Source organism: Eriocheir sinensis, unplaced genomic scaffold (genome assembly GCF_024679095.1).
Source record: "Eriocheir sinensis breed Jianghai 21 unplaced genomic scaffold, ASM2467909v1 Scaffold85, whole genome shotgun sequence".
In the NCBI taxonomy this organism is placed as follows: Eukaryota; Metazoa; Arthropoda; class Malacostraca; order Decapoda; family Varunidae; genus Eriocheir; species Eriocheir sinensis.
In genome coordinates, this window is record NW_026112219.1 from 304,832 (window position 1) to 449,010 (window position 144,179).

General features: G+C 42.4%; 2 protein-coding genes and 1 long non-coding RNA gene across 7 annotated transcripts; 2 read left to right on the forward strand and 1 right to left on the reverse strand.

Annotated features, from left to right (window-relative positions):
* The first annotated feature begins 37,900 nt into the window (after positions 1-37,900).
* Positions 37,901-75,866, forward strand: LOC126994692 (prostaglandin reductase 1-like). Its single transcript, XM_050853990.1, has 9 exons — positions 37,901-38,065; positions 41,156-41,289; positions 42,831-42,933; positions 49,666-49,848; positions 49,972-50,090; positions 63,593-63,744; positions 67,154-67,274; positions 75,334-75,452; positions 75,575-75,866. Exons 2-9 carry the CDS (start codon positions 41,184-41,186, stop codon positions 75,683-75,685), a joined length of 1,014 nt encoding a protein of 337 aa, XP_050709947.1. The 5' UTR covers positions 37,901-38,065; positions 41,156-41,183; the 3' UTR covers positions 75,686-75,866.
* A 5,813-nt stretch (positions 75,867-81,679) lies between these two features.
* LOC126994690 (uncharacterized) lies at positions 81,680-90,168 on the reverse strand. Of its 2 annotated transcripts, none has more exons than XR_007749471.1 (4): positions 89,806-90,168; positions 87,666-87,742; positions 85,108-85,835; positions 81,680-84,835 (listed from the first exon to the last, which is right to left on the reverse strand). It is a non-coding gene; the product is annotated as an uncharacterized LOC126994690 (long non-coding RNA). The 2 variants fall into 2 exon arrangements; XR_007749470.1 differs by having other exon boundaries at positions 85,087-85,835.
* Positions 90,169-92,216: 2,048 nt separating this feature from the next.
* LOC126994697 (cytoplasmic tRNA 2-thiolation protein 2-A-like) lies at positions 92,217-108,924 on the forward strand. Of its 4 annotated transcripts, none has more exons than XM_050853997.1 (9): positions 92,217-92,541; positions 94,548-94,653; positions 98,187-98,261; positions 98,566-98,765; positions 98,936-99,066; positions 100,123-100,371; positions 104,710-104,838; positions 105,823-106,329; positions 108,609-108,924. In XM_050853997.1, exons 2-9 carry the CDS (start codon positions 94,586-94,588, stop codon positions 108,705-108,707), a joined length of 1,458 nt encoding a protein of 485 aa, XP_050709954.1. In that variant the 5' UTR covers positions 92,217-92,541; positions 94,548-94,585; the 3' UTR covers positions 108,708-108,924. The 4 variants fall into 4 exon arrangements, with proteins under 4 accessions (XP_050709954.1, XP_050709952.1, XP_050709953.1 ...); XM_050853995.1 differs by having other exon boundaries at positions 92,225-92,541; positions 94,566-94,653; positions 98,918-99,066; positions 108,609-108,923; XM_050853996.1 differs by having other exon boundaries at positions 92,225-92,541; positions 94,581-94,653; positions 98,918-99,066; positions 108,609-108,923.
* The last annotated feature ends 35,255 nt before the right edge of the window (positions 108,925-144,179 follow it).

Genomic DNA, 144,179 nt, shown 5'->3' on the forward strand with positions numbered 1-144,179 from the left:
TATTCTTCTGTAGCTTGGAAGTGTTGGGTTTTCATGGCTCGTTGTTCTTGCCTGCCTGATGTTTATTTTTAGGTTTTCTTTTTCTTTAATTTGTTTAGGCTCCTTGACTTTTTTGGTGGCTTTCAAGTGTTGGGTTTTCATGGCTTGCTGTTCATGCCTGTCTGATGTCTATTTTTAGGTCTCTTTTCCATTAATTTGTTCAGTTTTCCAGACTTCTTCATTGTTGTATTATTTTTTCTCTTGCATTATTTTCCTGCCTTCTGTAAATCGTACTTTGCCTGAATGTATTTTCTTGTTATATTATCAATTTTTACCTCTTCTCAGTACTTCTCCAGTCTGCAAACTATTATACCTTGCCCATTTGTCTTATTATACCTTGTCATGTCTCTCTTAATATGTTTTTTTATAATTATAATATCAAATTTTGCCTCCTCATAATACCTCTCAGGCTACAAACAATACCATGCCAATTTTCTTGCGTTTTCTATTATTTTACCTTTTAACTTCTTTCCTCGATAGTTTTACCGTTTCTAAACCACATATTGCCCAGTTTTCTGGTACTCCTTCACCTCTTACGAACCATACCTTGCCAAGCTTCTAACGTTTTCTATATTTTCGTCTTCTCATCTTCCCTCGCAAGCTACTGTTCACACCACGACTCTCCTTACCCAGCCATTTTCCTTCTCATCATACGTCTAACTTCAGCAAATCACACCTTACCTAACATATTTAACATCTCTCACCGTTTTCCTGCTCATCCTCCTCCGCACAGTACACGCCTTATGCAGTCAGCTTTTCCCTTGCTCAGCTGTCGCCCCTCGAGGCAGGGACAGGCAGCAGGCGGTGAAAGCAGGCAGCAAGAAGCAAGGGCCGGTCCGTAGTGGGCGCGAACTGGTTAGCACAGGCCCTCATCATCCCAGCCGGCCTGCCCCGCCGCAGCAAAAACAGGTACCGCCGCCGGTCATAAGGCCAAATGGATGTAAATGTAATTTCATCTCTTGTACCATTCCCCGCGCACAACAACATGTATTTCTGCGCTTCGGGTTACGCTTTCGTGCTGTATTTTCTGGTGCTGTGGTTTTCAAACGCCGTGTGTCTTACTGGCTGTACGTTTGTAGTTAATGTGATCTTTTTTACTGTATTCTGCAGCTGCCTGTGGCTCGAACTGCAGCTGGGAAGTACAGAGAGGAATACAGGGATGTTTTATACGCTTGTCTGCATATATATTAATTTTTTTAATGTTGTGTGGGACGTTTGACGTTTTCTTGATTTTGTTTTGTGTGTATGTCTTAAAGTGCTTTTTGCAAGTATCAGTGGGAAATATAGATGCTTTTTCATGCCTATTGTACCGATTCGCGTTGGTCTATTTTGCTATATACATTATTTTCTTAAGGTCAGTGCAGTTTTCTTACTATATCTTGCCTTAGGTGTTTGTAGACTAAACTGTTGCTTCGACGTACTGAAAGAAATATATCATAGGGCACAATTTACACGTAGCATACTGGAGGATACAAAACTAAGAAGGACTACCGAAGTTTAACATTTACAGAACCACTATACGCATTAAGCTCGCAATTATGATCACACAAGGCATGAAATGAATGAGTACGTAAACGCTTTTTCTTACACAGACAGCGATGATCAAAACAGAGGATGGATACCTGTAGGCAGACATAAAAAAAGAGCTTGTGTACTCATAATTGTTGATGTTTGTAGGGAAAGGTGTGAGGGAGAAACGGGAATAGCAAAAAGGATATGGAACTGAATACAGACATGGGAGAAGACTTGGTATTTATAACGATTGATGTTCGTAGGAAGAGGTGAAGAGGAGCAAGGAAAAAAGTAAAAATATATGAAAAAACCTACCATTAGGGAGGTGAGGCTCTGTGAAGGGGCGAGGGTAGAGGAACTGAGGGACACGCACGGCTAATGAAAGCTACACGAGGCGGGGTTTGCTGGAGAGGGAGAGAAAAAATATGGGAAAGATGAGCCAGCAAAAAAGTTAACAAATTGGGGACTCCTTTACGACGGAAACGAAAAAAGTAACAAATGAGTCACGACCTTTTATTATTTAGAGGCAAGAACTTACACAACGGAGGAAGAAATAATGGGAAATGGTAAATCGGGTAAACGTTTCAATTCTATAACCGAGAATGTCATGGGGATACCAGCACCGTTAGAAATAAATGCACGTTAATTTATAGACACTGATGAATATACGCTAATAAGTATACGTTGATTATCTTACGTTACAATATAGTAATAGTAATGAGGAGGAGGAGGAGGTGAAAGTTATCAAAGGGAAGAAGAATAACTTGGAGAAAAAGAAGAAGAAAAAGAAGAAAGAAGACAAAGAAAAAAGAAGCAAAGAAGCAAAGAAGGAAAAGAAAAAAAACGAGAATGAGAAAAAAGAAGAATAACCCAAAGAAAAAGGGGAAGAAGGACACATAAGAAAGATGATGAAGAATACTGACAAAGGGGAAATAAAAGAGCAAATTTAAAGAATGACAACGACTCTACATTTGGAAGAAGACGTAGGAAGACGGAAGGGAAAAAGAGGAGGAGACTGAAGGAGGAGGAAAAGGAGGAGGAAGAAGAAAAAAAAGAAAAAGAGAAGAAAAGAAGGAAAAAAAAGAGGAGGAGGAGGAGGAGGAGGAGAATGAGAGCTGGGTAAGAGGAGGAAAAGAGAGTAACAGAATATGAGATGAAGTGAGAGTAGGAAATTATAAACATGGGGTGACTGTAACAAGGAGACCAAACAAAAGTAACATTGGAAGAGCAAGAAACCAACAAAGAGAGAGAGAAGAAGAGGAGGAGGAGGTGGAAGCGTGCCTTGGGGTTGTGTGTGAGAGCGGTCAAGTGCAGGGCAAACAGAGGGGAGGGAGGAGAGGGAAGGAGGGGATGCAATGGGCTAAATGGGAAGGAGGGAAGACCCATTATCAAGGGTGGGAGGGAGTACGGCGGTGTGGGTGGCCTGGGATTAAGAGGGGTGGCAGGGAGCAGAGAGAGAGGGAGGGAGGGAGGAGATGGTGGGAGTGTGGGAGGAGGGAGAATGGTGTGTGTGTGTGTGTGTGTGTGTGTGTGAGAGAGAGAGAGAGAGAGAGAGAGAGAGAGAGAGAGAGAGAGAGAGAGAGAGAAAAATACGAAAAGAAAAAAAATACGAGAAGAAAGGAAAAAGAAGAGAAGAAAACGAAAAAGAGACAAAATTAAAGAAAAGAGATGAAAAAGAAAGAAGAAAGAAGTAAGAAAAAGAAAGAAAAGAGAAAAAAGAAAAGAGAGAAGGAACGAACAGACGAACGAACTCAGGGTTGCAGGGGTCACGTGACGAACAGGATCAAGGTCCCAGCAGAGGTATACAAGTCGTGTGGTGTAAGTCAAAGGTTGATAAAGGCTAAAAAAAATAATAATAATAAAAAAAGAAATACACTTCATCTAATATCCAACCTTGAGAGGGAACCCTGACCCATTACCTTTGTGAATCGGATGCGCTAGCCCTCCGCCATCGTAGAGTTGACATGGGGAGTGATTTTAAAGTAATAGAGTAAGGAGAGTGAAAGAAAGGACAGGAAAATATATAAGAAAAGAAGGAATAGAAAAAGCTGAAATAATAATAATAAGTAGGCAGAAATAAGTGAGAACGGAGGAAAAAAGTAAATGAAGGAATAGACAAAAAGCTGAAATAATTATAAGTAAGGAAAAAAGTAAGTGGAATGGAGGAAAGAAATGTAAATAAAGAGAAGGAATAGAAAAGGCTGAAATAATTATAAGTAAGGAAAAATAAGTGAATGGATAAGAAAAGTAAATGAAAGAAGGATTAGAGAAAAAAAGATGAAGGGTTAATTACTAAGCAAATGTAAGTGAGATTAGAGGAAGAAATATAAATGAAGAGAAAGAATAGAAAAAAAAATAGACATAATAATTTAGTGAGTAAGGGTGAGCTAGGTGAGGTAAGGGAGCCGTGCCCTCTCCTAACACTCACTCATGACATAGTGAACGGAAGGCCTCGTCATTATGAGTGTCGAAAGCAGCGAGTCTGTAATAAAACGATGCAGGGTTGACTGTTAGCACCCTACCTGAAATTGACCTCTTCCGCCCGAAAGTGACCTCTGTTCTGGCATCTTTTTTTTTTCTTTTATCAGAACAGCATAACGCGGACTTTTTGTTGGTCTTGCTAATAACAGAAGCCATGAAGCAACGTGAGAGCGAGGAAGAGTCACCCGCCGTCTAGTTCACTCTCGAAGAACCACCTCACGACCGCCTTAAAAACGAGAGATTGTGTTAATGTTACTGTGTCTCTGTTATTGCGGATACAGGTAAAGAATAGTCACTGAAGGCGGGGTTGAGGCCATTGAACTGTGCTGTGAAGGACTGGGCACGCCTTCCCATAACACAGCGGCTAGTGAAGTGAGGGCGCAAGCAAAATAGAGAAAATGTAATGAAATGTAATGATGGTTGAGGTCGCATCGTGGGAAGCCTCGTGGTTTTTCTGCAACATTTCGTTCAATATAAAGTGTAGTAACGTGAGACTGGGGAGCCGGTTTTACAGATTCATAAATTTGTCAAAGAATATTCTGGCAAACGATCAATTCTTCATAGCTCACAAATATGTCCCATTCAAGGCAATATAGTGAAGATTGCCCGAGTGTCTTGCCGGTGCTAACAGTCACTCCCCTTCAGCAAGAGAGTAAACAACATTCCCTTCAGGACAGAGAGGCTCAACTTTAACCTACCGCTCAGAAAGTAGTGTTTATGTATCTGTTTACTAAGTCTGTCTATAGAGTAACGATGCCAACAACTTTCTTAACACGACAAAATCAATCTTAGACTCCCTCTCGATATCCATTGCTTGTGTTTGCCTATCTATGGAGTAATTAAGTGGAGTAACTAATGGAGTTACTAACTAACTGGAGTTCATTACGTAGCCTTTTTATGAAGTAGCAATATCCACACGCCAAAATCCGTTTAGTCTACCTCTCGATAGGTGTTGTTTGTCTGCTTGCCTAACTTACTAAGGGAAGAGATTGTCAATGTCTTCGCTCCTTCATCGCTTTCACTCATACACTCCATAAGAAGAGTCTACGTACTTGTTTACTAAGCCTGCCTGTGAAGTAACAATGTAAACAGCTTTCCCTGCCCCACATTATAAGCCTTAGTCTTCTTTTCAATAAGTGTAGCGTTTGTGTGTTTGCCTAACTTGCTAAGGGAAGTTAATCAGTCTTTACACTCTTTCGCTTATAAACTCAATAAGCACTGATCATATATTTGTCAAGACGGCAAACAGCTTTTCCTATAGGACAGAATGAGGTTTAGTTCCCTGACCCTCTGTTTGAATATTTGTCCAACCTGCTACTGAAAGGCTTAATCAGTATCTTCACTCCTTCATCTCTGTCACTGATAAACTCTAGAGCAGCCTTTCGCCTACTGTAATCCTTCCTATGGCGAACTATATCAAGAGCGGAGTATATGAAGACGTGCTTAAAAACATACTTGATACTACTGAGAGATTTCATTAGTATCTTCATTCCCTCATCTCTGAGACTGGTAAACTCTGGAGCAACCTTTCACCTACTGTAATCCTTCCTATGGCAAACTATTTCAATAGCGGAGTATATGAAGACGCGTTTGAAAACATACTTGATACCACTGAGAGATTTAATTAGTATCTTCATTCCCTCATCTCTGGCACTGATAAACTCTGGAACAACCTTTCGCCTACTGAAATCTTTCCTATGACGAACTATTTCAAGAGCGGAATATATGAAGATACACTTAAAAATATACTTGATGATTCTTTGGCGCATCAGTATTCAATCTTCGTAGCGTTTTTTCAGCTTCTCTTCTAATCTTGAACTGTCGCGTTTTACGGTACAAATAAGCCTGCGACAGCCCGCGCCCACCCAGTCAGTACACGCTGTTTATTTTTTCACACACATTGAGCCGATAAATCAAACGGGTTCAAAACAAAGCAGCCTACAAGTATTATTCATGTACGAACACTGACACTGAACTATTGTCTCCCTTTACTCGCCCCGCATAAAAACGATATATAATAGTTTGTCCCTCAACACCCCTCCCCCAACCTCCCCTTCCCCCCACCAAACAATGTCGCCGTGTAAGTTTTCTGGCACAAGCGTGTGACAGTTGGTCGCGATAATGTAAAGTCGGCGAGGCTTGCAAAATATATTAAACCCGATGTCACTAAGGTAAAACATTATCTTATTTGAGGAATGCTTTTTTCCTATTAATATTTGTCCGCGGCGAGGTAACACGGCCAGGACAGCTATAATGGATGAGATATTTAAATCAGCATTATGAGCCGCGTCATTGCATAGAAGCAAAGGCTGACTGAGGCGTTGAGGCCGCGGGGACGCTTGAGACGAGGACTGAAGGCTAATGTTTGTGCTGAAAGGAAGTTGTCTTGGCCCATTATTTTGACAGGCAGCGTTAGACCATTATTTTGACATTAAGCATTAAACCATTATTTTGACAGGCAGCATTAGTCCATTATTTTGACAGGCAGCGTTAGACCATTATTTTGACAGGTTGTCCATTATTTTCAGCATTAGTCCATTATTTTGACAGGCAGCATTAGTCCATTATTTTGACAGACAGCATTAGTCCATTATTTTGACAGGCAGCATTAGTCCATTATTTTGACAGGCAGCATTAGTCCATTATTTTGACATGTAGCATTAGTCCATTATTTTCATATGTAGCATTAGTCCATTATTTTGACAGGCAGCATTAGTCCATTATTTTGACATGTAGCATTAGTCCATTATTTTGACATGTAGCATTAGTCCATTATTTTGACATGTAGCATTAGTCCATTATTTTGACATGTAGCATTAGTCCACTATTTTGACATGTAGCATTAGTCCATTATTTTGACATGTAGCATTAGTCCATTATTTTGACATGTAGCATTAGTCCATTATTTTGACATGTAGCATTAGTCCATTATTTTGACATGTAGCATTAGTCCATTATTTTGACATGTAGCATTAGTCCATTATTTTGACATGTAACATTAGTCCATTATTTTGACGTAGCATTAGTCCATTATTTTGACATGTAGCATTAGTCCATTATTTGACATGTAGCATTAGTCCATTATTTTGACATGCAGCATTAGTCCATTATTTTGACATGTAGCATTAGTCCATTATTTTGACATGTGGCATTAGTCCATTATTTTGACATGTAGCATTAGTCCATTATTTTGACATGTAGCATTAGTCCATTATTTTGACATGTAGCATTAGTCCATTATTTTGACATGTAGCATTAGTCCATTATTTTGACATTTAGCATTAGTCCATTATTTGACATGTAGCATTAGTCCATTATTTTGACATGTAGCATTAGTCCATTATTTTGACATGTAGCATTAGTCCATTATTTTGACATGTAGCATTAGTCCATTATTTTGACATGTAGCATTAGTCCATTATTTTGACATGTAGCATTAGTCCATTATTTTGACATGTAGCATTAGTCCATTATTTTGACATGTAGCATTAGTCCATTATTTGACATTGACATAGCATCAGTCCATTCATTTGACATGTAGCATTAGTCCATTATTTTGACATGTAGCATTAGTCCATTATTTTGACATGTAGCATTAGTCCATTATTTTGACATGTAGCATTAGTCCATTATTTTGACATGTAGCATTAGTCCATTATTTTGACATGTAGCATTAGTCCATTATTTTGACATGTAGCATTAGTCCATTATTTTGACATGTAGCATTAGTCCACTATTTTGACATGTAGCATTAGTCCATTATTTTGACATGTAGCATTAGTCCACTATTTTGACATGTAGCATTAGTCCATTATTTTGACATGTAGCATTAGTCCATTATTTTGACATGTAGCATTAGTCCACTATTTTGACATGTAGCATTAGTCCACTATTTTGACATGTAGCATTAGTCCATTATTTTGACATGATGGCTGGGTAGGTAGGAAGACACCTACCAGAGGCGCAAGCCACTCCCAGTGAGGTATATATGGGAGGTGAGAAGGGGCTGAAGCCCTCCAAAGACCCTTCCCATGTCCTCACTAACCGTTTCCCTATTGTCTCACCAACACCGGAGAGTAGTTCAGCATGCTCTCTAAAGACAGATCCTCTCTTTATCCACACCACACTACATTCACACAACATATACACCTTTTCCCAAAATTAAAATTTCAAAATGGCGCACCTACACCAAGCCCAGGTCCCGCCTGGGGGGACCTAAATTCCCCAGGGAGGACTCCCCTTCTGGCTGCCGACCCGAGAGGTGTCTTGATAACTCCTCGAACCTCTTTCTTCTCAATTTCTGCAACATTCGCGGTCTTCGCTCTAATTTTCATTCTGTGGAACATCATCTCTCCTCCTCTAAACCTCACCTTCTCTTCCTTACCGAAACACAGATTTCTGAGGCTACTGACAGCAATCTCTACTCTGTTCCCTCCTACTATCTCTATCCTAAATTTCAATCCAAAGCTGGATGTTGCGCCTACGTGCGCAACGACATCACATGCTCTCGTGCCCACGACCTTGACTCTTTTGAATTTTCCACCATCTGGCTAAGACTTCATTGTCATTCTATTACTAAATACATCTGTGCTGTTTATCTCTCACCTAACTCTACGAACTATGTAAAATTCTTTGACTATTTGAATTCTAAAGTGGAGCACATCTTGACCCACTCTCCCTTCGCTGAAATCTCCATCCTAGGAGATTTCAATGTTCCTCTAGCTTTGGCTTCCATCCTCTTTCACTGACCATCCTGGTGAACAAGCCTACAACTTTGCTATCCTCAACGACCTAGAGCAGTTGGTCCAGCACCCTACACGTATTCCCGACCGTCTTGGAGACCGGCCCAACATTCTAGACCTCTTCCTTACCTCAAACCCTTCTGCTTATTCTGTCAAACTGTTCTCTCCGTTGGGCTCCTCCGATCACAATCTTATTTCTGCATCCTGTCCTATCGCTCCTGTACACCCTCTGGACCCACCGAAGAGGCGATGCTTCTGGCATTTTGCTTCAGCTCGGTGGGACGACCTGAGGATGTACTTTTCCATTCCCGTGGAATGATTATTGCTTCCAGGATAGAGACCCCTCTGTGTGTGCTCAGCGCATCACAGAGGTGATTGTCTCTGGAATGGAGGCATACATTCCTCGTTCTTTCTCTACCCCTAAGCCTTGGTTTAATCACGCTTGTTCTCGTGCTGTCAATGATAGAGATGTAGCTCACAAAAGGTACCAGAGCCTTCAAACTAATGCTAATTATGAACTTTACATTTCTACCCGAAATCGTGCCAAATCTATTCTCCGACTAACCAAAAATTCTTTCATTAATAGAAAATGCCAAAACCTTGCTTTCTCTAACTCTTCCCGTGACTTCTGGCATCTAGCCAAAAACATCTCCTCCAACTTCACTTCTTCATTTTTCCCTCCACTCCTCAGTCCTGACAGCAACACTGCCGTCTCATCTGTCTCTAAGGCTGAACTCTTCTCTCAAACTTTTTCTAAAAACTCCACTCTGGACGATTCTGGGCATATTCCTCCTACTCATCCCCCCTCTGACTCCTTTATGCCTGTTATAAAGATTCTTCAAAATGATGTTTTCTATGCCCTCTCTGGCCTCAATCCTCAGAAGGCTTATGGACCTGATGGGTGCCTCCTATTGTCACTTAAAACTGTGCCTCCGTGCTGTCACCTGCCTGGTCAAACTCTTTCGCCTCTGCCTGTCAACATCTACCTTTCCTTCTTGCTGGAAGTATGCCTTCCACAGCCTGTGCCTAAGAAGGGTGACCGCTCCAATCCTCAAACTACCGTCCTATAGCTTTACTTCCTTGTCTATCTAAAGCTTTTTGAATCAATCCTTAACCGGAAGATTCAAGCACCTTTCCACTCTGACCTTCTATCTGATCATAGTATGGGTTCCGCAAGGGCGTTCTGCTGGTGATCTCCTATTATCTTAACTGACTCTTGGTCATCCTCTCTTAGCCGTTTCGGTGAAACTTTTGCTATTGCGCTGGACATATCAAAAGCTTTTGATAGGGTCTGGCACAAATCTTTGCTTTCAAACTACCCTCCTACAGTTTCTATCCTTCTCTCTGTACCTTTATCTCCAGTTTCCTTTCTGACCGTTCTATTTCTGCCGTGGTAGACGGTCACTGTTCTTCCCTAAATCTATTAACAGTGGTGTCCCACAGGAGTTCTGTCCTATCTCCCACTCTTTTCTGTTGTTCATTGATGATCTTCTTTCCAAAACGAACTGTCCTATCCATTCCTAAGCCGATGATTCCTCTGCATTACTCTACTTCTTTTAATAGAAGACCCACCCTACAGGAACTGAACGACTCAAGGCTGGAGGCTGCAGAACAGCCTCAGACCTTACTATTATTTCCGATTGGGGCAAGAAGAACCTGGTGTCCTTCAACGCCTCAAAACACAGTTTCTCCACCTATCCACTCGACACAATCTTCCAAACAACTATCCCTATTCTTTGACAACACCCAGCTATCACCTTCCTCAGCACTAAACATCCTCGGTCTGTCCTTAACTCAAAATCTTAACAGGAAACTTCATATCTCTTCTCTTACTAAATCAGCTTCCTCGAGGTTGAGGGTTGAAGAACGTCTACACCAGTTCTTTAACCCTGCACAGATGCTGTCCATATACAAGGGCCTTGTCCACCCTCGTATGGAGTATGCATCTCATGTGTGGGGGCGCTCCACACACACATCCCTACTGAGTTAGAGTCTAAGGCTCTTCGTCTCATCAACTCCCCTCCTCTTACTGACAGTCTCCTACCTCTTAAATTCCGCCGCAAAGTTGCCTCTCTTTCTATCTTCTACCAATATTTTCATGCTGACTGCTTTTCTGAACTTGCTAACTGCATGCCTCCCCCCCCTCCTGCGGCCCCGCTGCACTCGACTTTCTACTCTGGCTCATCCAATACTGTCCAAATCCCTTATCCAAGAGTAAACTAGTATCTTCATTCTTTTATCCCTTCCGCTGGTAAACTCTGGGACAGTCTTCCTTTGTCTGTATTTCCTACTGGCTACGACTTGACCTCTTTCAAGAGGATGGTATCAGTACATCTCACCTCCCATGTTGATCTTGCTTTCAGCCACCTCTTTTTTTTCTTTTAGGAGCAGCAGTAGCAGGCTTTTTTTTATTGTTTTTTTTGTGTGTGTGCCTTGAACTGCATCCTTTGTTGTAAAAAAAAAAAGCGATGATCCATTATTTTTGACATGTAGCATTAGTCCATTATTTTGACATGTAGCATTAGTCCATTATTTTGACATATAGCATTAGTCCATTATTTTGACATGTAGCATTAGCCCATTATTTTGACATAGCATTGGTCCATTATTTTGACATATAGCATTAGTCCATTATTTTGACATGTAGCATTAGTCCATTATTTTGACATGTAGCATTAGTCCATTATTTTGACATATAGCATTAGTCCATTGAATATTATTTTGACTTGCAGCAATGATAGTCCATTATTTGACATTGAAGCATTAGTCCATTATTTTGACAGCTGTAGCATTAGATCCCATTATTTTGACAGAGCAGCGTTAGTCCATTATTTGACGACGACATTGAGCATGGTCCATTATTTACGGCCATTGAGCATTAGTCCATTATTTTGACATAAAGCATTAGTCCACTATTTTGACATTTAAGCATTAGTCCATTATTTTCCCGTAAACATTAGTCCATTGTTTTGACATAGGCATTAGTCAATATTTTGACGTTAAGACGTGGTCATTATTTTCAACATGTAAGCATTAGTCCATTATTTTGACGGCATGTAGCATTAGTCCATTATTTTGACATATAGCATTAGTCCATTATTTTGGCCTTAAGCATTAATTATTATTTTGACATTACGCATTAGTCCATTATTTTGACATTAAGCATTAGTCCATTATTATTTTGACATTAAGCATTAGTCCATTATTTTGACATATAGCATTAGTCCATTATTTTGACATGCAGCATTAGTCCATTATTTTGACATGTAGCATTAGTCCATTATTTCTGACATGTAGCATTAGTCCACTATTTCGACATTAAGCATTAGTCAATTATTTCGACATTGTAAGCATTAGTCCATTATAATTTTGACATTAAGCATTAGTCATTATTTCGACATTACCAAGCATTAGTCCGTATTTCGACATTAAGCATTAGTCCACTATTTTCGACATTGAAAGCATTAGATCCATAATTTCCTGTTTTGACGTAACGTTAGTCCATTATTTTGACATAGCATTGATTACCTTATTTTGACGTGTAGCATTGGTCACTATTTTTGTTACGTAGCATTGGTCATTATCCACTGTTCGACATTAAGCATTAGTCCATTATTTCGACATTAAGCGATGATCATCATTTCGACGTTAAGAAAATTGGTCCATTATTCGACATGTAACATTAGTCCATTATTTTGACGCTAAGCATTAGTCCATTATTTCGACATGTAGCATTAGTCCATTATTTTCGACATTGTAAGCATTAGTCCATTATTTCGACATTAAGCATTAGTCCATTATTTCGACATTAAGCATGAGTCCGGTATTTCGACATTAAGCATTAGTCCATTATTTCGACGCATGTAGCATTGGTCCATTATTTTTGACATGTAGCATTATTGCTGTAGTTACTATTATTATTGTAGAGTGTAGATGGTGTATTTGTTGTTGTTCCTCTTTTTTTCCATTCGTCTTCTGCGGGCAATTACCGTAGCTGCTGTTGGTACTCTGAGGCAGTGTGTGTGTGTGTGTGTGTGTGGGGGGAGAGAGAGAGAGAGAGAGAGAGAGAGAGAGAGAGAGAGAGAGAGAGAGAGAGAGAGAGAGAGAGAGAGAGAGAGAGAGAGAGAGAGAGAGAGAGAGAGAGAGAGAGAGTATACTATTGTTGGTATTCATGACTTGCTATTGCTAAAGAGTTCTGTATAAACCTCAAAACTGACCTGCCATTCCTTACCAACAAAACAGTAAAAAGGAAGAACGGAGCACATATGGAGACGAGGACAGGAGACACGCAACAATATTCAACCATCGCAAAACAGCTTCCTTCATCTTGACTTAATATACAACAAGAGAGGAGAACGAGTCTTTGCCGAGCTTCCTCCAAGACTGTAAAGTAGTATAGCAACCGATCCTACTAACGTGTCGATCAGTGTATTTAGAGATCTACATGAGGTTGACAGTTCACTCCAGTACTACCGAGCGACCACGAGCCTCTGGAACAGAATATTTCAACTATAATGTGTAAATAGTAGAAATGTATACTATGCTTTCTATATTCTAGATGAGTATTTTTTCACTATAAATCTGACACCCGCATCCACTATAGTCCGACACAAATATCAAGTCCGTTTAGGTGGGGCCCGAACCTCTTCGCAACGCTGCCACATCACCTCCAATACATCACTCTTTTTATAGCAGCTACGTACTATTTTAATGTGTGTATCAAATATTCTGTATACATTTAATAAGATTTGGAAGCGCTATGGCCAGGGAACTCCCAGAGCGGGCCCCGCCTCATCAGATTTCATAAATGAGTCTGACTATACCAGTGCCAAAAACCACCACTGTATTTTGTCACTCGAATTAATCATTACCTCCCAATATGCAGTACAGTTAAGAAATTATTTAACTACACTGAGTCACGTGCATACCAGCAGTGAACAGATCTGCCAGCTAAGAAAGGAAAAACGCCCCACCCCCCCCCCCCCCCCAATCTCCGCTACCGTCGCCAAAAACCATTATCTGTTTGTGCGTGTTCTTACTTTCGTTGTCTGTTCATTTTCTACGGGTTTATAGTATTTGATTCTCTGGTGTTGTTAAGTAGTATTTAGGGTTCGTTACCTGCGATGGTTATATATGAAGTTTTTATCTTCTTTTAATTTCTTTCTTCCTTTTTTTCTTTCCTTTCTTCTTTCTTTCCTTTTTTTCTTTCTTTTTTCTTTCTTTTTTTCTATCTTTCTTTCTTTCTTTCTTTCTTTCTTTCTTTCTCTCTCTTTTTGCTTATCTTTTTCTTTCATAATTTTTTTTTCTTTTACGTCTACTTTAATTTTTTCTATTTTTTTCTTCTACTCTACTTTCTTCTTCCTTCTCTCCTTTAATCTTCTTAATCTTCTTAATATCTTTAAATCAACGGATACAAAACCGTTAATTGCTCAAGTCCCCGTTACATACGAACAACCTGAGCGTGTACAACAAATTTCAAAGGGCAGCTCACCGGTGTTAATCTCACCACTTAGTGCTCTAGCAGGCTCGGCACATGCAGTATAGACTTTTCCACAACTGAGTACAAAGTCATAAAAAAGTGGACGGCTACCCAAACGTCACACCAACAACCTCGAAAATCAGTGGTGGCTTCGTGCAGTACCGCCACGAGGGGTGATATGAGTTTATCCCGAAAGCTATCGTCCACAACGGACCCCAGAGTTGCTGGAAAGTTGGTCAAGTGGGAAACAGAATAAGGACACAAAACATACACACCACACACACACACACACACACACACACACACACACACACAAACAAACAAACAAACAAACAAACAAACAAAACAAACACAAAAAATTATCGTTTCATTCCTCTCATGGTTCGTTGTAATAACCTCTCATATCTATGCCAGCGTGTATGTTTTAGTGGATTTCTCATATAGCAACAACGGGAAGCAAAATAAACTCTATGGAGTCTCCTACCCACATTTCCTTAACTCAACATCTTTACTGTCAACTTCGTATCTCATCTCTTAACCAGATTTTCTTCTCTCCCAGATGCTATCCGTATACAAAAGATTTGCCCGCCTTCGTATGGGGTATGCATCTCATTTGTGGGGCAGTTCCAAACATCGCTCTTGGAGAGAGTGGTCAGTCTCTTCGTCTCATCAACTCTCCTCCTTACTGACAGTCTTCTTCCCTTATACTCCGCCTCTCACTGTCTTTCGACATTTTCATGCTGACTCCTCTTTTGAACTTGTTAACTGCTTGCCTACCCCCTCCCACGGCCCCGCTGCACATAACTTTCTGCCCCAGCTCATCCCTATGCTATCCAAATCCTTTATCCAAGAGTTAATCCGCAAGTTCATTCTTTCATCCCTCTCGCAAGTAAACTCTGGAATAGCCTTCCTTCGTCTGTGTTTCCTCCTGCCTACGACTTGAACTCGTTCAAGAGGGGAGTATTAAGACACCTTTCCATCCGAAATTCACCTTTCATTTTGGTCACTCAATTCAGTGCTTGGCGGGCTTTTTTTGGGGTGTGCACTTGAGGTCCTTCCGTTACAGTAAAAAAAAAAATCCCTCCATCACAAAGTAGCTAATCCCCCACTTGATGCAATTTTTTTCATATTATAATATTCACCATGCACCTAATCACTGCCCTTCCACCGCAATCATATTCCTTGAGAAACTCTCCCACCATCAATTGCAACTCCACTATCGCCCTCACAACACCGCCTATACTCATCTAGCCAACGCCACACACACCACGATAAAAATTACTCCCTCACTTCCCACCTCACCCTGGGGTAACTTTCTGAACCATCGCCTCTCCTCCGTCCGCCATGGTCGGCACTACACTGTGCCTCCAAACAATCAGTGGTATCAGAGCCACCACGGCATAACGCTGTTCACGAGCGCTGTGGTCACCAGGCTGCCCTTTTCAATGCCACCTAGGGCGCAAAACGTTCACAGCACAGTCAAGTCGATTTCCACCATGCCGACGCCCGCCGCAATATGTGTCCAGCATTCAGTTATAATTAAGTTGATTTTTTTTTTCTAACGCTATTGACGCAACAGGTCTTTCGTTTGGTGAAATGAGACGGCAGCTTTCCTCTCGCTACTCTGCTTGAGAAGCAGTGGGCTCAGTCGTTTAAATTAGAAAGCTCATCATAACTTGCTCTTGAGATCCTAAAGTTATTTTAAATTTGTTTTCGTTACTTCTTAACTCGATATTAAGTGACGGAAGACCCAGCCACTGGTCTCGCAACATTTAAAGGAAGATTCCATTTTCTGCCTCGTGAACGCTTTGTTTTCCTTGGCATACAAATAGTACAAATACGATAAATGAGCAAGAGTATCCATGGCGACAACCCAGAGCCAACTGAGGGCAGGAAAACGGTTTATAAAGCTAAGAATTCGTCTCTGGCTCGTCTTAAGAGCCCAAACCGGCCCTGTGGAGTCCTATATTACGGGTGTTAATCCGAAACTCGGCGCGAGTTGCTAAAGTTGGTCCCGTTGTGGTGTCACGAGACATCCGGGTATCATGAGACATCCCATCCTAAATACTTACATGAATTTCGACACTGTCCCGTGTCTTTTGTCGACTGCTTGTCGGGATCTGTCCTATCCAAGTTTATTTATTTTATTATAAAAGCAAATGATGACGCATGTATGTATATAACTACGATATCAACATTCACTCTTCTTCGTCTTGTGACCTAATAAGCTTTGCATCGCTTTTTAGGTCCTCTTTGGTACTTTTTTACACTTAGATGCATCACTTAATTACTCTAGGATAGTAAATTTTGGGTTCCGCGATGCTAAGTTAAGGATGGGATGCCTCACGATACCGGATGGCACCACACCGGGCAGGCATAAACTTGGGTCTTCTTCGGCTGAGACATCGACCTTCAAATGTAAACACTGCCGGGTGTTGCCAGACAGCCAGCGTGCCTCATCAAAATCGTTTTACATTCAAATGCTCACTACAGCGTTATGAAATATTATAATGAATGGATATGATGTACTTCTATTCAATACTTTCACCATTTTAAGATATTCTTACCCATCAATTTTCATATGAGATGACAGATCTTTCGAGCTAACTCGCCGTTGTTGGCAACTTTTCGTTCCCCACTACCCGTGGTGGCTGGAACCCCACCGGTGCACTCTCAGGAAATGCACGATGTTGTTATGTGCGCCGAGGCGTCGTCGAGGCGTCTGAAATAGGCACAACTTTTTGTCTTGCGTAATTGTTGCAAATACATCCATATTTTCCATCCACTGTTTTTATACAAATTGACACAAACTGCGTTCACTACACTCTCTGTATAACACACACACACACACACACACACACACACACACAACTGAATAACGAGCGAGTTTCCCGTGTTCTGAACTTGCCTCCGAGTTTCCAGTCCTTCGTTAACTAACTGATTACCCTTCCTGCCTCACGAGGAGCACGTCTCTGCCGCCGGCAAGTCCCTGAGCAGGAGCACTAAGACTGTTCACCGGCCTGACAACCCCACTTTTCTCTCGCTCGTTATCTTCCGGCAGAAGGTAGTGGTGGAAAAACCGTGAACTCCGTTAAAAATCGCATCGACCGGGTATTTTCGTTTTTTTTTTTTTTTTCTTTTGCGGCAGAAATGATTTAAACTGTTCTATGAGACAAACTAAATCCTTCGCTCTGTTTCTTGATCTTTTTGATTCACTGCAATCCTTCACCGCAACCCCCTCTCCCTTTCTCCTTTCTCATCGCTTCCACTTTCATTTTCTCTTTTTCGGCAGCTCACGTGTTTGGGTGCTGAACAGGCAACGTAGTGTCCAAACTCCTCCCTCTCTACTGCATGAGTCTCGTGGAATAAGAATAAGAATACATATGTAGAGCAAGTGCTTTAATCTATCCTGCAGGTCTCTGAAGTGTCCAACAAATCACTAAACCAAGCGGCCTCGTTTCAAGCCAACAGACTTTATATTGTCTGCTCTTCCATGTTTGATTCTCTGCACCGTCTGGCCCGTAGTATCCTTGGTTAGGGCTATAAGGCGGAGCACCGACACCGACTATGTTCGTTTAGCTACCCTTCTTCTCCTTCTCTTCAGCGTCTTGAGATGTGCAACCTATTACCCTCCTCCTCCTCCTTCTCTTCCTTTTTCTCCTCCTCCTCCTTCTCTTCTTTTTTCTCCTCCTCCTCCTTCTCTTCCTTTTTTCTCCTCCTCCTCCTCCTCCTTCACCTTCTTCTTCTCCTCCTTCATCTTCTTCTCCTCCTTCATCTTCTTCTTCTCCTCCTTCATCTTCATCTTCTTCTTCTCCTCCTCCTCCTCCTCCTCCTCCTCCTCCTCCTCCTCCTCCTCCTCCTCCTCCTCCTCCTCAACCTCCTCCTCAACCTCCTCCTACACCATTTTCTTGCCGTCCATTACACCCTCACCCAACACTAAAATCATACTTTTCTCCTCGGCCCTCACCTCCCGCCCCCATCTCCTACTCAGTTAATTACGGCGGATTCATGGCCTTGTACAGAATCACTATATTTGCTCCCTCTGATTTTTAAAGTCTCCACGGTCCTCCTTCTCCTCCTCTCCTCCTCCCCACGTCCCCGGATCACACGCTCCATTCACTCGGCACTCGGTGAATTATCAACTTTTGCAATTTAAACTTCGGCCATCACAGAGGACGGACGGGCAATGTGACGGAAAACTCTTATAGATGGCTGTTGGCAGCATCACTGAGGCTGTCTACTGGCGATGTCCAGCCGATGATGACGAAGAGCGCCGCCCAGTCCATGGAGGGGGCGGGAGATGGATGGGAGGGACGTGACCAGTCTATAGGGAGGGAGCGGGATGAGAGGGACGTGGCCAGTCTAGAGGGAGAAGGAGCGGAATGGGAGAGACATGACCACTCTATAAGGAGAGAGCAGGATGGGAGGGATGTGGCCAGTCTAGAAGGAGAAGGAGCGGGATGGGAGGGGCGTGAGTGGTACCTGTGGGTGGGGAAAAGAGGAGAAAAAGGGAGAGCAAAAGGAGGAAAGGGAAAGAGCAAGGAAGATGGGAGGGGCAGAGTGAGGAAAGGTGAAAGAGGAAGGGAAATAAAGCAAGGAGGGAGAGGAAAACGAGAGAGGAGAAATGGAAAAGAAAAGAGGAAGAGAAGAGAGGGAAGGAAAGCAAAAAAGGGGGAGAGCAAGGAAGATAAGAGAGGCAGAGTGGGAAAGGTGAATCAAAGGAGGCGGATTGAAGCAAAAAGGAAAAGGAAACCAAAGAGGAGGAGAGCAGAAATGTGGGAGACAAGAGGAAGAGCGAGGGGTAGATAAGGAGGGAAGAGGAATAGAACAAGGAAGATTACAGGGGCAGCGTGAGGAAAGGTGAAGCAAAACAAGGGGATTGAAGCAAGGTGGCAGAGGAAAACAAGAGGAAGTGAGGAGACATGAGCTGCAAAAGGAAGAGCTAAGGGAAGGGGAGGAAAGGAAACCGAGGGGAAGTTGATGGCTGGCTAGGGCAAGATAGGTGAAGGAAGAAGATCAAGGGGGAAGGTGATTAAAAGAGTGAGGAAGGTGAGTTTTAGTACGTACGAGAGTGAGGGAAGTGTAGGTAAAAGGTTCACCAAGGGGGGGGGGGGGCGAGGTACCTAAATTTGTCTCATCTGCACATGACGTCAGATGAAAGAAGGACTGAGGGGTCCGGGCATGGAAGAGAGGTCACTCTTCCGCGCACCAGCCTGAGCTCTTCACTCACTCAATGGGAAACTTAGCTAAAGTGTGTTTTCTTTCAATATGCCAACTTTTTGTATTGTGCGCGGTTGTCAATCAGTTTTTGTGAAAGGAAACAGTAATATACGGTTTCATCGGCTGCTATGAGATCAAGAAATTAGAAAGAAATGTATGGAAATGTGATATAAAAAATACTAAGACAAATCTTATTCTCGAGCAGATTCTGTTGGCTTTGTGTGTAGTCATCACATGCCGTAAAAGGAATAAACACTGGTATAAAATTAAATGTTAGTCGCAGACCTTAGTTCTCCATCTCTGAGTATAGACCAGGCTATTTGTCATTCTCTTTAACTTTAAATTACACACGTTTCTTTAGACGTCCGCGCTAATATTTGCCGTACCAATATGGCGGCCGGCGGCCGACAATATATGCCAGTCAAGCGCGCGGTAACTACTCTACCACAACTTCCTTTCACGTGACGTCACACCATGCGCGGAGCGGCCAGTGTGAACCTACCTCCCCTTCTCTTTACCTTGGGTAAAATGAAGGGATGTTCGGGGTATTTGAGGTACGTGCCGGGTGAGGACTAAGGTAAGGAAGGTGTGGGGAAAGGAGGGAAGGTACGAGGAGATCAACGGTGAGGTGAAGGAAGAGGAGAAGAGACGAATAAGCAAAGGGAAAGCAGAGGGAAGTGAGGGAAAGAGGGAGAAGGTAAGAGTAGCAGGGAAAGATTATGCAAAGGAGTGGGAAGGGGAGGAGAGTGAAGGAAAGGTGAGGGAAGGACTGAGGGAAGTGAAGGAAGATAGAAGAGACGGGAAAGAAAGGGAACACAATGGAAAGTGAGGGAAAGAGCAAGAAGGTAAGGGTAATGAGGAGAAAGTTAGGCAAGGAGCAGGAGGGGAGGCGAAGGGGAGAGGGAGGAGGAGGGTAAGCGAAGGATGGAGGAGGTGAAAAATTCGTGCCGGGAGCCGAGAACACAGACAGCACGGCAGAAACAGGAGGAAAGAAACTTAAGCCGTGGGATGATGGGAGCAAGATGGCGAGGAAAGCTTGCAAACTTTCGGAATCCTTCTACCTGTCTTCCTATCTCATACGCTGATGAATACTTTCCAAAAACTTCCAGCTCCTTACATGAAAAGCAGCATTAAAGAAAAGGCTAGGGAAAAGTAGCAGAACTACAAGTTAACCATCGTGTTGCCGTACTCTTTATTAGCATAGTTATAATTATATGAACTGGAGTGAGTGTGTGTGTGTGTGTGTGTGTGGAGGGGGGGGGGGGTCGGTGGATGGGTGTGGGTGTGAAGAGGGGTGCGCACGCGCACGCAGGATGTGTTTATTCCTATTTAATACTGCACATCTCCTAAAGCGCATGGCAGCTGCAGCCACAATCAACTAAGAGCAGTAACTATGTACAAAAGCAGTATAACTGATGTTAGAGGACACTTCCAAAACTCCTATTGCTGACGCTTCTAGAAACCTGAATTATACGTCTAGTGTCATAACAAAAATATCAATGAGTAAATGCAGCTGAATTTTTTGTCGTGCGCCTGTCATTGACATATTACTGTCATGAAGGGCTTCAGAAAGTGGTGGGCCATCATTAAATCTCAATTTTCTGTCATATGTAAGTCCTTAAGCTTTCCTTAAGTCATAAAACGCTTCAGAAAATGGTAGATCATCGTTACAATCGAAAGCCTTTGCCAACGATTGGAAAAAACGCATACAAACACGAGAGCAGGATCGCAGAATAAGTTATAAAAAAATTAAACTTTCTCCTACATATCTGTTTTGTACTAGTGCAGAAAAATCTCGCAGGAGAATCTCCAAGCCCTGTGCTGTAACTTTATTTTTTCACACCCCATGGGATGTAATAGAGCGAGCCAACGTAGCCGAGTGAGTTTGAGCGTCAAGCCTTGGAAATATTGATACGTTAGTGGTAGCGATTCGAGCTCCAGTGGCACCGCATGACGTGCACATGATGAAGGGAATCCAGTCTATCCCAATCCCTCGAGCCCAGCTCAAAAAATAATCAAACCCTGACCCTATGGAGATGCCGTGAAGGAGACAGAACGATGGAACAGAGCCTTAAAAATAAAGAACGTGTGGTGCTCGTCGAACGGAAACTTCACAAGTGGAAACAAAAACAAGAATTGGTACCATTGTGTATCAAGCATAATTATTATACTCTGCTTTCGAAGACAGGTTAAAAGAAACTAAGACATGACGAATTAACCGAGTTCCTTTTCAGGTATATGTATAAAGATAAGTATAAGGAAAGGAAAAAATAAATGAAAATAAAAAACGAAATAAAAAAATCAAAAAAAGAAAAAAGAAAGATGTGTATAAACAAAGCCTGAAAAAAAATCAAGACAGAGGAGTGGCGTTGGAGCTCCTATTGAAAAAAAATTTAAACCTGAGGACATACTTTCATACACAATGCCGCTTACTTTTCCTGCAGCAAACTAGCTTATTCTTGTACATGCACCCTCCCATTCTTTCAAGGAATACATGGCTCTGTAATATCGACTGGCTGGACGGAGGACAATGTTTCCCTCCCATACTTGTCGACACTGCTGGTGGTCAAGCATTTTTTCGATTTTTTAGAGATTTCACAGACGATGCAACACGGGCTACAGCATTGTCAGCACCAACACCTGTTATTGCTACCACTACTGCTGCCATTACTACAACTACTACTACTACTACTACTACTACTACTACTACTACTAATACCATTGCTACTATTACTACTACTCTAACACTGCTACTACTACTACTACTACTATTGCTACTACTACTATTACCGCCCCCACCACCACAACACAAAACCACACCACAACAACAAAACACCACAGCACCACCACCACCACCACCACACCACAACACCACACCACCACCACCACAACAACAACAAAAATACTGAAACCTCAACAGCTTTTTTTTCGGATTTCTCGACTGCGTATTTTAATGAAAGCAGTATGTTGCTGGCATTTTTGTTTTACACATTTTTCAACCCTTGGTCTGCGTTGGTCTGCCATAAAAACAGACTACAAAGGTAACAACAGCAACGATAAAAATTAAAAATAAAAAACGTTTCAATAATGAAGTACGATACCTTTTACCACGAAGATGGGTGTGCAGTTCGCTCTGGTCAGACAGATGAGAAGTGTTGTACTAGGTATATAATATAGTTGTACCAGAATGAAAATATATTACACTGACTTATAGTTGTACCAGAATGAAAATATATTACACTGACTAACATATCTATAAGGCCACGGACAATATGCACTGCAGTTTATGTCACCTCTTAGTTCAAAGTGATGCTCCAATATTTATGCCTTCCTTGTACTAAAACAACTTTTGGCAAGAGAAAAATTGACACAAATACACAAATCTTTTTATCCGAAACTATGTAAGCTATCCTAGGAAAATACAGACCAAGTGCTTCAAAACCCGTGATTAATGTTTCCAGATGTTTGAAAGAAAGAAGCGTAATTATTTCTTGATTCATCTCTAACAATAAGGACAGCGGACTCCCACTTCGACACAAATAGGTACAACGGAACTGGAATGAACTTCTACCTTTGATTGCGGAAGTTACGATAAAAAGTAATAACCATCATCATCATCATCATCTCTCTCTCTCTCTCTCTCTCTCTCTCTCTCTCTCTCTCTCTCTCTCTCTCTCTCTCTCTCTCTCTCTCTCTCTCTCTCTCTCTCTCTCTCTCTCATGAAATTGTCATCAACCAAAACATCAATCAACTCCACGCCTTATTTCCTTTTCCTTCACTTCCTTCCGTCCTTCCGTCCCTAAGTGATATCTCTGAAAAGAACATAAACGGTTGCCAAGTTAACACCGCCCTCACCAAACCACCAAAACATAACCCAGACCTTCAATGCACGCTGCACACTCGTCAATCTTCAGCCATCACCCCCGTCACGCGTCAGCTACCACCCCCGTCACTCTGCATCCACCACTCCCGTCAATCGTCACCTACCACCCCCGTCAATCTTCAGCTACCACCCCCGTCAATCTTCAGCTACCACCCCCGTCAATCGTCACCTACCACCCCCGTCAATCTTCAGCTACCACCCCCGTCAATCGTCAGCTACCACCCCCGTCAATCTTCAGCTACCACCCCCGTCAATCTTCAGCCATCACCCCCGTCAATCGTCAGCTACCACCCCCGTCAATCCTCAGCCACCACGCCCGGCAAGCCTCAGCTTCCACCCCCGTCAATCTTCAGCTACCACCCCCGTCAATCTTCAGCTACCACCCCCGTCAATCTTCAGCCACCACCCCCGTCAGTCTTCAGCTACCACCCCCGTCAATCTTCAGCTACCACCACCGTCAATCTTCAGCCACCACCCCCGTCAATCATCAGCTACCACCCCCGTCAATCTTCAGCCACCACCCCCGTCAATCCTCAGCTACCACCCCCGTCAATCTTCAGCCACCACCCCCGTCAATCCTCAGCTACCACCCCGTCAATCTTCAGCCACCCTGTCAATCCTCAACTACCACCCCGTCAATCCTCAGCTACCCCGTCAATCATCAGCTACCACCCCCGTCAATCTTCAGCTACCACCCCCGTCAATCTTCAGCTACCACCCCCGTCAATCTTCAGCTACCACCCCCGTCAATCCTCAGTTACCATCCCCGTCAATCGTCAGCTACCACCCCCGTCAATCTTCAGCTACCACCCCCGTCAATCTTCAGCCACCACCCCCGTCAATCTCGGCTACAACCATCACCTGCCGCAGCTCGCCACAAACAATCATTACAACCTGCGTAAGTGTAGTCTTTCTGTCGTCGTCTTAACCAATCCTTAATTACTTCAAATTACAGAGAATCGATTAAAGGAGAAATAATAAAAGCATTTCCAGTTGAGGGTTTTTTTTTTTTCTTAAGTATGCAGCAAGGAAACTAATTAAGAACTTTTATGAACACTTGACAGTTTCACACCTTTTCTCTCTCTCTCTCTCTCTCTCTCTCTCTCTCTCTCTCTCTCTCTCTCTCTCTCTCTCTCTCTCTCTCTCTCTCTCTCTCTCTCTCTCTCTCTCTCTCTCCCGCTTTTCATTTCATAAGTCTGAGGGCCTGACGAGCTTAGCGTCAGAGGCGGCGCTAATTAGTCAGGGTAATGCGACGACGAAGCAAGAACCCGATTAGGCTGCATGACGAGTTTGAGGGAAAAGAAACACGGGACAGGCTGATAATGCCGAGCTCAAGTGGATTAAAGCCCGCCTCCCCTCGACTCCCTCCTCTCCCCCCACCACCTCTCTCTCTCTCTCTCTCTCTCTCTCTCTCTCTCTCTCTCTCTCTCTCTCTCTCTCTCTTGCGTGCTTGTTCTTTTACGAGTAGCTTTTGTATTTTCTTTTCTCGGCCTACTTCGCTGCATATTTTCTTTCCATTTGTCCGTTTGGAAATTTTATTTTTCTCGAACTCTTTCATCTTTAGCTTCTCTCTCTCTCTCTCTCTCTCTCTCTCTCTCTCTCTCTCTCTCTCTCTCTCTCTCTCTCTCTCTCTCTCTCTCTCTCTCTCTCTCTCTCTCTCTCTCTCAGTGAATGCAGCTCCCTTTTTAATGTCTTTGCTTTGCTCCCTTCCTTCCCCTCTCTGGTGTATTCATTAATCCTTTCACTTATCCTCTCTTTTTATCGCAACCTACTCTCCTAAATCGGTACCGTTCCTTATTGATGCACAAGTGTGACAATGAACGCAGTCTAGTCTTCATAATTAATTCTGAGCAACAGCTGTTATTATATGATATGAATGCAGCTTTGTGGCTACGATAAAGACGTATAACTTTTGTGTGTGTGTAGGTTTTAGATAATAAAGAGATGAATACCGAGATGAACATAGAGTCTCCAAGAGTGAAAGAAAAAATGTTGTCTTATTGTATTTCACTGGATTGAGTCAAGCTCGTAGTGTCTTGCCTTTTGAAACTAATGCAGCAAATATTTTTTTCTTGTAAACATTTTTAGCACGTGATTTCCGGTACGATATCCCATAATTTAATGTTCGGTCAAGAGCTGAATTTTCTCACAACCTTATTATTTGTTGTTTGTTTGTTTGCTTATATCCCACTGAATTTGGCTGTCTAGGTACAGTATATTCCTTATTGTCAACCAGTTATTTTCCTTCGAAGCATTTAAAGAGCATGATCTTATCGAGTCTTTTTAAATCATTCTTCGTCCACACATTCCCTCAGGCTTGGCACACATCTGGTAGTCTTTTTTTGTTCCTTCTCAATGTTTTCAACGTGCTCTTTTAAGTGCGAGTTCCACAAAACTGCTGCATATTCCAGTGTTGGTTTTATGAATGATGTAACTATCTTCTTTACCATTACCACATCAATGTATGCAGAGGCTACTCTCACATTCGCAAACAGGTTATACACGTTTCTTGATTTTTCATTTATATAGTCTCATTTATTTAGGCTTGTGATGGTTTGTTATTGATAATTATTCACAAATCTTTCTCCTTATCAAATACGGCCTTTAACACTCTTTCCAAATTATATTACATTTTTTAGCAATGAATTCCATCTACCATTTGTGACTATTGATATACTTTTGTAACAGCCTTTCGTAATTATATATATATGAGTCCTCAGTTCCTATTCTATCAGCAAACATATCCATGTAATTCTTTGTTCCCATAGCGCCATTTATAACAACTACATCTACCAAAAAACATGATCAGTGCCAACGCTGAACCCTGTGGGATAACACTCGTTACCGCTTTCCAAGATAAGTACTTTCCTTTCAATATCGTTCTCAAGTCCCTTTCTCTTACAGGGTCCTCCATCTATTGTTAGAGGATCCCTATGAGTCCTCCATTGTATTCAACTTTCCATATTAGTCTTTCATGGCAAACCCTCTCTTGAAGTCCAAGAATAACATATTGTTCAGCCATCCATCCTTTGAATGCATTGTTTCTGCCACCTTGTCATCGTAACAGATTTGGATTGTGTGATTTATCTTTTCGAATCCAAATAACTCTTTATGATAACATACTTTTCCAACTGTTCTACCCACCTTATTTTTATTAGTTTCCAACATTTTCCTTACATAAATAGTAAGTGAAACTAGTCTGAAGTTAGATCACTAACAAGCATAGTCTACGTGCATGCGTGAGTGCGTGTTAATGGGCATCGCCTAAGCGCGTGCGTGCGTGCGTGCGTCCGCCCGTGCATGCTTGCGTGCTAATGGGCATCGTCTATACGCCCGTGCGTGCGTGCGTGCGTGCGTGCGAGCGTGCATCTGCCCGTGTGTGTGTGTGTGTGTGTGTGTGTGTGTGTGTGTGTGAAACATAAATAGGGAGGCAATTTGATGAGCAGATGCAGTAAATATTTGGTAAATAGATGAATAGTCATTATTTAGATATATACAAAAGAAATAAGGAAAGAAATAAAAAGCTAACAAAAAACAAAGGAAAAAGGCAAACTATTTAGAGAAATAACGAAAAAAATTGCATTAATGAAAGACACAACCAAACAAACATTGAACGAGAACAAAACAAGCAAAAACAGTAACAAAAGTCTGACAAAAAAAATGAGGAGAAAGAAAAGGACAAACCAAAAAAAAACGTGGAACTGTACGAAGAAAAAACAAAAAAAGTTAAAAAAAATGGAAGAGGAGGAGTGGAGAGTCTGTGGGAAGAGGAGGAGGAGGAGGAGGAGGAGGAAAAGATCCGCTCACCTCATCCCAATAGGCAAAAGTTTGTCCAGCCTCAATACCTAGAGAGTGGCGTGGTCCATACTGATGGCGAGGAGCTCAAGAGGGAGAGGGAAGGGCTGTGGGGAGTTCGGGGGTCGGGGAGTGGGGGCAATGGTAGGGAGGAGAGAGGGTGGGGAAAGGAGAAGGAAGTAAGGGGAGCGACCAGTTAGTAAAGGGGGGGCGCGTCCATTGAGAGGCAGAGGGAGGGAAGTAGAGATATGGAGAGGAGAAAAGTGTTATGGAGGACACAAACATAAAGACATGGATTGAATTAACTATAAACCTAGGAATGAGGATTGAAACTAGCAGCCATGAGGCCAATACCAGATAAATCAAGGCTATAAAGGAAGCGATGGGAAGGAAAAATTAATGTGAAGTAATTAAGTTCGAAAGGAAGCTACAAAAAAATATAAAAACAAGGAATTTCGTCATAAGAAAGCAGAGTGGTATTGTAGTCTAGGCCGCTGCAAAATGCTGGCCTTGCTACCCTTCAAATTCTGTTGGTAAATAAGTGTGTGTGTGTGTGTGTGTGTGTGTGTGTGTGTGTGTGTGTGTGTGTGTGTGTGTTCACTAGCAATCTATGTAACAGCCTTCTTTCGTCTGTATTTCTTCCTGCCTATGACTTGAACGCTTTGAAGAGGGGAGAATCTAGACAACTGTCGAACCGTCTTTGAACTTTCCATTTAGACCTTCTACTTTTCGCTTTTAAGAAGTCTGGCATTTTCGTTTCGATTATTTTTTTCCCTTGACTGCCTCCTTATACGTAAAAAAAGAAAAAATGTATGTACGTTTGACGATGATTATGGGGAAGAAGAACAAGAATAAAAACAAGAACAAGGAGAAGAAAAAGAAGAACAAGAACAAGAAAAAGAACACGAACAACAATAATAATGATAACATTAACATTAATAATAATAATAATGATAATAATAATAATAATAATAATAATAATAATAATAATAATAATAATAATAATAATAATAATAATAATAATAATAATAATAATAATAATAATATAAGACATGAAAACAACGAGAGGAATACGAAAACATTAAAAAATTTAAAGGTGTTAAAGAATCCCCCCAAGCAAGGTACACAGTCCTCATAGCTTTGTCGGGGTTACAGGAGAGCGCGACCTCTTGCCCCAAGCAGCTGTCGTCAAGGGCTGCCGAATGCCGAAATCGAACCCGCAAGTATTTGGGAACCGAGCGAACCGAGCATCGTACCCACAGAGACAACAAGCCCCTATAATCACTGCAATAATATATAATACTAATATTAGTGTTATCAATATACTATTAAGTTAATATTGATATTATTTTTATTATTATTATTATTATCATTATTATTATTATTATAACAAATACTGTTTATCTTTATTACTACTTTCATTATTATAATGTCTAATTATTACTAATATCATTAACTATTGATTATTATTATTATTATAATTACCATTACTATTATTGTTAATGGTGTTGTTGTTGTTGTTTTGATGTTGTTATTGTTGTTATTATTGTTGTTGTTGTTGTTTTTACAGAATATGAAGCAGCTCAAGAGCAAAAAAAATAGAGAAAACAAACCCGCTAAACACTGAGCCCTTAAGAAAAGTTCGGAAGAGTGGCCAAAATATAGGTCAATATCGGGAGGAGAGTTGTCTCGATACTCTCCTCTTGAAAGAGTTCAAGTCGTAGGCAGGAGAAAATACAGACGAAGGAAGATTGTTCCAGAGTTTACTAGTGCAAGGGATGAAAGAATGAAGGTGCAGGTTAACTCTTGCATAAGGGATTTATATGGTATAGGGATGAGCTTGAGTAAAAAGTCGAGTGCAGCGGGGCCGCGGGATGGGGGAGGCATGCAGTTATCAAGTTCAGAAGAGGTCAGCATGAAAATATCGATAGAAGATAAAAAGAGAGGCAACCTAGCGGCGGAATTTAAGTGGTAGAAGACTGTCAGTAAGAGGAGGAGGGGTGTTGATGAAACGACGAACCTTTTAGACTACTCTGTCCAAGGCAGCTGTGTGTGTGGAGCCCCCTCACACATGAGATGCATACTCCATTCGAGGGCGGACGAGGCGGACAAGTTCAAGTCACCCCCCTGTATATGGATAGCATCTGGGAGGAGGAAAACAAATGGCGGAACGATAAACAAGGTTTGCTTCAAATCTCAATGATTTGGCATTTTCAGCAGTACGTTTAAATACTTCCCAATTTTCTAGAAGCTTTGTTCCCTGTATAACTAAATTGTGGAACCAGCTTCCAAATGATGTTGTTAAAGCTGAAAACCTGCAATTATTTAAGAACAGAGTTAATAGTTTTTTTACTAAGGCGACTTGCTCTTTCTTAAGGCCAATGTCCCCCCCCTCTGGGATCCTTACTGGGTATGTAGTTCCATGAACCCTCCAGAGGGGCTGACATTCTTGGCCTATTATAATAATAATAATAATAATAATAATAATAATAATAATAATAATAATAATAATAATAATAATAATAATAATAATAATAATAATAATAATAATAATAATAATAATAATAATGTGTTCAACCAGATGGCAGCGTCCCCTCCCTTGACTATTTTTTTTTTTTTTTATGTAAGAAGCAGCCTCTAACAGTCGCCTAGTGGAATATGAAGATGCCTGTCTGTATATCTATAGAGATAGATAGATAGATAGATATTCATTCATGCTTTGCAACGGCCATTCCCGTGGCGCTGTCAAATTAAATAATTAATAAGTCTTTACGATATTTTGTGGAATATTTAAAATGGCAATACTACATGGGAAGCCTGAAGATCTCGTAGTACCTCGTTAAATCATTCATCGTACCTGATAACAAATCATAGACTTCCATCAATATACTGACCTGCATTTATTAATATTTTCGCGTCGCGTTTCTTAAAAAACTCAAGAACAGTTAGCAAATTTTCACTCAATTGGAACACAGTTCTGCCGTGAAAATTTATCGCCTAAGTTCGGCGGCGGAATAACGAATATCTTCGAATTTTGGGATACATTTTCTCTGCCGCGGGACTTTTATTGGTTTTCATCTTGTTGAGTGGTTTCACACACACACACACACACACACACACACACACACACACACACACACGAGACACACACACGAGAGAGAGAGAGAGAGAGAGAGAGAATGAATGAATGAATGAATGAATGAAGAGGGAAAATGCGTGTGTGTGTGTGTGTGTGTGTGTGTGTGTGTATGTGTGTGTGTGTGTGTGTGCGCGCGAGATAATACTTAAAGGATATTTTTAAAAAGTATCACATGGCTCACGCACCAGCACCATGGCATACATTCCGGCAGTGTTCTCTCAGCACTTGCTCGCTACACGCGCTTGGAATACATAAAAATTTGACATCGTGGCGCCAACACCCCCTTGCTGAATTATAAAAGAAGGTTAATGTAATTATAAACACTTGGAAGCCAGTGTGGTTTCTTTTGCCTCAGTTTTGTTTTCTTCCAAATCTCGCAAAGATGGATGGTCAGCTGCGGTAAATGCAGTATATGGTTGTAATTCGTCCATCCAAGCTAAAATTCGAACCGAAGATCAACTGAGTCGATCCTATCATAAAAGGATACGTTGTTTACTTATTAATTAAGGACCCTTGCTAAAAGAGCTATCATGAGAAGGAACTGTCACCACTTGTCTATGTGTCACGCTTCCGTCTGTACAATAACTATATTTTTATAATTCAAGATCGGAGCACTGTACAATTAACAAAAAAAAAAAAAGTATATTAAAGAGCACAACCTTATATTGCGCTACTGGCAAAAAGGAACGACTACTTCTAACATTCTTGTGGAAATTTTATACGTATAGTTTTTTAGTTTCCCCATCAAATGACAAAGAAAACAATTAATTATTAAACACATTCGCAAACGAGAAGCTTAAAAAAATAAAATCTCCAAAAGACAAGGCACAGAAGCTTCTCGTCATTCTTACTTAAACGAATCAGCAGTCCTTCACATGACAGTATTTATTCTCTCTCTCTCTCTCTCTCTCTCTCTCTCTCTCTCTCTCTCTCTCTCTCTCTCTCTCTCTCTCTCTCTCTGTGGGTGTGCTACGTCGTGCTTTAGTTCCATTAACATTTTTACATCATTATATTAATTTTCTTTCTCTTTTCCGGAAGTCACTTGTTCCTGCACTGCATTCAGGGACCAAGAAAAAATCCATGTTGTAAGTATTAACTTTGCCAGAGGTGGCTACACTTTCGTGAATATTATCCCAAAAGTAAAATATACTTACTCATCTAAAACTGATGGTCCGTCAATAAATCTTGGGAAAAAATAGTTCAAACAACAATGGTGCTACTTCATTATTGGGCCTAAACATTCCAAAAAGTAAATAAATTAACTGATAGAAGTGAAGTTCTCTATTTACCTGTTTATATATTTTTTTACAAGGGAGGCAGCTCTAGGGCAAAAGAAAAAAAAAAACCTATAGGCGCTGCTCCAATTAATGAAAAAGAATGAGAAGAGAGGTCAATTTCAGAAGACTCACCTCTCTAACTTTGGTAATGCAGAGTTCTCGCTGATGGTGGAACTGGCATCTTACACACCTCGAGGACGCCAGGGCAAGGGCAACCTTCTATTCGTTCGATTCTCCTCAAGATGCTGCAACTGGTTAGCTGCATGAGTCACTGGGACGCAAAAAAAATTCTCACTTTAGCTTTATAACAATGTTTTATAATTTAACATAATAAAAAAATGTTCAAAAACCAGGTGTGATGTCAGTGTGTGTGTGTGTTAAGGCATTCATTTTTTTTTTTTTTTTTTTTTTTTACGTCGTTGCCTGTTGCGCCGGTAGGCATCTTCCTGGTGGGGCCTGATGGTCGGCCCAAGGCTTCTTCCAGGTGGGGCCTGATGGTCGGCCCAGCCCGTTCTGGCACAGGCGAGTGTTTATAGTGGCCCCATCTTGCATTGGCTCATGCTGCCCCCCGGAACTCGTTCTTGATTCGCTTGGACGGCTTCCTCTAGAGTCCGGGTTGATGGGTGGTCTTCAGGACAGCATGTGGGTAGTTTTAAGCCACTCGGCGGTGACTGAAAAATCCGAGTGGTAGCGTGGGGATTCGAACCCGCGTCGTCCATCACGCGGTGAATGTGGGCCCAGTACGCTACCAGTTCGGCCACCGCCTACCTTCCATTTCAGTTAAAACTAGTTCCAAGGTCCCGCTACCAACAATGAACAGCTCCTCGAGACGCACAGAGCAGGGTCCTTGATCCGCCAGGTGCTCTGGGAATTCAATCAAGGAGAGTCAAACGCGTGCAATAACAAACACAACGGCCTTGGGACGACCGTTCGAATGCAAGTTTGTCAAGGTTATGTTGTTACAAAACCACTGTGTACTGTTAGCCATATATATATATATATATATATATATATATATATATATATATATATATATATATATATATATATATATATATATATATATAGATATGTGTATATATATATATATATATATATATATATATATATATATATATATATATATCTATATATATATATATATATATATATATATATATATATATATATATATATATATATATATATATAGATACAACAAGAAATCTATTTGAAATCATTAAAGACACTCAAATTGTTTTAATTTAACCATCAATCACCTTACGCCCTCCCACATCCTCACTCTAACCTGCTTCCACCCTTATCAGGGCCCGGATCCAAAGAGAAGGCTGCTTACCGACATCGGTATCGTTACCGAACGTTTGCCCGGACGACTTCGCTAAATTCAGATCCAAAGCGGAGACTTAACGATATCGCTCGGGCTTCGCAACTGCAAAAAGCCAACTGATTGGGTAAGCGCCACGATGATGTCATCAGACTCGACAGCCAATCACAGCAAGTCTTTGAAAATTTTTCAGCCAATCATACGGCTGCATTCCTCAGCTGTGGCGGCCAACGTTGCCAGATTGTCGTACTCAGCCGCTTATATTTCCAACTTCCTACCCCAAAACGGTCTTCTGGGCTGCAATAACGAAACTCATTTATAGTTATCGTTAAAAGAGTTAGATCCTGATGTTTAGTCAACTTAGGCGTTAGAAACCGGTAAATACTATGCTCTGAGTACGATAACCCTCACCTTACACACGGCAGGAAAGTACTTTTACCCAGAAAAAGGTTGAACCACTGAGGAAAATGCGGCGGCCGAGGTTCAGTGAGTCTGAGCTGCTGACAATGGTTGAGGAGGTGGAGAAGAGAGGCAGTCATCATGGGGAAACATGACTACGGGGTATAACTAGAGAATAAGCAGCCTATAGCTGGCAGCAAGTCGTCCTCAGCCTCTTATGGTTGCCGATTTCCGACACAAAAACTCTCTCCTGGGCCCCGATAACTGGATTCATATATTGTTATAGTCATAATGATTGATTATTAGTGCTTCTGGGCAATAATTAAGGGTCAGAAACCGGTAAATACGATGCTCTGAGTACGACTATCTGGCAACGGTGCTTAGAGATGCCAGCGAGGCAGCGCTTGTGTTGATATTTTAGTCGTGTGCAGTGTGTACAGATCATCCTTTTATAATTAAATTTGCTCTGTGTACTCTAAAACCTATATCTAATGCTAAAAAAATCATAAATAAGTTTATCATGATGAACTTCGCTACGTTTACGAAGGAGCTGGGGCTCTCGTTAAGTTAACCACGCTGTGACGTCATAGTATAGCTTCTTGTATGCCATTAACGAATGTTTACATCGGTATCTCAGTTAGCGACATCGTTAACGCTTCTTGGATCTAGGCCCAGAACACTAATTATTGGTCTCAAACTCCTCTAAGCTATCTCTTCTATAGCCATCACCTACAGAACATGTCCAGCCCTTCCCCTTCCCTCCCTAACCAAATCTTACGCTTTAACATGGATGAATTTTATAGCATCTTCCATTTAGCGTAACCCGTTTCTGGGTCGTGATCTGTAGAGTCCCTCATAGAGTCCCGACAACCTAAGATTTGGACGCCATTATTGGCCCTGTGTTTTCGCCGCGCTTTTCAAACACTAGCACACGGTCTCGCGGCGAAGACAGGGCCAATAATGGCGTCCAAATCTTAGGCTGTCGGGACTCTATCTATCAAAGGACTCTACAGATCATGACCCAGAAACGGGTTACGCTAAATGGAAAAGGCTATTAAGTTAACCGTGACCTTGAGGGCAGCCGATAAAGTATTTGCAGCGAGTTGTCATGATCTCCCGGACATAAGAACAAAAAAATGTCAGACAGTGGCAGCTCAGGAAATGTAGTTGCCAGCGTCGACAGAGAACCAGGATAATGAAACCTTTGCGGCAGAGTCAGGGTTGTCATATACCCAGAAAAGTCTGAATTTCTCCAGAATTTTGTTGCTATTGCCAGAATTCCAGAATTTTGACGATATCCAGATTTTTCATGCTTAGCCAGAAAGAATCCCTTAAAACTTCTAAATTTCCAGAATTTACTTTTTAGTGATTAACTGATTACGTTCAGACGGTTCAGTAAATAATCAGATTACCATATACATCACTGAATTTCAACTACTTCGTGTATAAAATAAATACGGACAGTAGCTGTTGAGTTGAAACGTGAAGTCTTGAACAGAAACATTACCCGTACGCTTCTCGTCAAGGTCCCGTACGCTTCTCGTGAAGACCGTGCAGCGGTGCCAGATTGTCCTACTCACCCTCATATGTTTGCCGATTTCAGAACCAAAACCAGTCTCCTCCACCCCAATAACTGACTTCATATATAGTTATCGTTAAAATGGTTAATTATCGTTGTTTCTTGGCAATAGTTCTGGGTCAGAAGCCGGTAAATACGATGATCTGAGGACGATAATCTAGCAACGGTGTCACGACGGCAGTCAGTCGCCACTCACGAGTCACGGCAGTACTGTCTCCAAGGTGCCGCAGGAGGAACTACACAGTAGGGATTTTGAGTGAAATATACAGAATTCCGGTGTGCTTCGAGGGACTGGCAGCGGGATCCGTGGTGGTAGAGGCTGGTAACATCGCGGAGGTGTGTTTGATGATTGAGAGGAACTGCTACGATTTTTAAGTCACCCGTTCAATGACCAGTAAAATGAACTTTGATGTGTACAAGTCGAAGGATCCAGAAGATATGTAAGGTAAGAAAAATTAGACCTTTATAATATGTACTGTACTGTGTAGCCTATTCCAAATCTCTCTCTCTCTCTCTCTCTCTCTCTCTCTCTCTCTCTCTCTCTCTCTCTCTCTCTCTCTCTCTCTCTCTCTCTCTCTCTCTCTCTCTGTGTGTGTGTGTGTGTGTGTGTATATATATATATATATATATATATATATATATATATATATATATATATATATATATATATATATATATATATATATATATATATATATTATATATACAGAATTTCCAGGACATATCCAGAATTTTTTGCCCTTGTTTCCCAGAAAAGTGCTGTCAGTCATATGGCAACGCTGGGCAGAGTAGTACACAAGTCAGCACTCATGACACACATGCAGTACACAAATCGAACAGATACGTATGTGGAATACATTAGGAAAGGTCTTTCTCCTGAAGTGGGCTAATATTATAAGAGGTGGAGGAGGATGAGAGGCGTACAGTGAGATGCAGTAAGAGTATGGGTGGTACTACGCCATAAGTTTCTCCCCTTGCAGTTGCTGCGTCACAATACTTCAGCGCGCGTGGAGTGTATTAGTACTCCTTGTTGTGGTCAGCATTACGTGGTCAGAACCGTGCCATGAGATACCTCGTACTGATGCATGCACGAGGAATGCACTGATAAGAGCACTGACTATCGTTACTCACGGCACGTACGGCAACGTTCTTAATTTTCCCATCCGTATGCTAAATAAGGGTAACTACGGACATAAAATGATAAATGGGCTTCCGCAATCTCACGCTCTGTCTAAACGTATGATAAAAAAAAGGGGGAGATCCTATGCTCCTAATATTGCTTGATGAGTTATAAAAGGCAACTAAAATTACGATTTTTTAAAGTAAACATTATCTATATTTTACAAAAAAAAAAAAAGAACAATTCTAATAAATAAAATACGACTATGTAATGGATTACAGCAATTCTGTAAAAATGTTACCTTTCATTACCTAATTCGTCAGCTCGTAAAGTCCTGAACTTATTCATACAAATGTGAATGTGTGTACACGTGTGTGTGTGTGTGTGTGTGTGTGTGTGTGTGTGTGTGTGTGTGTGTGTGTACCCAAAGTGCTGTCTGTGTTGAAACAAGGATTCCAATAGGAGCGTGATTTGCAAGATTACGCGCAAAGCTTACCTATTGATTTCCAGCAATAACGACGCCACGCTCAGGAGACAAATATGGCTTCCTGAGCGTAATACAATATACCAGAGTCGCCTTATAATCCATAAAAGTCGACGTGGAAAAATAAACAGTGCTGCCATGACATAAAACGCACCCTTCATAACCAAGCCAGCCTCCGCCATGCACTTGGTCTAATCGCCCCAACTTGCCACCTATCCAGCACGTTACACCCCCTACACACGCTTTCGTCTCCACGTGCAGCATTATACCCTTGCAGCAACTTTAAGGAGGCCACGGAATTGTGCTTTACTTGATAATCCCCTTCTGTGTCCTTCCCTACCATCCCTGCTGCCATGCCTTACCACCTCCCATACACGTAATATCCCTTGATCAGTATCCTTAGACCACAACAAACATATTTAAGAAGGCCCCACTCTACCTTGTACCTGATATCCCCACTGCACCCTACGCTCTCAACACGCCTCATCTATAGTCACCTTGCCGGCACCGAGCGCTCTCATCCCCTGCTTAAAAATTAAAACCTTGCAACTTTGAAAAGGCCACAGCTCTACTGCTCTCCCACAATACCCTTTATCCTCCTCCCTGCCGCCTTGCCTTGCCATCAAGTTAACGCCCCTGCCATCCCCTTAACCCTTACGTGCGGCCCTAGAGCTCTGCAACTTGGCCACGGCTCTGTAATGTATATACTCTCTCCCTTCCCTGCATGCCCCATCTTGCCACAAAGCCTGCTCGTAATACCCTTGCCATACGTCCTCATCCCTTACGAGTACCTGATGACACCTTATCCCGTCCCCTCCCTGCTGCGCCACCGTGCCACCATCTATCGTCCCTCTCGTTATTCCACTCAGTACACACAGCAGTACAGCCTTGTAGCTTAAGACCAGAGCTAGATGCACTGTACTTAATGATCCCACCCCCAACCTCTCCCCTCCCTGGTTCGCTCCCCATCTACAACCTACTCGCCGACTCACAATGCTCTCACCATACACTCTCAATCCATATACTAATGCAATACAAGCCTTACTTTGAGAGGGCGACGGCTCCCCTCTGCGCCTGATGATCCCCCCCTATACCTTACCCCTCCTCCGACCCCTCCACCTTTCCCCCTGCCTTACCTGCTTGCTGTCCCGTCATCCGTAGCGTGTCGGGAGGGGGGGGGAGTATCTCGCTTCTTGCAGCTACGTTCATTCATATGGAACTCGCGCACTCACTCCTCCATGAACGCCCGTCATGGTTAAACACAAGTTCAACCTCAAGAAGTTTCCGAAAAGAGCCATATAATCAAAGCTAAACTTTTCTTATGACTGTTGTCACGTATGAAACCCTCATGTTTATTATTGCAAAAAAGAGTTTATGGCGTTGCATTGACAGGCGTATTTTTTTCGTGCCACTGACAGTTTAAAGTCGCCTTCTGGAAAATAATCTCAGCGGCAGAGCGAGTTGGCAGTTTCGGGTAAGACGGCCTAGACGTGGGCAGGCAGGTATAAGACAGGCAAGAGGAGGAGCACCGGCACCGCAGCCACACCGCCAAGAGACCACCACACACAGGTTACATCGCAGCGCTGTCAGAGGTGAGTTTCAGGTAGTTCCACAAGTCTATACGTAATACTTTTTCCTTGTTACGTGAATGTTTTACTAATCAGACTTGTATATGGTGATTAATAGGAAGAGAACTATGAAATTAAAAAGTAGACGAGGTGATGCTCCCAATTTGTTAGTTAGAGATGGTATGTAGTAGTAGTAGTAGTAGTAGTGGTGGTGGTGGTAGTAGTAGTAGTAGTAGTAGTAGTAGTAGTAGTAGTAGTAGTAGTAGTAGTATCAATAGTAGTAGTAGTAGTAGTAAAAGTAGTAATAGTAGCAAAAGTAGTAGTAGTAGTACCAGTAATAGTAGTAGTGGTAATGGTAGTAGCAGTTGTAATAGTAGTAGAAGTAATGGTAGTAGTAGTAAAAGTAGTAGTAGTAGTAGTAGTAGTAGAAGTAATGGTAGTAGTAGTAGTAGTAGTAGTAGAATAAAAAGATACGGCAACAGCATGCTAAATTTGGAAGGCCGACAATGAGGAAATAGTCAGTGTCCCATATAATTATCCGGTGATGGTAGAGAGGGGTGATTCCTGTGCTATCCAAACAGTTGAAAAGGAGCAGAAGCAGCAGGCAACAGTTAGAAGCCAGAGTATGGCCATCCCGCGTGTTAGTATGGGCAAGGAGCGCGGGCGAGGACAGGGGGAGACGATAGTGTGTGAGACGACTACTCATGACTCAACCAAGGTCTCTTAAAACCTCCTGGCAACGGTGGGGCGACAGTTATATCTAGCAGATATTAATTATCTGCGTTCCTTATCAGAGTTGCTTTCATTGTCAAGTTTGTCTGTGCCACTTGCCTCTTCACACATGAAAATCACGTGTAAAGAGATTTGATATGTAACAAAATATGAATTTTGGAAACAAATTCATAATAATATTTACTCTGGGGAGGCGGTGGCTGGGTGGATAGCATGACGGCTCCTCGTTCAAGACGACGCAGGTTCGCCCCCCGCCCGGTGCCACAAGGTGGGATTTTTCAGTCACCGCCGAGTGGCCTAAGACTATCCATATGCTGTCCAAAAGACCACCTATCAACCCGGACTCGAGATTCTAGGATCAATGATGAGCTTCGGGAGGCAGCATGAGCCAATGCAAGATGGCCACTATAAAAACTTGCCTGCGCCACAATGGGATGGGGCCGACCATCAGGCCCTACCATCAAAGCCTACCTGTGCCATAGGCGCAAACGTAAAAAAAAAAAAATAACAATAATAATAATAATAATAATAATAATAATAATAATAATAATAATAATAATGAATAACAATAAAAAATTAAACGATATTGATTTGATAAATTCACCTCCCCCTCCCTACATAACCATGCACAGGCAAGCGCCCGCGCGCCTGTGTGCGAGCACACACACACACACACACACACACACACACACACACACACACACATCACGAGAAGGTCAAGACGTTAGGCCTTAGAAGCTGAATACGTGGTGTTTTCACCACACATCGCGAGATCTGAAGCGGTATGGGCCATGACAATGCCCACATAACAATGAAGGGTCTCCTCAGGTAAAGAGGCCTAACGGGCGGGAGGACAGGCCTGTGGTATGGATTCTCAGGGCAGAGGGAAGAGGGAAGGATGGCCTCGCTGTCAAAAAAAAAATCAAAGCAGCCAGAGAATCAGGTGGAGAGATAAGATTAAAACCTCTGTCAAAGCATAAAGAATTATGCATCACACAGGAAGTTGTGGAAAATGTTAAGAAAGGAATTTGTCCTGCAGTTAATGGACAATGTCTGACAATGATGGAGGTGATGGAGGTGATGATGGTGATGCTGTAAAACTTGTAGTTAATGTTTCGTGAAGATGAAACAAGGCGTATCAGGTTATAACCAGTTCCATCCATGGAGGCATATGACCCTGAGGCAATAACTGGTAATCAAACTTTTCGTGTGCAACGCAGGTGGGAATTATGCATTACCCGCACAACCTTTTCGTGGCTGTGTGTGACTCTTCCCATCCAGTATTTATTAATTTGGTGGCTGAAAGCAGTGAGTCAGTGCTGAGTTGCAACCCACTGACGAGCCCTGATCTACATACTTATCTGCATCTTCCCCAAGGATTGGCCAGTTCATTTAACATACAACGCAGATAAAATTAGACGGTTAGAAAAGGAAAGGACGTCGTTCATAAAGTTGAGGCCTGTCCTGGCTATTGTCCAATACGTGTCCATCTCCGATCATCTTGGCTGTCTTTCACCATCAAAATTCTGCCGTAAAATATAAAGCCTACTATAAAATGAATATAAAATATAGCAAAATATAAAATGTGCCTATATTATCTCGCCCAACATACTTCTTTCATTTTTCCTGGAAGATTAATCATGCTGAAAAGAACATACTGAATATTTCCATAAACTAGAATGTGCTAGTTATTATAAATGTCGAACGGATTATTCCAACGTGGTCACGGGGTCCAACTGCGTGAAGGAGGCGGAAATGTAACACCTCTCCTTGGCGTCTCTAAAAGTGCTGTGAGGCAAAGCATTATATTATTTCATCCATACGATTAAAATAAATTTGTATGAAAATATAGCATAGAAAAAACAATTGGTCACCTTGCATGATACCTTAAAAACAAACCCATTCTCTTGCACACCTAGGAGCCACAATTTCTGCTCGCCGTCTGTTAATATGATGTGAAGGGAAGTGAAATCAGGCTTCTAGTGATAAGTGACCATTCTAGTGATTTAACTTTGCACATGCATCGACTGTGTCTGTTTCGTCTTCTGGTGAAAATATATCTAGAATAAATGTCGGTACTTGGTAACCCAGAAAGTCCTACAAACGCCAAGCCCCGCCCAAAAAGACGAGATATGATCGCATACATACAGACATACGATATGATATTTATTCAGTCTGCCTGTACCTGCGATCACATCTCCAGAGGACTTTTTGTCTGGTAATGTTATACAGACGGCGACACTCACCCCTTTACTTTTGCATGTGTATAAATTGTCTTACCTAAATAATCACACTTTCCAAGTTCTTAAAAAAATATTGATTTGTGTCTAGTGATTTACCAGGTTATATCTTACAATATACACCCCCGTCCCACTTTTTTAGCGTCAGTGTTCCACGATCAAGAACAATCATGGTGACGGCCAAGGTCTGGCAGCTGCTGCGGCGGCCCACAGGGGAGCCCACCCGAGAGGACTTCACCTGTGTGGAGGAGACTCTGCCGCCCTGTGCGGATGGAGGTGAGTATCCTTACTTAAACACAGTGCAGTGGTGACCAGGGGTGAGTAATCACAGGTTCTAATTACAACTCTTCCTCGAGGCTGGACGTTCTGTACCGTCTCCGCCAGTTCTTCTCCCACGCACAGTTGCTATCCATATACAGGGGCCTTGTCCGCCCTCGTATGGAGTATGCATCTCATGTGTGGGGGGGTTCCACTCACACAGCTCTTCTGGACAGAGTGGAGGCTAAGGCTCTTCGTCTCATCAGCTCTCCTCCTCATACTGATAGTCTTCTACCTCTTAAATTCCGCCGTAATGTTGCCTCTCTTTCTATTTTCTATCGATATTTCCACGCTGACTGCTCTTCTGAACTTGCTAACTGCATGCCTCCCCCCCTCCCGCGGCCCCGCTGCACACGACTTTCTACTCATGCTCATCCCTATACTGTCCAAACCCCTTATGCAAGAGTTAACCAGCATCTTCACTCTTTCATCCCTCACGCTGGTAAACTCTGGAACAATCTTCCTTCATCTGTATTTCCTCCTGCCTACGACTTGAACTCTTTCAAGAGGAGGGTATCAGGACATCTCTCCTCCCGTATTTGACCTTGCTTTTGGACACCTCCTTTGTTTCTTTTTTAGGAGCAGCGAGTAGCAGGCTTTTTTTATTATTGTTTTCTTTTGTGTGTGTGCCCTTTAGCTGCCTCCTTTGTTGTAAAAAAAAAAAAAAAAATCTACGGAGCACAGTTATTTATGGCAATCCCATTTTCGTACTACTATCTCTAACAAAGATGGGTATATGTGACCTAATCTCAAGTTCCAAACACAGACACGTACGAACTTGAGCACTTGTATGCCTGTTCGCGATGATGCCATATAGAGTACTGATTAATTTTATGAGTGACTGGATGAATGACTGAATTACTTAGACTACATAAATTCTACTATGGTGACGCAACAAGTCATAAAGTACAGCAAATAAACAGTAAATCAAACGTGATATAGAGCTCGTAAGGAAATTTCATGCGCCCTATGGTAGTAGAGCAGTTCTCCAATTTCTTTCTGCTGCGGCAGCTTTACTTTGAAAATAACTCTCACGACCCATTTGCAAACTTCCTGACAGCACATATAGATGTGTGCCTCCGCCTTCTGGACTTTAGCAACATTTGTGAAGTGGCAATGCATCAGTTCTATTGTGCGAGCCGTATTTTGAAATCCCTGCATCCTACTATCAAGACTTAGTAATGGTCTACATGCATTATGCGACACAATTAAGGGTAGCTCATTTTCCTCTTAAGTCTTTTGACAACACTGCACACAGGGTGTGCCTTCCGAATCAGATATGTATGCCTATTGGATATGACAACTTAGTGAGTGGTGAACAGTGGCAGGACCTTGACAGTTGCCAAGTTCTGGGTCGCGACCTAAACTCTGAAGAACCCGTTGTATAGTGTTTCGAAACAAGTCCTCTCCAACGACACTCATTTCTTCCCATTTATCCTCACTTTCAGCAACCACTTTGCTGCTAATGATAAGTCGGTTTATCTGTCTGTATTCGGCAGACGTATTGGTGGTGGCGGAGAGCCTGAGCGTGGACCCCTACATGCGGTATTTACTGCGGACCATCCCCCTCAATACCACCGTGGTGGGGGAGCAACTGGCCAGGTGAGTCAGTATGCATGTGTTGGGGAGGGGGGGAGTATGTACGTGTGGGAGTGTATTAACGACCACCCTAATAATAACTACAATCAGTTGAAGACCAATGAAAGTGAACGAAACGTGGAAAATTCAATAATCTCTAACAATCCTTACACACTAAAAGTGCTCATTTCCGTCTTATTGGCCCTTGAGCCTGTGACGGAGAAGAACACATTTCCCCGGGACACACGGCAAGACCAACATCCGGGTCACCAGTTTATCTTCACCAGGTTTCCTCAAGTGCCCACTTACCGACCAGCCCAAAAGGAAAAATGAACAGCTGGGTGGGTGCGCACCAACTGCCCAGGCCGGGATTAGAACTCAGGCCCGTGGATTCCTAGATAAGCGTGCCAACCAAACACCACGGAGATAATTACATGGGTGCCTAAAAATGCTTAGGAGGCTTCCCTTGACACACACACACACACACACACACACACACACACACACACACACACACACACAAGGTCTTAGCAGTACCCCAAGATCGGCTAATGAACTTGCTCTCACCGGGAGCTTCTGGACCCTGACCGGGAGGGTACTTACTAGCGATCAAGAGGCCAGTACGTGGTCATGCCGTGGACACACACACACACACACACACACACACACACACACACACACACACACACAACCCTCATAACTCATTGGAGTCTGCCCTGTCAGGCTCCGGCCTAGCAGGCTAAGGTTCGAGCCCCGCTCAGGCAGAAATGTTTCCGCTGAAAAATGGTTGCCATCCCCCCTTGAGCACGGATGGGGGGTGGGGGGCCTATAATCCGACACATATATGAAGTCAGTTTGGGTGGGGCCCCGAGCCTCTTTTCACAGCGCTGCTGCATCACCCCCAATACATCACTCTCTCCCTCATCTGTCATCTATGTTCCATTTAAAAATGTGTGTCAGATATTCTGTATACATTAAATAAGATTTGGCAGCGCCATAGCCAGGGAACTCCCCGAGCGGGCCATGCCTAAATTGAATTTATAGCTGAATGGAACTATAGTAGTACCCAGAGATCGACTATAATGAGCTTATTCCAACCGGGAAGGTATTTTGCTGGTGATGTCGAGTCCAGCTCGTGAGCAGGCTGTAGAGTGACTTAATATCAGTTCTCCATGTGTTCATAACAGATATTTGCTTGATATCAGGGACCAAGCTGTGGGAATGCAACAGTGGTACAGTCATGCATCAGTAAAACATCCACAACTGTGAGTCAAGGAGGCGGAAATAAGCACCGTTGCAACGCGCAGCAATATCGCATCCTCCCCACTTTACTTACGAGTATTACTTTATTAGGCAGACATTGTAGGCTAGTCTCTGGTTTACTAATTTTTCCCATCCCAGCCAGTCCTCCATATTGTAATTCGGTATTATTCTAGTGTTTGCCCATACTCACCCCTCACAACCAAAATTGGCTAGGGGGCCATTGAGACTGCGAGGAATGCGGTGGTAAACATGAAATGCGTCGCAAATGCATAGTTTTTTATATATAGGGGGTTGAAAAATTATTTGTCAAGTGTTGAGCCACAGTAATGTATTAGATAACATTAAGCTACTTTTTTTGGGGGGAGGAACTTATTGCTACATTAAAACTAATTTAATTCACTGTAGCATAAGGGCCACAAATTCTATGACAAAAGCAATGACTAAATAATATATATATATATATATATATATATATATATATATATATATATATATATATATATATATATATATATATATTTATATATATATATAGAGTGTGTGTGTGTGTGTGTGTGTGTGTGTGTGTGTGTGTGTTATATTACTTGTTTAGCCGAGGCCGGGAGTTAACAAGTATCTTCAGTCTTTTATCCCTTCTGCTAGTAAACTCTGGAACAGCCTTCCTTCTTTTGTATTTCCTCCTGCCTGCGACTTAACTCTTTCAAGAGGAGAATATCAAGTCACCTCTCCACCCGAAAGTAACCTCTCTTCTGGCCTCTCATTCTATTTTCTTATGTTGGAACGTTTCACGTTTAAAGGTATCCCACAACTTTCCAAGGTCCTCCAAAGTACCAAGCACTTCAAGTTGATCTGAGACTGAGACCTGGATCTCAAAATGGAACCCCAGAGGGTTTCATCTTGAGAATTTCTGGGACCTGATGCATATCCTCAGTTTTGCAACAACAAGTCTGTGCTCAGTCTCAAAGAACTCAGCACTCCGGAAAACCCTACAGTTCTGGGGGACCTTCCATTGAGTACTAACAACGATGTGATCAATCTCCTTGCCACACCCTCTGGCAAGGATCGCATCTCTGAAACCAGGAACCAGCAATCCTCAGCCTTCTGGACTTTGCAAAGTTCAAAGGCAATGAACAGTTTAAGTAGTATAGTTAGTTCAGAACGATGGTGGGTCCCGCTAGGAAGTCTTCGGTATATTGGCTTCGCCCACGATGTTGTGGACTCGTTCAGCACTAGTTTAATAAAGAGATTTTCTATTCTATTTTTATATTACTCTCTCGGTCCCACACATCCTCTGCGTGTATCGAAACACACGAGAAATTAATCACAACAAGGAGAGGGTATTCCCCGGCTGCCTGGGATTGACCCCGCGACCAGAGCCACTCCTTACTGAGTCGGCCAAAGAGGTACCCCATTCGCTGAATGGGTTATAGGAGGCTCGCTCATCAGGCCGTCGCCGCACTACACGGCTTTCCCCCCTATATAGATTAATTTATGTGTGGGGGGTCCCGTGGTAGAGTCTCGGCCTTGCGCTTCGGCAGGGTGCCTAGCGTATGGGTTCGAGACCTATCCTGTGCCATGGGGGTGGAAAGGTGGGCTCTTTCCGACACCCTCAGCCCCGTTGTTGGGCCTCCTCCTTGAAAGAATTGGGTATCTTTCTACCAGCCGTCTGGGGGGTTGCGCGGCATGCTCCGCCTTCCTCCAATGGGGTATATCCCCGACGGAAAAAGAAAAAATTGTGTGTTGAGACCTAGGAAAACTCTGGGAAGATAAACTGTGAGTAGCAGGAATATCACACTGGCCCTGTCATTATTATCATTACCCACCACAGACTCAAGGACAAGTGAGGCGGACAAACACAGAGGCCACACACAGCTTTGAGGCATGCCCACAACTCGACCTGGAGACAAGGTAATCCTGAAAACATGATTTTTCTCAAGAAAAACAACTGTGGCCGCTGCACAGCTCATGGTACGCGCCGAGAAATCACGTGACTGTTTATGTTTTCACGCTCACGCTTGCCAACCTCGCCCGACCAGTTATACCAACATTGCCAACGATTTAGGTTCGGTGCGGGTCTCGTTGGGGAGCGTAAATCTTTGAGTGTAAGACGGGCGCCTGGCTCTCGTACGCCAGCCAACGAACCTGGTGCGCGTTTTCGTTTTGCCGCTCCCGAAAGGACTGTAAGACCGGCCCTTAGACAGTGACCCATTTTGGTGCACTATTTCACAATGTCCCCGTCCGTATAGACATATCTCTAACACTCCCGTTTTCTATCAATCAGAGAGCATGAGCCATCACTATCTGTTATACCCCTTCGGGAAACTCAACAGAATCGCAGGAGAGGATGCCCACCGTATGCCACCAGTTTAATGAAGAGATTTTCTATTCTCTTTTTCTATTACTCTCTCGGTCCCACACGTCCTCTGCGTGTATCGAAACACACGAGAAATCAATCACAAAAAGTACATTGAACCCGCGACTAGCGTGACGGGAGAGCCACTCCTTACCGAGTCGGCCAAAGAGGTACCCCATTCGCTAGATGGGTTATGGGAGGCTCGCTCATCAGGCCGTTGCCGCACTACACTAGGATATGGCGTTGTCGATACCTTTGTAGAAGGGCAAAGATCAAAGTCTTCAAGTCACTTGTGTCACTTGTCTCCCTGTCTCTGTCTTACGCTATGGCTGTGAGACATGGACACTAAATAGGGACTAGGAGAGGCAGATTGATGCCTTTAGTAATAAGTGTCTACACAGAATCATGGGATATCACTGGAATGACTTTGTGTCAAGCTGGTGACTAGTCCCTGAAACTGATTTGACATTTATTACTCGCATGGTCTGTCATCAACAACTCTGGGTATACAGGCATGTGGCGTGCTACCCAGAAGCTGACCCTGCTCATTGGGTTGTCTCTGTAGGAGACAATCCTGAGTGGAGGAGACCAAGGAGACGGCCAGAGTTCATGACTTGAGCAAGTAGATAGATTGTGCCAGGAGGTATACTCAGGATGAGAAAGGGGCCTGCATGGAGACTTGCCCAGAGGGACCCCCGAAGTTGTTGTTGTAGGGTAGGCTATGTGACGTGGCCCTCCAGCATATGCCCCACTGAGTGATTGATAATCATGATTTGATACTTCACACAATTTTCCCCATTTCGCTTGAGTCTTCTTAACTTTCTCTCTGAATATTTTAAAACATTAGCAGGTGAATGAACTACATGTATTTTACCCATATTAATTTTTGTATTACACCATAACTATCCCATATTAAATTAATAATTGATGATTAGAGATAGGGTAAGGTGGGGTAAGTTGCCCCCCTTAAGAGAGATTATCTGTTGTAGCCACATTTTTTGCAATAAAATTTTTAAAAAAAGTTATGTTGAAAGCTTAGGCTAAGGTATATATTATATGCATTCATTATGATTTACACTATATTATAATGACAATTTTAAAAAAATAATAAAGGGGGCTTCTTACCCTGCATGTGGGGTAAAACGCCCACTGGGTAGGCCTTTTACCCCACTCTGGCTTACAATAATAAAACTCACAGAAACATAAGGAAAATAGTTTTTCACATAAAAATATATGTATTCCCTTTTTGAAAACTACACCCTATAAATCTCTCTTGATGTGAAATATAGGAACACAATCAAATTTGTGTCTCCTAATGAACAGAATGTAAAACTAAACAATTAATTAATTTTCTAAAAGGTATCCATTTCTTTTAGACAAGTAAAATTAGACTAGCTTCCCTTTCTTCTGAATTTTTGTAATAAAAGGAACATCTACTTTCATGAAAAATATATGGAACTAAATATTCAATTAATTTGATAAAATATGTCCTTTCTGTTGAATATTGATATCTGAAACAGTTAAAAACACCAACTTCCTCATAGTCTCAAACTCAAAAGTGTTCACTTATGGATGCCTTTCAAAAACTTAAACAAATTCTATTTATAGGAATACTGTAATGCCTAATCAGACTCGCAGTTTTGACATACGTACAGATCTAGGCCTACTCCAGTTGTGCATTCTGCATGTGGCCAATTTCTACAACCCCGACATTGAACCTATTTTTCTGTAGGTCTACTATTAGCAAATAGTTCCCCACACAAAAAAAAGGCCATTTGCCAATTTGCTGATAATGCGGTAAAAGGCCCACATGTGGGGTAAAAGGCCTCCCTGTGGGCAACTTACCCCAAAGGCACAGGGGGCCTCTTACCCTGGCAACTCATATATACACAAAATGTCACCATCCTTCCTACAAGTAAGTAGACAGAGTATAGGTAATCACATGCAATATGGTCTAGACATCTTAGAGCAACTATCCATAGCCATCAGGCTAACTCTAAAGTTCTTTGTCGTTAATTAGGTATCATTAAAATCACTGAAAAATTCCAAAAAATTAGTCAAAAAGAAGAAATGTCCCCTTGTGGCGAGAGCAACTGTCCACTGTTTACTCCAGTAGTTCCTGTGAGCACAGATGAGTTGGCGTTGCCTACTTGATCATGTGACTGGTTGAGAAAAGAAAGAAAGAAAGACAAAACCAAAGGGGGGCCTTTCAGCCCAGGGCGGCATCTTACCCCACCTTACCCTATAACCTGCAACTGGCAACTTGGCCTGACTCGACTCTCCTAAGTACATAATCTTTTGGAATCATCAACAACTATACTTTGCTAAAAGTGTGATTTTGCACTGAAGTCATTCCATAAATTCTATTTTGGTAATTTTTGGTGCTCATTTTTAGGAATTTCAGACTATCTAGACCTTGCATGAATGGCCATGAATTATTTAGTGCAGATGCCAACGACATATCTGGCAGAAAAAGGCTTCTCTGATCTGAAAGATGTTAAAACAAAAAAACAAAACCAGTTACTAGATGTGGATTTTTTTATAAGAGGGAAACTGGAAAGTAAAATAAAGCTTCTCTTTGTTAAGATTGTTGGAACAATGCAGCAGCAACCCAGCCACAGAATACAATACCTTAATTTGATATTTCATACTTGTATTTATAATGTGATATTCCAATTCCGCATTTTTCAACCAATTGAAAAAATCATATAGTATACATTTAAGAATATATACATATATACAAAATGTATACACATTAATTATGTTGTTGTATTGTACATTTAGCACCTATAGAACAATTATTTAGGACCAAGTTCATATTTTTTTATTTTAAAAATAGACCTAATACTTTTATTTATTTTTTTGGTTTTAAAACTTAAAGAAAATGTGAAATATTCCTGTAATTTTTGGGTAATTAATTGTCGTAGGAGCTAGGGTACATGAATTTCTCAAAGCTCTCAGGAGAGTGCATGAACTTAAAAAAGGTTGAAGAACACTGCTCTAGAGTCTAGAGTCTAGACACACAACGTAAAGCATGTCCACCAGACTGAAGGTTTATGTGTGAAGATATTAGTGATAAAAAATATTACAGTTTTGCAATTCAATTGTGCAGCTTTTAATATCAATATGCTGCATTTCAGAGTAACGGAGAGCAAGAATTCCGAGTGGCCTGTGGGGTCGTACATGCTGGTCTCCATGGGTTGGAGGACACATTCACACCTCACCGCTGCTGACCTGAGGGATTCCACCAAAAACGTGCAGCGACTGCCTGATTTTGGAAAGCTACCCAGGAGCACTGCTCTGGGCATCCTGGGAATGCCAGGGTGAGGAAAGCCTTTGCACTGGGATGAACTGTTCTGATATATGTCCACCTCAAATACAGGTTTTTATGCCATGGCAATATTTAATTGGAAATCTACTTGTAGTAATTGATTTTTCTCTGGCAGAAACACCGCCTACTTAGCCTTTATAGAGGTAATGAAGCCCAAAGTAGGCGAGACTGTTTTGGTGAATGGGGCAGCTGGAGCTGTGGGCAGCATCGTGGTGCAACTCGCCAAGCTGGCCGGTGAGAGAAGCATTTTATTAGGGAAGGAGTGTGACCCTCCTTATATGTACATGGACCTGATAGATTGTTAACAGTCTGATGGATAAATGTATCCCCTTGACACTGACGATACTCTAACACACACACACACACACACACACACACACACACACACACACACACATACACACACTGTGAGATCCTGGCAGTACCCATAGATCGATGATAAAGAGCACTTGCTCATGTCGGGAGGGTACCTGCTGGTGATTCTGAGTCCAACATGTGATCAGGACGTGGTGAATTACACACACATATCGATAGAGAGGATCTGTTTGTATGAGATGAGAAAGCAACCAGAGGACATGAAAGGAAGCTGAGAAAGACAAGATGCTTGAAAGATGTAAAGAAATATAGCCTCCACAATAGATAAATCGACCAGTGGAACAGCTTAGACAAAGATGTTGTTCAATCCAGAAAAATAAACAAGTTTAAAGTGAAATTTGATGAACTGAGACTCAGAGACAGGACCACACGAGTGTAGCTCATTACCTGTATATCACAACTAGATTAATACAACTAGGTAAATATATATATATATATATATATATATTTATATATATATATATATATATATATATATATATATATATATATATATATATATACACACACACACACTACCACTCCAGTAGCTCAGTGGTAGAGCTCTGGGCAGCCAAGTTTCATGGTCTGGCAGGAGGTTAAGTCCTGGTCAGACCCTGGATTTTTCCACTGACAGAGGAGCAGTTACTGTCCCCTCTTGAGCAAGGAGGATGGGGTGAGTGATGTGTGAAGGTCCTGACAGAGATTGATTATTATGAGCTTATTCGGGTCAGTAAGGTATTTGCTGCCAATGACAAACCCAGCTCATGATCAGGCCACAGGTGAATTACACACACACACACACACACACACACACACACACACACACAAACACAGCCCAGTAGCTCATCTGGCTCACAACCAGAAGGACCGGGATTCGATTCCCCAGCCAGGTGAAGATAAGTTGGGTTTATCTTCTTTCACGTGTACATAAGAACATAAGAACGTAAGGAGTTTGCAAGAGGTCGGTTGGCCTATACAAGGCAGCTCATGTACACTCAACCCCACCTTACCTCACCATCCATGGCTTTCTCTAACCTCTTCTTGAATGTATCTATGGTATTGGCACCCACAACATGGCTCCCAAGCCTGTTCCATTCGTCCACCACTCTATTAGTGAACCAGTTCTTGCCTATGTCTTTGTTGAATCTGAATTTGTCTAACTTAAAACCATTGCCACGCGTCCTACCTGGCTCTTTTACTATCAAAATCTTATTGACATCCCCCTAATTAAAGCCCTTCATCCATTTATAGACTTCGATCAAGTCTCCTCGCAACCTTCGCCTTTCTAGCGAGTGTAGATTTAACTGCTTCAGCCTGTCTTCATAAGGCAAGTTTCTCACCCCCTGAATCATCTTTGTCATCCTCCTCTGTACAGATTCTAACATCTTGATATCCATTCTATAGTAGGGGGACCAGAACTGAACTGCAAAATCGAGATGAGGTCTAACTAGTGCTAAGTAAAGTTTGAGGATGACTTCACTGCTCCTATCGCTTACGCTCCTTGAGATGAAACCCAGTACTCTGTTGGCCCGATTTTTAGCCTGAATGCATTGAGCCCTAGGACGGAGGTCAGCTCTCACTAGGGCTCCTAAGTCTCTCTCACGCCCAGACCTGCTTAGAGGAGTGTCATTTAAGGAGTAATTGTGTGAGGGGTTATTCCTACCTACACTCAGAATACTACACTTCCCGATATTGAATTCCATCTGCCACTTCCCCGCCCAATCATATAGTCTGTCAAGCTCATCCTGGAGAACGGTAGCGTCCCTGTCTGATTGGATTACTCTACCGATCTTGGTATCATCTGCGAACTTACTGACATCACTACTAACTACTGTGTCCAAGTCATTGATGTAAATAATAAAAAGCAGAGGACCCAGCACCAACCCTTCAGGGACTCCACTTGTAACACTGCCCCATTCAGATTTTTTACCATTGATTTGCACTCTTTGCTTCCTACCACTAAGCCACGCCCTGATCCAGTTCAAAACTTTCCCATCTATTTTTTTTTTTACGTTGTTGCCTATTGCGCCGGTAGGCATCTTCCTGGTGGGGCCTGATGGTCGGCCCAAGGCTTCTTCCAGGTGGGGCCTGATGGTCGGCCCAGCCCATTCTGGTGCAGGCGAGTGTTTATAGTGGCGCCATCTTGCATTGGCTCATGCTGCCCCCCGGAACTCGTACTTGATTCACTTGGACGGCTTCCTCTAGAGTCTGGGTTGATGGGTGGTCTTCAGGACAGCATATGGGTAGTTTTAAGCCACTCGGCGGTGACCGAAAAATCCGAGTGGTAGCGTGAGGATTCGAACCCGCGTCGTCCATCACGCGGCGAATGTGGGTCCAGTACACTATCACTTCGGCCACCGCCGTGAGCCTGTAATTTTAGTAATAGCCGGTGATGAGGGACTTTATCGAACGCTTTACTGAAATCTAGATATAATATGTCACAGTTTTCATCTTGGTCAACCGCCTCGATTACTTTAGTGTAGAAGGACAACAGGTTAGTAAGGCAAGACCTACCCTTTGTGAACCCATGCTGTGAATCATGAATTAAATTATGCTTTTCTAGATGGTCCCGAATTCTCCCGGCTATAATTGACTCCAACATCTTTCCTACAACTGATGTTAAGCTAATTGGGCGATAATTTGAGGTGGCTGACTTGTCTCACTTTTTGAAAATCGGCATCACATTAGCTACTTTACATTGATTGGGCACATATCCAGAATATACCAACATCTTAAAGATATTGGTAAGAGGGCCACTAAGGACTTCCTTGCACTCTTTCAGAACCCTTGGGAATACTTCGTCTGGGCCCAGCGATTTGTTTTTCTTCAACCTACCAATCTCATCCTGGACTACTTGCCTAGTGATGATCACATCCCTCAACTTGTCGTTCCCTTCGCCCTCATATACCTGAACTCTCTCCGGAATGGTTGTCAGATTTTCCTGCGTGAAAACTGAGAGGAAATAGTCATTCATCATTTGACTCAAATCTTCTCCATTCTCAACGAGCTCGCCCGTGCTTGTTTTCAACGGTCCAATTCTGTCCCTTGTTTTCGTTCTGTACAGTTTGAAGAAGCCCTTGGGATCGCTCTTGGCCTCGTTGGCTACCCTAATCTCATAATTTCTTTTTGCTAGGCAGGTGTTCTTCTTCACCGACCTGGCTAGCTCAACATACCTACCCCTGAGGTGAATTTCTCCATTCTTTATTTTCCTATAAATTCCTATATTCAAGCCTATCTCATGCTTGAGTCTGCGGGTCATCCATTTGGGGTCGTTATTTTCCTTCCTACATGATTGGTAAGGGATATGCTGTCTCTGACCCTCTGCAATTACTCTAACTAAATTATTGTAGGTCATTTCTACATGGTTCCCCCTTCTTTCTGGTTCCAGCCCCGAGATCTGGCCCTCATCCAGCCCTAGGGTTCCCCAATTTACCTCCTCAAGGTGTCTTCATTCTGAGCCCCTCATAATCAGCTCTTCTAAAGTCAGGCACCAACACAGGGTTGAGTTCATGGGTCACCGCCCAGTCTAATTTAAATCTAATTTCCCTGTGATCACTGCCACCTAATTCTCCCCCAACATCTAGCTCGCTGATCATATTCTCGGTGTTATTTAAGACCAAGTCTATAATGTTGTTACCCCTGGTGGGCACAGTTACTGTCTGCTTGAGAAAATTATCTTGTATTAGTTTAGGTAGCAAATGAGGTGAAAAGTAATCAGAAGGGCTTCTTTCAGATATATAGAACAAAAACATGGGAGAAAATTGGACTGCTGAAAACATACACAGGGGAGCTAGTAGAAAATTACAAAAATATGAGCACATTGTTGAACGACTACTTCCTTTCAGTATTCACACAAGAGGATCGAATGACTATTCCGGAAAGGGTTCAGGTGTACGAGGGCGGGGATGGCGATAAATTGAGGGATATAATCATTACCAGGCAAGTAGTTCAGGATGAGATAGATAAGCTTAAGAAGAACAAGTCGCCAGGTCCTGACGGGATATTTCCGAGGGTATTAAAGGAATTAGGTGATGTACTCAGTGACCCAATAACCAACATCTTTAAGATGTCGGTAAATACTGGCTATGTGCCGAGCCTATGGAAAGTAGCTAATGTGACGCCGATTTTCAAAAAGGGGGACAGGTCAGTTGCTTCAAACTATCGCCCAATTAGCTTAACATTGGTTATAGGCAAGATGCCGGAGTCCATAATAGCTAGGAACATTCAGGAGTATCTAGAGAAACATAGCTTAATTCACGACTCGCAGCATGGGTTCACGAAAGGTAGGTCATGCCTCACCAATCTCTTGTCCTTCTACAATAAAGTATTTGAGGCGGTAGACAGAGATGAAAATTATGATGTAATCTATCTAGATTTTAGTAAAGCGTTTGACAAAGTTCCTCACCAACGACTGTTGCTTAAATTACAGGCTCACGGAGTAGAGGGTAAAGTTTTGAACTGGGTCAAGGTGTGGCTTAGCAATAGGAAGCAAAGAGTGCAAATCAATGGTAAAAGATCTGACTGGGGATGTGTTACGAGTGGGGTCCCACAAGGTTCGGTATTAGGTCCACTTTTGTTTATTATTTATATCAATGACTTAGGATACAGGAATTAGTAGTGATGTCAGTAAGTTTGCAGATGATACCAAGATCGGTATAGTAATTAAGTCGGATCAGGACGCTAGTATTCTCCAGGGTGAACTCAACAGATTGTATGACTGGGCAGATAAATGGCAGATGGAGTTCAATGTAGGGAAGTGCAGTATTTTGAGTGTAGGTAGGAACAACCCCTCATATAACTATTGCTTAAATGACACTCTCATAAGCAGGTCTGGATGCGAGAGGGATTTAGGGGTCTTAGTGAGCTCTGATCTCCGTCCAAGGGCACAATGCATTCAAGCTAGAATTCGAGCAAAGCTGGAGTAGGTAGGAAGACACCTACCGAACGGGCGCAAGCCACTCCCGGTGAGGTATATATGGGAGGTGAGAAGGGAGCTGAAGCCCTCCAAAGACCCTTCCCATGTCCTCACTAACCGTTTCCCTATTGTCTCACCAACACCGGAGAGTAGTTCAGCATGCTCTCTAAAGACAGATCCTCTCTTTATCCACACCACACTACATTCACATAACATATACACCTTTTTCCAAAATTCAAAATTCAAAATGGCTCAATTAAGCAATGCCTCGGAGTCCCCGCCTGAGGGACCACAAATTCCCAGGAGGACTCCCTTCTGGCTGCCGAACCGAGAGGTGTCTTGATAACTCCTCGAACCTCTTTCTTCTCAATTTCTGCAACATTCGCGGTCTTCCCTCTAATTTTCATTCTGTGGAACATCTCTCCTCCTCTAAACCTCACCTTCTCTTCCTTACCGAAACACAGGTTTCTGAGGCTACTGACAGCAATCTCTACTCTGTTCCCTCCTACTATCTCTATCCTAAATTTCAATCCAAAGCTGGATGTTGCGCCTCCGTGCAACGACATCACTGCTCTCGTGCCCGACCTTGACTCTTCTGAATTTTCCACCATCTGGTTAAGACTTCACTGTCATTCTATTACTAAATACATCTGTGCTGTTTATCTCTCACCTAACTCTACCAACTATGTAAAATTCTTTGACTATTTGAATTCTAAAGTGGAGCACATCTTGACCCACTCTCCCTTCGCTGAAATCTCCATCCTAGGAGATTTCAATGTTCACCACCAGCTTTGGCTTTCATCCTCTTTCACTGACCATCCTGGTGAACAAGCCTACAACTTTGCTATCCTCAACGACCTAGAGCAGTTGGTCCAGCACCCTACACGTATTCCTGACCGTCTTGGAGATCGGCCCAACATTCTAGACCTCTTCCTTACCTCAAACCCTTCTGCTTATTCTGTCAAACTGTTCTCTCCGTTGGGCTCCTCCGATCACAATCTTATTTCTGCATCCTGTCCTATCGCTCCTGTACATCCTCTGGACCCACCGAAGAGGCGATGCTTCTGGCATTTTGCTTCAGCTCGGTGGGACGACCTGAGGATGTACTTTCCGATTCCCGTGGAATGATTATTGCTTCCAGGATAGAGACCCTCTGTGTGTGCTCAGCGCATCACAGAGGTGATTGTCTCTGGAATGGAGGCATACATTCTCGTTCTTTCTCTACTCCTCACGCTAAAAAGCCTTGGTTTAATCACGCTTGTTCTCGTGCTGTCAATGAGAGAGGTAGCTCACAAAAGATACCAGAGCCTTCAAACTAATGCTAATTATGAACTTTACATTTCTGCCCGAAATCGTGCCAAATCTATTCTCCGACTAACCAAAAATTCTTTCATTAATAGAAAATGTCAAAACCTTGCTTTCTCTAACTCTTCCCGTGACTTCTGGCATCTAGCCAAAACATCTCCTCCAACTTCACTTCTTCATCTTTCCTCCACTCCTCAGTCCTGACGGCAACACTGCCGTCTCATCTATCTCTAAGGCTGAACTCTTCTCTCAAACTTTTCTAAAACTCCACTCTGGACGATTCTGGGCATATTCCTCTTACTCATCCCCCTATTTACTCCTTTATGCCTGTTATAAAGATTCTTCAAAATGATGTTTTCTATGCCTCTCTGGCCTCAATCCTCTGAAGGCTTATGGACCTGATGGAGTGCCTCCTATTGTCCTTAAAACTGTGCCTCCGTGCTGTCACCCTGCCTGGTCAAACTCTTTCGCCTCTGCCTGTCAACATCTACCTTTCCTTCTTGCTGGAAGTATGCCTTCACACAGCCTGTACCTAAGAAGGGTGACCGCTCCAATCCCTCAAACTACCGTCCTATTGCTTTACTTTCTTGTCTATCTAAAGCTTTTGAATCAATCCTTAACCGGAAGATTCAAAAGCACCTTTCCACTTCTGACCTTCTATCTGATCGCCAGTATGGGTTCCGCAAGGGCGTTCTACTGGTGATCTCCTTCTTAACTGACTCTTGGTCATCCTCTCTTAGCCGTTTCGGTGAAACTTTTGCTATTGCGCTGGACATATCAAAAGCTTTTGATAGGGTCTGGCACAAATCTTTGCTTTCTAAACTACCCTCCTACGGTTTCTATCCTTCTCTCTGTACCTTTATCTCCAGTTTCCTTTCTGACCGTTCTATTTCTGCTGTGGTAGACGGTCACTGTTCTTCCCTAAACCTATTAACAGTGGTGTCTCGCAGGGCTCTGTCCTATCTCCCAATCTCTTTCTGTTGTTCATTGATGATATTCTTTCCAAAACGAACTGTCCTATCCATTCCTACGCCGATGATTCCACTCTGCATTATTCAACTTCTTTTAATAGAAGACCCACCCTTCAGGAACTTAACGACTCAAGGCTGGAGGCTGCAGAACGCTTAGCCTCAGACCTTACTATTATTTCCGATTGGGGCAAGAAGAACCTGGTGTCCTTCAACGCCTCAAAAACACAGTTTCTCCACCTATCCACTCGACACAATCTTCCAAACAACTATCCCCTATTCTTTGACAACACCCAGCTATCACCTTCCTCAACACTAAACATCCTCGGTCTATCCTTAACTCAAAATCTCAACTGGAAACTTCATATCTCATCTCTTACTAAATCAGCTTCCTCGAGGCTGGGCGTTCTGTACCGTCTCCGCCAGTTCTTCTCCCCTGCACAGTTGCTGTCCATATACAGGGGCCTTGTCCGCCCTCGTATGGAGTATGCATCTCATGTGTGGGGGATCTTCACTCACACAGCTCTTCTGGACAGAGTGGAGGCAAAGGCTCTTCGTCTCATCAGCTCTCCTCCTCATACTGATAGTCTTCTACCTCTTAAATTCCGCCGCAATGTTGCCTCTCTTTCTATCTTCTATCGATATTTCCACGCTGACTGCTCTTCTGAACTTGCTAACTGCATGCCTCCCCCTCCCGGCCCGCTGCACTCGACTTTCTACTCATGCTCATCCCTATACTGTCCAAACCCCTTATGCAAGAGTTAACCAGCATCTTCACTCTTTCATCCCTCACGCTGGTAAACTCTGGAACAATCTTCCTTCATCTGTATTTCCTCCTGCCTACGACTTGAACTCTTTCAAGAGGAGGGTATCAGGACACCTCTCCTCCCGAAACTGACCTATCTTTCGGCCACCTCTTTGTATTCTTTTTAGGAGCAGCGAGTAGCGGGCTTTTTTTTTTATTAATGTTTACTTTTTTGTGCCCTTGAGCTGTCTCCTTTGCTGTAAAAAAAAAAAAAAAAAAAAAATAGGTTACTGGGATTTATTTCAAGGAGCGTAAGCAACAGAAGCGCCGAAGTCTTCCTCAAACTATATTTAGCATTAGTTAGACCTCATCTTGACTATGCGGTTCAGTTCTGGTCACCTTACTATAGAATGGATATCAAAATGTTAGAATCAATGCAGAGGAGGATGACTAGGATGATTCAGGGGTTGAGAAACTTGCCATACGAGGAAAGACTCAAACAGTTAAACTTGCATTGTCTAGAAAGGCGAAGGGTGTGTGGAGACATGATCGAGGTTTATAAATGGATGAAGGGCTTTAATAAGGGAGACATTCATAAGGTTTTGTTGGTAAGAGAACCGAGTAGGCATGAAGTAATGGGTTTAAACTGGAAAAATTCAGATTCAACAGGGACATAAAGGCAAAAATTGGTTTACAAATAGGGTGGTGGATGAGTGGAATAGGCTTAGCAGTCATGTGGTGAGTGCCAATACAATTGTCACATTCAAAAATAGATTAGATAAATTCATGGACAGCGATATTAGGTGGGGTTAGATACACGGGAGCTTAGGTTCAGAGGAGCTGCCTCGTACAGGCCTACCGGCCTCTTGCAGACTCTGATGTTCTTATGTTCTTATTACTTTCAGAAAATCCTCAGATTCTAGATCACCCACCACGCCTTCCCAGTCTATATTCCTATAGTTAAAATCCCCAATTATGCAGACATTTTTGCTCCTGCTCACCCTGCCTACCTCTTGCAGTAATATATCAGTGTCCTGCCTGTTAAGGTTGGGTGGCCTGTAAAGAACCCCTAGAATTAGTTTGTCTTTCCCTTTGTGGACGTCCACCCAAACTGATTCTGAGTCACCCCCCCCCCCCCTTTTTTTTTTTTTTGTCGCGGCCTATTGTGCCAGTAGGCTTCTTCCCGGTGGGGCCTGATGGTCGGCCCAGCCTGTTCTGGCGCAGGCGAGTGTTTATAGTGGCGCCATCTTGCATTGGCTCATGCTGCCCTCCCGGAGCTCATCTTTAATCCTAGAATCTAGAGTCCGGGTTGATAGGTGGTCTTCTGGACAGCATGTGGGTAGTTTTAAGCCACTCGGCGGCGGCTGAAATATCCCAGCTTGGTGGCACAGGGCGGGGATTGAACTCGCATCCTCCTGAACGCGGCGCCGTCACTCTGTCGACTCAGCCACCCCTCCCCTAATTTGTTTGAACAGATCGAGTTGTAAGCGGAACATTTAAGTGTGTCTTTAACATGAAATGCCACACCCCTCCCCTTCTTCCCTTTCTATCTTTGTGAAACATCTGATAACCATCTATTTCATACTCCGACATGAAGTTTTTGTTTGCAGTATCCACCCACGTCTCCGTGATAGCTATAATGTCGAATTTCTCGACACATGCTTTCCCCCTCAGTAGATCTATCTTGTTCCTGAGACTCCTACTGTTGGTGTAATAAGCCGTTAGCCCATCCTTTCTTATATCCTTTCGATTACTCCTGCACCCCCTAGTCCCAGTCTGCGATGCATAGCCACTGATGACAGGCCCTCCCCCCTCGCCTACTCTAAAAAATCCTGTAGGGTGCTAAGTGATCGCTCGAGGGAGTCTGCGAGAACCTCCACCCCCTGGAGTGACAGGTGCACCCCATCCTTGGCATACAAGGTGCCTTTATTGTAGAAGAGGTCCCAATTATCAAGGAAAAGCCAACCATTTCGCTTACAGTGGGCCACCAGCCTGCTGTTTACTGCTAAGGCTCTGGAAAGCCATCCCTCACCTACCCCCCTCCTTGGCAAAACACTACAACCCCCCCCCCGAAGTCTCTCACTTTAGCGAACGATTCCCTGAAGCGCCGAAATATCTCTTCGCTACCCACCCTACTGATGTCATTACCACCGAAACTGCAGAAGACGATAGGCTGTGTCCCCTCCCCTGCTAAAATTTCCTCCATTCTGTCAGATACATGCTGGATGCCTGCCCCAGGAAAGCACACTCGAAGCCTATTTTCCTTATCCCTAGAACAAAAATACCTGTCAATGAACCTGACTTGGGAGTCCCCAACCACCAGGACTTTCCTTTTAGAAACTGTGTCAGTAGACGGAAGGGAAGCCGCTACAGGAGGAGAGGGAGGGGCGGCAACAGGGGAGGGGGAGGAGGAGGAGGAGGAGGAGGAGGAGGAGGACGATGAGTGGGAGAAGGAGAGAGAGGAGGGTGATGACGTCGAAGGGGAAGGGGGAGAGGAGGAGGTGGCTGAGGTGGCGGAGGAGGTGGTGGGGGAGGGGGGGAGGCAGGGGAGGAGGGGGGGAGGAGGAGGGGACAGGGAGGGAGGCAGGGGTGAAGGAGTAGGAGGAGGGGGAGGAGGCGGGGGAGGTAGCGGTAGCAGAGGAAGGGGGAGGTGATGTGGTGGAGGACAAGGAGAGAGAATGCGAGGAAGAGCAGGAAGAGACAGAAGGGAGGGAAGAGTTGGAGGAAAGGGGAGAGGGGGGTGATGAATGAGAGTCCGCAGAAGGGAAGGGAAGTATTGCGGGTGAGGAGAGGGGAGATGGCAGGTGGGGAGAGGGGAGGAGAGGGGAGAAGCGGCTGAAGGAGTGGAGGGGAAGAGGGACATGCAGGAGGAGGGAGAAGTGAAGGGAGAAAGCACTAGCGATGAGGGGGAGGCAGGCGGGAGAAGGGAGGCTGCTGTATGGGGAGGAGGAGGGGTGGAAGGAAGGGGGGGTGAGGTACCCCCATGAGTAGAACAGCAGGAACACCTGCGACACGCTGTGACTCGCTCCACCAAATATTTAATGTCCCATATTAACGAGTGGATCGTGGATTCCAGATGCTTGATTTTTCTTTCATCATGTCCTGCCTTGATGCAGAAACGGCAAGTCTCGCTTGCCCCTGTTCACCTAGCAGTGAGTAGGTACGCGACGTCAGGCAAGGAGTTGTGACCTTGTTGTCGCGGTGTGTTGTGTTTGAGTGGTCTCAGTCCTACCCAGAGATCGGTACTATGAGCTCTGTGCTCTTCCGTAGGGGAACGGCTGGCTGTCTCGAGAGAGACCCGCAGCAGACCAAGAGGTAAATTACACACACACACATACACAGAAATATTAAATAAAAATTTTCATAAAGTGTTTACGAAAGAGACTGACTTTGACTGGGGGCTCGAAAATTGTAATGAAGAGAAACTAAATTATGTGAAGGTTGAGAGAGGGGAGCTGTTGCAGCTGATGGAATCTTTAGCTGGAAGGAAAGCTAAGGGACCGGATGAAATCTCTGATCAAGTGCTAAAAGAGTGTAGAAATGAATTATTGGAACCACTTTATGACATAATAACATGCTTTATAAATACAGGAAAAGTACCCTTAGAGTGAAAGAGAGCGAACATTGTACCGATTTATAAAAGTGGAGATAAAACTGAACCATTAAATTATAGACCAGTCTCTTTAACAAGTGTAATGTGCAAGATCAGTGAAAGCATAATAAAAAAAACAATGGGATGAACATTTAGAAAAGGAAAACATGATAAATAAAGGACAGAATGGATTTACAAAAAGGAAATCGTGTGTCACCCACTTATTATGTTTCTACTTAAGAGCAATAGACGTGATGCAAGAGAGAGAAGGGTGGGCTGATTGTGTATTTCTCGATTTGAAAAAAAGCTTTTGACAAGGTTCCCCACAAAAGGTTAATCTGGAAACAACAGAAATGGGGAGGAATGGGCAGAAAGGTCATCGAGTGGATGAAGGATTACTTAACAGGAAGAGAAATGAGAACGGTGATTAGAGAAGAGAGATCAAATTGGAGGAGAGTAGAGAGTGGAGTTCCTCAAGGCTCAGTTCTGGTACCAATAATGTTCATAATATATATAAATGATATGCCGATGGGTATAAAAAGTTATGTGAGCCTTTTTGCGGATGATGCAAAATTAATAAGAAAAGTGAAGTTGGAGAAAGACTGTGAAGAACTGCAAAACGACCTAGATAGAGTGTATAGATGGAGCCAGTTATGGGAGATGGAATTTAATGCAAACAAATGCCATGTTATGGAAATGGGGAAAAGTAAAAAAAGACCGAGGAAAACATACAGGATGGGAGAAGACTTAAGGTGGTGCATGAAGAAAAAATTTGGGAGTAACGATGCAAGACACACTAACCCCAGAAAAGCATATAAACAACTTATTTGGAGAAACCTACAGGATGATGCAAAATATAAGGGTAGCATTGCATTTTATGGACAAAGAAATGATGAAGGAAATATTAACAACATTGATAAGACCAAAACTTGAATATGCTGCAGTTGTGTGGTCGCCTCACAAAAAGAAGGATATCAGAAAGTTGGAAAGGATACAGAGAATTGCAACTACAATGGTCCCAGAACTCCTGAATATGACGTATGAAGACAGATTGAAGGAGATGGACTTGATGACACTGGAACAAAGAAGGGAGAGAGGAGATCTGATCACGCTGTATAAGTTGGTAAATAAGTTTGATGAGGTGGATAGAGATGATCTCTTCTCAACTGTGAGAATACACGGGCTGAGAGGACATGGGAAGAAACTTATAAAGGAACCTCTTTGAGTGACTTGAAAAAATATAGTTTTCCACATAGAAGGGTTAACACATGGAACAGCTTACGGGAAGAGGTGGTGGAGGCGAGCAGTGTCGTCCAATAAATGAAAGAAAGGCTGGATGAATGTAGATATGGAGACGGGACTATTAGAGCTTACCTCGGGCCCAGTAGACTACAAATAGGTAAATACACACACACACACACACACACACACACACACACACACACACACACACACATCTTCTTTCACGTGTAGCCCCTGTTCACCTAGCAGTGAGTAGGTACGCGACATAAGGCAAGGAGTTGTGACCTCGTTGTCGCGATGTGTTGTGTGTGAGTGGTCTCAGTCCTACCCAAAGATCGGTACTATGAGCTCTGTGCTCTTCTGTAGGGGAACGGCTGGCTGTCTCGAGAGAGACCCGCAGCAGACCAAGAAGTGAATTACACACACACACACACACACACACACACACACACACACACACACACACACACACACACACACACACACACACACACACACACAGACAGACAGACACACACACACACACACACACACACACACACACACACACACACACACACACAAGGAGGTTGATTGTTGCTTCCTGTAACTGTTACATTCCTTTCTGTGCAGGTTGCAAGGTGGTGGCCTTTGCTGGCTCTGAGGAAAAGGTGGAATGGCTGAAGGAACTCGGGGTTGACCATGCCTTCAACTACAAGACTGTGGAGGTTGGCGATGCACTGGCACAAGCAGCACCAGAGAAGATCAACATTTACTTTGATAATGTAAGTGGATGAAAAAATAGCAAACATAAAACTAATAGTCAACCTTATGCACCCACAAGAGACAAAGAACAAAACACGACTAAATAATGAAAATCCATGAGGAAAAAAGTCATAGGGAAAAAAATTTCAAGAAAAAGTGGTATGAAAAAGTGAAGGCTACTACTAAGAAAAAGTAGCAAATATGTCACTGAAAAAGAAGTTTCATACATAATAGAAGATCAAACACACACACACACACACACACACGTGTATCTGGACTTAAAGACTAAATCAAGCTGGACGGAAGTGACTAGTGGAGTCCCCCAAGGATCAGTGTTGGTTCCGATTATGTTTGCAATATATATAAATGACATGACAGAAGGGGTGACAAGCTATATGAATATGCTAAAATAATGAGGAGGGTGGCTAATGAAGAAGACTGTGTAGCCCTAAGCCAGGGTCTCGATAGAATAAGTGAATGGTCACGCAAATGGGAAATGACATTCAATACAAAGAAGTGTAGTGTGATGGAGTTTTATAAGAGCAGTAGATGAATATTGGGGAACGACTCTCTGAGTAATGAAAGAATCATGAAAAAAACAGAGGAAAAAGATCTGGGAGTGACCATAACAGACAAGTTATCCTTTGGAAAGCATATAAATCGGATAACTGGGGAAACATACAATCTTCTTAGAAACATAAAAGCAGCATTTACATATTTAGATGAAGAAATGGTGAAGAAACTAATAACATCGATGATACATCCAAGACTAGAATATGCAGTATTAGTGTGGTTACCTAGATTGAAGAAAGGAATTAGAAAGTTGGAAAGAGTACAGAGAGCAGCGACCAAACTACCAGAAACTCCGAGAGAACATACTTATGAAGAAAGACTGGAGAAATTGGAACTAACATGACAGGAAAGAAGAGAGAGAGGGGACCTAATAGCATTATACAGGATACAAGAGGGATTGGAGAAATTGGACAGGGAAGACTTAGTGGTACATGATAGGAAGGAGACAAGAGGGAATAACAAAAAATTGAAGGAGCGTCTGTAGGAGAGACATCAAGAAATATAGTTTTCCATACAGAAGTATTGCAACATGGAATGGACTTGACGAGGAGACTGTGTGTGCAATAGCGGTTAATGAATTTAAAGCCAAACTGGATAATGAGCATTATGGAGACGGGATAGCACGAGCCTAGTACGGCTCTTTTCCCGTATTTCACAACTATAGGTAAATACAACTAGGTAAATATACACACACACACACACACACACACACACACACACACACACCGCTCCATAGCTCAATCGGTTAGAGCGCTATGCTGTCAGGATTCACTGCCTGACAGGCAGCGATTCAAGCCCCGCTCAGGCCGGAATCTTTCCGCTGACGAGGTGATTACTGTCCTCCCTTGAGCATGGGGGATGGTGTGTGTGGTGTGTGAGGTCCTGGCAGTACCCATAGATCAACTATAATGAGCATGAGCTTGCTCTTGTCAGGAGGGTACTTGCTGGCGATTGCGAGTCCAACTCATGATCAGGCCATGGTGAATTACACACACACACACACACACACACACACACACACGGCCCGGTAGCTCAGTGGATAGAACGTCTGCCTCACAACCAGAAGGACCGGGGTTCGATTCCCTGGCCGGGTGAAGATAAGTTGGGTTTGTCTTCTTTCACGTGTAGCCACTGTTCACCTAGCAGTGAGTAAGGGCTGCTTTCACAGTCATTTTGTTTGTTTTGATCATTACCAATGGCAGCGATCGCTTCTATAGTATTTCCACTTAAAACTAGCCTATGGGGTAGTGGCGGCTGCGGGGTTAGCCCAGCCCCACACCTTATCACACACTCTCAACATGTCTCGCTTCCTCTGCAGCTGCCACTACCCCATCGGCCAGTTTCATGTGGAAAAAATAGCATCGATCGGCGCCATTGGTAACAATCAAAACAATCGAAACGACTGTGAAAGCGGCCCTAGGTACGCGACGTAAGGCAAGGAGTTGTGACCTCGTTGTTGCGGTGTGTTGTGTGTGAGTGGTCTCAGTCCTACCCAAAGATCGGTATTATGAGCTCTGTGCTCTTCCGTAGGGGAACGGCTGGCTGTATTGAGAGTGACCCGCAGCAGACCAAGAGGTGAATTACACACACACACACTCCTTGGTGCAACTGGTTAGAGCGCTGCACTGCCAGGCTTCACGGCCTGACAGGGCGGCAGTTCGAGCCCACTCAGGCCGGATTCTTTCTGTTGACTAGGAGTGGTTACTGTCCCCCCTTGAGCAAGGGGGATAAGGTGTGTGGTGTGTGAGGTCCTGGCAGTACCCATAGATCGACAATAAAGAGCACTTGCTCATGTCGGGATGGTGTATCTGCTGGCGATTACGAGTCCAACACGTGATCAGGCCGGGGTGAATTACACACACACACACACACACACACACACACACACTATTGTGAGGAAAACACCCTAGCTAAAATCATTGCTAAATAAAGAGCCAGGTGCAACTGCATCCCTGAAATATGTGACCAATTAGAAAAAATAATCATGTACTGTTAAATTTTCAAGTAATATATATTTTTTATGCCAAAGGAAGTAGCTAAAGGCCAAAAACAATGACAAAACCAAAAAGGCATATTTGTTTACTGTTATCACATGCTGTTAAGCAGCCATGCTGTGACTATACATTTGCATGTAAATACAGTATGTACTGGAACCAAGTACACACTGTAGTATAATACTCTTGGCCACCCAGAGTTGACAAAGGAAATGGTGAACACTGCATTGCTGCCACAGACATGATATCTGTTTATTTTTTTATGTATCAGCTGAGCAGCTGCTTGTAGTTATGATCCAGTATTTTTATTACCTTTTTGACATTTTCATTACTTGGGTTTTATATAAAGAAACGATCATTAGTAAATATTTTGCAGAATTATGATATGCTTAACCATTTTGAGTCAAAAAAGTAAAAGGCAGACACTTCATGCCCATCACCAAAACTGCGTCATTTGCTGTTGTGTAGTAATGCAATTTTTCAAATAACTACTCAGATAATCTTTCTTAAATGTGCTGGGAAGAGTGTGATAAAAGTCCAGGGCAGGTGCTGAATATTGGCAACTGTCTGTCCAAGTAATGTACACATCCTGGCATGGGCATGGCCCCCAGACTGTAGCGATTCCTAATTCCCAAACACTTGTGGTTTCCAGACAGGTACTTCCAACAACTAATAAGTCCAGGAAATTGAGGTTTGAGTGAACTTGGGATGGGAAGGGGGCCTGCATAGAGACTTACTCTTAGAAACCCCCAAGGATATGGCATTGTAGGATTGGGTGAAGCAATGGCCCCCCCTCCCCCCCTGGCATAGAACCCTATTAATTGACTGATTGAATCATTCTCTCTTTTCTTATGGAATGCAGGTAGGGGGTAAGTTTACAAGCGAGGCTTTACCCCACATGGCAGAGCAGGGGCGAGTGCTGGTGTGTGGAGCCATCTCCACCTACAACACTGAAGATGACATCATGGATCCAGGGCTCAACAGTGAGTTTTTGTTGTTGTTGTTGACACACACATGCAAGCACTTGCATGAACATGTGCTTACATACAAGTGAATGCACTAAAACACACATGCATGTCCTAACATCCGCATGCAAGTGCTAACACACAACCATGGATATGCTTACACACGTGCTGATACACAGTGTATGTGCTAACATACACCTGCATGTATTAACACACATATGCATGTGCTAACACTCACATACACATGCTAACACACACATGCATGTACTAACACACACATGCATGTGCTAACAAATATGATATATGTCCTCATGCTAGCACACCCCTATTTGTGCTAACACACACATGAATGTGCTAACACACACATACATGGAAGTGCTAACACTCACATGTATATTCTAACACTCATGTGTATGTGCTGAGAAACAAATTTATGCACAAGCTAACACACATATGCAAGGTAACATACATGCAGGCTAAAACACACACACACACACACACACACACACACACACACACACACACACAATAAAATAAAGAGCAGAAGAGAGGGGACCTAACAGCATTGTACTGGATACAAGAGGGGTTGGAGAAATTGGACAGGGAAGACCTAGTGGAACATGACAGAAGTGTGACAAGAGGCAATGGTAAGAAATTGAAGAAGAGCGACTGTAGGAGAGACATCAAGAAATACAGTTTTCCATACAGAAGCATAACAACATGGAACGGACTTGACAAGGAGACTGTGTGTGCAAAAACGATTCATGAATTTAAAGCCAAACTGGATAATAAGCGTTATGGAGACAGGACAGCACAAGCCTAGTATGGCTCTTTTCCTGTATTTCACAACTAGGTACACACACACACACACGCACACACACGCCACTGCAATAGTTCAGTGGATTACAACTCTGCCCTGTCAGGCTCTAGCCTGGCAGGCTGAGGTTTGAGCCTTGCCATGCAAGCCAGGATTTTTCCACTAAGAAGTTATTTGAGCAAGGCAGATGGGGTGTATGGTGTGTGAAGGTCTCATCAGTACCCAAAAATTGATTGTAATGAGCTTACTCTAATTGGGATAGTATTTGCTGGTGAAGAAGAGATCAACTTGTAATTAGGCCATGGTTAACTGCACACACACACACACACACACACACACACACACACATACGGACAAACAGTATGACTTTAGAGAAGGAAGATCTTGTTCAACAAACTTGATGCAACAGGACCCAGACAAGATATGGGAATGGAGTCGTAGATGGGAAATGGAATTTAATATCAGAAAGTGCAGTGTGATGGAATTTGGAAAAAAGGAAAAAGAAAATTTTAGGTAATTAGTTATACACTGGGAAATAAGAGCATTGACCCTTAAAGCGCGGACTTGTTTTGCCGTGCCTGTCCTCCCACACGGGCATATTCAGGCAAAAACATACCTCACTTCAACTTTTTATACCTTCACTTCTACTTACCTCACGTGACTGAATGCAGTATCATTGTAATGTACATACCCTTAACTGTTCTCTGACATTAATTAATTTATTTATTTTCATTTATTTTTATTATTATTTTTGTTTTTTACAGCAGAGGAGACAGCTCAAGGGCAAAAAAAAAGGAAACAATAATGAAAAAAAAAGCCCGCTATTCACTGCTCCTATAAAAGCTCAGAGTAGTGGCCAAAAGATAGGTCAATTTCGGGAGGAGAGGTTCCTGCTACCTTCCTCTTGAAAGAGTTCAAGTCGTAGGCAGGAGGAAATACAGATGAAGGAAGACTGTTCCAGAGTTTACCAGCATGAGGGATGAAAGAGTGAAGATGCTGGTTAACTCGTGCATAAGGGATTTGGACAGCAAAGGGATGAGCTTGAGTAGAAAGTCGTGAGTGGCGGGGCCGCAGGAGGGGGGGAGGCAACCAGTTAGAAAGTTCAGAAGAGCAGTCTGCATGAAAATATTGATAGAAGAGAGAAAGAGAGGCGAAATGGTGGCGGAATTTAAGAGGTAGAAGACTATCAGTAAGAGGAGGAAAGCTGATTAGACGAAGAACGTTAGACTCCACTCTGTCCAATAGAGCTATGTGAGTGGAGCCCCCAACACGTGAGATGCATACTCCATACGAGGACGGACAGGACCCCTGTATATGGATAGTAACTGTGCGGGGGAGAAGAACTGGCTGAGACTGTACAGAACGCCCAACCTCAAGGAAGCTGATTTAGTGAGAGAGGAGATGTGAAGTTTCCAGTTGAGATTTTGAGTTAAGGACAGACCAAGGATGTTTAGTGTTGAAGAAGGTGACAGCTGAGTGTCGTTGAAGAATAGGGGATAGGTGTTTAGAAGATTGTGTCGAGTTGATAGGTGGAGAAATTGTTTTTTGAGGCATTGAAGGACACAAGGTTCCTTTTACCCAATTGGAAATGATAGCAAGGTCTGAGGTTAAGTGTTCTGCAGCCTCCAGTCTGGAGTCTTGTAATTCCTGTTTAGAGGGTCTTCTGTTGAAAGAAGTTGAATAATGCAGAGTGGAGTCGTCAGCGTATGAGTGGATAGGAAAGTTTGTTATGGAAAGATCATTGATGAATAACAGGAAGAGAGGGGGTGATAGGACAGAGCCCTGTGGAACACCACTATTGATAGGTTTAGGGGAAGAACAGTGACCATCTACCACAGCAGAAGTAGTATGGCCGGAAAGGAAACTAGAGATAAAAGAACAGAGAAGGACAGAATCTGACAGAGGGCAGTTTAGAAAGCAAAGACTTGTGCCAGACTTTATCGAAAGCTTTCGATATGTCAAGCACAAATGAGAAAGTTTCACCGAAACGGCTAAGAGAGGATGACCAAGAGTCAGTTAATAAAGCAAGAAGATCGCCAGTAGAATGGCCCCTGCGGAACCCATACTGGCAATCAGATAGGTCAGAAGTGGAAAGGTGCTTTTGAATCTTCTGGTTAAGGATTGATTCAAAAGCTTTAGATAGACAGGAAAGTAAAGCTGTTAGGCACTAATGTAAAAATATCATGTAGATATGAATGTATAAATGTATGTGTTGAAACACGAGCTCAAGATCACGCGGCAGGATGTTATTGGACACGTAGCTGTTTATGACATGAGAAAGAGAGTATTGCTGACGGTGAAGTCAGCAATGTTGGCACCGGAACATTGAAAGTTCTGGGACTCAGCTCCGGAAGAGACACGCTTCCGGCGAACAGGTAATGCACCCAAGAGTGAGAACAAGATGGGCAAGAGCACAATACACAAGCTCTTGTTCTGGGTGTGGCTTTTCTCCCTTTTTTTTTAGTGCGACCGCTCACATAAATTTTGTAACTATAGTTAACCCTTTCCATCCATGACACAGACATCGGCATCACAGTATGGAAAGGGTCAAGAGAAAATGGAAGAGGATTAATCCTCTTCTAAACCTCTCAATCCTCCTCTAAATTCCTCTTAATCCTCTTCCATTTCCTTTTAAGAGATTTAGAAGAGGATTAAGAGGAAATGGAAGAGGATTAAGAGGTTTAGAAGAGGACTAACCCTTTCCATACGGTGATGCCATCAGACGCCCATCAGACGGAGACATCGGCGATGCCGGAGTGAAGGGGTTAAGATGTAAATACAATTTTAAACTAAAAACCCTTAAAAACCACACACCTTTTAATGTCCCAGTGAGAGAAAGAGTGAACTAAGTGAACTAAGGCTTCCGCTTGGCCATACATATATACGTCACTTTAAGTAAAGGCTATTTTGTTATCTCAGCAACTTCAATCAACTTGTGACAAGTGAGGTAACAGTCCGAGCCTTAACACCAAAAACATAACACCTACACGCATCACCTAAACGTACACTAAAAACTTGTAACATAAATGGTGGCAGCGGTGGGATACGAACTACTCCGAAGTGTTATATCTCTATCTCTAATATAACTTAACTGTGACAAGTGCATGTGAGCCTTTACTTAAAGTGATGTAAATATGTATGGCCAAGCGGAAGCCTTAGTTCACTTAGTTCACTCACTCTCTCACCGGGACATAAAAAGGTGTGTGGTTTTTAAGGGTTTTTATTATAAAATTGTATTTACAATCTTAACTATAGTTACAAAGTTTATGTGAGCAGTCGCACTAAAAAAAAAGGAGAAAAGCCACACGTGTCCAATAACATCCTGCCGCATGATCCTGAGCTCGTGTTTCGACACACACATTCATATGTACATAATATTTTTACATTAGTGACTAACAAATTAAGCTATAGGGCAGTAGTTTTGGGGATTGGAATGGACACCCTTCTTAGGCACAGGCTGTATGTAGGCGTACTTCCAGCAGGAAGGAAAGGTAGATGTTAACAGGCAGAGGCGAAAGTTTGACCAGGCAGGGTGTCAGCACAGAAGCATAGTTTTTAAGGACAATAGGAGGTACTCCATCAGGTCCATAAGCCTTCTGAGAGTTGAGGCCAGAGAGGGCATAGAAAACATCATTTGGAAGAATCTTAATAACAGGCATAAAGGAGTCAGAGGGGGGATGAGTAGGAGGAGTATGCCCAGAATCATCCAGAGTGGAGTTTTTACAGAAAGTTTGAGAGAAGAGTTCAGCCTTAGAGATAGATGAGACGGCGGTGCTGCCGTCAGGGATAAGGAGAAGAGGGAAAGATGAAGAAGTGAATTTGGAGGAGATCTTTTAATTTGATGGCTATAAAAATTGCTGGAGCGAGTACGGAATATTGAAGTAGGATCACTGAGAACAAATTATTATAGACAGTCTTCCACCCCTAGTGGACTTCCCTTCTATGATTTAGTTAAAAAAGCATAACTTTTATACAGTTTATGTGAAACACACCCAAAAACCCTAACTTGGCCTTCCTGATGCCCTTGATGGGTGCTGTGGTCAAAGGGCCCCCATCTTGTGGATTAAATTCACTGGAAGGTGAGAAGAGGGGGGATGTCTAACGGACATCTTATCAAAGCTAACACAAGGAATACACTGACCAATAATTACCGTAGTCAAGGGAGCATGGTTGGGTATTATTTGAAAGAAAACGACATGGTTACTCTACTTCAGCACAAACAAATTAAATTTGACGGCACACTAAGTCAAAAAATGCCTTGTCGAGTATTGTCGACACCCGCAATTTGAGCCCAGGCACCAGCTATCGACTAATGTCAACACCCGTGCTTTAAGGGTTAAGAAAACATCAATGAAAAAGGACCTGGGAGTTACTGAATTGGATTATTTGTCGCCATGGAAACACAAACAGAATTGTAGGTGAAACATACAACCTGGTGAGAAACATAAACGTTGCATTTCAATATCTGGATGAGGAAATTGAGAAAATTATTAAAACCATGATACATCCAAGGTTGGAATGTGCAGCAATAGTATGGTCACCGAGTACAAAGTCTTATTTAAGGAAAATATGTAGAAAGGATTCAGAGGGCAGCAACAAAGCTGGTTCCAGGACTAAGACTTGATATACGAAGAGAGATTGAAGCAGCTGAACCTACAGACACCGGAACAAAGGAGGGAGAGAGGAGATCTGATTGTGGTATATAGGGTGCTGAGTGGGATGGAAAAAGCAGACAAAGATCTAATAATGTGGGATACAAGAGAATCAAGAGGTCATGGAAGGAAGATGAAAAAGGAGGCCTGTAGAAGAGACATGAAGAAGAATAGCTTTCCACAAAGAGTGGTAGATACCTGAAACGCCCTGGAAAAAGATGTGCTCCATGCAAAGACGATTCACGATTTTACGGCCAAGTTGGATAAGATAGAGACGGGACAGTACAAGCGTAGCTCATCATCATCCTCATCTCATCGACACCTGCTCCGAGGAGCTCCCACCAGGGGATGGCCACGGTAGAAGAGTTTCCATCTTTCCCTATTCGTACACTCCCTCCTTTCCTGCTCAAAGTTTCTCAAGGATCTTTCACCCCTCTCCCTAACGTACTCTTGCACCCTATCTCTCCATTTCACTGGAGGTCGTCCTCTAACATTCCCTCCCTCTATCTCACTCACATATACCCTCCTGGTCATCTTACTCTCCTCCATTCACTCCATGTGACCAAACTACTTTAAAGTCTGTTGCTTCACTTCTTTTACCACTCCACACTTCTTCCCTTCACCCCCGTGACACATTCCTAAACACTCATATACACTTTCATTACTCATTCCATCCATTCTACTCACACCACATGCACTCCTCAAATAACTCATTTCCACTGCCTGCACTCTAGACCTCTGACTTTCATTCCAGGCCCATGTTCTGCTTGCATATGTGAGGGTTGGTACTATTATTGTATTTCTCAATCTCTCTTTACCTCCATGCTCACACTTCTGCCATTCATGATATGTCCCAAAGACCCTACCACCCTTCTTCCTTACAATGCCCATTCTCTTGTCTCTCCCTCTGTACCACCATGCTTACACACAACTGATCCAAGGTACTTAAAACTCATTAACCTCCTCCATTTCTTCACCATTCAAAATTATTTTGCATTCTTTTTCACATTCAATTCCCACTCTATATGGGCATACAAAAGCCACGACCTCACTTCTACTCCGCTCACAAACCATCACTTTACTTTTGTTGACATTTACTTTCAGCTTTCTCCTTTTACATACACTATCAAACACACTGACCAAATTTTGTAAGTCACTTTCATTTTCTGCAATGAGCACTGTGTCATCAGCAAATAAGATTGAATTCAGCACCCACTTCCTTCCCTCAGCGAAAATTTTTACTCCAACTTCCCAAACTTTGCCCTTCATTTCTCTCACAACACCATCCATATAAATATTGAACAACCATGGTGATATGACACACCCCTGCCTTAAGCCCACTTTTATCTCAAAATGTTCACTTGTTTCTCCACTAATTTTGACACATGCAGATGCATCCTCATAGAAAGACTTTATTGCATTAAGCACTTTTCCTCCCACACCATTTATCTTTAAAACATCCCACAATGCCATCCAATCAACTCTGTCATAAGCTTTTTCTAAATCCATGAAGGCAGTGTATAGTTTCTTTCCTTTCGCTAATATTCATTCTACTGCCATCCTGAAGGCAAATACGTATCTGATCCACACATCCCCTTCCCTTCCTGAAGCCTCCTGAATTGTTCTTCACTGATTTTCTCTTCTGTAAGTCTTTGCACCCTCTCTATTATGACTTTTCCATATACCTTTCCGGGTATACTCAGGAGACTTATACCTCCATAGCTCCCACACTCCCCTCTCCTGCCCTTCCCCTTGTAAACTGGGACAATGATGGCTTTTGTCCAGTCTGCTGCCATCACCACCCCCTCCCATGCCACTTCACATATCTTGACCATCCATTTAGTAACTAAATCTCCTCCACACTTCAACATTTCTGCTGTGATTCCATCAATTCCTGCTGCCTTTCCATTTTTCAATCTTTTTATTGCTTGATTTATTTCTTCAATAGTTATACTTCCTTCTTTATATACTCCTCCTCTACCTCCACCCAAAACTGCTGCTGTTACAGCTGCTGGACGTCCATCCTCAAAATTCATTGTTTTTGAAATATTCTCTCCATCTTTCTTTCACATTTTCCCCATCTTTCAACATCTTTCCATTCTCATCCATAACTTCAATTATTTTACTTTGGCAGGTATTTTCTGCTCCTCTCCCATATACCACAACTTGGTAAATAAAACTAGGTGAACACACACACACACACACACACACGAGTACCCCATGAAAGGTCTAAGCCATTTTTATGAGCTGGCCCAAGATGTATTCTCTCTCTCCCCCCTACCTATGTCTCATTCTTCCTCTTTCCCTGTCTCTTCCTACCTCTCTCTAATCAGTTATTTTAAGAGACGGTGTGAAGAGGGAAAAAATCCTGTGGCATGATGCTCCTTGAAAAAAGATAGATAGATGTCAAAACATAATCAAATTTAGCTGAAGGTGCTGTTATACTGCCCTCTTAAAGGAAAAGTCATTAGAAGTAGGGAATATAGATCAAGGAAAGCTACCCAAGGGTTTGCCAATACCAAGAGTGTGTAAACTCTCACATTAGAAAGCTGGACAGCACAGCGATCCCTTAAGGTTTGAAACTTAACAATATAAACTCTTCCGCCAGGTCCATTCAGTGAGTCGCTTATCTTGTGGAAGCAGCTAACTATCAAGGGATTTGTTATCTACCGCTGGAAGCACCTCTGGGAGAAAAGCTCCAAGCAGATGAGGAAGTGGGTAGAGGAGGTAAGTAGCAAACAGGGGCCATGTTTCCATTCAAAACACAAAGACCTTTACTATTAAACATATTGATGTATAGGTTTTTCTTCGCTGACATTTTGTTATGACAAAACGCTCGGTCTCACCAGGGGAAGCTGCAGTACCGGGAGTCCATAGTGCAAGGCTTCAGCAACATGCCCTATACCTTCATAGGGATCTTCCATGGCTCCAGGACCGGAAAAGTTGTGATTATGCCGTGAAGTCCTGAGGCATGAATCACATCATTAAACAAAGTATACCCCCAGCTTGCTTGTTATTCATTACATAAAGAATAATTTGCATTTGTTTTCTGTCTGTGATGCCATGTGATCATTATTCCCTGACATAAGTGTTTCTGTCATCCAGCTTGTTTTATCATAATTAAACAAATATAGAATGTAATGCCATGAGTATTTTTTTACACAAAGTAAGTTGAAGTTACTTAGCAACTCCATTTTTATTTCTTAGAGAATTATAACATACACAAGGATTTATGGAATATCCTTCCCCATATTTGGATAGGAGAGGGAGGGGCCCATGTGTAAGTTTTTCATAATTCTATCCAGAAGCCAACAGTTGATACCTACTCTGTACTCCACAATGGCTGTCACTGCCAGGACACCCATTGAACAGCTCACCCTGCTGTTCATCCTTCCTTTCAAGATGGTCAATAAATGAGTACCTCAGGCAACCTAAACAAGGTAAACTGTGGTAGCCCGGATGTTGCACTGGCCGTGTCCCAGGGTAATAGGTTCTTACCCACCACAGGCCAATGGTATGGAGATGAGCACTGAGGCCATGCACAACTAATAGCATATGCTCCTAACTTTACTAAACTTTACATTCCTCATTACAATTTAGAAACCTGGCAACTAATGGGTTACATTTTCATACATTTTTATATTGATACTCCCACACTGTCACTGCTGAATTAATTTTTGGTTCTTCTCTAAGGAAGCTCATCCAAGTTGTCTGTTTTGCTAAACCATTTCCAGTCAATTTGAATTATCTAGAATTTACAGAATATAGAAAATTTGTGGTTTTATGGAATATATGTTTTAACCCTTTCCTTGCTAAGCACTCGCAACGAGACTATCCCCTCAGGCGCACTCAGGCACCCCAGCGGGGGAAGGGGATCACTTTTAACCGTGTATCTCAAAAACTATTAATCACAGCTACAAAACAAAAGCACCATTGGAAAGAGGAGGCTAAGATCTATAAAATTCGGTTATGTAAGCTTCTCCTGTGAATGTACAGGCACGTTCAGGGGGTGTTTTTTGCTGTGAGTGCGACTGGCGCTCGCAGCAAGCTTTTAGCACGACCAGCAAGTGATGCTAGTGCTCGCTCTTTTAGCCTCTGCATCTCAAAAGCTATTCATCACAGCTAAAAAACAAAAAAAACATTGCAAAGAGGATGCCAAAATCTATAAGATTTGGTAATGTAAGCCTCTCCTGCGAATGTAGAGGCACGTCCAGGGGGTGTTGCCTGTGAAGACGTACATTTACACGTGCGTGACGGTCAGCCGTAAGGCAACTACTGAGTTAGATCTTTTGATGATGGGGTGCTGGCAGGGCAGTATTGCTAACTGCAAAATTTACAACAATTTGGTCAAAATATAAGTTAGGTGATAGGTGAAGATATGCAAAAATGCCACTATATTGGACAGCAACATCCACCAATTGTTCGTCTGTAGATTTTCCAAGCTAGGCTGATATGATTATCCACCAAATTTCGTGGAAAACCCACTGAATTGGCAGCTGTGGGGTGAGAAATAGTGTTGGAACACACTGGAGCTTGCAGCAAGTGTGTAGCACCACCGGCAAGTTACGCTAGTGCTCACTGCAAGCGTTTAGCAACGAAAGGGTTAAAGGATACAAGAATTTAACCAAGCTAAATTAGATGCATAGTGGGGATAATATTAATATTATTATTATTATTATTATTATTATTATTATTATTACTATTACTATTATTATTATTATTATCATTATTATTATTGTTATTATTACTTTTATTATTATTATTATTATTATTATTATTATTATTATTATTATTATTATCATTAGGTACATCCAGCCAGGACTCGAACCACAGGCGTGGCGCTCACCACCACCCCGCTGTACTGCAGTATAAAAGTGAGATGCTCACCCTGCATCTCACCTAACCTCAACTCAACAGGGGTGACTGAGTTTTTAATCAAGCCTGACACAGGTGTTCATGACATATAGGTGTCCGGCTTGATTAAAGACTTAGTCACCCCCTGTCAATTTGAGGTTGGGTGAGAGGCAGGGTGAGCATCTCACTTTTCTACCTCCGTAAACCTCTGTAAACAAGGCTGGTGGCGAGCACCATACCTGTGGTTCGAGTCCTGACTGGGTGTACTCAATCTGTCTGTGCTAGGATTATTATTACTATTAATTATTATTGTTATTGTTATCATTGTTATGATTATGATATTATTATTATTATTATTATTATTATTATTATTATTATTACTATTATTATTATTATTATTATGATATTATTATTATTATTATTATGATTATTACTATCATCATTATTATTATTATCATTATCATTAACCACTGAACGTGAGAATTAGGTGGATGAACGCAGTAGCACTAACTGAATTCGCGCTAATTGAATAGAGTAACCAATATGAAAAAAATTATTTGGTGCACACGTGGGTCTGACTTTTGTGTTTGATAATTACTCAAAATAATCACTCACATTAAAAAAACAACCCTACGATTGGCTGAGCTCTGAAAACACGCTTGTGATTCGCTCGGAGTCCGATGACGTCATCGCCAGCGCTCACCCGGTCAGTGGCCTCGTTGCCTTAAGGCAGTATCACACTGGCCGTTTTCTTCTAACCGTTGTGGCTACTGGCAACGCCCGTGCGCCCATCCGTGAGCGAGTTGTCGGTTCACCGTAACCTGGTGTCACACAGAGCCCTTTTCTTCCCACCGCGTTGGCAGCAGCTTGGACAACCGGCAAATCCAAATTTTCTGGGTGTGTGTCACACACGGCCAAGGTCAGTTGCCCATATCCACATCCTTCTTCTTCTTTTGACCTGTGACGCTTTGTATCGCTTCTTAGGTCCTCCTCCTTTCGTTCCTCTTTTCTTCTTTTTCACTTATACACACTTTTCAGTATTACAACGTAAACAAAGCACTTGCCCTGTATCAACATGGCGGCGTCTGCTAAGTAAGGGCTCTCGCAGCTTGTGCCACACATCATGGCAGCTTGGCGCAATTTTCAAAATTCAGTCGTGGTGGCTGCTCGCGCTAATTAATTTTTTTCTTGGTAGATGGTGGCTTGCGCTAATTGCGGTTCGCGCTAATTGATCTCGCGCTAGGTGGGGCTCTACTGTGTATTTATATATATATATATATATATATATATATATATATATATATATATATATATATATATATATATATATATACAGGTAACTTGATTTACGCAAGTTTTGTGTCCTTGAAGAGGTCACGTAAATCAAAAACAATGTAAATCAAACAAGAGGTAGGTTTCTATCGAAAAATAAATATTCACTTCATTCAGTGGAGAGAGAGAGAGAGAGAGAGAGAGAGAGAGAGAGAGATCCATTCAGGCACTATCTCAGCCTCACTCGTGTGAGGAAGAAATAAGGGACACCATGAGCGACTGGCTAGTATTGGTACCGGTACCGAGCAGTCTGGTACCAGTACCGTAACGTATAGCTGGTACCATTAGTACCGGTACTGGTACCGGTACCTGCCCACCCCTATTGTAGAGTAGCGTGGCAGCGTGGGTACTGTATTGTTGTTCAAGTAGCGCGCGGGAAGAACTGAGCTCAGTTGCGTGGCCGCGGCGCCGTGTGAGTCCTGTTGCGTGAGACATCTGGTGGCCACTCCATAAAATATCGTGTATAAGTGAAAAAACGTGTAAATTAAACATTTATTTGGGTTTTGGACCCCGCGTTATTTCAAAAACGCGTAAACCAAACTCACGTAAATCGAGTTACCTGTATATGTATCTATATATATACGTATATGGTTGATTCACCCGAGTCTGAAGCTTGCATTATCGAGCAACGGCAACCTGCAGCCACACAGCGTGTTCAATTTCGTGGATAATGTATGCTAGCCTATGCATAGTAAACGGTCGTCAGTGTCAATAATATGCAAGCAGCAATAACAAATACCATCAATATTAAAGTCAATTATGAGTTAAAAAATATTAGTAATGTCGCTAATAGCTGTTTTGTTAATTTACGAGATCGCTGATTGTGATTATTAAACAGTCTTGAAGCTGTCCACCACCGAGAAAAATAAGCAGGCTTTATATTAACAAAACAGCTATTTGCGACATTACTAATATTTTTTACTCATAATCGACTACAATTGACAGTATTTGTTATTGCTGCCTGCATATTATTGACACTGACGACTGTTTACTATTGCTTCATAGGCTAGCAGCCTAGCATGCAGTATCCACAAAATCAGACATGCCGTGTGGCTGCAGGTTGCCGTTGCGCGATAATGAACACTTCAGACTTGGGTGAACCAGCTATAGTATAATCAGTTTCATTTCATCTGTCCACCAACAAAGCGGGAATTTTGATGGATGTGGCACCTGCGCATTTTTAGTTCATGAATATGTGAAAATCAATTATTGTGATAGACATTCAAGGTTATTTTTCAATAATATATTTGAATGTTTATGTATACAAATGTAACGGTCCGAATGTGAATGAACGAGAGAATGTGAGTAAGTCGGTGAGTAACAGAGTGAGTAAGTGTAAGCGAGTGCATGAATGAACGAGAGAATGTGAGTAAGTCGGTGAGTGACAGAGTGAGTAAGTGTGAGCGAGTGGGAGAGCGAATGAGTGAATGAGTGAAAGAGTGAATGGGTAGCTGAGGAATGTAAGTGCGTAAAAGGTTATGAGAAGATAACACGGCGAGCGAATGAGCGAATATATGAACGAGTTACTGAAATCCCTCATCTCAAAGCCTCGAGCCCCTCCAAGAGACCAATAACTAGTTAGTTAGATAGGTAGGGGTTTGATTGTAAAAGAATGTTCCGGAAGGGAGAGAGTCAGTAATGCGGGGTTAAAAGATCACGTGATGGAGGAGAGAAGCTGATGAGCAAGCGAGGAGGAGGAGGAAGGCAGCAGAAGCGGGGTAGACTTGAGGAGGCAAGCACCACTGCAGAAAACCAGAAGCTGGGTAGACTTGAGGCGAGCACCACGGCAGCAAGGCAGAAGCGGGAGAGAGTAGACCGGAGACGAGCACCACGGCAGCAAGCCAGAAGCTTGGAGAACGTACACACCACCCACGGCCTACTGTGTGAGGCGGGCTAGCAGGAGACGAGCAGCAGCCCTAGCAAGGAAAGGCAGCGAGTTGAGTAAGAGCGGTGTCCACCTCTCCACTCAGCCCCCCCCGAAAGACCACCCACGGCCTGCGGGGTGAGACGGACTACAGGATGGGAACTTGTATGGCGGGGTAACCTGCCCCTCGACTGTCCTGGGGGCTCCAATACCACTGCCCCCAAGCTGCTCCCTACATCAAAGGGCGCCGCTCTCCACACCACCGAGCCGCTCCATCTCTACATCAGCGGCGCCCGTCTGTCCATCACCAGGATCGCCCATTCCCATCGTGGACGTCCTCTGCCGAGCCCGACACTCACGCAGCTCCTCCTCCGCATCCATCAACTACAGAGCTAAGCATTCTGTGTATTCCCCAAATCTCCCCTTGTGCCGGTAGTTAGCTAGTTTAGAGGCCTACAGCCTGTCGGTCATTCATTTTTGTTCATATTTTTTATTAGCACTCCGCTAACCTTTAAAGTAAACCAAATACATATTTATATCTAACCTTACCGAGTGTTATCATTTGGAGCCTGTTTTGCTGCTCATTGGAAATTACTGAACCATACACACATCCCCTCCATAGTACATAATCACCATCCAATTTCTTAATGCTGTCTCAAAAAGTGGTTCCCACGGAAATCCTCCCACCCTCCATAATTAACCACACAAGTAACGCCCTTCTGGTCACAAACTTCGGAACGAGTGTTCACTTGTCCTGAGGCCTTAACATCCGGGACCAGCGCTCGACAACTACCACGCTACCACATACCATTCACTACCCTAGTGGTTGTCATAATTAAAGGGATGTAGCTTTTAATTATTCATTCATTTATTTAATTTAATTTATTAATTTAATATTTTCTTATCTCTCATTTTCAACGCTACACAAAAAACAACGCAAGATGTACCCCCCCTCAGTAGATATGTTCTGCGTGTTCTGTGGCTATGGTGAGTGATTTTATGTGCTTTTGTTGTTATAACTTCATGATTCCATTGGATTTCCTAGAAAAAATATATAAAAAAAATTGGTGGATCATTATGTATTATTGGTGGGGCTCAACGGGTTAATGAAGCCCAGCATTCTGTTCACTTTCTTAATTGTATCAATGCTTTGCTGTGAGAATTTGAGGGTTGACCTGAATTTGACACCAATGTCCTTGACATACTGAACGCTTTTGAGTTTAGTGCATACATTTCATAATCAAACCTCTTATTTTTTTGCCAATTTGAAGATGGCACTGTTTATATCATATATATTCCATTAATCAGACCAATCTGAAATTCTATACAAATCTTCTTGTAGCCTTTGTCTGTCTTCGTCAAAGAGGACCGAATTACCTATCTTTGTGGCATCAGCAAATTTACTAACGAGACTATAAACCCTTTCACTGCTAAACGCTCGCAGCGAGCATTAAGCGTATTTGCTCGTGGCGCTAAACGCTCGCTGCGAGCTCCACCCGCACTCAAATCTCCCGCGTTTGAGTGAGTTCCAACACTAATTCTCACAACACAGGATTGCCAATTGAGTGGGTTCTTCACTAAATTTGGTGGAAAATCATATCAGCCCAGCGCGGCAAATCTATGGACGAGTAACTGGTGGATGTTTTTGCCCAATATAGCGGCATTTTTGCATAGCTTCACCTATCACCTGACTGATTCTTTGACCAAATAGTTGCAAATATTGCAGTTGGCAATACTCCCTTGCCAGAGTCTGAAGGAGAGATGTCCGCAGTTACCTCAATATGGCTGATCATCCCACACGCACCGACGTAAGTGTTAACATTCAACACTCCCTGAACGTGCATGTACATTCGCAAGAGAGGCATACATAACCGACCCCTATAGATCTGGACCTCCTCTTTCCAGTGGTGTTTTTGGTGTTTAGCTGTGATGAATAGTTTTTGAGATACAGAGGTTAAAATAGACTCCCCATTGGGCTGCCCGACTGCGCCTGAGGGGACAGTCGCATCCGCACCGCGCGCAAGGAAAGGGTTAAGTCCTATATCAATGTCCTTAATGTTAAAAACTCAGAGATCACATCTAGGACATGCCCTCCTACACCAGAATTTTCCAGTTTAAACAACAATGCCTTGTGATTCACCATATCAAAGGCTAAACTAAAATCCAAAGAAATAAGCCGAGACTCATGTCCACAATCGAGAGAAGATTGAAGGTCATGTATCAACACCAAAAGAGCATCACAAGTTCCTAAGCCATCATAAAACCAAACTGGTTAGGTGGTAGAAGATTAAAGTTAATGAAATATTTAGGGAGTCATTTCCCCAACAAACGCTCAAATACTTTTGACAGAATAGGAGTAATAGAGATGGGTCTGTATTCTTCTGGTAAAACTGAAGCAGATTTCTTCATGATAGGAGTAACATTAGCAATACACCAACAGATAGGAAAGCGACCTTGCCAAATTAGAATTCTGAAAATGACGGACAGTTTGGTAGCTAGGAGATTACTAATTGTTTTGAAAAATAGTGGGAAAAAGCCAAGAGGATCAGTACCTCCATATGTATCTGAATTATTTAGAAGCTTTTCAACCTCAGATGATCGGAAAGCAAATGAAGTCATTTTTGGGTAATGTAACCTCAGCGTTACTCTGTTTGCTCTCAAACATGGAGGACAACATGTTATTTAGTCGAGTTGGTTCAGTGACCAGTTGACTTGGGTAATTATCCTCTCAAAATTCAAGCATTCGATGTGACTCACCTTCAGTGCCTGACAGTGACTCCCAGTGGAATATGAGGGAGATTAAAGTCTCCTAATATCAGTGAGTCGCTGTCATGACCTGACTCATAAAACGCCAAACATTTCAATATCACAGAGTGATTGACAAGGAGCCCTGTAAGTGAGATAAGTTAATTTTTTACACTATTTACTCGCACGCGCAAATGTTCAGCATTAGTGTCTCTTGGTGATCTATCAGTGGGATGCAAGTAGCTGTTGGCATAAAGGGCAACACCTCCACCTCTATGGTTGATGCAATCTTTGTTGAAGAGACTGTCATCATCTACAGTACATTGTTTTCTGGAATTATATAAGTATTTGAGGTGTCAATGAATATTTCTGTTATAGCAATTCTATCAAAATTTTCTGTTGAAGCAAGACACCAAGTTTTCAATCTTATTACTTAAGCTATGAGTATTAAACCTAAGGACCTTTAGATTATCTTTAAATTTAGTTATGGAGGAGTTGTTATTTTCAGTTTTATGATTTGATGTTAGATGGGCCACATGAGGTCCATTTATGCGGTGGGGGGTAGGGAGGCGGTGGCCGCGTGGACAGCATGCAAGCATGGTGAGCCCGTGGACCTAGGTTTAAGTCCCACCAAAAGACACTGATTTTTCAAGCCATCACTGAGTGGCGAAAGATTACGCACATGCTGCCCAGATCTTCAATCAACCCTAACTTAAACAACTTCGTTCAAGTGGAGCACCAGGGGGCAGCATGGGCCAAGCAAGTCATACATCATGACAGCTACTAGAAATAAAATTTGGCTGCACCACTAATGGGCCCCCTCAAGACAGGTTACCAGTGATATAAGCAGAAGCTAAAAAAAAATAATAATAATAAATAAATAAATAAAAATGGAAGAAAGATTCAAGGAAAAATATGAGTGCAAAACAGATCACAGCAGATGAAGCTCACACACATGACCCCAACTAACTTGTGATCATAATGCTGAAAAGAAAAGTAAAAACGGAGGCAAGACCTCTACCAATGAACTATCCATTACTTATGGCATACTATCACATTGAAGTTAAGTATGCAAGGGATTCTGAAAGGCAAATAAAGTTTTATGTACCTGTATTAGATACCAGAAATACCTACCATCAATCCAGAGAGTTCTCTTCATTGTTGTGCAGATCTATGTTAGCATTCCAAGATGAAGGAGGGCAGGACTTAAAGAGTACTCTGTTCTTTGTTCACTTGAATTATTAACATTCCAAGATGGAGAACAGGACAGCAGGCTACTCAGTCATTCATGTTGTTCAGTTCTTAGCATTCCAGGCTATGGGAGGACAGGAAATCAGACTCTTATGCTCTGAAATGTGTTATCTGGCTCAAATTTAGTCATCTGAGTTATTAAAGCAATTTCACTAATCTAGGCATTGCTAAGAAGCCAAGTTTTGGAATTTCAAAGGCCAAGTTCTGTTAAAACTGGCTATTTTTAACACTGGTTATTATTTGTATCATATTTTGCATTATAACACAGAAAATAAGGATATACAAGCAACAAAGACAAGAGCCTGAATTAGGTACCTAGACACAAAAGTTACAAACTTTTCATTTCCTCTTTCAAGATGCAGTGCACAGCTTTGTTCTTTTCCCCATACACTTTGAATACCAGGATCACTTGGTATGGCAGGATTTGTCTGAAAACTTTTCCAGTATAACTAACAGTCTCATAGGAACTGATATAATACACAGCAACTCATCATGGATATCTCTGATAAAATTTATATTTTCATAAACATGAGACAACAACATAAAACATTATGACTGGTAAGACAATGTAGCATTTGTTTGATTCTTGATATTCTATTAATTATGTTTTTTATCAACTTTTCATAAGCTAAGTGCAGAAAATCCATAATATAGAGTAGCTACAGTTCTTTCCCAAAACTTTACATACTGGGCACTTACCCAAAAATCACACTTTCCAACTGCATTGAAGCAGTCTTGTTTTCTTGTGAAGAGGCTGCTGCCTTGGAACAATCATCCCACCAAACATCTTATAAGCTACTTTAAGGTGAGTTTCCTTACAGAAGCTCCTGCTGCTGTCATGGACATAACATGGAATTTCTGATGCATGAAACATCTGTTGAAGTAAAAAATCAATGCTGGAAACATTAGTGCACCTGAAAGGCAAGCCAAAGGTTAGGATCCTAGCAGTGCCTACCTCCTAAACAAACAAACAATGTCCTCTTTCTTTACCTTGGCACCATGTGGAGGTGTCGCTGCTGAGGTCCCACGGAGCTGTCCCTCGACGAGGCATGCAAGGTACTTACCTGTGAACAGTGACTTTAGGTGTTAGTCAATAAATTTTGTTTTGTGTATCAGCAAGTAAATGACAAATATGTACAAACACACATTAATATATAGGATAAGTCTATCAACACTAACTGGTGTAGAAAATATGACCAGAAACTACACAAGGTGTAAGACTTAATTATAGATTTAAAGACTCAGGTCATAAAACAAAAAAAGGCAATGAAGAAGCCAAGACTTTAGTGCCGGAGTGTGGCTGCATCGATTGGTAGCTTTGGTAGCCTTGGGCCAATCATCCCACCAAACATCTCATTATAACTATCTTAAGGTGATTTCATATTATCTATGTTGATTCAGTAATTTCAGTAGCTTCATATAAAAAGTATTGAAAGAAGGCATTCAAATGGAAAAAAATATTGAAAATCCACAGGTGATAAAGGTAAAGGTAATGTTGGGGGCATACGCTATAGCTGCGCATGGCCTCAGTGCTCATCTCCGTCACACTGCCCCTTGAGCCTGTGGTGGGAGGGAGCTCATTACCCAGGGACACAGGGTCAGTGTGACATCTGGGTTACCACAGTTTATATGCCTCCACGGTCTAATGGTCAGCGTGCCTGGCTACTACTCCGTGGGCCTGGGTTCGAATCCCGTCCCGTGGGCAGTCGGCGTGCAGCTCACCCAGCTGTTCATCTTCCCTTTCGGGCTGGTCAATAAATGGGCACCTAGGGACACCTGGGGAAGGTAAACTGTGGTAACAGGTGACGGCACCAAAAATCTCCTCCTGCATGCATTCTTGGACACTACCAAGGTGCAAGTCTGTTGACTACATCATCAAGATGGCAGCAAATGCTATCCAAGATGCCCCCAAATGCTTCCTTCCAGAAAAAAATCAGTTGTTTTTTTATTAAGGGTCCAAACATCATTGTAAAGGAGTTGCATCTATTCTAACTTTTTGTTATAGTTGATAATGTTATAATATATAGGAAACATTATTATTGGTGAGATCCTACTGTGCTATGAATTTCGAAAGCACTCTCGCATTTCTCCTCTTTTTCTGAATGATTTTTCAAGGGCTGGTTTTGTACTACTAGTTAGTCCTAGATATAAGTGTACTCCTCTCCTCTCTCAAGTGTTTCATTGTCAACCAGTATTTGTTATCCTACCAAATGATTATCAAATATTACCATAACTTTCTTCCTAGTCATCTTAACCCGGTAGCTGCAGCGATCATGTTTCTTAAGATCCCTCAAAGCGAATTAATGAGAAAAAAAATCATCACTCACACAAACCATTATATCATATGTATCAATGCATTTGTGACCAAATGCATATATATATATATATATATATATATATATATATATATATATATATATATATATATATATATATATATATATATATATATATATATAGGGGTTTATGTCATGGCAAGAATTTGGCCCATCGTTGGTACGCGGTAAAGCCACATATTTGGCCCGTCGCCAGAACCAGGTTAAAATCAACTTTCAGACTCATTCTGTGGTGTTCCTCAATCATTCTTTCTTTTCTCAGAATCACTTAGAAAGACTGTATCACCTGCAAATCTAAACCACCAAACCATCACTGGAAGGCCTCTGTCATCTTTAGGGCAACTCCGTTAATAATACTGTATAATCATGCCTCATATTCCATAGTTTCATAAATTGGATAAAATTCACTATATGTTGATGAACAAAACTCATTTTTTTGTCTTGAGATGCCTGTAAAAAAACTACAGTTGAATAGCCTTTTGAAATCAAGATTTATGTCATTTTATTACACCTGCACTGCATTATCAAGCAAGCCTCCATCTTGCCTTATCAACCCACCGACATTGAAGAGCTGAGCCAGCAGTCACCTCCTTACTGGCTGGCTGCTGCCACAACTCTGCCATTCAGCAGCTCAGCTGTAAATCAATACAATTTTTGAAGTCATGTATGATACAGGTGTGACTGATCCACAATACCCAACAATATTATTTCCTTCAAAACTTCTCTAATCAAAAGATTTTTTTATGTTATAATATAATAATCTTGTATAAACATTACATGCCCCATTTCCAATACCAGTGGAGTGGGTGGTTCAATACAAAGATATACTCCAAATTAAAGATAATAGACAAAACTGTAGTAAAAACAAATACATTAAAGATCCCAGAGCAATTGTTGTAATTACCTTCCTACCACCATATATGTACGTATTTCAACAATGTGTAGAAACTTAACATAAATACAAATGTAATGATCAATATAACAGAAATGTGCACTCATATATAATTTTGGAGATTTTCCTGTTAATACTAACAAGGTCCACCACTGCACCTTTAGTTATGAGTAAAACCTTGAATAAAATTTCATAACTGGTGGTTATTGGAGGCATACTGGAATTGCTGAGGTGTAAAAGGAAGACTGCTTCCATCCACAAGATTGATAAGTAAAGGTAAAGTTGGGGCATATGCTATAGCTGCAGAAGGCCTTGGTGCTCATCTGTCAAACTGACCCTTGAGCCAATGGCGGGAAATAACCCATAATCCAAGGACACAGGGCATGTATGACATATGTTATCACAATTATTTTCCCCAGGTTTTCCCAGGTACCCATTTATTGACCAGCAGCCTGAGAGGGAGGGTAGGCTGCAAGCCAAATGATTCGAACACAAGCCAACAGATTTGAAGCTAAGCACGCTAACAACTTCACTATAGAGGTTTAGTACATTAAAACCTAATTACAACATCAACATTACCCATGCCAGTCACCTCATCATCCTATATTCTCTAAACCATCTCAATCCTTCTCCCTAGCTAACAACCCCTATCCTTCCTGTTTACCAAATAGACAGTTTGGAATTCCATTACCGGTCATTTCCTGGCCACCACAAATTACTTCGCTTGAAGATAGACCCATTACTCGGAATTTCATGTCATTTCCTGGAAACACATTTGCTTTCAACACTAATGTGAAAACTACAGCATCTGTAACCAACAGGCTGGCATGGGACAAGGTGTGATTGAGCAATGGCTGGCATGAGGGAGATAACATGTGGCTGGGCAGTGGATGGAATGGGGAAAATAACACGTGGCTGGGCAGTGAATGGAATGGGGGAGGTAACACATGGTGGGCAGTGAATGGAATGGGGGTGGTAACACATGGTGGGCAGTGGATGGGTTGGGGGAGGTAACACATGGTGGGCAGTGGATGGAATGGGGGGGTAACACATGGTGGGCAGTGGATGGAATGGGGGAGGTAACACATGGTGGGCAGTGGATGGAATGGGGGTAACACATGGTGGGCAGTGGATGGAATGGGGAGGTACCACTTGGTGGGCAGTGGCTGGACTGGGGGGGTAACCCATGGTGGGCAGTGGATGGAATGGGGGAGGTAACACATGGTGGGCAGTGGATGGAATGGGGGTAACACATGGTGGGCAGTGGATGGAATGGGGGTAACACATGGGGGGCAGTGGATGGAATGGGGGTAACACATGGTGGGCAGTGGATGGAATGGGGGGGAAACACATGGTGGGCAGTGAATGGAATGGGGGTGGTAACACATGGTGGGCAGTGGATGGAATGGGGGGGTAACACATGGTGGGCAGTGAATGGAATGGGGGTGGTAACACATGGTGGGCAGTGAATGGAATGGGGGTGGTAACACATGGTGGGCAGTGGATGGAATGGGGGAGGTAACACATGGTGGGCAGTGGATGGAATGGGGGGGTAACACATGGTGGGCAGTGGATGGAATAGGGGGGTAACACATGGTGGGCAGTGGATGGAATGGGGGGGTAACACATGGTGGGCAGTGGATGGAATGGGGGAGGTAACACATGGTGGGCAGTGGATGGAATGGGGGAGATAACACATGGCTGGGCAGTGGATGGAATGGGTAAGACAACACATGGCTAGGTAATGCCTGACATGAGGGAGACAACACGAAGCTGGCAAAAGAGAGACAACATCCCTCACCTCACCTGTCCAATAGTTTTCATCTCCACACAGCAAAACCTGCGGCCGTCCACTCGCCTCGTCCACCAGCCACCACCGCGTGACAGATTGACAGGACGCCACGTGTTGTAGGAATTAACTCGCAGCTGCAAAATAGCTCACAGAGAAACGTTCACCTTCCATACTATTTGTACGTTTCACTCACCGCTGTGGTTTATTTTTCGTAATTCGGCTCCAGTACGTAGCACAAACATCAGAGCAACACTTTTAATGAAAAGATGGCTTTATGGAGCAGATTTTAGAAAGAATTCCCCCTCGATGTTCACCGAGTTCTTGGTTGTTTGGTCTGTTGGTTTGTTGTGTTGTTTTCCTGCGGGCGATATCAACCGTCACAAAGATCACAATTGGACAAACCAGAAGAAAACCAGGCAAATTAATAGTTTTTTTTCTGCTATGTATTCCCCAGTGCGCATGTGTAGTGGACATCAGAGCGACCTATTTCTGCGATGAGGTATTTCTCGCAACACCACTGCTCGGCGCTCGCTGCTTCGGTGTTGCGAGAGCACCTCCTTGTGGTAGTGTTGTTAACCCAAATTTTTTTTGTGGGGGGTCCAAATAACCCATAAAGATGTCACGAAAAGTCCCTATGCCTACGTGTCCCTTCATAAGTACTCACGCCTGTCCCTATGTTAATTAGCATTGTTTAAAAAAAAAATGCAGATCGACTTTTCATGAAGTGATTAATAATGAAGAAGTGTCATGACAGTTAATAGTTATGATTGTAGGTAACAGAAGTAGCCCCCATCTATATGGGCGCCGCTCTCATAGTCACTTTTGTTTGTTTTGATCGTTACCAATGAGCGGCGATCGCCGCTACCAAGTTCCAACAAGAAATCCGCTTTCACAGTCGCCTTTCGCGGCGCTGTTTGTTTGCATCAGTATTAAGTACCAGAGATTGGAACCTCTGGTAACGGAGCTCTGGTAGCCGCGGGAGCTCCCCATTAATCTCTGTATAACATAATATAATAGAGACCAGTGGTGTATACATAGGCGGATCCAGGGGGGGGGCCACGGGGCCATGGCCCCCCCCAAACGCTCTGAGAGTATGTTTTGGCCCCCCCCAAAGAAATTCGTTACAGATACTGTCAGCCTCCCTCAATCATATACATATCATGTAGAACTCGATAGTCGATACTGCATCGCTCTACTACATAAAACAAAATCCAATTCTATGGCCTCAATGCACAAGCGAATCGGAATTAAGCGCTGAGAAGGAAGGCCTCTTCGGCCTGAAAAGCACAATGCAATCCGATGTGACTTAATTCCATGTGTACAGTCCGTCGTCGATGAACAGTTGGCCCCCCCCAAAACTCAAGGCTGGATCCGCCCTTGGGTGTATACGCGTCGCTAGTATTTCCTGCAACCATCGGCGCTGACGCGTAAGTACATACTGTACGGATAAGAGATGAGAACCTTTCATCCTAAGGTTTGTTGCATAAGATCATCTTTGTTGCCCTGTGTTAAAAACCTAGATTTTTAGCAATGTCCTTCACATGGTGGAGAGACCAAAACCATACCATGCACATATTCCATTTTATTTATTTATTTATTTATTTTTTTTTTTTTTTTGGTATTTCGTTTGGGATATACCCCAAGGGAGGAAGGCGGTGCATGCCGCGCAACCACCCTGACGGCTGGTACAGAGATGCCCATTTCTTTCAAGGAGGAGGCCCAACAACGGGGCTGACGCTGGAATTCTCAGTCCATCTTTTCCCCCTTCACGCGAGGAGGGTGTCGGAAAGAGCCCACCTTTTTACTCTCTTGGCACCGGGCAGGTCTCGAACCCAGACGCTCTAGCATCCTGCCGGAGCGCAAGGTGGAGACCAAGGATAGTATAAGAGTAGTGGAGACTCTATACCACGGGACCACGGGTGCATCTCTCCACCAGCCATCTGGGTGGTTACGCGGCATGCACCGCCTTCCTCCCTTGGGGTATATCCCAAACGAAATACCAAAAAAAAAATTAAAAAATCCAAATGTACAGATCGAGGAAGCATTACATCATTATTCTTGAATGAGAAGTTACTATTAATGAAGCCTAGAATTCTGTTTGTTCTCTATGCTGCATCAATTCATTTCTGTAAGAATTTGAGATTTGACTCGTTTTTGACACCCAGCAAGGGACCCTGAGGATGCGGATTCTCACGAACGTCAACACTGGGGCTGGTGACGGCGGTGCGAGAAATACCTCCTCGTAGAAATAAGTCGCTTTGATGTTTACCACCGCATTCCTCGCAGTCTCAATGGCCCCCTAGCCAATTTTGGTTGCGAGAGGTGAGTATGGGCAAACACTATAATAATGCCGTGATCGTTGATAGTGCCCACAAGGCAACAACACACCAACAGACCAAACAAGCAAGAACTGAGTGATCAACATGGGGGTAGCTAAATCTGCCCTATTCATTTGCTATAAGGCCTTCTCTCGATTAAAAGTATTTCTATGACGTTTGTGCCATGTATTGGAGCCAAAACAGGACAAGTAAAGGATAGCGGGGAGTGAAATATAGAAGTAAGCAAGTTGAACCTCCCTCGCTGCGAGCTATTTTGCAGCTGTGAACTGACTCCTACAACAGCGGGTGAGCTCCACGTGAGGCCCAGCAGACGGACACGAGGAGCCTCTCAGCCCTCTAAACACTGAGGGAAAGGAAGGCTACAACTTTCCAAGGCATCGTTGGTTCTCCTCACCACACTTGTTGTCACTGGTAAATATTTGAAGTAGGAGAAAAGTCGGAGGAGCACATGTCATGCACTACCGTGAACCGCCCCGTGTCTGGGAAGGGAAAGGAAGCAAAAAGGGAGAGAAAGAAGGTTGAGATGAGGGTAAAATTGTGGCTTAGGTCATTCTTGAGAAGTGATGGACAAGGGAAGGAAACGACGCGAAGGTCTGGTAAATATGTAGAATTACACCCAATTATGAAAATAATTACTCCCCACTATTTCTAATACTTGTCTATTAAAACACCCATGGCACTCCGATGTTTGAGTTGTTTTTTTTGTTAAGATTCGTTTTAGGTCCGTGCCAGTATCTCATTACCTACCTTATGAAACATCAGTATCTCTTCATGTATCTTTTCTACAAACCTTCAACAGTCATGGAAACGCTTTGAAAATCCAATTCAAGGACTTTTTTTTTACTCTTGAAAATAGGGGATAATGTTTACAGCGCGTCGCCTCCTCTGGTGGCAGCGGCTTCAGCAGGTGTTGCGAAGTACCTCCTCGCTGAAATAAGTCACATATACATGAGGGGGTCGAGGGGCAGCCCCTGCTAGTAAATCGTAATGTTCGGTTGGAGTAGTTTAAATATGCTCGGCCCTAAGCCCTCTCGAGCTATTTTGCAGCTGTGGTGGCTGCAGCGTCTTGTGACCAGCAGAGGAGGCAACTCGCTTTAAGAACATTATCCCCTATTTTCAAGAGTAAAAAAAAAGTCCTTGAATTGGATTTTCAAAGCGTTTCCATGACTGTTGAAGGTTTGTAGAAAAGATATATGAAGAGATACTGATGTTTCATGAAGTAGATTATGAGATACTGGCACGGACCTAATACGAATCTTTACTTTTTTGTTTTTTTTTTTTTTTTTTTTTTGAGTGTTGAGTGGGGTGTACAAGTCGACCTTTTGAGGTTAATTGAGGCAGTCAGTATTGCAGAGTTGTTTGATTCAACATGCTTTTCCAGTAGTGCTTATTGGACACCCTGGCTGTATCTTTAAACTTTTTATTTAAATCTTAAGTAAGAATGGTTAAGATTCGTTTTAGTACCGTGCCAGTATTTCATTACCTACCTTATGAAACATCACTAGCTCTTCATATATCTTTTCTACAAATGTGCATGAACAGGCTGAACTGTGTAATCAAGTAAGCCTCCAAAGTCATTCCAGCAATATATACCGTCAACTGAGGTGAATTCGGACTCGGGGTGAATTCGGACGTTTCATAAAAAAAAGGGTAAAAATGTAGCAGGAGTAGGCATATTATTATCAAGACACAAATTATGTTTTCATGGGCAAAATATGACTACTTTTTTAGTGGAGATATTTTTTTTTCTGTGCAAACCAGTAAAAACCTACTTTTAGGGGGGTACATATATCAGGAGTACTACGGTTCCCCGTAGCACACTCCGCCCCGCTCTGCCATTCACACCCATTTTCTATGCAAGCGAGTGAGGTTTCTCTCTCTCTCTCTCTCTCTCTCTCTCTCTCTCTCTCTCTCTCTCTCTCTCTCTCTCTCTCTCTCTCTCTCTCTCTCTCTCTCTCTCTCTCTCTCTCTCTCTCTCTCTCAATAATCACAAATTTTTAAACTACATTAGCAAAAAGTGGCGGACAAATACCGCCACCTGTTTTAGGGTGGTTAGCGATGGTAATGAAAAGGCATATACATACATTTGTTTTCAGGCATAATTCCCCTTTGAATGTTTTGTTGAATAATCATGCTGAAAATATAGACTCATGCTTTTTCAGACAACCTTTTCTCATTATTAATCTATATTTCTTCAGTTTGCATTCTATACCATTTCTAAATTCTTGTCAATTTTCACCTCAATCTAGAGTGTTGGTCTCTGAGCAATGTATACCAAGGAAAGAATTTCTTAACTTGTACAACTTCTTTTGAGAATAAGAGATTATTTAGACATGCAGACACTCACATGGCTGTTTTTCGATTTAAAATTAGGATATTCATCTGGTTATGTTACAATGTATATCTGACATTTTTAGAGTGCAAGGAAGTATCAGTCTCTTCTGAAACAGCCAAGATGTGCAGTGTTGATCCAGATGAAGTGATTGAAATGACACAAGCCACAGAAGTCTTAGACATTAGCAGGTGAGTGTTCTTTCTTGACCTTAGAGGAAAATGACTATTATTTTAATATTATTTTGGGAGGTGATGGCTGAGTGGTTAGTGTGCCGGAGTGGCATCCAGGAGGACTTGGTTCAGGTCCTGCCGGCTTCCACAGCTGGGATTTTTCACTCACTGCTGAGGGGTCTAAGACTACCCACATGTCCTGAAGACCACCTATCAACTCAGACTTTAGATTTTCTCTCTAAAGAGAGGCTCAAAGATGAGCTCCAGGGGCAGCATGATCCAAGGAAGATGGCGCCACTATAAACACTTGCGTCACAATGGGCCGGGGCTGACCATCAGGCCCACCAAGAAACCCTACTGGCACCATAGGCCAAAATGTTAAAAAAAAAAATAAATAAATAAATAGAATAATAATAATATACATACTTTTTGAAGTTTAATTTATGATTCATAGCAAATGAAATTTTTAGGTTCTTAAGTTCTTAAACTAAATGTTCTAGTTGCATATACACATACAGTCAAGCCTCGGTTTACAAGTTTAATTTGTTCCGGAACCTTGCTTGCACACCAAAACACTCGTAAACCAAAGGAATTTCCCCATTGAAATTAATGTAAATCCATTAATGCGACCCATATCTCAAAAATATATTTATATAAAAATCATTTTACATATTATTTTTTACAGAATTAAAGTAATTTTACTAATAAATAGCAGTGATGAATAATATGAAACACAAATCAGTGTGTTACGGGTGTTACGGAGACTCCCGCAACCACTAACTACGCTTGAGGTGTAGGCTTTGCCCCGGGGTTTAGCAGCCACAGTTTCCCTATTCTCGAGGCACCGGAACTACATTCAACTACCAATGTGAAGCTAACTTGACGTATCGTCTGAAACGGAGGTGAACAGGAGTCAGTTCGTCCAGGAGGGCATACAAGCCGCCAAGGCTTGCCCCAGTTCCTGTTCGAGCATATTATCCACCGTTGTTCCTGTTTTCTTCTTTGCAGCACCATCCCTTTTAACCATCTTTCTGGGGACATTGTTGAAGCACAAAGAACTCACACTGCAGTGCTGAAAACACACTGTAGTGCTGAAAACATGGCGAGCACATGGATGCTATTTCTACGAGATTACAACGTGGACTGAGACCAGAGCCATCATCTGGCAGTCAAGAATTACCCTAGACCGAGCAAGAATTAACCCCAAATCTTGTGAAGTTCTTGTGTTTCTTGTTCTGGCGCATTAGATTTTAAAGAATTCCCCTCAATTCTTGGCAAGAATCGGGTGTCCTGCGAAAGCCATGGAGGGGCTGGGTATAGAAACTGTCTTGCTGGCTGCACCTCCATAGGCCCATGGTGATGACCATAATCCTGAGCATGGGTAACCCTGCCAAGTGGGGATGGAACTAGAATTCATGAGGTTACTGTTGTGTTACTGTTGCACCACAGACCATTTTAAAGGATCACTGTAGGATAAGTAAGAACTTCCCGATATGAAAATATTATCGTCATTGGTAGAATCAAAAAAGTGAAACGATGCCATTTGTCAATATTTTGTAGAGAAAAAGGACATTTTAAGAAGCTCCGTCACATGCAATGACGCTAAGGAGCTACTGAAATAATCCTGATGAACTGTAGATACCATAACTGTGACTAAATTAATGTGTGTTGTCCTTGATGAGTGACCTAATGAGCCTCAGGGTTGCAAACTTGCCATCCTTTCCTTAAAATACGGAACGCCATTTGTTCCATATTTCCCTGTCTGAATGGTTAAGCAGATAAAATTCAGTATTTTGAAACTGTGGTGAGCGCCTTTTTTGGTGAACCACAAACCCAGTCCATAAAATTGTTTGTCATGGGTCATCCTGGAGTACGTGTAAAGGACATGTCGTGATGTCTTTCCCCCTTTCCTCCTGCCTTCACCAGCAGTGGGCAGCGGCTATCAGTCATGGCAGGCCAGAGAAATTTTAGGGTTGCCATCCGTTCCTTAAAATATGGATTCATTCTGTATTAGAGAATGGGATGTTGCATTCCTTATTTATTTTAGATCAAGATGGCAGTCCTAACTGGGACTATTCCCATTGTTTGGTGCTTTGGGCACTCATCTTGCAGCGAACAAAGGGAACCCACGCTCACATCTTCGACTGTACAAAGAGACACGCCAGTCCTCATCGAAAGACTGACTTGGTCGGTTAGGCTGATGTAAGACAATAGTGTCGGTCTATCAGCATCCTACCCTCCCATTCATAAGCATTCACCAGGCAAGGATTTGTTGTCCTTCCTCAAATGGACATGCGCGATTGACCCTGATGGCCTCCATATAGCCTGTGTCCCCACCCGGGGGATGGTGACAAATTAAAATTTAAAAAAAAATGAAGCAAACAGGATGCTCGTATACCAAATCACGGCTCGTAAACTAAGGCATTTTTTGTGGGATTTTTTTGCTCATAAATCAAAACACTCGTAAACTAATGCACTCGTAAACTGAGGTTTGACTGTATAAGAATCAGTCATGTTAAACTCAACACCTCCTAAACTGTGATATGTTCAAATGAGGAATAAATTTATCCCTTAGAAAGAAGTATTCATGCCAATCCCTAAACTTGGCATTAAAAGGATGTTTATAAAGAAGTTTACACGAGTATAATTATATAAGGTATTTTGATGTATATTAACAATGTTTACCTGCTCAGATTTCACATCATGACTTGGAAGATTCCCTGCCCACAACTTTTGCATTTTTGACATTCTTCTTCATCCTACCATCCATTGTCATATACACTTCCTTCCACTCCCTTGCTACTCCACTAGTTTTTTGTTTGCTTTTTTTTTTTTCTTTAAAAAAGCAGTTTACATGAGCAGCTTTCTGCACAATATCTATAGCACACTCAGTTTTGTTTCCTCCAACTACACCTCACTCTAATCACACTTCCAGCCTATTATGTTTGTACCCTTGCATTTACATTACCCATCAGAATAATCCTCCTCTTTCCATTTGCATATATTTATTCATGCAGTATTCATCTTTGTTGATAATTTGGCCATCTTGTATTTCATCTTATATTTTTATTTTTAAGTGAAATATATGTAGACACATGGATATTTCCTCCTTCTGTAGTACTTAAAAGGGTGTTGTAATCTATGCTGGCACAAGTAGATAAAATTTCTTGGAAGTATGTTTTCAGACCCTTGTAAACTCACTATATTCTTGTCAAAAACACAAAATCAGCATTTAGGTGAATCTATCAGGAAAGCTGTTTATTTGTTGGTGCTCAGTGATGTGGAAAAGTATGATTCATGAGCAAAGTAACTTTATAAATATTCATTTTTACATCATTAGTATCCTTCCAGATTACTGAGTTAAACTGATGATTCACTGGGTAACCAACCAATGGATAAAAAAAAATTGTGATTAATTGTAATGCCAATTAAGTTATGTGTAATTTCTATGATAGTTTCTCGATACCTTAGTGAGTATATGCATGTTTAGCATTTCATGGGCCCCCTTTATTAAATCTAGGATAAGAAATATACCTATTGGTTTATTTCAGGGGAGGTGTATTGTGCCGTAAGTGTGAGGAGGCTGTGGCAGAAGTTGTCTTAAGAGTGAAAGATGCATACTGCAGGTAAGGCCTTCAGTTCTGGAAAGTTAAGTAGTTATTATAATTCATATCACAGATTATTCTTGCATGTTATGTAGTTCTAATTTTGCCTATTTCCTTAAATGTCTCAGTTCATTTTCTTAAATTTGTATTTGTAATGATAGTAATGCTAATACTTGGGAAAAGCAGTGTTCATGTTTTGCAGAACTGAAGGTTCATATGTTTTTTACTGCTTATGTTCTGTTGAACTGATAGTTCATATGTTTTTACACATTATACTACATCAGTATATTGTAGATAATTTCTGTACTTGTTTGTTGTCTTCTAGGAACTGTTTCCTGGCATATTTCACACACAAGTTTCGTTCAACTATTGGCAAGTCCAAGCAGATCCATCCTGGGGACCGTGTGTTGGTGGGCCTCTCTGGGGGCACCTCCTCGACTGCCCTGCTGCACCTCATTCATGAAGGACTCCAAGAAAACTCGCACAAGAAGTTGCGCTTTAATCCTGCTTTTCTTTATATAGATGGTATATCATTGTTTTATTGTTTTTACACATGTATATGTGCACATGTAATCAAAAGTTTTGCTGAATACTATGCTTCCCTATTCCTGCTCTTTGAATATATTTGTAATGGAAACATTTTTATTTATAAATTTTCCTTTCACATCTGAGTACAGAGAGTGTCCTGTGTACAGCAACAGATGGGAGCAGTGACCATACCCAAAGGGTTCTTAGGCAGGTGGCCTCCCTGGGGTTCCCCTGCTATGTGGCAGCACTGGAGCAAGTCATGGCACTGCAGCCTCAGCCTCCTCTCCTTGTGCCACAGGTGGGGCAGACTTCCCATATAGCACAATGCTGAGTGATTGTTTAGAAGTTTATGATACTGTATTACTTGAGAAGACATTTGTACTCAATTACTAACTCTTTATATTGATACCAAAATATTTTTTGGGGCATGTATGATTTATCTCTCATGTTATTAATCACAATTCCAAGGTAGGTCAAGCATAATTATATTTTCCAACTATTGGATGGGTGTTAAGAATTACACTTCGATTATTCACGTTTTGTGTGTGAAACCTGCCCCACCCCCAAAAAAAGATATATACATATTTTTCACGTTTTTCTCATGGTGCTGGTAGGCTTCCTTGATGGGACCTGATGGTCAGCCCCAGCCTGTTATGGTGCAGGCAAGTGTTTATAGTGGTGCCATCTTTGCTTGGCTCATGCTGCCCCTCGGAGCTCATCATTGCTCATCATTTAAAAGAATTTAGTCTGGGTTGATAGATGGTCTTCATGACAGTATGTGGTAGTCTTAGACCATTTGGCAATGACTGAAAAATTGCCAGCTTATTTGCAGCGGCAGGTGGGACTCAAACCTGTGTCCTAAACACCATGCCTGCACTATGACCATTCATCCGCCGCCTATGTATATCCATCTATTTATTTATCTATCTATATTTATCTATCTATCTTTCTATCTATATATTTATTAATAACATTCATGCATACATACATACACAAACATTTATATACACATATATGTGCTTAAGGCATTGTATCATTTAACTTTTGTCTATAATATCAAGTAACATTCCATAATAATTCATTCTCTATACTTGCTAAGGAATGTGTAAAGTATGTTTCGGTAAATATATAAATTATGTGCCACTTGTTGATAAATGGTATGTCTAGTTGTCTGCAATGAATAGATTTACATTTATTAAATTTATACATATACTGCTTTTAGTTTCTGTGCATATGCAGTGTTGCCTTTACTGGGAGAAAGGTCACGGATGCTGATGCTGTCATTTTCTTTGGATAAGTTGCATTTGTATATGTTTTAATGTATTGTGGTATAGTATTTTTCTTTTCTTTTCAGGAATACAAGGAAATGAAGTATGCAGTTGATGAGAATCTCAAGACAAAAATTCATGAACTATTTGCCTCATGTAAAAGTGCTTCTGCCCAACAAGACCTACATGATCAACTGCTTCAGACAGTACTGAGGCAATGTTCTCAGTCTCTGGGTTTCAGAAAGGTCTTCTTGGGTGACAATTCCACAACACTGTCCATCCGCATCTTGTCACAGGTGGCTCTGGGAAGAGGCTCTCAGCTTCCTAAGAGAGTGGTAAGTTGATTTTAATTTTACACATAAATATTCATATATTGAGATTACTTACCGTAATTTGCGGCGTATAATGCACTCTGGCATATATCGTGCACCCTAAAGTTTAAGACAACAATTTTGGAAAAAAATATTCAGTGCTTAAAATGCTCAGAAATATGCGATTAAGCAAGACTGATGATGTACAGGTTCCCAAAATTTCTGTTAACCCTTAAAGGGCGGGGGTGTACTGTGAAATTGGTTCTCCCCTTACGGCAGTGTACTGACGTTCTCCTGAAAATTGGTGACTTTTCATAATAAGAACATAAGAACATAAGGAGTCTGCAAGAGAATCAATTTCATGGCTCTGCTTAAGCCAGTTGCTTCAAACTTATGACAAACTTATGAGCATTCAATTAACCCCTTCACTCTGGCGACGCCGACGTTGGCATCCGGCGGCGTAAGGTTAGTCATCATTCATCATCATCATTTCATCAACGCCTGCTCCTCGAGCTCCCACCAGGGACTGGCCACAGCAGAAGAGTGTCCAACTTTCTCTATCCAGACACTCCCTCCTTGCCTGCTCAGAGTTTCTCAAAGATCTTTCCTCCCTCTCCCTAACATACTCTTGCTCCCCATCCCTCCATTTCACTGGAGGTCGTCCTCTAGCATTCCCTCCCTCTATCTCACTCACATACTCCCTTCTGATCATCTTACTCTCCTCCATTCGCTCCATGTGGCCAAACCACTAAAGTCTGTCGCTTCGCTTCTTCCACCACTCCACACTTCTTCCCTTCACCCCTGTGAGGCTGAAGTATTGCTGGTTTAAATAAATCCTGAAAGTTTCAAGTCGAAAGACCAAACACTTTTTTTATTAATATTTTTTTGTCAAGTGTTTAGAGCCCCCTTAATGGCATTAGAATACAGACTGCTATTTCCTCCATTTTCTTGGTACAGCTTGGTCTGTTTTTTTCCTCTATCTACATATATGGTTCTACTACTTGAAAATAGAGTCAGTGAAGCAAACAAATATAGATATTAGACTTCAAAATAATTGGAAATGAAACCTGATGATTGGAGACTGCATATATTTATTTCAGCTTTGTGGTGATGTAAACTGCTCCTTGCCCTGTCCACTGTTGCTGACTGAATATCCAAGCATTTTATTTTATGTTTTTTCCTTATATGTATATGTATTTGTTGTGTAAAAAGATATATATTCATCATCTTAACTATATACATGGAGTAAGTGTATTTAATCAATCAATAGGGGCATACATCAGGGGGCGCATCGCCTCACCCACCCTACGACGCCAATTCTGGGGTTCCCTCTGGGCGAGTCTCCATTAAGGCCCCCTTCACATCCTTAGTACCTCAAGGCAGGATCTATTGACTTGCACAAGCCACAAACTCTGTGGGCATTTCCTTGGCCTCCTCAGGATTGTCTCTTACAGAGACAACATAATGAGCAGGAGAAGCTTCAGGTAACGTGTGAAGTGCCCATATAGCCGGAGTTGGCGTTGATGGACTATGCAGGTAATGTATGTCGAATCAGTCTCAGAGTAATCGCCGGTTTGACACAAAGTCATTCCAGCGATATCCCATGATTCTGCATAGACATTTATTATCAAAGGCATGAATCCACCTCTCCAAGTCCCCATTTAGTGTCCATGCTTCACAGCAATAGAGTAAGACAGGGAGCACGAGGGACTTGAAGATCCAGATCTTTGTCCTTCTGCACAGGTATCGACAACGCCATATACTTGTGCTGAGTGACTCCATAACACCATGCGCCAAGCCAATCTGCCGTAAGACTTCCTGGCGAGACTCACCGTTGTTATGAACTACACTACCAAGATATGTGAAACTTTCTGAGATCTCGATGTCCCCGCCACATGCACGAACAGACTGTGCTGTTTCATCTAGCAACCCTCCAAACACCTGTACCTTGGTCTTGGCCCAGGAGATCTGAAGTCCCAAGGGCTTCACCTTCTCGTGCAGTGCGTCGAGAGCCATCACCAAAACCTCCAGCAACTCCACCAAGATTACTGCCTCATCGGCAAAGACAAGGTCAGCAACCCTGGTATTGCCAATGGATGCTCTGTAATGACTCTGGTCCACAACTCTGCCTAGTAGCCAGTCCACACAAATGTTGAAAAGCAATGGGGCACGGACACAGCCCTGCCTCACTTCCACACTCACCGGAAAGGAGCTTGACAAGCCCCCCCCCCAACACTTCACAGCACTCTCAGTCCCAGAATACAAGCCAGTCAGCAAACCAGTAGTCCTTGCAGGAATCCCACGGAGTTGCAGAAGATCCCAGAGTTCCTCGCGATGTACTGAGTCAAATGCCTTCTTGAGATCGACATAGGGTGCGAGCATCTAAGTTGCAAGCAAAATTCACGTCGGCGCTCCACCAGTACGCGAAGCGCTAGGATACTGTCAGTTGTTGACTTACCAGGCGTGAACCCAGACTGTTCAGGTCTCTGCAGCTTCAGCAGCTGGCTACGAATTTGCATCAGCAATTGGTGGGCAAGCACCTTGCCTGGCACACTGAGCTGTGTAATACCACGGTAGTTGTTGCAGTACTGTCGGTCCCCTTTCCCTTTCCAGATAGGGACGACCAGCCCCCTCTTCCAGTCAGGAGGAATGGTAGCGGACTGCCATATGGCAGTCAAGACCACATGCAACTCATGGATCATGGCCTCACCTCCAGCTTTGAGGAACTCTGTACTGATGTTACAGGTGCCAAGTGCCTTTCCACCCCTCATCTTTGCCACAGCCTCACTGACCTCAGCCAGAGAGGGCGGGCTTTTGTTGATGGGTGGGTCTGCATCGGTCACATGCAACCCAGCAACTGGAAGCTGCCTACTTCGAGGGTCTGCCATTACAACTGCTCAAAGTACTCAGCCCAAAGAGCCCTCTGCCCATCCATGTCTGACATGAGTCAGTCATCAGATGTTTGGATGGTGCTCACCTGAGGGGGAGACTTGGAACAGAGCTTCTTCAGAGCTCGGTTAGCAGGTTGGAAGTCATTTGCATTTAAATGGCCCTCGACCTCCTCAACAAGTCCCCTGGCATACCTCTCCTTGTCTCTCCTCAGAAGAGCTCTAGTCTTATGTGACAGCACTGTATTGGCCCTGATTCCCAGCAAGTCTGGCAGCGCGACTCTCCTCAATATTCTCCAGCATCTCCACCGAGACAAAGGCATTCCTAGATCTTGGGTGCTCTCCAATGCACTCCTTGGCATTTCGCAAAGTCTCATGTTTGAAGCGTAAAAAGTCATTTACAAATATACAAATAAATTTTTGTTTTATGTATGTGATACCTTAAGGTCAGAGACAGGAGAAAATATGCAGATAACAATCACAAGAGAGTAACATTTTGAGTAATCACTTGAAATCAATATATTCACCAATGAATTTTTTTTTTATTTTTTTTTATTTATTTATATATATTTTTTTTTTTGACAAATAAAACCAATTAAAAAATAAGCAACATGACATGACCCCTTTCTTCATGAATAATCTAATCGACACTGTAAGGGTTAAGTATAATGGTGTCTTTGTCTCTGGGACTGTGAGATAAAATAGAATGAGTGTCAGAGGTGAATGATCTAAGTAGTTCAGAGAAATTATCTTATTAATACTTATCTGTGTGTAATGTGAACAAAATGGATGGTGTTGACTATGAAAATATGAGAAGATTTGAGGTATATGTTAGAAGTGACTGAAGGAGATATGCAATGGTCATATATAGCACCTGTGCCTCCCTGGTGTAATGGTTAGGATGCCTAGATACAAAACTGGGCCTGAGTCTGAGCCCCTCCCCAGGTCTGTTACTGCACAACTCACCTAGTTGTTCATCCTCCCTTTTTGGCTGGTCAGTAGATTAGTACCCAGAGAAAGCTAGGAAAGGTAAACTGTGTTGACCTGGATGTCCCACATGCGTTGTGAACTGGGGTAGTAGGCTCAAGGGCCAATAAGAGAGATGAACATCAAGACCATAGGCAGCTTAGAAAATGCCCTCAACTTTACTTTTACATATATAGCACTGAGTTGATTTGGACACACCAAGAGGAAGGGGTGGGAGAGATGACAGATAGGTTTAGAATATTAATGTAAATGTAGTATGTTAATTAAGGAAAAAATTCTATAGTAAATAGTAGGACTCTGTGTTGGAATATCAGAAAGAGAGGAGGGATGATTGATGAAGGGCAAGGATTTGGTAGAGAAACAAAAAATGAGCCTTTTGACGTGCAGCTTCAGGAGCTAGCCACTGGTATAAATAGAAACCAGCAGTTATATATTTCCCTTTCATTGAGAATAAATGTAGTCACCAATAATTTTCTTTTCTTTTCAGCACTTCAAGGCAGTCTCTCAGAACATAGAGGTCTACCGACCAATGAGAGAGATTCTTCAAGATGAAGTTTTACATTATTTACGCCTTCAGGACATAACTGTACCAAGGCTACCAGCTTTTCGGACGAAGGTAAGTACAGATAACTTGCGTCAATGAGTTAATAAAGCAAAAAGTACAAAATAATGATGAAGACAGTGAAGGAGGAGATAAGAATGACAATGTTGCATAAGAGAGGAGTCACTAGTCTTGTAAAGAAGAGAATAAAAAAAGATTTTGGTAGAAAACTGATTGTGCAATATAATAGTAAAGGTAAAGAATTTCTTGGAATTTGACAATAAGGAGAGAGATGTCATAGTGGGGACTGCTATTTTTCAAGGCATGTGAGATATGGAGCTATGCAGGACAAATGTCTTTAAACAACTTGCCTGGGAGTCAAACCTGGGCCCTCGAGAATCAAGGCGGACTCTTTAGCATCAAGCCAAAGGATAGTACCCCAGGGCTCAAGGCATTTGGGGTCCTTATTCATGCTCTGCACCTTTAGTACAGAGGTGCAAGTGTTTGTATGATAATTGTGTCAAGAGGAAACTATATAAACTTTTATTTACAAGTAGAAAAAGAGAGGAAATGAGCATATAGTAATTACAAATCCAGGAAACTAATTTAACAGTGAACTTAAAATTATTGGCATTTTTAAAATGAATAAAATATTAAGTTAAATGATTATTGGCAAATTCAATTTTAAACAAGATATTTTGATAAATGATTTGAAAGAAATGTGTTTTGACATAATTGCATAGTGTGTGTGTGTGTGTGTGTGTGTGTGTGTGTGTGTGTATATATATATATATATATATATATATATATATATATATATATATATATATATATATATATATATATATATATATATATATATATATATATATATATATATATATATATATATATATATATATATATATATATATATATATATATATATATATATATATATATATATATATATATATATATATATATATATATATATATATATATATATATATATATATATATATATATATATATATAATCACATCATATCATATAATTTTTTTAATCTCTCCAATACAGGGCTCCAACATCACAGCCTGTACAGAAGAATTTGTTCAAGGCTTGCAAAAAGAATTTCCTGCAACTATCCCTACTATTTTTCGCACTGGAGATAAATTAGTGGCAGTCAAGGTTCAGGGTAATAAACGCCATTCTAACAACGGCTATTTACATGAAGATGATGACTTCTGTGCACTGTGTGCATCAAAGTTAGATACAGATAAAGGAGAGGCTTCTGCTCTTCACGCCACCATCATATCTCAGAAATATTCAAGTAAAAAGCCTCTAAAAACTTCACATGACAATGAAGATGAAGTGAAAGATGACATGTCTGTTCAGGAAGCTTGTAAAGAAATTACAAATGGAGAAATATCTTCTGATCCTGGTGGTGGGGCTTGTTGGTGTGCAGGAGCTGGGGGAGGTTGTGACAAGACTGTTAAAAGTAACTTGAAGGACCAAGATTTGAGATCAGCCCAGACACTGGAACTCTACCTTTGCTATGGCTGCCGTGTCACTGTGAGGGACCTGGTGAGTATAACATCTGCTGTGCTCTTCAAACATCCATAATAAAATAGTATCATCATCATCATCATTTTATCGACGCCTGCTCCGAGGAGCTCCCACCAGGGGATGGCCACGGCAGAAGTTTCCAACTTTCTCTATCCAGACACTCCCTCCTTGCCTGCTCAAAGTTTCTCAAAGATCTTTTTCCCCCTCTCCCTAATGTACTCCTGTACCCTATCCCTCCATTTCACTGGAGGTCGTCCTCTAGTATTCCCTCCCTCTTATCTCACTCACATACACCCTTCTGGTCATCTTACTCTCCTCCATTCGCTCCATGTGGCCAAACCACCTTAAAGTCTGTCGCTTCACTTCTTCCACCACTCCACACTTCTTCCCTTCACCCCCGTGACACATTCCAAAACACTCATACACACTTTCATTACTCATTCCATCCATTCTACTCACACCACAAGCACTCCTCAAATAACTAATTTCCACTGCCTGCACTCTAGACCTCTGACTTTCATTCCAGGCCCACGTTTCACTTGCATATGTCAGGGTTGGTACTATTATTGTATTCCTCAAATCCCTCTTTACCTCCATGTTCACACTTTTGCCATTCATGATTCGTCCCAGAGACCCCACCCTTCTTCCTTGCAATGCTTTTTCTCTTATCTCTCCCTCCGTACCACCATGTTTACACATAACTGATCCTAGGTACTTAAACTCATTGACCTCCTCCATTTCTTCACCATTCAAAATTATTTTGCATTCTTTTTCACATTCAATTCCCACTCCATATGGGCATACAAAATCTACAACCTCTCTTCTACTTCGCTCACAAACCATCACTTTACTTTTGTTGACATTTACTTTCAGCTTTCTCCTTTTACAGATACTATCAAAAACACTGACCAAATTTTGTAAGTCGCTTTCATTTTCTGCAATGAGCACTGTGTCATCAGCAAACAGTATCAAATTCAGTACCCACTTCTTTCCCTCGGCGAACATTTTACTCCAACTTCCCAACTTTGCCCGTCATTTCTCTAATAACACCATCCATATAAATATTGAACAACCATGGTGACATGACATCCCTGCCTTAAACCCACTTTTATCTCTAAATGTTCACTTGTTTCTCCACTAATTTTGATACATGCAGATGCATCCTCATAGAAAGACTTTATTGCACTAAGCAGTTTTCCTCCCACACCATAAATCTTTAAAACATCCCACAATGCAATCCAATCGACTCTGTCATAAGCTTTTTCCAAATCCATGAAGGCAGTGTATAGTTTCTTTCCTTTTGCTATTATTTTTTCTACTACCATCCTGAAGGCAAATATCTGATCCACACATCCCCTTCCTTTCCTGAAGCCTCCTTGTTCTTCACTGATTTTCTCTTCTGTAAATCTTTGCACCCTCTCTATTATGACTTTTCCATATACCTTTCTGGGTATACTCTGGAGACTTATACCTCTATAGGTCCCACATTCCCCTCTCTATCAAGGTTGCTCATTCTGTATAGGTTAGGGCAGTAGGTTTCATCATCAATTACTTTCCAGTATGTATAGTTAAAAAGTTTGTTCAGCTGCCTGACCCTGCCACCATTCTCTTCAACCCCTGCATCTTTCATAACTTAAAAACCTCAACTTTCTACCTAATATTTACTTCTTTCTATTTTTAATTTTTGATGTTTTTTTTATCTTTTTTTCCAGTATGTGGTCAAATAATTTCATCCATACTTATTTGATCTTGATGCTCAACACACCAGCTCTACTCACTATTATACTTCTAAATATGACTAAGTTTTTAATTACCTTGGGGAAGGTCATCTGTTAAAATACATATGTTGAAAAGGCAGACTAGTCAATGTAAGAGTCAGTGTAAGTCTGTGGCACCCTTCATTTTTCTATGAATACTGTATGTTTAGCAGGGAGTATCAAGACATCCAAAACTGAGTAGATCATTGTGTCTTCCTCAGTCTATTTTTATGTGGGTTAGTGTTGTGGGTATATTTCTTCATTTAGTTTTGCCCTTTGTTTGCCTTGTATTCTGTAAATAATTAGTGTAACAGTTTGACCAAAAGAGGGACTTAAAATGAAGGTACAGGGAGGATGCTAAAAGTCGTAGGGTACCAAATACATATGGCAGACTTTTGAAAGGTTTTGAAATGTCTAAGGCAACAGCAAAAGTTTAACTGAATTGCATGAAAGAAGATGATCAAGTATCATTTAAGAAAGGAAAAAAGGTATAATGTGTTGTCCTGCACTCAGTTACATTCATGTCATTGTTACCTTCAGAAACACACAGATGTGCTGCCTGCCTGGGTACAGACAGAGGTGGTTGAGCAGGAGCAGCGCAGGGTAATGAGGGAACAGATCCAGGACTTTCTGCTATAGTGAACATCAAATGTGTATGCTACCTGCAAACACCTGGAAATGGTAAAACATGGTAAGGTACGACTTTAGTCAATTCAGTTGATAATTGTCATTGATTAACTTTCTGAAAGTATCAATTCAAAATTCAGTTTTAAGCAGAATGAGTGGTGTATCAGTTTTCAGTCCAGTGTGCTGTGAAATAGAGATTCAAAAGCACATATTCTATTATATATATATATATATATATATATATATATATATATATATATATATATATATATATATATATATATATATATATATATATATATATATATATATATATATATATATATATATATATATATATGGTGATTTTATTATTATCTAATTTTGTAATAGATTATTGGTGAATCATGTATTTATTTTATATATATATTAAGTGAATTAAATTATATTGTTTTGCTCTGGAGTTTCAAATTGCCTTTCAGGCATAGTTTATGCATTTAGATTTAATGACAATCTTTTGCATTTTAGTATTAAGACAACATAGCTACAAGGAAACCCTAAACACTTTCAACTTTTTTTTTCCAAAACTTCATATAATTTTAAGTAGCTACTGAAATTCTCAGGTTTTTATAAGTTGTTATGTTATTATTTTAAAATTGTTTCATATACATATATCTGTCTATGTCTATTTATTTGTACAGTGTATTTATCCAATGAGCTTAATATACTTTTTTCATCTGTTCATGTCTGTCTGTCTGTATGTCTGTCTGTTTGTACATATATCAGTCCCTCTGACAAATTCTCTTTAGTGTTGAATAACATGTTTAAAGGTAAGTGGGGTGTCACAGGGGCAGTCATAATCCAGACTAAAATTCAGATAGATTATGTACTGTACTTTTGGCTGTTTACATCTACACAAATGGAGTGAAAAAGGAGGTAAGAACCAAAATTGTTGGCATAGGCATAAAGATTGAAAACAGTCGTGTGTAGCATATTAGGGATATGATTCAGTTCTCTCTGTTAAATAGGAAAAGAGTCTTTAGAGGCATGTCCAATCATTTATAGGGTTTTGTAACTGCAGAAATTTGAAGTGTATTGTAATTAAGAAGGAAACAATTTGAATCACTGATTGGAGTGACCGAACTCTTGAAATATCCATATATACTTGGGAATTATAAATACAGTACTCCCTCTAATTTTGTGAGAATTCGGTCAACATTTCAGGTTGTGGAATTGAATTCACATAATTGGAACAATTAACCTTATGGGCAAAACAGAATATGGTCGACATCTCATCGGCAACAGCCCATTTATATATATATATATATATATATATATATATATATATATATATATATATATATATATATATATATATATATATATATATATATATATATACACACACACACACACACACACACACACACACACACACACACACACACACACACACACACACACACATACACATTTACTTATTTATTGTAGGATGAATAATTACATGTATACAAATCAGAGCTGGGCGCGTTACTGGATTTGGGGTAGTCCACTACCGCTCCTCCGCACCTCGGACGCAGGTAGTCCGCACCTGTACTTCCGCGCCTAAAAAAAATTCGCTCGGTCCGCTACCAGACCTCCGCAACTGTACCCAAAACTATTAAAGCGCGCCTGAAAAAAACTAGTTCGCACCTCAAAAATAAAACAAAATAGTACAAGGCAATAATACATCAAGCTTCATATATATATATATATATATATATATATATATATATATATATATATATATATATAGAGAGAGAGAGAGAGAGAGAGAGAAATATATTTACCTTCAAATGGGGTGGGCCTCTCAAGCGAGTCTGGAATGTTCTATGCGGTAACGGCTTATTCCTCCTAATTTACATTTTCCCATTCTTAATTAAATTCTGGCATTACACTGGAAGGGTCCAGCTCCACGTCAGACAAGGAAATGTCTGACGTCGCCAGCGGCGTAGGGGTTCTGGAGGCTGACGGTGCAGGCGTGCTGGTTCTGTAGCTCACGCTATTGACGCTACTATCCCCTGACACACTCCTGCTCCTGTCGCTATCACCTCTTTTCACGTATCTGTCCATGTTTATTTGTAAACACTAAACACTAAACAATCGCAGTGAATCACTAAATGTCAAAAGATTCTGAAAAGAAAAAGAAAATTGACACAGTGATCAGCTGGTAGCACATAGCCCGCCAAAACGCGCGAAAGTAATGCCGCGGACTGTTTGTCGTCTTCGTTTTTTTATCTTTGAAAATCTCAGGTGCGGAAGTCTGGACCCAAAATTTCGCCTGTCCGCACCTGTTACTTCCGCACTTTTGAAAACGTTCCGCACTTCCGGGCTTCCGCACCTCGTTTGGCGGTCCGCAGATGCGGAGGAGCGGAGGTCCGGACCGAGGTGCGGAAGTGCCCAGGTATGATACAAATACAGTAAACCCTCTGGTATCCGGGTTAATAGAGCCACGGGGGCACCCGGATATGGTGTAGGTTAAGTCTACGGACCCGAAAACCTTGCTTTCGCCTACTGCATTTAATATATCATCGGCACAAATGAAGCTACTTAAGATCGCGCCCGTAAGCCCATGACAGCCTTCCACGCCCGCGCATACGTATATATATGGAACGAGTGCAGGGACGATATGTTATAGCCGTAAAAAAGAAATATATGTTACGGGTTACATATCCGCGACGCCGCCACCCTGCCCTGCTCGCCCTGAGAATATATATCATTATCTCACAAACGGAGCTACTTAAGCTCACGTCCGTACGCCCACGTCAGCCCTTTACGCCTCCGTACACGTGAATATGTGAAACGAGTGCAAGAAGGATGTATTATAGCCGTAAAAACGAAAAAATGTGACGGGTTTCGTCAAACTGGCAGCCTTGCGCCTCCGCCCCGAGAATGTTTTACCTTGTTTTCTGCAATATTACATTATCTACGCTAACGCCAGTGTAAGCAAGCCTTTCCCCATCCACAATGAATGCGTGGGCGTTGTGGCGTCTCTTGCAAACGATAATTAGTGACTTGACGTAAGAAAAATTGTCGGGGTGTTGTGGGGCTCTGGTCAACACCCACCATGGCCCCAAGGACGCGGGTGTTAAGATTCGCTCCTAACGGGGTAATTAACGCTTGTACACCTGACACACATATATATATATATATATATATATATATATATATATATATATATATATATATATATATATATATATATATATATATATATATATATATACACACACACACACACACACACACACACACACACACACACACACACACACATGGGCGCCATGGTAAGCGCCGCAAACACCACACACAGGCAAAACAATGCCTGGAGAAGGTAGGGCACACACACAAAAGCAATTAACTGGACCATGGTGAAGGTAAACAATGACGGGGCGCTTGTTGTGTTGTGGTGCGCAAGGTAAAGAGAATCTCTTTACCTTGGTGGTGCGGTACGCCGCCCGGGCAGAGCTTCGAGCTTCGAGGCATCACGCGGGCAATTTGAACGAGTTTTGGCGACGCGCGACAATTTTTTTTATTTTTTTGTAAAAAATCCCATTTTTGAAAACTCCCGGATACGGGCGAGGTCGGATACGGTGCACCCGGATAACTGAGGTTTTACTGTACATGTTTACATGTCTACAAATAAAGCCACCCCTCCCTTCGAAAACTAGTGCGGAAACATCCACTTTCATACTATCACCAGCATATTTGTTTTTTTGTCAAAATGGCATTTTCGGTGTCTCGATCGCAAAATTAGCATATTACAAAATTAGAACAAGCAAAATGGGGTATATTCAGAGTTGCCAGCCAGCAAGTATTGGGTCACAGGGCCCACGAAGCTTGAGCTATTCTTTCAATTATAGTAAATTACCTGCTTTTCTGTGAGGCTTGTAACAATTACACTTCAATACAATAAGTGACACTATTGTTAATAATAATGTAGCTGATCATTCTTATTGTTTTATTTATTGGTAAACGAGAGAAAATATAAATGCTGTCTGGCAGCCTCTCCTCATCCAAAATCGTTCTTGCATGAAAACCCTGCGAAATCAAGTAGAAATGGACTTTTTAAAAAAATTATATTTACATTACAATATTTGCCGAGTCTCTGCCGTGGGTGTATCAGTGTCGCCTTCGGTGAAATTTATCAAAAACTTTTGGCTGTCAGGGCCAGTCAGGCATCTCAACAACCCCCCACCCCCAACAAAAGGAAGGCCAGGTGTTTGTGTCTCAGTGAGGTCACCGGCTTCCGCTCCCAGCATATTATACTCCGCCCTCAAGTGACTGGAGCTGACTGCTGGTTGTTGTGTGAGATGAACCAAGACCTTGGATGGACGCCTGCCGCTACCAGGAGCGTGGGCAGGTCAAAGATGATGGCGTTTAAAGCCAGGAGTTGTGGGTGGAGGGAAGCACTATTGGACGGAAGCCAATATCACACATGGGCAAAAAACAAAGGAGGCTCACTTTCTGTCGAGATGCCTGGCGCCCATATGTTTTTGATAAATTTCGCCAAAGGCGACACTGATGCACCCAAAGCAGGTACTCAGCATATAATGTAATGTAAATAATATTTTTTTAAAGCTCATTCCTGCTTGATTTCACAGGTCTTTCATACAAGCACGATTTTGGCTGAGGAGAGGCTGCCGGACAGCATTATATAATCTCTCGTTTACCAATAAATAAAACAACGAGAATGATCAGCTACATTTTTATTAACAATAGTGTCACTTATTGTATTGAAGTGTAATTGTTACAAGTCCCAGAGAAACACAGGTAATTTACGATAATTGAAAGAATAGCTCAATCTTCGTGGGACCTGTGACCTGATCGCTGGTGACACCTGCTAAGAATGAATATACAGTACCTCACTGGAAGGAGTTTTGAAACATGAAAATGCGTGCACATGAGAGAGAGAGAGAGAGAGAGAGAGAGAGAGATGCATACACACACACACACACACACACACACACAAGGAGTGGATCACCTCACACCCACCCCCCTGTTCACCCAGCATTGAGTGGGTCGCCTACCGGGTATTAGCCAGGGTCGTGTTCCGCCTCTCGGGGTGGTGGACTGGCACCTGCCACTGCCGGAAGCTCAAAGAGCGACACGCGCCCACGGCCCCCAAACCTTGGCTACAGTTACAGTGAATACACACACACACACACACACACACACACACACACATACACAGGGGGTGTTTTATAAAGCTACGGTTACACTACTCAACGAAACGCAGGTCAACCTTAAACATCTGTCCATCCAATTCTATCTTTGGACGAGTGGTTAGACGAGTCCAACCTTGCCGTTGGAGATGTTTAGGTTTCTGCCTTTCCAACGGCGTCAAGACGAAAAGAAGAGGAACAACAACAGCAACACATGTGCCACGCTGTGAGCTGCTTTCTGGGGTCGAACCTTCTCCAGGAGATCGTGAATAACTTCAGTTTTCCACTCCACGGCGAGAACAGTTGAAGTTATGGCGCGTAGCGAGAGGAAATGTTTACACCGCAACGGTAGTCAAACGAATGTCTGCTTATTGCCACTATATACATTCTATAAAATTATATTCCTATTTCAAGATATTTTTATACTAATAAATACTTCATCTCTTATGACTGAATAAGCTGTATACTTTCTATTCAAATATGTCTTAAATATAAATAGGCTACTGTATAACATAAATCTTCAGTTTTCTTCCCTTGGATGAGATCCAAGGGAAGGAGCTTGGATTCCAAACGAAATCCTCCAACCTTGGCCGAAATTCAAGCGAATCGTTGGAATCCAACCATTTCGTTGACAAGTGTAACCGTAGCGGTTCGCTACGGTTACGCTAGTCAACGAAATGGTTGGATTACGTAGCGAAAAGAAGCAAATTCCGTAGCGAAAAGAAGCAAAGTTGCTGGAACTGAAAAATTAGCATGTGCACAACAGTGAATATAAGTGGACATACGTAACTGTTTATTCTTTCGCCGCAAGTGAAACATGGTTCTGCTGAAAACTTTTCATTACAAGCGGAAGTGCAACCATTCTGAAAAAAAATTGCATCGCAAGCGCGAGCATAAAAAAAACAAATATTACACCCTCGTGATTTACTCGCCAATAAGTGAAACATACGTAATCTGATAAACAAACACTCCCCATGGAAGGCCTCCGAATGCCTCCAAGTCTCCTTTATATCCCCGAAAACCGTCACGTGACAGATGGACGTGTGGGTGTGCCGTGTGCGCGCTGAACTTCATCTACTCGTGGAAGTTAATTCATTTCCCGTGCACATGGATAAACCTTTATCCAGTTTTTACAGTAAAATTTGCTCCTAAAACGTTGGTAAATGTCTCTAATAAATTAGAATCAGTTGTAGGTAAGCATTCGGCACTCAAGGTACATTTCTTGTTTTGCCTCATACTTTCGATTAAGTCTCGTCCGCATTATACAGGCCTCAAGTTGCGCAACACGTAATGGAATTCAGTGTCGGATAGTCGGGTCGTTACCCAGCTGTTGACAACATTTGTTTCCGCAACGAGTTGCCATCACGTCACACAACAAAAGGGTCAGTGTGGTCGGGGCTTTAATATTCGAAAAGTTTCATATTGCGCTTGTGCTTACAACTGGTCAAAAGTTGTGCTGCAATCAGTTCCGCAATCTTATTGAAAAGAAATTGCGGTTTGAAAGAACAGGGGTATGCATAATCTTGTTACGAACCGTGCTGTATTTAACTGAAACATTTGCTTAAAATTTACGTGAAAGTCATGGATAAGAACATTGAAAATGAGGATGTTAAGAAACGTGTGTGATGCGTAGAGTTGGCAGAGAAAGCAAGAGAAAGAGAAAGAGAGAAGAGAGATGTGTGATTAGGTAACGTGGTATTAAACTGGAGGATGGAGAAGACTAGACTGTGGAGAACATTTTCAGTGTATAGTTAGAGGGGAATGCAGGCGAGGGTTAACTGCTTGAGCGGCGATGAGTCGCAAGAGGTGAGAAGTAGTCATGTAACAACGATGATGCAGTCATATGTGCTGTTCACCTACATGAACGCTTGCGACGTGACATGGTAGGCTGATGGGTTTGAAGCAGCACCTAGACGCCTTCTTGTCTGGGTAAAGGATGCGTCGTGACTCATGACATGCTGATATTACGGTATCAACTTCATCCCGAACACCTTAGTCCGGAGGTAGGCAAAGGGATATATATATATATATATATATATATATATATATATATATATATATATATATATATATATATATATATATATATATATATATATATATATACACACACACACACACACACACACACACACACACACACACACACACACACACACACACACAGGCCCATAATTTAGGCAGGTTTCTAGAAGAGGCTAGAGGGCATCATAGGTTCTTGAGGTGTGTGTGTGGGGGGGGGGAGCGAAACGAGCATGCGAAGTTTTGGGGCATATATATTTTTTAATAAGCACTTTTAGGCCGATATAGAAAACATAGGGGGTATAGCCCCTCTTGTCCCCTCCCCACCCCCCAAAATTACGGCCCAGGGGAGAGAGAGAGAGAGAGAGAGAGAGAGAGAGAGAGGTCTTTATGAAAGTTTATTAGTTTAAAACTGAAGGACTTGCATAAAAGTATTCATATATTTTAAGGAAGAAAAATCACAGAACTCACAATATAACATGCTTGCGCACACACACACACACACCACCACCACCACCACCACCACCACCAGGGGTAAGGTTGAGTTAGGTTAGGGGTAGGTGGTTTGGTTTGTAGGTAGATATTTCATCAACAGGTGGTAGTGGGCAGGCAGGCAGACGGGGGTGGAATGCAACAGGTGAGGTGGAAACCAGAGGAAAATCAATAATTGCAAGGGAAGCTGTCGCGTGTTGTTGTCACCGGCGGGGAGGGAGGGCGAGGGCCGCGAGGGCGTGAGTGCTAGAGGTGTGGCGATGTTCTCCGACTCCCGACCCTCTGCTGATACACTGCATATGCACGTATTTTGCTGTCCGGCCTGAGGGTTGTTGCCTGGGATGGTGCCTGCATGCGAGAAGAAGCCAATGAATAACTGTTATATCTAACCTAACCTAACCCGAGACCCGATGCCGATACGCCACAAATGCATATATTTTGCGGTCTGGCACGGGTTGTTGCCGGGGATGATGCTTGTAGGCGGGGAGACGCTGATGAATAACTTTCACAGAGTTACCTTTGCCATTACATATTACATAGACCTGCTCAAGGTTAAGATGTACGTAAGCAGCTTTGTCTGGAAAACGTGGCAAGCCAAGTTGATTTACATATATATCTGCGCACCACGACTGCAGGGAGTGGCCAATTTTGCGTGCATGGCTACATTGACTGGCTGAGGTCTGCCTGTTCTTAGGCGTGACGTGTTTCTCAAGAGATACTTGAAGGTTTTCTGTAATTTTTCACTAAACTGCCGAGGAACGGTTTTAGACTTGGAGTTAGGCATCGTTCAGAAGTCATTCACATACCGAGAAAAATTGAGCGCTTTAGAATCACAAGGCCACAAACGACAGGTTTTAAAAGGGGTAAAGGCTCATTTATTCGTCCTAGAACTTATTGTTATGCAACGCAGTTTTGAACCCTGTTAAATGCTTATCATATTGCCTCTAGTCATTCCCCCGCAAGACAGAGGACAATTGACAGAACCTGTTGGAGGCAAAACCTTTATTTTGACCATGGGGGCCTCGTGATCCTAGAGAGCTCAGCCGTAATAGCTTCATTTTTCGTGGTGATGGTCCTCGCCTGACTTGACCGCGGCGGCTGGGACCCTCATTCATGCGTGTCGCCGGTCACGCTCCTTACTCAGTATGCGCCCGGCTAATACAGATTGCCATTTACATAATTCTGGCATCCGTAAATCCAGCAACCCCTTCATTAGACATCAATTCTTATGCAGCCTACCCGGACAAGCGATGCTTCTTAAGAATTGTAGTGGGACCCAAACGACGCCAGGTGCTATTGAGGAGGCCAGGAGGGCGATAAGACTGGCAGGGTAGGGGCAGGGAGGGCTTGACCCCCGCAGACCCAAAGCAGAATAATTACCTCGCCGGGCAAGTCGACGGCGGCTCCGTTGCAAAGACGTGATCATCATGTGAGCCTATCTTCTCAAGGCACTTTACCGGGCCATTCGCGGGAGAGGGGCCCAGGGGAGAGTGCACAGAGGATGATTAGTAGTGACGGGAGGAGAGGTGAGATGGGAACACACAAAGAAAGGAAAGTCTGCGTGGAAAAAAAAAAAAAAGCTGTTGTGCACTTTTAGTAACACCACCTGGCTCGCCAATATTTAAATTTTAAGTTATAGTTTTTCGTCATTACCTTGCATGGGGGGGTATTTTTTGTAGTTATGCAACGAGAAAAAGCAATATTGTTCAAATTTCGCCCGCCACCAACTACACGGGGCCGCCCACCATGCCCTTCTAGATATCCTGCCAGCGTAATTGGCCTGGATAGTAAAAAAAAAAAAAAAAAAAAAAAAAAAAAGCTGGCTATTGTTTGTTTATTAGGTTGAAGTAAGCAATATTTTGACGTTCATTTAGCTTCGTATCTGTAGACACTAAGGTGCACACACACACACACACACACACACACACACACACACACACACACACACACACACTGCTCCGGTAGCTCAGTGGTAAAGCTCTGCGCTGGCAGGCTTCGCTGCCTTGCAGGCGGAGGTTCGAGCCCCACTCAGGCCCGGATTTTTCCACTGACAAGGAACAGTTACTGTCCCCCCTTGAGCAAGGGGGATGGGGGGTGTGGTGTGTGAAGGTCCCAGCAGTACCCTGAGATTAACCAACGAGCACTGCTCTAATCGGGAGGGTACTTGCTGGCGACAACGTGTCCAGCTCGTGTTCGGGCCGTGGGTGAATCACACACACACACACACACACACGCACACACACACACGCATGCACGCAGGCATGCCCACCACCCCGCACAACCTGGGATGAATGGCGTTGATCAAGGGTCAGGTTCCTTGGAGTCGTGTAGTGGAGGGCAGCGGGCAGCCTTCCTTGCCCTGCCACCCAGTGCGAGTCATAAGAGGAGGAAAATGATCCTGCTAGGCGAGTAGTTTGTACCAGGAAAACAACATTCCTTCTAAACTCATTTCTCGTCCGCATAAAAACTATCAGTTCCAGACTACACACTCAGGCGGCCTCGTCCCCTGAGCACCCATAACACTCTCCCTTGATTATTTACTCACTGGAGCTGATTTTGATGGGAATTCCCTTGGTTGGGGGTCGACCACTCGCTCCTCTTATGCCCCGTGGTCACCCGAGCGTTGCCGCCCGGCAGCCTGTTATGCATATCAAGGGGTCAGTGGAGAAGCAAGGGTGTTTTCGTCGCCTGCAAAGTCCAGCCGACAAATGGAACCTATTTTTCAGTTGTTTTTAACTTTGCAGTGTATATATTTAAAGCGTGGTGGTTAAGGAATTTCAAGGATAATATTGCTGCATTTTTTCGTACTTTCGATTCAGTTGTGTTTAGATTGGTAATGCATTGATACATACCAAACTACACATTCTCTCGTTACTTTTTTTAAAAATACATTTCGTTTGTATTAAATGAGCCGTAATATTCAGCAATAGTATCTGTAGATATTCTGTTTTTCTTAATTTATATACCCGTTACACAGTTACTTTTTTTCGGTTTTCCTTAATGATGATTTAGGGGTTAGTCAGTGAAGGGAGATGGACTTGCATTGTTCTAGGTTCGTTTGAATGATGACCTGAACAGTTTTCTGCTGTCTCTCCTCTCATGTGTGGCTGAACGAGGATGGAACGCGAACACCTGTAACACTCCTGAGTGGGTGTTGCAGGAGTATTTTGAAGGACTGGAAGGTATCACTGCAATCCAAAGCAAAAAAAATGCACCAACGTATTTATCATTTGTGTATTTTTATTTTATTTATTTATTTTTTTTTTTTTTTGCCGAACCGTGCCATCTTGGAATATTCGCCTGTCGTATGCTTTATAATATATTCTAGCATACTCTAAGCCAAATTTCCACTAAATATCTCTCTTTTAGTAACATGTAGCCTGACTTAGATACAGATAATTCTTCAAGTAAGCACAGCAGATGAAAAATATTACGCTAAAAGTTTTTCATGGTATGCTATAGGAGGCACCTAAGTCCCCCCCCCCAAAAAAAAAATAAAAACCAGACCGCATAAAGCTACTCCTGCAGAAGTAATAATGTATAGAACGTCTACGTTTTTCGGTATGGGACGGCGTTTTGGAAGATGATGTAAAGTAAAGAAAAAGGTGTACATGTGTAATAAAGGGGCGGTGGGCTGCCACTCTATAGCTTTGATCTTGGTGTGTGTGTGTGTGTGTGTGTGTTCTCGAGTCATGGACCCTTGTGAACCCTGCATGTCGACCCCGCGGTTCTTTGTGCGTGGTGGTTGGTGGCGGCTCATGGGAGAACTTTATTTGGAAATCGCGTGCTTGTGTGTGGAACTCGGCATGGCTCGAGGAGAAGTGACGGAGAATGACTTGACTGAAGGGCACACTAAACAGATGGCTGGTGAATCTTTAAACAGCAATAATGTCGTTCGTTGAGTATTGGCAATGACGAATGATTTTACTGAGTGACAACGGCAAACTTGGGACTGAAGAACTATAGCCACTAAAGAGTGGACGGTCGTTCATTGACCATTATTGCTTGAATCTCCAGCAGTGGCTCGATTCTTAGCCAGGCTGGTATGGGCACCGCTGATTGGCGCCATAACAACGATTTTCAAAATTCGATAGGGTGAGTAAGTCAAAGAATAACATTATTGTTTATTCCACTTTGTTTTTCGATATTTGCTCTAGTTCATGAAACTGAATGCGATGGTGCTTTCAAATTTTAGACTCTGCGATACGAGAGAATTTCTTATTCTATCGAGTTCAGATAATCATGTCATAGTTGTAGAATCCCAGCCTAATCCAATGATATCAACAAAATTTACCAATTTTATGTGCAGTTGAGCTGAAGAAAGATTTGCAAATATTTTCAACCCTTACGCGAGGTTGTGTGGTGACACGTCTGACACCCTGCCCGCTAACAGCCAGTGAAGGTGTCCTTTTCTACCCGGCCAGGAATCGGGTCACTGCATGGGAAAGCCAGGTCAAGTGACTTGGTGTGTTCACAAACTCCCGGGTTGCCAGTGGTCGCTGGCTACTTCAGACTTCAGTGACACTCAGTATATAGCCTCGAATTTTTTTTGGAGACGCACATTCTAAAATCCCGCTCGTGATACAAAACATTGATCCTAAGTGTTTATGCTAACAGTTTTCATGAAATTTGGTGATAACAAAACAGTTATTATAAGCTAAATACTCGCAACTAAGCTCACAGCATTATCGCATTAATTTGTTATCTCCCACTACATATTTAGATTGAAAAATTTAAATAGTTTCCACGGAGACTAAGATTTATCTGGCAAATACCGAAGAGAATCTAGTAAGTACTATTTTTGGTGAAGGAATACTTTTCAGGGCCGAAACTGTGCCGTGACGAAAAAAGCGGCCGAAAGAATTCTCACCATTTCCACCAGCTGCTTGTTGTACCCCAAACAGGGTATTCCCCTCGACTCGAGGAAACACTTAAAATGTCTCCATAATGCCGTGAGCTGTGCGAGCACCGAGCAGGCCTGAACACATTTAGTCTTGGTCTTGGCTCGGGAGGTAGCCACACGTGTGTTGTTTACATCGCAAAATCATGCCAGAATTTCTATTTTTTTTTAGTAATATAACTTGAATGAATAAATGAAGCTTGTATCGAAAATAAAAAAAGCCTTCGTCCTTGGGAAATTATACATCCCAAACCTGAGATTATGTGTTCGGTTCATGGTTTATTTTTCTACACTTCTTGCTCCATTCTTAATGATAGTGACAAACAAGTGTTCCTAGTTGTATATTAGTTGGTTTGATAAAATATTGGACGGAAATATTTTTCCAAGATACCGAGGGAAATTATTTGGAATTCAGTGACGTATGACTTTGTTAAGCGATCACGATGCACTGGGAGCTGGGGAATCATTGAGAAAACTCTCTACCAGTCTCTAAAAGAGTGTTGGTGTTGTTGGCAGAGGTGTGTGACTCATCACCCATAACACGGGTGTACAACTTTCCTAGCATAATGTTTACCTCGAGGATAAAGGATTATGTGGTTTTATGTCTGTCTGAATGTCCAGCGGCCCTTAAATTCCGCCTCGGTTTTGTTTCTTCGCCTTTTTCTGTGTTTTTCACGGTTTACGCGTAAAGGCTCAGGGAAACTTGTAATAACTTCTTTTTATCTACCAGCCGCGTTAGCAAATGCTGGTCTGGTGTGTCCAGCGACTAGTGGTCTTTCTTTGAGTAGAGGAAGTGGCGACGGATAACTTTACTGTGTGGCAACGGTAAACTAATGGCTGGAAAATCATAAAAGAATAGTGGATGGTCCCCTAGACTCCTACTTCTACTCGGAGTCGTTGCTGATAGGTTGGTTATTTTTTCTTTAATATGAAAATACTCAAATATGAAATGCTCCTGTATTAATGATGTTAAGGATAAATTTGTAAATATGATAGGGAGAGGGAAAAGAGTGAAGAAGGAGGAGGAGGAGGAGGAGGAGTAGCAAGTTGTCAGGCGACGACTGCATTAAGGGGTAAAGCTGCAGGTCATTCATGACTCGTGAGTGAAATTCACCTTTCTCGTCAGGGGTATAAAGCATAGATTGGAAGCGTCTCTCGAAAAATATTATTAGTACTGTGGTCTTTTGCATGACTTTCTTAATTTTTGGCTTGTTTATGGAAGAAGGCGTTTTGCTGGCAATACAGTAAAAGGGGGGGGGGGGGTTGGGCTCGCAGAGAACAGCGCATGGCTTCGGTGTACATCTCCGTTGCAGTCATTTGAGCTTGTGATGGGTGAGAAGCCATTACCCTGGAACGCAGGACAGAGTTACCACAGTTTATGTTTCCCAGGTAAAATACAGGAAAAATCAGGAATTATATAGAGACTATGGGGTTTGTAGATAGTGAAGGTAAATTTGGGTACATATGCTATAGCTGTGCGTGGCTGCGGTGCTCATCCCCGTCGCATTGGCCTTTTAGCCTGTGGTGAAACAGAAAGAACCCATTATCCCGGGACACGGGCCAGTGTGAAGTCGGGGATTGCCATAGTTTACCTTCCCGAGGTTTCCCGAGGTACCCCTTTATCCACCAACCCGAACAGCTGGGTGTGCTATACGCCAACTGTTGGGCCGGGATTCAAACCCGGGCCCGCTAACCACTGCCCCACGGAGGCGCGGATACTAATATATTAATCATATTAATTATAACGTTTGGTCAGCTTATTGGAAGAATTATAAAAGGTAAAGAAAGTCTGCACTATATTACACCGACAGTAGGAGTCATAGTTTTATAGGATGAATATGCCGAGAAGTGAAGGGTGCGGCATTTACGGAGATGATCGGCGCTATCACAAAGTCTGTAATTGATATTGTAGGCAAGAATTTTTTCACGGGAACAGTAAAAAAAAAAAATGTATTTCATTACGATGGGGAAAGTGTAAAGAGGGTTAAGGGTGTAGTCGCACTTGATGATAATGACGTACTAATTGCTGTGTTAGCAGAGTTCAGTGAAAACATGCAAACACGGAATTGGTTAGGGCTGAGAATGTGGAACGTAAAAATAAAATAATTCAGGCGTATTATATAGGTCTACAAAAAAATATTAGTTTCAATATGATTGCAGGTGATAAGAAATGTGGATATATAATATGAAAATATTTATCACATCGTAGCTAATTAAATGTCAGACGGGTTTATTAATGTTATACATAAAATTAGTTATATAATAAATAACTTATACAGGAGACCTGCCTTGGAATATCATATTTTCGACTTAGTGAACCTGGTTGGTGACACAAATTAATGAACAGTCAAGCATCAACAACTTCAGAGCAATCAGATCAAACTAGCTGCCGAAAGCTTGCTAATTAATATAGTGATCCCTTTTTGTCTGTACTGATTTTTATATCCATATTTATTTGACAGTAATTTGATAATTGGAATAACGTGATCTATATGGATGTATTTTATTGTCTCCGAAAATACTCACATTATAAAATTCTAGCAATCTACGTGACCAGTGGAGTATTTTGATTGGGATTCAAACACGAATGAGGAGGAATCAGTAAGTAACCAAGTGGCAAACCCGAGTAAAGCAGAGCGGATTATTGAGGGATTTAACATTGGTAGAATTAGGGCAAGGCTCAGGAAAATCCCTTGGGTCTGAGGATCATAACTCAGGTCATGGAGTGTCAGTACGCAGCTTTGGTTGATATATAAGTAAAGATCGGTAATTTCGATACAAAGCGTGGTTGTATAAGTGATACACGATAACGTGCAGATAGAGAGGAGAGATGTGGACCAAAGTCTTTGTGAAGCTTATATTGGCAATACTAGGATCACCGATCTTGTTTTGGCCAGGGATGCAGTAATCCTCGCTGAGTTGCTGAAGGTTCTGGTGATAGCTCTCTCGAAGTGTAATCGTACTTGAACTCGAGTACATAAATGTACTTGAACCCAAGCCTGGTGTTTTTTTTTTGTTTTTTTTTCCCGTATCCTTGAACCTTCCGTAGTCTGAGTGGAGGGAGTGACTCCTCAATTCCTCCCTCTTGATGCTATAATTTAGAACCCACCCTCGCCCTAAAGAACTCCGGCTCTGCATCTGTGGTTCGTAAATGGGAAACTTTTTTCGTACTTCCTCGACTCAAGAATACGTGGAGCCTGGCGTTCCGTCCCGTGGCCAGCCAAAGACGACCTATTAGTCTTTTTAGTCTTCTTGGGACTTCCGGTGTTAACTTGTTTTGGTATAGGGGCTCCATGTGTGTGTGTGTGTGTGTGTGTGTGTGTGTGTGTCCTTTGCTATTTGTCCATGTTGACTTACGTACATTAGCAACACATACAATTGAAGAAATATTCTATCATCGAGGAAACACGCAGTTCGGTCATATGAATAGTTATATACATGCAGTAATATATGTTAGTCATAGTTTCTTATAGATATTGTCTACATATATAAATGAAGGACGTTTCAAACTTTAAGGCGTGTAAGGCTGTGATATAAATCTTTCATTTTCTTTAGATTTCTATCCCTAAATTCATATGCGGCACTAAATCCACTCGAGTTGCCCGGGGCTGCTGAGTTTGTTTTTGGCGCTGGGGAGGAAGAGAAGGAGGGGGGACGATGTTGATTCTGACGCCAAGGACGAAGAATAAATTCATGGAAGTTTGGTCTCAGCGCTGGGAAGGAAAGGGAAGGAGGACGCTGTTGTTTCTGACGCCAAGACGACCAACACGACAAACGAATTCTTAGGCGGCAGCAGCCCAGTGAGTGACTTGGGTCGTTCGTTCTGGACCATTAGCTAGCGAGGGTGGTTACTTAGGGAGCGGCTCCTTCCTCCTGTTCCGCCTGTTGCTCCCTGCCGGGCCAAGTGCTCCATCACCCCTTCCTCCTGCGCACCCCACGCCCGTAAAAAAGAAACTGCCAAGATAACTTCGTAGTTTGTTGCCGTCTGTTTCCAGGTGTGGGGGTAGGCGCGATCTCTGTTCTGGCGGCCATGCGTGTGGTGGTGACGGGGTCCTGCACGGCTGAAGGGGAATTAAATGGGTAATAGTTGAAGGGGCTGGATCAGGGATAAAAAAAGGAAGAGCCATCCACACGTTTCATGAAGGGGGCACAAGGGGAGCGAACGAGCTACTGACAGACGGGAAGGGTTGGCGACGCGGGGTTTGATGGCTCGCGGGGCTGGTGCTGGCTGGGAGAGAGGCGTAATGCTGGCGGCGGCGATCTAGGTGCTGCTGCTGGCCCTGGCTCAGCCCAGCCTTGCGTCCACTCCCTACAAGACTTACCTTTACCCTCCACGTCATCATGCGTCTTTAATGAGGGATAACTGGAAACTTAGTTGGTGAAGGTGATGGTGTGTGTGTGTGTGTGTGTGTGTGTGTGTGTGTAAAAAGGGGTCGCGCAAGTGTTATGACCAAAGCTCTTATTTTGGGTGTTGAAAATAAAATAACACGTAAAATTTGACTCGTGTGTGTGTGTGTGTGTGTGTGTGTGTGTGTGTGTGTGTGTGTTTATTTGTACTTACTATTAACTGCTGTAAACGTATTTGCACACGTTGGAGGAAGATGATAATGATGAATGATGCTGATGATAATGAGGTGGAGGAGGAGGAGGAAGAGGAGGAGGGGCAGGAGGAGTAGGAAGAGGGGGAGCGGGAGCAGGAGCATGATGAGGAGGAGGAGGAGCAGGAGGAGAAGGAGGAGGAGGAAGAGGAAGAGGAGGAGGGAGAGTAGGAAAGGGCCATTTAGAGAGAGAGGGGGGGGGGGGGGTAGTAAGATTTAAATGGGGTAGGTGCGTGGGAGTGGTGGGCTGCCCCGTGATCGATGAGTCTGGACGTTGAAGTTACAGCGAAATGAAATGATCCTTTACTCAGTCACGCCGCTCCGTCCCCTCCTCCTCCTCCTCCTCCTCCTCTTTTGCATCATACGTGGGTGTCAGTGGGAAAAGTGACGCAGCGCTGTAACAAACGCTTTACCTCATCCGACATCTCTCCACATCATCATCATCATCACCATCACTGTAACTACAACCATCGCCACGAATATCTTCTACAATCACTACCACTCCACTACCATCACCATTATAACCCTGCCAAAGCAAATACCACCATGCACAACTAACTACCACAATCACCAATAGCACCACAACGAAATATCACCGCTTTTAGTACTACCATTACGGCCACTAAACCGCCACCGCCATAATCACACTCGCCATCTACCTCGCCCCCCCCCACCCCCCCACCCCCCTTCCCACCCACCCTCACCATCACTACCGCCGCCGCCGCTGCCGCTTATCACCCCACATAACTGCAAGCGCGCGGGATTATGTGTATTAAGAGTCGCAAGTCTTGTTCGGGATGCAGCGTGTAACTAATTGCCTGCCTCAAACAGCCGTAACTCAGACGGGAAGGACGTCATGTTGTGGCCACATTCCACCCTGAAGGAATCTGAAGAAGAGGTGAACTCGGACAATTCTTGAAGGCCCCCAGAGAGAGAGAGAGAGAGAGAGAGAGAGAGAGAGAGAGAGAGAGAGAGAGAGAGAGAGAGAGAGAGAGAGAGAGAGAGAGAGAGAGAGAGAGAGAGAGAGAGAGAGAGAGAGAGAGAGAGAGAGAACTTTAGCTTAGGAAAATAATATTGCCATGTACTAATGTACTAAACACGTGTTTAAATAAGAGAGAGAGAGAGAGAGAGAGAGAGAGAGAGAGAGAGAGAGAGAGAGAGAGAGAGAGAGAGAGAGAGAGAGAGAGAGAGAGAGATGCATGCCGCGTGTTCGGTGTATGGGGTAGGGTAGGGCCTGGGGGCGGCGGGGGCGGTGGGCGTGAGTGCATCAACAGCTTGCTCGCTCGTGTGCGTTACCGACGGCGGCGGCGGTGGTGGAGCGGCGCCGCCTCCCGTACACCCAGACAGAGCAGAGCGTGCCGCAACGCCACTATGGATCCGATGCTTGTTGCCACGCGGACCCCTACTACTCCACCTGCAACCCCAAGCAACCTGCCACGCGCCGACCTGCAGCCTCCTCCTCTACCTCCTCCTCCTTCCTCCTCCTGGGTTTACTGTCGCCCGCCGTGTGACGCAACTCCCGGCCGAGGCGTGGCGCGGGATGGACCGTAATTGACCTTTCGTGTCGGGAACATGACGTAGCTACCTGAGAGCGGCGGCGGGACGGGGCGGGAGGGCGGGGCGAGGCCTCGATCTGGAGTCTGGACGCTGCTTGCCGGGGAGGTGCTTGCCCTGGGTGGGGAGGTGCAGGCCTGTCCTGCCCTGTGCTCCTAGGAGGAAAAAGACAACACAAACCCATATCACCTTGAAAGTATGTTACATCTTTTTGTTCGATATATATATATATATATATATATATATATATATATATATATATATATATATATATATATATATATATATATATATATATATATATATATGTATATATATATATATATATATATATATATATATATATATATATATATATAAATCTGTGTCATTACATCCCCATAATTTAAGGCAGATGGTTTCCCACCTCATGAAATGCTTGGTAATAATGTGAAGATAATTTATCACAGGGTGTGGCAGAAAGTGTGGTGGCACATTAAAGTTAACCTTTTTAATAGAAAAAAATAGAAAGAGTGTTGTTGTCAATTATTTTTCAGTGACAACAGTTGTAAACCGTACAAAGAATAAAAGAACATGATGCATTTTTAAGGTAATAATACATGGGACTAAAAAGATAGCACCACTCATGAAACTAGATGAAAATTAAATGGGCATGTGTGGACGTATTCTTACACCATGAGGTACCGACATCGCCCGGAAATATATATATATATATATATATATATATATATATATATATATATATATATATATATATATATATCTATATATATATATATATATATATATATATATGGGGAGGCGGTGGCTGAATGGATAGCGTGACGGCGCCGCGTTCAGGACGACGCGGGTTCGCCCCCGCTCGGTGCCACAAGCTGGGATTTTTCAGCCACCGCCGAGTGGCCAAAGACTACCCACATGCTGTCCAGAAGACCACCTATCACCCCGGACTCTAGATGCTAGGATCAAAGATGAGCTCTGGGGGACAGCATGAGCCAATGCAAGATGGCGCCACTATAAACACACTTGCCTGCGCCACAAAGGGCTGGGGCCGACCATCAGGCCCTATCAATCAAGCCTACCGGCGCCATAGGCGAAATATATATATATATATATATATATATATATATATATATATATATATATATATATATATATATATATATATATATATATATATATATATATATATATATATATATATATATATATATATATATATATATATATATATATATATATATATATATATATATATTCGCTGCACTGTAATGGGAGTGTGCTGTTAGACAGGAAGTAAAGTAATGGTGGTGTATAGACATATAAGCAATTACTTATTCATTCGTGTTCATATAAAACAAAGTTACATATTAGGTATCTACAACCTTCCCACCAGACTGCACATTAATTTTAAAACAAGGACTAATTGCTGATGCGAAAGTGAGTTCTGCTTTCGGAGATTCATGCCAACACTCTCGCACTGTGCTCCTCAATTACGACTGTGGCGACGCAGTTTCCTCGCTTGCCGCTGTCCTTTCCATCTCACGCATCCCGGAACACGAGTTGCTGCACCGACGCAAGGTCCTCACTTCCTTACTTCACTACTAATTCCACAATATGATATTTTCCCTTTTGTTTGAATCGATATAGACATAGTTAAGTCACTGTGATTTTTCTCTGTAAAGGAGACATGCCAAGGGTAAAAAAAGCGGTTTCAATATGACGTTTCTTTATAGTCAGAAGATGCTTAAAATAGAAAAAAAGTTTAGCTCGAGAGGTGCCATGATATCTCCTCGTGAGAGTTTGTCTTAGGAAGGAAGAAATGGTTTTGCTTTTACCATTTTTTTTTAGAATATGATCAAAACTCCCCTCGTGTTCTGTGCCCAAACACTTAGGTTCAATGAGTACCTTTGTACGTGACGGTTCTTAATCATGAGTGAACACATATCTGTAAGCCAGACACTTGACTCCTCTGGTCGTGTAGGTCGTGAAAGGAGAATAAAGTTTTCCGGAGAGTTGACAGACATATCACATTCATGGGAAATGTGTGAAAAACATTCTACATGTGCAACTTGTTATTGGCAAGCAAATGAAAAAAACGTTAGATCCGGGTCTTTAAGAGCAAGTTCACAAGCCGCTTACCTGGACACGGAAAAAAATAAAAGATATAAGGATCGAATGTAGAGAGGGTGAAAACCCAATACACATCGTACCATATTCACATAATCTAGTCCCATTCACACCATTTATCTGTTTGTCTCATGTAAACCAGATATCCTGCTGTCTCGCTGTTAGCAGAGAGTTTAATAGAAAAAAATCTGCACAAAATACAAGTGGTTGCTCTTGTTTTTTAAAGGGATTGGTGACAGCACTTAATTAGGAGGCTTAGCTCGCCTCTATCCCTCCCCGATAAAACTTCACTAATTGGCGAGGCGCAATAGTTCAGTGTGGCTGCCAACCCTTTCGTATCAGTCAAGGTCTCCTCTCGCCTTTTCTGCATCCGTCCATAGCTAACGTCCCATCAGTGATACCTCGTCGTGGTATACCTAGAAGCTGTTGCATTCCGTCAAATTGTAAATTTTAATAAGTGTGATCCAGCCTTTCTAAACAAACGGGTTAAGACTGAGCCAGAAAAATCACATAAGAATGCGTAACGATATAAGAAATATATATTCGCGTCAGTAATTATGTCCTTTAACGCTTATTGTTTCCTCATGCCTTTTTTTCATGTGTAGACTCGCATCGCCGGCAGGGTGGAGGTGACCAGGGCACGGTGGACATCCCCTCTCCGTTGGTATTGCGTGAGGATTTTTTTTTACAATGACGCCACAACTTAACATGCTACTGAGCTCATGCTGCTCCCCGAAATTGTTACGAAGGAATGTTTGATGAACATCATACTTGCGATCTTTACTTTAAAAGAAAAATAACTTGCAGTCTAAAACAACAGCTTTAGGGTACTTCAAGGTCGATGGGTGAAATCTGAAGAAAAAATGTATACTGGCGATCTAAGGATACTTACTTTCCTTAAAATACTTCCCATGTTGCTGCGCTTACGTGCTACCCCTCATCATCTTAATCCATTACTATAGTCTGTTTCACCTAGATATTACAGGCGGCCACACCCCCTCATGCTCTTCAATTTTGACTGGCCAAGTGGCAGCCAATCACCGCGCTGGAAAAGTTTAGTCTGCTTGGCCCAGGAAGCTTGCTATGCGCTCACACTGCCTGGCAGTGCTATGTGATGCATAAAAAAAAATATAACACCTCAAAATCACCATGAAATATTAACTTAACGCAATTTCACCAGTGAACATCTACAGTGCCCAAATTCTCAAAAGTTATGTTGAGACAAAAAAACATAGCCATAAGTACACTGTTAACTTGAATATAGATAGAAGTATAAACTTGCTTTTATCGTATGAAAAAAATATATATCTCCATTCATTACGACAAAAAATAATTAGTCGTCTTGTGTTAAAAAATAAATGTTATAGTTAATGACTCAAGGATGGCAATGCTACTAAGAAAACACAGGTAGGCCTTGCAGTATTACAGATAGTATTAGCAAATTAACAACATAGCACAAAGTCGTGACGCCAGCGGCCAAGCCGGAAGCAAACTGACGGGTTCCGCCCGGTGATTGGCTGCCATAGAGCTAATCAAAATCAAGAGAGGAAAAGAGGAGGCGTGGCTGCCTGTATTTTGGTGAGACAGACTATAGTCCACTGAAGGACAAAGGCCTTTCCACCTTTCCCAACGTTATCCACCTTTCCCTATCTGACATGCATCCTCTTCTAGCAGATACTCGAATTTCGAAAATCTCTCCACCTTGTCCTTTATTTGCCCTGACTTCTACATTTGTTGGTTGCCACTTTTTTGCTTTAGTTGCTCATCTGTTACCAGTTCTTCGCATTATGACGTGCCCAAATTAATTTCCTAAGATTCAGGACTCCATATAGTTCAAGCAGTGGAAACAAACCCATGCTATAACTATCAACACTAGCAAAACTGTGATGATGCACGTTTGGCTGGAGAGCATACAGCACCATCCTCCCTACCATTACCCTTGGTCTTGACTCTGCTCACGTGGCTAAGCTTACCAAGCTCCTTGGCGCCACCCTCGGCGATGAGGTCACCTGAAAGGCTCACGTCTTAACAGTTACCAAGGCCTCCAAATACCGCCTCTACCTTCTCAAGTGGGTCAGAGCGCTGGGTGTCTCTCCTTGTAAGCTTAACATATTACAAGATTCTCTTCCTCCCTAAGGTGATATATGCCTCCCCAGCCCAGAGAGATCAGTTTGTGGGAGTTAAGGAGACAGGGAAGATCATTTTAGGCACCTCCTACTCGTCCTGTCGGGAGGCACTTAACACCCTAGGTCCCCTCTGTGACCATTAGCATGAGGCACTCCAGCGGTTTGTGCAAGAGCTCCTCGCACACCACTGCCTCCGTTATTTCCTGCCTACTCCAGCCCCACCCCACCCCCTCGCCCCCGCCTCCTCCCACCACATAGGGCGATGCGACACCACAGTATTCTCACATCCATCAGGGCGAGGACGGACAGCTATAGATACAGTCCCCTTCCCACCGCTATAAAGACCTTCAACACATCCCTCTCACCGTACACTTTAATATTTTTTCATACTACATATCCAAGTAATTTTAATATACTTTTTAATGAAGCCTACATTCAGTGTCTAATATTAATATATATATATATATATATATATATATATATATATATATATATATATATATATATATATATATATATATATAAATTTTTTTTTACAGCTACGGAGAGAGTTCAAGGGCGTAATGAAAAAAAAAAAAAAAAGGCCCGCTACTTACTGCTCCAGAACAGAGGTTAAAGGAGTGTTCAAAATCTGAGGTCAATTTCGGGAGGAGAGGTGTCCTGATACCCTCCTCTTGAAAGAGTTCAAGTCGTAGGCAGGAGGAAATACAGGTGAAGGAAGATTGCTCCAGAGATTACCAGCGTGAGGGATGAAAGAGTGAAGATGCTGGTTAACTCTTGCAAAAGGGATTTGGAGAGTATAGGAATGAGCTTGAGTAGAAAGTCTTGTTCAACGAACCCGCGGGAGGGGAGGAGGCATGCAGTTTGCAAGTTCAGAAAAGCAGTCAGCGTGAATATATCGATAGAAGATAGAAAGAGAGGCAACATGGCGCCGGAATTTGAGAGGTAGAAGACTATCAGTATGAGGAGGAGAACTGATGAGACGAAGAGCCTTTGATTCCACTCTGTCAAGCAGAGCTGTGTGAGTGGAGCCCCCCCACACATGAGATGCATACTCTATATATATGTGTATATATATATATATATATATATATATATATATATATATATATATATATATATATATATATATATATATATATATCTATATATATATATACACACACACACACACACACACACACACACACACACACACACACACACACACACACTCATTCTATGGTGTTTGTTATGCATATGCATTTTTATCGGCGTCTGCGACGCCGATCAACAGATTGTCCATCTTCTTGTTCTCAAGTTGTTTTCCTGGCTTGCCCATGCATTGTAGACATGACATTGTATAATAACATTTGTTAGCCCTGATGAACCCTACAACATGGCATTATAGTTTTTTTTTAAGTCTTGGCCTGTGGCGCCGGTAGGCCTTCATAGTAGGGCCTGATTGTCGGCCCCAGCCCGTTGTGGCGCAGGCAAGTGTTTATAGTGGCGCCATCTTTACTTTTCCGCATTTTCCATTTTAGACCCCCAGTTGCATAATATGAATTGTTGGGGGGGTGTTGGAGGGTCATGACGCCGATCTAGCACAGTTTTTGTGCTATTTACCCTTGTTAGTCACATGGCTACCCTTTGCTCGATAAATCGTATCTATTTTTTTTTCATTACACACACACACACACACACACACACACACACACACACACACACACACACACACCATTCAACATCTCGTGAATGACAGTTGAAGGTTTTAGCGAAGTAAGGGCGGCGGGTGTATGGACAAGCATCCTGTCTGTGGCTGGAGTGAGTGGAGGGTGGCCGGGGTGGGTGGAAGTGTGAGTGTCTGAGTTTCCAGGACCGTGCATGGGGATACTGGCGTAATGTTTTTGGGTCTGCCTGGCGTGTAAGACCCGTGGCCGAGCTGGCAACAGATCGGAGGGCCAGGGGAAGGCAGTGACGTGGTGGTGGTGGTGGTGGTACCGCGGCGGCGGCGGCGAAGTGGGTGGAGCATCAGTAGCGGCGTCAGTGGCTCTACCACCATCTCCTCCACCACCACCAGTCCCGTCGCCGCCGCCGCCACCAGCAGGAAGGCCTAGCAACAGGCGGGCGGTGTAAGTGTGTGTGTGTGTGTGTGTGTGTGTGTGTGTAAGACATGGTCGAGTTATTCATGAGTTGTAACACAATTGTGTGCGAGGTAAACAGAAAGGTATGTGTGTGTGTGTGTGTGTGTGTGTGTGTGTGTGTGTGCGTTTCATTACGGCCTGATCACGAGCTGGACTCGCAATCGCCCGCAAATGCCCTCCCGATTAGAGCAATTGTAAGGTTCATTAGTTGATCTCTGGGTACTGCCTGTGTGTGTATGTGTGTGTGTGTGTGTGTGTGTGTGTGTGTGTGTGTGTGTGTGTGTGTGTGTGTGGGGGATGTGTGTGGGCAGGTTGGTGTGTGTGAGTGCTTATTTGTATATATATATATATATATATATATATATATATATATATATATATATATATATATATATATATATATATATATATATATATATATATATATATATATATATATATATATATATATATATATATATATATATATATATATATATATATATATATATATATATATATATATATATATATATATATATATATATATATATATATATATATATATATATATATATATATATATATATATATATATATATATATATATATATATATATATATATATATATATATATATATATATATATATATATATATATATATATATATATATATATATATATATATATATATATTTTTGCGTTGTGGCCTATTGCGCCGGTAGGCTTCTTCCTGTTGGATCCTGATGGTCGGCCCAAGGCTTCTTCCCGGTGGGGCCTGATGGTAGGCCCAGCCCGTTCTGGCGCAGGCGTGTGTATATAGTGGCGCCATCTTGCTTTGGCTCATGCTGCCTCCCGGAGCTCATCTTTAATCCTAGAATCTAGAGTCCGTTGATAGGTGGTCTTCTGGACAGCATGTGGGTAGTTTTAAGCCACTCGGCGGCGGCTGAAGAATCCCAGCTTGGTGGCACCGGGCGGGGATTGAACTCGCGTCGACCTGAACGCGGCGCCGTCACTATATATATATATATATATATATATATATATATATATATATATATATATATATATATATATATATATATATATATATATATATATATATATATATATATATATTGTGTGTGTGCGCGTGTGCGTGTGTGTGTGTGTGGAGATAATTATTATGTACGTGTGTGTGTGTGTGTGTGTGTGTGTGTGTTATGCACGTTGAGTCGTAGACAATCGCATGGAGACTCATTCATCACAACATTAAAGGGTCGCGCTGCGGGTCGTTCGCTGCTCACGGGGTCAGTATCTGGCGGGCGTTGCTCGCACAGCCGGGACTGTCTGGAGGGGTGAGCAGGGACGTGACTCAGGAGAAGTTTGCTGCCTTGGCTGCCCTGCGCTCTGACAATACACATGCTTAGTATACTGTTGGGTGGTCTTAGTGGGCCCATTTGCTCACCATATGTTATTTTTGCCAAAATATTTGCTATCTTACCTGGAAAGGCTGGTTTTGCAATATTTTGTATATTGAATTCAATCTTTGCACAGTTCGTTTTATATGTTTTGCTCTTAGTTCTGCAGCAATGGAAAAGGCATTGTTTTTTTTTTCTAATTTTCAAACATCCGTGAATTATTCCAGTGAAAGCCAGTGATTTTGTGAAGCGAGATTTACTGTTCTTCCCGTTCACACCGTTATTGTTTGTATTACGTTGAGACAACTGACTTCACGCGTTGTGCCCGTTTTCGGTCATATTTCCGCCGCCCTTACTGTTCAAAGAGATTCTTTCAGGTCGCCTCGACCCTGGCCCGTCCCTCGCACGGGGCACTCGGCCAGTCCACGAGGTGAAGGCCAGGCACTTGGCAGTTGTCGAGGTAATTAACTCCAAAGCTAAATACCATAATCTTGCTACTCTCTCAAATGCCTGATGAGTTCGAACTGTCTACTTTACAACAAATCATATTAATGTGTCCTTTTGTCTGTTGCTACACACTGGTCTAAGACGAGCGAGTCAACAGATAGCAACGAAGTCTCAATATACTGACACTTGTGTCTTTTTTGTGCATCACCCTGTCATCTGCGACCATGCTACAATTGTTGTTAGGTAATAGGATGGAAAAGGAAAGATGACTGGTCTTTTTTTTTCTGTTTGTAAATCACAAGAAAACTTTTATTTCAAACGTTCTTGTTGACATGAAAAAAGAATCCCACAGTTAGATCGCAGTGATCCACAGCGAAAAAGGCTTTCAACAGACAACAGGTGAGCGTAAAATACTTTGCAACCTTCAAAATCTAAGTTCCCGCCTCCTTTCTCTACGCAGTTTTATAAGGTAGGATATATTAGGTCAGTGGTTGCCAACCGTTGTTGGCCAATGCACCCTTTTCATTATATGTCAGAACGTCAAATCTCCCTTCCAAGATTGCCTTGACTCAAACGGTGCACGCCTCCCCGGCGGGAGGGTCTGCAGGAGGTTCACCAGAGGGTGTGTGTGGGGGTACTCGTTGCTAAAGACCTAGAGAGAGCCAGAGTGTGGCATCCCTGTCTATGGGTAAGCTATTTTAAATCTTTCGGTTCAGAAGCTTGTGGTACGCGGTCCGATAGGCTGCTTGCAGCAGGCAACCGATTCATACTGCGTTTTGGGCCGCCACGAGGAGCATAAAGGGAATAAAAAGATCGATATTCTAAATAGTTTTTAATCTGCCAATCTGTAATCCAAATTCCCCCCTGAAACCCTGAAATTCCCCCCTGTGGTTAATCCCTTCTGATTGAGAAAGCTTGTGACAGGTAGTTGTGCTTTTTACGTATGTTATTTCAAAGGCGAGGCTGTTTTTTTTTATTATTTACTTATTTATTTAAATTTCTTTTTGAGGGGGAGTGCGAGAAATACTTGAAGTTAAAGGCTTTTGGACACGGAGAAAACAGGGAGTGTTAGCCATGAAGCTCCTTGACAGATTGACGCCGCTCATGGGATACAAAAACTTGTCGCCATGTCCACGTCGGGCCGAGTCCATTTTTTTTTTTTCTTGTACACAATAAGGTTATGCTGCCCTTTGTGTTTACCATGACGGGTGCTTGAATAGGCGAAGTGATCATTTAGGCGACAGCTGCCGTTCCGGTAATGTAAGGCATTATCTGTGCATGAGGAAAGGTAAGGTAAAGTTGGGGGCATACGCTATGGGTGCGCGGGGCCGCGGAGATCATCTCCGTCGCATTGCCCCTTAAGCCTGTGGTGGAGAGAGAGTGTTACCCCGGGACACAGGGCCAGTGTGACGCCCGGGTTACAACAGTTTACCTTCCCCAGGTTTCCCCAGGTACCAATTTATCGACCAGCCCGAAAGGGAAGATGAACAGCTGGATGGGCTGCACGCCGACTACCTGGGTCGGGACTCGAACTCGGGCTCGCGGATTCGTAACTAGGGACGCTAACCACTAGAGCACGGGGGCGTCATGAGGACAGTGGTTCGGTGAAACAATTAATTCAGACTTTAGCTCCGATACAAGATCTATGGACTCGCTTCTTTCTTCAATTAGTTCAGTCTCACCCGCATGGTTGTGGCAGCAAGAAACCAACGTGAGGGGCAGGGACCAAGAAAACGTCCGGGAGGCCAGCAGGTGGAGAGTACTCCCTGACGGGGCCATATGTTGTGCAGAGAAAGGAGTGTTCTGCAGAGAAAGGAGAATTGTGCAAAGAAAGTAGAGTTCAGTGACTTGTTCGACACTACACCGTATGCGGGTGGCAGCGACACGCGTCCCGGGGTTTGTCTGCACCTTTTTTCTGTTCCCATTGCTTTTGCTTGTCATCGTCTGACAAGGCTTGACTGTTTTCTTTACATACATTTATTCGTGGCAAAATGCGTGTTTCAGTGCACACAGACGTGAAGTTATCTCACACTATGGGAAACAAAGTGAGTCACCAATGGAATTCTATATTATAGCCATCTTTATTATTATTATTATTATGATAATGATGATGATGATGATGATGATGATGATAAGCTACCAAAGCCTCCCTTCAGGGTGCAGATATAACAAGTTGAACTACTCAAAATACCAATAAGTACTGGAGAAAAGCAAAGGCAACGAATAGTTAAGAAACTGACCAGTCAAAGCCAAAAGGAGGAAAAATGAAATTACTGTTTCAAAAAGACATTCACACGAGACTTAAATGTAGAAATGTCTGCAGAAAGGACAATCTCATTGGGTAACTGATTCCATAAATTTGTCAACGACGGAAGAAAACATCGTGAGAATTGTGTCGTACAAAAATTCATAGGATTAAAAGCAAGATCGTTTAGACTAAGAGCAAACCTCGAGACCCGGGCAGGAGTAAAAGGATCAGGCAAAGCATTGTGTAAGGGATGCCGATTATTCTTAAAAATAACTTTAAATAAAATGCTAAGGGCACCAACGTGACGCCGATGATCAAGATCAAGAACAAGTGCCGGAGAAATAAATTTAATTGTATTGATAGCTCTGTCAAGTAACTTTAAATGGCAATTGGCAGCAGACATCCAAACAGGAGCACAATACTCGAAGTGGGGCAAAATGAATGCATAAAAAGATCTGATTACAGTTGAGTCACAATTTTGGACCCTCCTTTTCTTAGTTTAATTCTTTGTCCCACTTCATCAGTACTCAAATGATCTCACCGTCTCGTATCCCCGGTAGCGTGATCCGGCTTAAGTTGTTGTTGGATACTAGTGTTCGGGGATAAACAAGGGAAAAAGAAAATATACATTTATTTAAAATTAAATGAAAGTAATTGCCTTACGCAATATTCTATGCTCAGACGATCATAACACTCTGGCATATTCAGCAATGGATACAACATTTGACAAACGACATGTCTTAAACATAATACTACAATATGTACTCAATTGTTGCCAATAATAAAAACACTCGTTATTCCACAAGCAGTGGTTTGTATCTCTCTGCTTACATCACAGTAATTAAGTACTCTCCTCACAAATCCTAATAACACATTCCTATAGTTAATCTACTGCAATTCACGGAAGCACCAAATTATACCACACCCAGTAGTTTCTACCTTTGCTTTACATCGCAATAAAATAATCACAATCCTGTCCCACTCACAATCCTAATACACATCTAGATTATAATCTCCAGGACAATACAGTCGGTTTCCCTTAGATTCTCGTATTTCTCTTCACGAGTAAGATCACAACAGCCATTCTCAGCTGAGTGAGTAGCAGCACTGCTTGAAGCGAGAGCAAGGCTCGGTCTGCTCATACCACCGATCTAGGTCACATTTTTCTTTGCCTGAAGCGGAACTATATCCTTGACACGCCTTAATTTTCTACATAATCAGTAGCCAATACTTCCTGTCAACAACCATTGGCTCGCTCATTATGTTGTATTGTTTACTTCTCCTGCTATTCGTGATTCACTCTTAAGACACTCCCAGAGTGACTTCTCTGTTCAGTTATTCGCTTATAGCATGTCGTTACACCGCACGTGACATGTCAGAGTCTTCTGAATGGTCATCCACACTTTCTGACCCCGCCTACTGGGTATCTATTTTCTGTATCTGGGTCTGGGTATTTTCCGTAACCCTCCTTGTTAGTGCTTGTCTTATCAGATGTTTACGACTTTGTATATCTGACTAATTGCTTTCCTTCCCTTTCCTATCATATTTACAATTCTTGTCTCCATATCTCCACCCGGTATTTGCCTCTGATTGGGGTCACTATTATCTGTGCTGTTATGATCATTCCTCTGTTTGTTCGTTCTTCTGGGTCCCGACAACAAGCAAATGTTTTGAAGCACTTACGAAGTAAGCCTGTCTTCTGTGCAGTAGTGGAAGACATGGAACGGATGTGCTTCTCAAATGTCAGTTTAGAATCAAGAGTGACTCCCAACAAACGAATACTATAGTCGTTCCAGAAGAATCTGCCGGGCTGCGGGGTCAGCTAAGCCCCGCATCTGCCACACACTCTCAATACCTCTCGCTTCCTCTCATATGTCAGCTATTTACTACCTTTAAATGAATTTAATTAAATAACTGGATAATCCAATAAGCTCATATAGTGTTCAGATTGTTTCGTTTTTAGGATAATAATAGATTGTGTAAATACCACGACACTTGACAACGTTGGAATACAACATTGTCAAGTGTCCTGGTATTTACACAAAATCTTTATTATTATCCTAAAAAAAAAACAATCTTCACACTATATGACCTTATTGGATTATCCAGTTATTTAATTAAATTCATTTAAAGGTAGTAAATAGCTGACATATGAGAGGAAGCAAATACTGAGTGTGTGATGGGGCTTAAATGACGCAGCCGCCACCCCCTGCCCGCCAGATTCTCCAGGAACGACTATAGAAACATCCTTAATCTGTTCACCAAAAATATGCAAACAAGGATGAGGTGGATTCAAGGTACGGGGTCTACTGATAAGAACATAAGAACATAAGAACGCAGGAGTCTGCAAGAGGCCGGTAGGCCTGTACGAGGCAGCTCCTTTGACCCTAAGCTCCCGTGTATCTAACCCCACCTAATATCGCTGTCCATGAATTTATCTAGTCTATTTTTGAATGTGACAATTGTATTGGCACTCACCACATGACTGCTAAGCCTATTCCACTCATCCACCACCCTGTTAGTAAACCAATTTTTGCCTATGTCCCTGTTGAATCTGAATTTATCCAGTTTAAACCCGTTACTTCGTGTCCTACCCGGTTCTCTTACCAACAAAACCTTTGAATGTCTCCCTTATTAAAGCCCTTCATCCATTTATAAACCTCGATCATGTCTCCACGCACCCTTCGCCTTTCTAGAGAATGCAAGTTTAACTGTTTGAGTCTTTCCTCGTATGGCAAGTTTCTCAGCCCCTGAATCATCTTAGTCATCCTCCTCTGCACCGATTCTAACATTTTGATATCCATTCTATAGTAGGGTGACCAGAACTGAACCGCATAGTCAAGATGAGGTCTAACTAATGCTAAATATAGTTTGAGGAAGACTTCGGGGCTTCTGTTGCTTACGCTCCTTGAAATAAATCCCAGTACCCTATTAGCTCGATTTCTAGCTTGAATGCATTGTGCCCTTGGACGGAGATCAGAGCTCACTAAGACCCCTAAATCCCTCTCCCATCCAGACCTACTTATGAGAGTGTCATTTAAGCAATAGTTATGTAAGGGGTTGTTCCTACCTACACTCAGAATACTGCACTTCCCTACATTGAACTCCATCTGCCATTTATCCGCCCAGTCATATAATCTGTTGAGTTCACCTTGGAGAATACTAGCGTCCTGATCCGACTCAATTATTCTACCGATCTTGGTATCATCTGCAAATTTACTAACATCACTACTAATTCCTGTGTCTAAGTCATTGATATAAATAATAAACAAAAGTGGACCTAATACCGAACCTTGTAGGACCCCACTCGTAACACACCCCCAGTCAGATCTTTTACCATTGATTTGCACTCTTTGCTTCCTATTGCTAAGCCACGCCTTGACCCAGTTCAAAACTTTACCCTCTACTCCGTGAGCCTGTAATTTAAGCAACAGTCGTTGGTGAGGAACTTTGTCAAACGCTTTACTAAAATCAAGATAGATTACATCATAATTTTCAGCTCTGTCAACCGCCTCAAATACTTTATTGTAGAAGGACAAGAGATTGGTGAGGCATGACCTACCTTTTGTGAACCCATGCTGCGAGTCGTGAATTAAGCTATGTTTCTCTAAATGCTCCCGAATGTTCCTGGCTAGTATGGACTCCAGCATCTTCCCCATAACCGATGTTAAGCTAATTGGGCGATAGTTTGAAGCAACTGACCTGTCCCCCTTTTTAAAAATCGGCGTCACATTAGCTACTTTCCATAGGCTCGGCACATAATAGTATTTACCGACATCTTAAAGATGTCGGTTAGTGGGTCACTGATTACATCACCTAACTCCTTTAATACCCTCGGAAATATCCCGTCAGGACCTGGCGACTTGTTCTTCTTAAGCTTATCTATCTCATCCTGAACTACTTGCATGGTAATGATTATATCCCTCAATTTATCGCCATCCCCGCCCTCGTACACCTGAACTCTTTCCGGTATAGTCGTTCGATCCTCCTGTGTGAATACTGAAAGGAAGTAGTCGTTCAACAATGTGCTCATATTTTCGTAATTTTCTACTAGCTCCCCTGTGTTTGTTTTCAGCGGTCCAATTTTCTCCCGTGTTTTTGTTCTATACATCTGAAAGAAGCCCTTAGGATTACTTTTCGCCTCATTTGCTACTTTGATCTCATAGTTCTTTTTTGCTATCCTGGTGTTTTTCTTAACTAATCTAGATAGTTCGACGTACCGGCTCCTGAGATGTGTTTCCCCATTCTTTATTTTCTGATAAATTCCATTCTTTAACCCAATCTCGTGTTTTAGTCCACGAGTCATCCACTTAGGATCATTGTTTTCTTTTCTAAGTGTTCGCTGTGGTATATGCTGTTCTTGCCCCTCTACTATTACTCTAACTAAATTATTGTAAGACATTTCTACCTGGTTCTCCTGGCTCTCCAATCCGCAGTTCTGGCCCTCATGAATCCCTAAATTATCCCAGTTTACCCCTTCAAGATGTCTTCGAAGCCCTCGTAGTTTGCTCTTCTAAAATCTGGCACTAACACTGGGTTTGGTTCATGGGTTACCGCCCAGTCTAAGCTAAAACGAACCGTTCTGTAATCACTATTTCCTAACTCTCCGCCCACCTCCAACTCACGTAGCAAGTTCCCATTATTGGTTAGGACTAAGTCTAATATGTTATCTCCTCTGGTAGGCTCAGTAACTACCTGCTTAAGGAAATTATCTTGTATAACTTCAAGAAAGTCCTCGGCTTCCAGGTCACCCACTAGATCTTCCCAGTCTATATTCCTATAATTAAAGTCCCCCATTACGCAGACATTTCTACTCATACTCGCCCTGCCAATCTCCTGTAGTAATATACTCGTGTCCTGCCTGTTAAGGTTGGGTGGCCTGTATATAACTCCTAGAGTTAGTTTTTCTTTCCCTTTGTAAACGTCCACCCAAACTGATTCTGAATCCATGTTAGTTTTGACTGAGTTGTTAACTAAACATTTAAGTGAGTCTTTAACATATAGCGCAACTCCACCTCCCTTTCTGCCCCTTCTGTCTTTGTGAAACATCTGATAACCCGTTATTTCAAATTCTGATCTAAAATTTCTATTAGCAGTGTCTATCCATGTCTCAGTGATCGCTATTATGTCAAAATTTTCTGAACAAGCTTCACCCCTTAGTAAGTCTATCTTGTTTCTGAGGCTCCTGCTGTTAGTATAGAAGATTCTTAGCCCGTCCTCTGTTACTCCCCTAGAATTACTTCTAAGCTGCCTGGTTATATTATGAGCTAGATGTCCCCTCCCATTACTCCTCCCCCCCTCGCCTATACTAATGTAATGGAATGCGTTTTATTAGCATTAAGCTTCATGCCCCAAAGTTGACACCAAGCAGTGATCATTGCCAAGTCCTTATTAAGATATGCAACAACTTCACCTCTGTTGCTAGGACAGTGAACAGAGGAGTATAGAGTTGTATCATCAGCATGTGAAATAATCTTATTTTCGAGGTTAATGTCCAAGTCAGAAATAAAAATGTTAAAAAATAAAGGTCCAAGGACACTGCCCTAAGGAACACCAGAAACAACAGGCAGAGAAGCAGAGCAGCACCATCTACAACCACACACTGTAATCGATTAGTTAAAAATACTTTAAAAATACTGCGAAGACTTCCACCAATACCAAGGAGTTGTAATTTATAAATTAGAGCCCTATGATTCATAACATCAAAAGCAAAACTAAAATCAATAGCAACAAGTCGAGACTCATGCCCACGATCCAAAGAAGACTGCAGGTCATGAGGCAGAGTCAAGAGAGCGTCACATGTTCCCGAACCCTTACGGAATCCGAATTGAGAATCAGGTAACTGATTGAATTTATTACAGTATATGGAAAGCCGTTTAGCCAAAAACCTCTCAAAGATCTTAGAGAGGATAGGAGTGATAGAAATTGGGCGGTACTCAGTAGAAAAAGTTGAAGCTGAGGCTCCCTTCAGAATGGGGGTGAAGTTGGCCTTGCGCCAACAAGAAGGAAAACTACCAGACTTCAGCAGTAACCTAAATACTACAGCAAGTTTTGGTGCTAAGATCGTTGCAATCTTAAAGAATAGAGGAAAAAAATCATCTGGGTCCGTCCCATCATATATATCAAGATCTAGAAGGTACTTTTTCAATTCACTGGATCTAAATGCAACTGAGCTAAGTTGGTTAATAAAAATATCAGAAAGTAAATTTGCCTTTCTTCAAGGATCAAAGGACATTGAACCATCAGACTCGCGTAATGGAGGCATGCTAGAATCGACACC

Coding starts and splice junctions, on each gene's coding strand:
- LOC126994692 (XM_050853990.1), top strand. CDS start 41,184: ATGGTGACGGCCAAGGTCTGGCAGCTGCTGCGGCGGCCCACAGGGGAG. Junction 50,091..63,592: donor GCAACTCGCCAAGCTGGCCG/GTGAGAGAAGCA, acceptor CTTTCTGTGCAG/GTTGCAAGGTGGTGGCCTTT. Junction 67,275..75,333: donor CATGGATCCAGGGCTCAACA/GTGAGTTTTTGT, acceptor CTCTTCCGCCAG/GTCCATTCAGTGAGTCGCTT.
- LOC126994697 (XM_050853995.1), top strand. CDS start 94,586: ATGTGCAGTGTTGATCCAGATGAAGTGATTGAAATGACACAAGCCACA. Junction 98,262..98,565: donor GTGAAAGATGCATACTGCAG/GTAAGGCCTTCA, acceptor GTTGTCTTCTAG/GAACTGTTTCCTGGCATATT. Junction 98,766..98,917: donor TGCTTTTCTTTATATAGATG/GTATATCATTGT, acceptor ATCTGAGTACAG/AGAGTGTCCTGTGTACAGCA.